The sequence below is a fragment of the Haemaphysalis longicornis genome, unplaced genomic scaffold, assembly GCF_048455015.1.
Source record: "Haemaphysalis longicornis isolate Haplotype H1 unplaced genomic scaffold, Haemaphysalis longicornis Haplotype H1 scaffold_13, whole genome shotgun sequence".
Classification (NCBI taxonomy): domain Eukaryota; kingdom Metazoa; phylum Arthropoda; class Arachnida; order Ixodida; family Ixodidae; genus Haemaphysalis; species Haemaphysalis longicornis.
Window position 1 is genome coordinate 69264513 of NW_027526233.1, and position 144179 is coordinate 69408691.

Genomic DNA, 144179 nt, shown 5'->3' on the forward strand with positions numbered 1-144179 from the left:
CGTGAACAAGCCTGGAATGCGCAAGGTAAAGGCAAGTTAGTTCTCCCCAAGTTCTACACGCATCAGTACACGGGCATAGAATCAAATTATTACCTGGAGGATAACGGTGACTCTAACCGTAAGCTATAGTGGGTACGCCCGCAATACGCAAGTTTCCAGTTTTTGGCATTGCAAGCCACCCCGACGAAGCTCATACAAACGTGTGGGGGTGATGAAACCACCGCGGTCGCTCAGAAGGTTGCTGTTGATTAATGCTTCCTTCGCTGGTAAATGAATAATTTTCCCAGGACGAACGACGGCGCTTTCACGCACAGGACGGCCGCGTTAAAGTGTTTATACAGATTCGAGCTTTCCCCCTGACATTTGCACGTGCGCAGACGATCTGCACGTCAATAGAAAGCTCCTGGAGCAAAGCAAAAGTTCACAGAGTTTCGGCAGGTTTAAACGAAAGAAAAGTCTTGGATATAAACAGAGCCATTCAGGCAGGCGGATATGGTAGCACTGTGGTTTATTTGTGTGCGTGGACGTTTCAATAACTAAAAAATTGTTCCAGACTTAAACCCGTGTTCTTGTTCTGGTCCCTATTTTAAAAAGTGTTCGCCAAATCGGTATTTTTTGCTGTGAAAGCTACTTTTCATGCAAGCTTTCGCAAGCTGTAATGGGAGCGAAGCGAAACAGGCGTGTTCGGAGATCAAACGTAGCAACATCTGACGCAGCGCGCCGTGCCTACACAACAATTTTTTGGCACGCCGGGTTTATTACCGCCGGTTGTGATGGGCAGGTCACTATCTCCAGGCCTTGTCGTGGTCCTGCTTAGCCTTCAAAGATAATCGGCAAGCATCACATTTACCAGGTACATATGGTTGGACTTTTCCACAGGCGTCTTATTATCTTTAATGCTGTTTGCCGTAAAGCTTGGCCGTAAAACAATTGCATATCTGGAAAGAAGGTGTAAGCTGTAAAACCATATGTTCCAGCTCTGGTAACATCAAGAGCATTCGTTTCGTTTTCTTTCGCCCAGGTTTTCTACGGTTGCGTCATCGCTATATATTTGTGTTCTTTTTTCAAACAAAATTAGTCGAGACACCGCACCTGTTCGTCGTCCCTCGGAGTGTTTTTCCTCCCATTTTTGGCGTTCATTACACGTGCATCAAGGGTGAGAACGTGCATTTGTGTGTTACAGCCTAGTGCGGATATAATCGCCCGCCATTCAAGCACTCACTTATTGGTGTTTTACAGCGTAGCGCTGATATGATTCCCCATTGCAGAACCCACAAGAGAGCCTAGGTTTACGCTACTATCTTCAAGCTTTCGTTTGGGACAGAGTCTTCAGCCTCAGGCAGTTAGTGCAACTTCAGCAAAGTGCGCTATGGGATTTTTTGCTGAATGCAGACGCCACCTATGAAGCCAGCCTTTTTATACAACGTGGTAGTTAGTTGTACTTACGTGGTATAGCAACATAACCTGTAAAACATTCTCGCTTCCGGACTAAAATAAAGGTGTGTACCAAACACGACAGGCTAAAGAACTGCAAGGCATGACCAATATGGTAATTTGAAACAACCTAAATTTACGGTGTCTTAGCAGACACAGTAAAGTCAGAACAACAGACTCGTCATCTTTTGTGGTTCTTGTTTTGGTACCCAAAAAATAAATTGTTTTGGTACCCAAAAAATAAATTGTGAAAATCAATTCAAAATGTGTCTATGGTGCAATAGGGTTGAAATCCATCAATTATACCCCCTTAGGTAACTCCTTAGATAACTCCTTGGGAGGTCCCGCCCACGGTTTGTTACCTTGTGACCTCCCCCGGTATACTTACATTATGTAATCGCACAATATTGCATTTTTTTTAAATAAAATATGAAACTTTCAATCTAATGGCCACAAAGCCATCGATATTGTCCGCAGAAGTTCCATCCGGCGCTCAACACTGAGGACGCCCTTTTCTTGTGCATTGTAGGTAACACGACAATAACAGTCATCATCATCGTCTTCGTCGTCGCCATTACCCTATTTAAGTATAAAGCAGGACGAAGGCGTCCCTCATTGATCTCCACCTCTCATGTCCTACGTCTCCCAAGTTCTTTCCTTGCTCCCGATTATTCTAATTTCGTCCTTTGATCTACTCGAACATCTTCCCCTTTTCGACGTGTCTTTCGGTGGCTTTTTTTGTCCCTGTAAGGATTTAATTTTGTCTAACCACGTGGCCAGCCCAAGTTCAATTATTTCCGATTTTGAAGTGTGATATCTTTCACTTCATTTTGATACCTGATCCAGGAGGTCCGTTTCCTGTCCCTGAGCGTTACAGCTGTCATCCTGCTTTCCATGGCTTGGCGGCCAGACGTAAGTTTTTTTCCAGTTTTCTTGGTACGGTGCCACATTTTCGCTCCATACATCATCACCACCAGCATGACTTGGTTGCATGCTGCTATTTTCAGTGACACAGTTAGCCTACTTTACATATTTTTGGGGGTGCCTGCAAGTTCAGCCCAGCCCGTAACAATTTTAAACAGATTTCTTCCTCGTGAATAGGATCAGCGCACACAACACGTCCAAGCTACTAATACTGTACAACTTGTTGAACAGCGGCCTATTGGGCTCACGTATTTCCTTGCGTTACGTGATCTAAATGGGGCGCTTCGATCATGTTTATTTGTCATTATTTAGGTTTAGCCATATTATTATCTGCCTTACGGCCGAGATTTCTGGTTGTACTTTCACAAGCATTTTTTGCGGGTGCTCTGCCGACTAAGTTAGAAAATACAAGACAAAGCTGTCTCCGTACTTGAAACCGCCTAACAACTCTACCTTTATCAGTACTCCTTCTTTGTCCAAGTCAAGCTTCCTAAATACCCACACCAGACAAGCGGGGAACAGTTTTAGCGAGACCGTATCTCGCTATTGTTTTTTTCTGATCGGGAACATTGGGGGATTCTTCTGTATTCCTTATAAATTCCTTATAACTGTCGCCTAGTAATTTTATGTTGGTTACCGCTTTTCCCTCGTATTTCAATGCTTTCAGCACTGCTGTGGAGATTAGTCAACAAAGCCTCTTTTCGTAGTGTACATATAACCCTCATAAACCTTTTTACCAACATTGAATTCAATGTTTGTGGACAAAAGTCGACAAAAGCTACCACCATTGAGCATTGAGTAGACTGTATACTTACTGTCTGTAGACCTCCTAGCAACAGCCTTCCAACTTTTTGTCAACCATTGCCCAACGTGTTTGAACTGAAATGTTTCCGAGAACTTCAACGTGTTTGAACTGAAATGTTTCCGTGAACTTTGTACAGAAAGTTTTATGTAGACTTTATACTCAAACGCTGTTGTCAACCGAAGTGTTTTTGATAGGACATTCAAAATGTGATGCAGTAGGAAAAGCCGACCATTTGTAGACCGTGCTGTCAATACAGCCTAATTGAAGGTCTTAATTATTTCTCTTTTAAAGGTTGTGTAGTGGCAGCAAAAAAAAGAGAAAGCAACAGGTTACGTTGATCGGACTCTTCAAGGGTAAGGTTCACGTTTTTACGAGGCATACATTTACACGCTCACTTTCTGAAATCTCACATAACAAAAAAATCCCACTTTAGAGACGTACTACAGCCGAAAACCCACCAACGTAAAGAAGCACGACATTGTCACCCACCGCACATTCTTGAAGTAGTGCACTTCATGTATATATAGCCGACATCGCGGGATGCCGATGCTGCGGTGACGCGTGCTTCTTATTGCAATATTACAAAACTGCGCGCTATTATTTCTAAAATACAATACGGCACGTAAACGATTGCACGTATGTTCTTATTTACTTTATAGTTGGGAGCTGTAACCAAACAAAACGAACAACTGCAATGGGTTAGCGCCGCGTGTTGGCTGCCTCCGGCGATTGAAGCGTTTCTCCTGGGAGGGAGGGGCGCCGGTGGTGGTTAGTCGAGAGCGGCCAAAGCATCTGCGCCGGCCAGATTAGGTTAGCATAGCGGACGATTTTCAATTATCGCAGTTGTTAGAGACGCGTCCAGAAGTCTGTCGCGAAATATTTACGCAAATAATTAGTTCCTTTCAACCATGTAGCATTATCTTGCGTAAATCAAAACACATTGACGAGCGGTTGTGCGTGCTTGATGCCTCTGGCTGGCGCTTCTTCAGAACCGCTGATTAGCCATGTTTATCAGCGTGAAGAGTGAAAGCGAGCAGGTCGTGAAGGACCAACCCGTGCGGCTTAGGCACGTACTGGTTGTTCCAAAGGAGAAACTGCGCGCGCGCTCTTTACTGCAGGCGCAATAAACGTTTCTCAAATCCAATGCGCGGCTCGAGGTTCGAACAGTGAAAGTTGCTCCCTTTAGCTATCTTTTTTTTATGGAGGGCACAAGTTCAAAGATACATGCAGAGAGAGAGGGAGAGAGAAAGATACGTGTGTGTGTGTGTCTGTGTCTAAGTGCGTGCGCATGCGTGCGCACGCGCGTGTGTGTCTTTGTTGGTTTAAAACCTGATTCAAACAAAGTAACGTAGTTTGGTTAAAGTCAAGTAAATAGTTTGTCCCCTAATATTGCAAAACTGTTCAGGTGTATAGAAAAAAAAACAATATAAATTAATCTAAATCGGACTCCACGATGAAGGAATCAGATGTTTGCGTTCAATTGAACTTGCGACAAAGCGTCTCAAAACACTTTCAGTGGTCATCAAACAGAAGCCCGTCAATAGACAAATGTCAACAAAAATTAGGCAGATTTTTTGAATACCACCGTCAAGAGACGAATGTCAAGGATATATTAAGTAGACTTTATATATACAACAGTCAATAGACGAGTGCCAGCATAAATTCGATAGACGTTTTACAGACAACTGTAAATAAAATGTGAGAGCATGTAGGATACCAATAAAGTTGGTACGATGTCAACAGAACGTCTACAGAATGTAATAAAGCATTTTTGTGAAAGAATACCGGTAAACTGCTATGGAAAACCCTTCTGATATATTTCGGATAACCCACCAAAGCCTGTCGCCTGCCGAATGCCTTCCCTCATTGACGTTCCACTACCCGGGGTTTCAACAATCACGCCACCGCGAACCATGCTGGCCATGCTAATACCTTTCTGCGAGCTCGGCGCCCCTCAAGCACCAACACTCTAGGAAATCGGGGGAGTAGTTGAAGATTCCAACAGTTATTGTACTCCTGCAAGCGTTGGCGCGCTCCCCTCGAAAGCTGCGGGGAGTTGGATGCAATGTTTGCTCACCGGAGGAGGAAGAGCAAAACTGATAGCGTACTCTTCTCGTGCGCTGCGGAATGCAGCCCCAGTTCCGCTCCCGCACCAGTGAAGAGTAAAGCTGCACATCGTCTCCTCTTTCCAGTAGGAAGAGTACAATTGCAATTTCATTCTTGTCCAGTGCGGGAGTAAGAATGGAGATGCACTCCTACCATTTACGCACACCAACTCATCAGCGATGTTTTATTTGCATAAGTATATATTATATCAAGCAGTTGTGTGAAAAGCGCCCGAGTACTTCCGCCGTGCATTCTAAACGTGCAAGAATATGAATTGGTGTAACGATTGCACGCAGCGTTCAGTGACATGAATGGAGCAAGCTTAACAAATCTCCAAAAACGCATGTTTCGATTTGGTTTTGTTTCTTTGTTTTGTTTTTTCCTCTGTCATGGCTTAGTTACCGACATTTAAAAAGTTGCCAGACAATGCATCATAAAAGGTGCGCACCACGGAGGAAAGAATACTGCGTGCCGATTTCAGCGATTACGCCGAGGGCATCTCGGCGGCATCTCCGTAGCTCAGCCCGACGAAGATACGGCGTACTACCACGGCGGATTTTCTGCCACGCGATCTCGCGTAGACTGTGACAACCGACACAGGCGGTGCACCCGCAAGGACCGGGCGAGCGACGACTGATCGCGCCAGACCGTGATGTCCCGCCAGCACGGAACACAAGGCTGCGTTTTGTAAACAATGTGTTACGCACGAAGTGAACTTTCAAACAGGCGCTTCATCCAACACGAAAAGTTTGACCTGCCTTTATCGTCATACTTGCTTGAATACAGTACGACGCGTGCTCGCATCGAATAGCATAAACTAGGTTTTGATAATTAAAGGTGTAATTATTGAGGAAACTGAGGTTACAGTGGATCAGGAAAGAAGAGCACGGGGAGAAAACGTCTGACGCGGCGCGCAGGCGTGGGGCGACTCTCCTCGGCGAACATCACTCACACGCCCAACGCAATACTCCAAAGCTCTCCCTCATTGGTATAAACATCCGGCCGTGTTCGCTGCGACGGTGGCGCGCTCAGGTGTTTCATGCTCCGGACTTGGCCCCTCGGCAGGCCACCGGTGTCTGTTTTCGTTTCCGCCTCTCGGCGCCAGCATTCTCGGCGCCAGAATTATCCGAAGCTTCGGAGGCGGCTTGCACAACATGGGAAGTTTGACCTGCCCTTATCGTCATACCGGTCTTACTTGCTTGAACGCAGTGCGACGCATGCTCGCTAACTGCTTGCGTGCCTGTGCGTCAGCGTTAGATCACGAACACGTAATCAAGCCGTATATTAGTTAGTTCGTGCCTGCGTGCGTGGAACTAGTTTTTATTTCGGACGGACACACAGCTGCGGCGGCGCAGAGGCCGATACCGGAACTATGTGCAGTGTGTAGAAATGCTCGCGCAATTGGCAGGGGTAGACTGATTGCAGTCGCTGCCTTTGCAGGCTTCGCGCCTTAAGCTTGGAATCTTGGAATGACGACCTTGGATTTATCTAGCGGACGAATAAACGCTGGCGGAAAGAGGAGGTAAGCGATTAGTTACCATATAGTCATACTTACTTACTCATACTTACATATAAGATACTCATATAATACCAAGTTATGCCTCTTTTAAATCTTACTAGCGCATCCTCATTTGAGAACCACCCGCCTAAAAAACCCAGTGGGAGTGTTTCCTACGGTTTCCTGTTGTCCCACCAACATATGTGTTGCAGAGTTTCCGTGTCAATGGCTTTGTATCTTTGTGTTGATTGCAGCTTGTAACCCGTTAAAAGTAATCCACGCTGAATCGTTTTAGTCACAGATTTTTGTTTCGTAAAATTAATTGGTAGATGTTTTTAATGTGTCCAAAATAAGAGCTGGCTTTCCAGTTCATGTGAAACTCACTGATGTACTAAGGCCATTTTGTTTTATGTTAATACTTTTAACTATCCTCCCAGTGCTGTATTTCTACTGAAGCTTTTCGTGCTAATGCCAGTACCTTTTTATTTGTGGATGTGAATGTCATTTTTATTGTCTTAATTTAATGTTCGTATTTCAGTGTTTTCAATTGCCTTGCTGCATTTTTATTTGTGAATTTTTCCTGTATGTATCCTAAATAGGCGCTACGTTTGTGTGCATGTGGAGTAGGAACCATTTTTATGCTGTGATAGTTTAATTCCAATATAATTGCCTTTAGTGTGAACTTGCACAATGAACCGATTGTTGTGGTATTTTTTGAAAAATAAAGCCTGACCTTGTTTTTTTCTTTTTTTCATGTTTCAAAATAGCTTGTCCTGTTTTGTTTGCTTGTAACTGCCTATAGTACCATAATAGGGATGGGGGGGGGGTAGTAGCAGGCGGAGCGAAAAAACGCTGTCTCGCGAGGAATATCAGAACGCTCTTGAGGCGTAACGAGATGCTTTCCAAGAGAGAGTAGTAGTACCCGCCTGCAGTATCCGGGAACGACGTAACCAATAGCGCTTATTCACGCCTATAGGGAGTGACGGAACGCTGCCTTGGAGATGGTATATCAATTCCCACACAGGGTTCAAGTACTCCGCTTCGAAAGCAGCAAGTAAATCCCACGAGGAGTGTTTCGCCTCTCGTTTGCCCGCCACGTGCTACTCCTCGGAAGAGTGTGTGTGACTTTGGCGGTTGGGTGAACGTCATCATTCTTTCTGGCAATGAACACACACTTATGGTCATCCCACTTGACAGCGAGGACGTCGCCATCACACATAAAATCAAAAGTCCCACTGCTTTGATGGGCTAGTACCTCCCTGACGGTTCCTGTTGCTCGGAATCCACGTTTTTTCAGCTCTTGCAGGAAAGCCTGTGACGTGGAAAAAAATGACCGGCGCTGTCCCTGTCTTGCGCCTCAAGCCATTTCATCGGTGCCGCTCGTCTCTTAAGCACCCGGAAGGGCCGCTTCCGCCGGGGGGAAATAGTGTGAGCACAGGCGTCATCGTTGCTATATAACTGTTACTGAAGTGGTCAATCACACCTAGCAACTCATCATCAGTATGTCACATCCGAGCACCACACCATAATCTTCATGCATATTCGTCGCGCCTTCACCAGCTTAGGTTTTTGCAATGGCCTCCAGGCGAGGCTGCGTCGTCATTCAACGCGTCCTCGAAACCCCCCTGTCCAAGTCTTGCAATATACCAGAAACGCTGTTTACGATGGTACGTCTTTAAGCGTTGTTTGCTTTATTTGAAGGATGCCTCTTCGTGTACTGAAGCTGGGCATGGAGATTTGGTGTTGGGAGCGAGTACCTAATCATGCTTTCGAGACAAACAAGTGAATAGCATCACAAGAATTGGACCATGCCGTATACTGCAGTCCTAGAAAAGATAGTTCATAAGTGACTGCATACAGCTGAAATAGACATATATTTGCTCAAGAAAATATTTCAAAACAAATGCAGCTAGTAGTAAAGATTCTTGGTTACTGCACATGCAGGCATTCTACCTGAGTATGGACGTCTGTATGTTTCCCGATTGTTAGCAAGTTTCGTGGCCGAAAAAAAGACTTACTCGCAAAGCAACGTGATAGCTATATTCTATGACCAAGGGTTTGCTTAAACATAAACTCTTCATTTTATAATTTTTAAACAAGTCACAAGAGTGGGGGTAGAGAGAGTGGGAAAATAAAAAAGGAAATTTTAAAGTACACTCTAAACATGGTGCGGTAAAGACTACGGGCGAAGTGAGAACCGCAAACAGATTAGTGGGAAGCTGGCCTTGTTTTTCAGCCCTGACGAGCGTTTCTAAAATACCCGGAAGTCTTTGATGATGATCATGTTTGAATGTGAATCGCACAAGGCAAACTAGGGCAAAGAACATCAAGAAAGTGTTTTGAGGAATAGGTGACTGTTGAAATTGGTTAGAGTGAAGGCGAACAACATTTATTTAAGGCGAAGAGGAAGACTGGTGTACTGGGCCAGAATGAACGGCAAAATTGGTAAAAGATAAATAAGGTGGCAGATGAATAAGGTGGCTGTTGGTTGTATGCGGTGAGCTGTTGGAAGTGAACCTGTGATAGAAACTTACAGTCGAGCTGATTTAGAAAACATGGCATCGTTTCCCAAAAAGTATGACTGATGTAAAGAAATATGTGGTCTGAAGAGTTCTGTTTAGTCTTTACGCCGTGCAATGTCTAGTGTCTTGCATTGAATGAAAAGGTGTATCACGGATACCGCATCCCCACGTCTGCTACAGAGGGGTGTTGAGATCCAGTGAGCAGGTGCTAAGGGGCTACATATATGTCGCCTATCCATAGCCTTTCGAAAGTAACTTTAATGTGGCTCTTGTGTGAGTCAGTAGTGTATTGTGCCAAGTTGTCTCATGTATGCATTGAGGTCTGTGTATGGTAATTTTATGTTTATAGTGTTTGAGACTGCAGCGCTGGCTGCCATTTGTTATGCCGGTTCATTTCCGCCGATGCAAAAGTGGACTGACACCCAACGCGCAGTCACCTAAACGTTTGAAGAATTACCTACCATATTTAATTTGAAGACAACCATAAAAACGTTGTTTTTTGATGACTTTTTTAATGGCAATGTACGGAGGACACTGAGCGAATCTGTATAGATGATGAACCTAGGAATATGGTGTTCAATATGTGACTTACAAAGAGAAAAATGCCTTATGCTTTTGCAAAGAAAAATACTGGTTCATACCTGCCTGCTTTAAAATCGGGTCTATGTGCATCACAGGACACCATAGTGAAAGTTTTACACATCAGCGAAACAGTCTGCTACCCTGTATTTACCCTCAATATGCACGTTGTGCTGCAAAATCCTAGTTCTTATAGTCCCTTTTTATAGTATTCTGAGATAGAGAAATAACTGTGAGGTGAGGTTCCGGTTGTGGCGACAACAACGACGGCAACCTCGCGGGAAGATAACCACGCAGTATTCGTGCGGGGATTGCCTTTAGTGTGGTTACGCAATGAAGTAAGAAGTGGCAGGCCACACAAGCGGTGGGCATTGGCCAATGGCAAGCGGGCACAAGTGAATAGGTGGGGATATCAGGCTGGAAGAGTGGAGAACGCCGGGAGGAGTGGACAGAGAAGGATCGAGGAGAGCGACGTGTGGGCATTGGCTAATGGCAAGCGGCCACAAGTGAATAGCTGGGGATATCAGGCTGGAAGAGTGGAGAACGTCGGGAGGAGTGGACAGAGAAGGATCGAGGAGAGCGACGTCTAGGTTGAAGACTCGAAGCTGGTCAGTTTTCGTTTTCTTACCTCAAGATGGGTCTACCAGACGTCTTGGCATCTTGGAGCGGAGGCCCGACTCCTGATTCCTAGTTTAGCGCAACGCTGGCGTGCTCCGCCCTTGGACGACCCTCCGCCTGCTGCCACTCTGCGACCGGCAGTGTACAGTTGCATCCTGGCTGCTGCTACAGAGTGCCATGTCGTGAGTAGCTGGCTTGCAGGGCGTTGTATACAAGGACAATGGTGCATCTTCGTCTTCGACGTTCCGGCGCGCGCGGCTATTTCAGAGTAGCCTAGCAACGCCTCGCTTCGGATCCGCACTGCAACCCATGACACCCTGCGGACAGGTCTTCATCCCCCTGAATATTTGGTGTTGAATTTCCTTTAGTGGTTTCTTTAGAATGTGGTATTTTTAAAGTTATATACAGTTTCTTACACTTTGAGTAGTTATTACCTGCCGTGTGTCAGGTAATTTAGGAATACATGTTTTTCGGCCATTGTCAAACGCCCTGTTTTAATTATTGGCATTGTGGCACATCCCAGTCGCCATTTAATACCTGAGAAGTACCTGCGAGGGAGTTTCCCCTCACCAGTCTCTGGATACAGGGCGAAGATGCCATTGTGCACAATATCAGTGTGTGATAATTTAAATCTGTGTAAAAAGTAGACTACACGAATATTCCACTCATCCCTCACTCTCTGCGAGAAGGGAAGCAAAAATGTATGGTTGGTTTAAAAAAGTTCAGTTGTAGATGTATCACCAAAAATTGTTTAAAGTGATGGTTATTGATTCATGAGATTTTAGGGGCACATATAATGTCAACATAGCGTCGCTGGTATGCTAAGACCAATTGTCGCACTGTGCATAAAGACTCTGTACAGGACAAATACGTAATGCGTCACAAGATAGGCAAAGTCCCAGCTGAAGCACTGAATCGAGCATTATATGTGATGTTTTCGTGACTGACCCATACACCACACTTCCGTAGTTACACTGTGACCCTACCAATGCGGCATAAAGGCGAAGCAGAGGTTGTTTGTCTGCACCATATCATTGGTGAGAGAGGACTTTCCGAGCATTCATTGTTTTCAGGCATTTTTGTTTGAGTCGTTTGATGTGTGGAATAAATGTGTGTTTTTCATCAAACAGCACACCCAAACACTTGTGTTCCTTTTTTACTGGAATCGTGTCTCTACTGAGTTTTATGTCAGCATCCGGAAGGATTTCGCGCCCTTTTGAAAATGCAACACAGGCATTTTTCATAGAATTAAGTTTCAAGCAGATTCCCTCTGCCCAGCGAAAACGTTCGTTTACCCAAGCTGGACCTGACATTCGCACAAGGATATTATACATGATTAAAAAGTATCTGAACGTGATATACATACACCAAGCAAGAAGTAGGTGGCTACAGTGTCTTTCTGAGCGAGTTCATCTTAACGGTAAACAATGGTTAGCTGAAACCACCAACTTGAGGCACAGCATTTCCCTGCACATGAACGTTTGATAGAGCTGACCCAATTCTGCTAGTAAATGTTCGCGTAGACTTGTAACTAGAAAGAGTTTTCAGCATGTTACCAGAAATACCTAAACGTTTTATGTCTCTAACAATGCCGCAATGCTATCCCGGATCATCTCAGTTTTCAATATCAACGCGACTGTTATGCACTGTTCCATATGTATGTATGTATGTTTAATGTCGGCCTCAAAAGAAACTAGTTGATCATTTGTCGATCACCCCGCCTGAAAGCCTTGCTAGCAACAATCTAGAAGACCATTGTTCTGTGGAAAGCACACAATTTTCCTATTGATAATCTGCTCAAGCAGCTTGTCAGTGCGATGGGACGGTAATTATAAGGGAAAGACGTATCGTTCTCCTACTTCAGAAAAAGCCACTATAATGGCCTCCCTCCAATACCCAAGAGGCGCCCCCGAAAACCATTATTTATTGTAGAGGTGTAGAAGTGTTTTGGGTGTGTCCGCGTGTAAGTGTTCTATGATTGCGTATGTAATGTTTTATCCAGCTGGAGCTAAAGGTAAACAAGTACAGAAAGCCAGCTTCACTTCGTGAAGTGAAAATGGGAAATATAAGAGGTGTTTAACATATATCCCACAAGGTCTTCATTTCAGTAGAAGTTTCGTATTTCATGAAAGTGTTTGTGTAGTGTGGAGAAATGTGGACGTGTTGGAGGTGTTGTGCGAGTGTGTTAGCCTGGTAGTCCAGCTTGTCTCTTGTTATAGTAACCAGGGGCAGGCTGTGTGTATGTTCTCTATAGTGTTTTCGTATGTGTCCATACATTGCACGTGTCGGTGTATGAGTTTACGTATGTGGGGAATGTGCGCGAACTCTCCATAGCAAAAACTCAAATAAAAATTTGTATTGGTGTAATAAAAATATTGTATTGCTCCGATAGGCCAGGCTATTGGTTATATTTGAGCATCTATAGCACCAATACCAAATCTCTTGATCTGGTAGTGACGTGTATCAGCCCAATAAATAAACTGGTATTGGTGGTGTTGGTCTAATACACCAATAGATTTAGTTGTATCAGCCTAATAGACCAATGGGGGATATCTATTGGTAATACACTGTCCGGCTATACTGCTTCACAGGCAATAATAAAAAGTACAGTAGTTAGCTTTTTTAGCACAACTGGATGTTTTGTTGTCAGTTGGAGCTGTGAATAAAAGCTTCATTTACAGTAGTACTTTCAATATCTCCACATTTCTTAGGCTCATTCAAAAGTCAATCGTTTTCTCAAAATTGTATGGGTGTGTCAAGTAATCTTTCCCCACTCGCGGTGTCTAAGGCAGTGTGCTGGCAACAACAAGAACCAGGATGCGATCCCAGCCGCAGGGGCTGCTTTGCTGATTGAGGGAGCGGCGACGAATAAGCTTGTGTGTAAGTTGCATAGTGCCTCCTCTCCTTGTTCTTTGCAGTGTCATGACTTTAGCCCTCTGTTCGGCAAGAGCGCCTCCCTCTTTCCGGAGGTTTTCTCTGTATGCGTCACGTGCATTCTCCTCGAAGTCCGCCCGCCTGAAAGAGCAGCGCGCAGATCGCGTGACGCTACCACCGAAAATCAGGCCATCCCGCCCCCTGCTGAGAGGAGATCAGCTGCTTTTATAGAGGACGCACAATTCGTGGCATTGGCATCAGGCAACGGAGAAAACACTGATGATACCACTTCCAAGGAGACGATACTACTATTGTGGGCTACGGAAAAGTCATCACGGAAATGACTGACGTGGATGAGGAAGATTTACATCTGGTGAGAAAACCACAAAAATGTACCATCACCCTGTACTATCCCCCTCTTCTCAGTGTTTGAGTCTCTGTTGAGGAAGGCCCCACTTCGCAGCAGGTTCACTGCTCAGGGTGCCTTGCTTCTCGACGTGTCCACGGAGAAGGAGGTCAACACTCTTCGGAGATGCGAACGGGTCAGGAGAATTGCTGTGTCCACCTGCCTGCCTCAATCCTACGTCTAGAACACGAGTATGAATAATGGTGTTGCGATGTGGCGCCACGAAAGAACACCTTCTAGAATATTTCGGGACTCACGGTGTGCTGCACATACGAAGGCTCATGCGGCATGTTGGCCCTTCGGTGGACAACTGCAAAACCACTCCATCTGATGCAGCAGTGCTCGCGTTCGTGCCAAACACGGAACGTCCCACCGTAATAGACCTCGAGTTTACAAGGCACGCAACAGCCGATTACATGGAGAACCCTTCCAGCTGCTTCAAGGGTCAACGTTTTGTGCGCATCGCCAAGTTCTGAAAAGGAGACAAGCGCTGTAAGCGATGTGGAGGGCAGGATAATATTCATCAATGCAAGGCGAACTTTACCTGGGCTCAGCAAGGCTTGTCTCCATCTACGGCGGCGATCGCCTTGAGGTTTCAGCGGGTGCCACTTTCCCGTTAGCGCGCTACAAAGGAGAAAGGTGCTCATCGAAAGACCCATATCTCCTCCACCGCCACAGCAGACGCAGCAAGGCAGGGAAAGTTTTCCGGCCCTAATTGCACGTGAGTCCGTAAAGTTGACGGAAAGCACAGGAAATGCAACCAGTGTCGAGGAACCAGAACAAGGGCATCTCTCCATTAGACCAGCTCATCGTGATGCGCAGTTCCAGTGTCTGGCCCTGCAATGCAGACGTGGTCAATATGCCGAAGCCGTAAGGCAGCGTCGTTTCCATTAAAGGAAAGTGATGGTAGGTGACTACTCAAAAATTGTACGAGCTCTCTTCACAGCCCTCCGGTTCAACCTTGCTTGTATGGCCCCAGATTCTGCAAAACCATCCTTCAGACCCTGCTCAGCCTGGAGCATGTCATTTAAGGGTTTTATGCGACGGTGCGCCGACAGTGTAAGGCCTTTCCGCAGTCACCACTTGATCAACATCAAGGCACCAATTCAAGCTCTAGGTCTTTTCGGGGCGAAGTAAAACGCGCCACAATAATACAATGGAAAGCTATAGGCTTGAAACCCTGTCTTTCGGACATTCGTCAGTTTTTATTTATAAATAACGCCTCTATTACCATCGTTTGTGAGCCAAACGAAAATAAGAAGACGAAACTTTCTTTATATGAAACTTTTACCTCACTACCTTCTCACGTGTCCAGCAAAATACTGGCGTTCGTCCGAAGAAAGCTTACATTTGTTCTACACTCTGTTCATTCATATGACAGTTACGAGTATATATGCCTGGTTTTGAAAAAAAAGGGGTTATCATTCATACTAGTTGCGGTTTATACGTTTCCGTTTGGGTGCTTCCATTCCAAGTAACTAAAAAAAATCGAGACACCCCTAGACCATAGATCCTAATCTGTGGCTTCTACGCATGCTATATGCTCTGGGATAGCCACAAGAAGGGTCTAATAGGCTGAAGAGTTGTCTCACTGGCATCCCGATATGAGTTTCATTTTGTGAAGGATGGCAGCCCAACTTTTTTTGGGGAGCGACCTATATCAGTTGTCTGGATTTGGCATTTGTCTCGAAAAGTCTGACCTGTAATGTACGGTGGTTTACAGATATTTAAACACACTGGAGCGTTCATTTTCCGACATACTTGAACATTGAGGTGCTTGAACATTGAGGAGCGGGCACGACACCGCTACGAAGTCAGTCATGTCACTGCATCTCTTGGCGCAGGTCGTCCTGCTCGGGTGCTTTACGCCTTCCCCGATGCCCCGCGAATTGAACCCCGGTCCCCAAAATGTTACGCTTGAATCTCTCGCGGATGCCATCTCCGTCACAGAGCGGTCCCAGGCCTCTGTTCTTTCCGAGCTCGCATGCATTCGTTCCGCGCAAGCCAACTTGCAACAAGCTGTATCCCGCCTTTCTCTCCGCGTGGACGCCCTCGAAAAAATACTTGTACTGACCAGTTGGGGGGTTCGCCTAGTTCTGCCACCGCCAACGACACTATTTCCGACCTAACATCTAAAATTAAGGTACTAACTGAAAAATGCGACGACTCTGAGAACCGCCTCCGTCGTTCTAACCTTATATTTTTTGGATTACCGGACGCCGACGGTGAAACTTGGGACGAATCCGAGGGCAATATTGTCTCATTTTGCTACAAAAATCTTTCTCTGAACATTAATAGCACTGATATTAAACGCGCGCACAGGCTAGGCCGTTTTCGCTCCGGAAAAAATCGACCCATTATCATTAAACTTACGCACTTCAAAGACAAGTCCAAAATTCTTTCAGCTGGACCAAAACTTAAGGGCACTTCATTCTCTATTCGCGAGAATTTCTCTTAACGCACACGACTAGCCCGGAAGAAGCTTCGAGCACACGGCAATCAGTCAAATGCTTCCTTCAAAATACGATTCGATCAGCTCACAATAGGCGACAAACATTTCATGTACAATGCCGAATCCGATAGCATCGTTGAACTGAAATCATAGCGGTCCAAGAGTGCCTCCACGCCTTTACCTCGGCGATCCCCAGAGTCATCATGTCCGACTATTCCTACCCACAACCCCACATTTCATACTATGTCTGCCATCCTCACAAACGTACGCAGCTTTTTGCCGAAAAAGGAGGCTGTGGAGGCCCTTCTTGATGATAACTGCACAGACCTCGCTGTTTTCACCGAATCCTGGTTGACCCCCGATGTCGACAATCACGAGCTTCTTCACAGCACTTCGTTGTTGACCATGTACCGACGCGACAGGGTTGGTCGGAGAGGTGGAGGCGTTCTAGTGTTTGTGAAATCCAGCATAGAATCCAACCTCGTAACTACGAGCTGCGAACACGAAATTCTCTGCATCCGTATATCTCTCCCTACATGCACGAACATCCTGATCGCCTGCTACCGGGCCCCCGACTGCGACCGTTCCTTCATTGAAGATATTTCCTCCGTCGTCCTCGATTTGGCTACCCGCTTCCCACGGGCAAACTTAATACTTTGCGGAGATCTTAATTTCCCTAATATTGACTAGACTAATTTCACGGCCCACACACAGCAGTCTAGGGACTTCTTAGAATTTGCGCTTCTTTATAATTTTACACAATCAGTCAATGAACCAACTAGAGGTTTGAACACGCTCGACCTTATCCTCACTTCAAACCCGGAACTTATCCAATCTGTGTCGTGTGCTAACGGCCTAAGCGATCATAGCATTGTACTGTTCAACATTTCGAGTCGCATACCAAGACGCCAACCTCTTAATAAGTACATCCGTGACTACAATAAAGCTGACTTCTCTCTTATTAACGAAGAACTTGAACAATTCTACCTCGCATTCAACCAGAGTGCGTTTACCAAATCGGTGAATGAAAACTGGCTGTTGTTTAAAAATAAAATCTTAACCCTAGTTGACCGCCATGTCCCCCTCGTCTGCATTCGCGGTGATGCGGATAGGCCCTGGTACTCCAATACCATAAGGAAATTATCACGTAAGAAAAAACGCCTCTTCCGGGCGGCAAAGAAATCTCCCTCTCCCTCTAAATGGGAAAAATATCTTCACAGCTTACACGAGTACACTGCAATGCTTAGGCGCTCTAAAAAGAAATACTTCCACAATGACCTCTGGGATACCCTACGCACAAAACCGAAGAAGTTTTGGAGATTACTTGGCATGAAAAACGCCCACTCCAACAGCATCCCTCTGGTTGACTCGGACGGCTCGCCAACCCCGAAGGATCAGTGTCCTAATGTCCTTAACTCCTATTTCACATCTGTATTCACTTGTGAACCTAGCCACGATACCCCCACTTTACGACGCTCGGACTATAGCGAGATGCCTCCCATTGAAATAACTACAGAGGGTATCATAAAACTCATCAACAACCTGCAGTCCTCTAGTGCTCCCGGTCCGGACAATATTCCAGCAAAGATATTAAAGGCTACCAACACAGCATCGAGCCGCTTTCTCCAAATTATTTTCACCCAGTCCATTTCTGAAGGCACCATTCCGGACGATTGGAAACTGAGCAAAGTTACACCAGTCTTCTAATCCGGCCCTAAATCCGACCCATCCAACTATCGCCCCATCGCGCTAACCTGCATCGCATGCAAGCTACTAGAGCACATAATTTATTCCCATACCGCTGCTCACCTGGACAATAACAATTTCTTCTTTCACAACCAGCACGGGTTCCGCCGGGGTTTTTCATGTGAAACCCAGCTTTTCCAGCTCACTACAGACCTCAACCTCAACCTAGATTCTTCTTTTCAAACAGATGTCATCTTTATTGACTTTTCCAAAGCTTTCGACCGTGTCCCTCACCAAAGACTCATTAGTAAACCCTCTTGCCTTTGCCTGCACCCGCTGATATTATCGTGGATTAGATGCTTTTTAACAGATCGCTCCCAGTTCACCACCGTCGCCGGACGTCAGTCGCGCACAACCACGGTAACGTCTGGGGTACCGCAAGGCTCAGTCCTCGGCCCCCTTTTATTTTTAATCTACATTAATGATTTACCGTCAGGCATCTCCTCCTCCATCCGGCTTTTCGCAGACGACTGTGTTCTGTACAGGAAAATTTCTAGTAAAAATGATCAGCTCCTTCTCCAAAACGACCTAATCCACTTAGAAAACTGGTGCTCGCTATGGATTTTGCAACTAAACGTTTCGAAGTGTAAATTCATGCACGTCACCCGCAAACACTCTCCAGATCGCTTTACATACTCGGTTACCTCAACTGACTTATCACGGGTGGAGACCTACCGGTACCTCGGTGTCCTTTTAAACAGCAAACTAACCTGGTCTCACCACATCCAAAAACTTGCAGCCGATGCCTCTAAGATCCTCGGGTACATCTGGAGATCGCTATCATGCTCACCTGCTCGAGTCCGCCAATTGGCATACACTACCTTTGTACGCGCAAAGCTTGATTATGCTTCAGCAATTTGGAACCCCCATCAAACTTATTTGACAAATTCTCTTGAGTCTATTTAAACTCGTGCAGCCCGTTTTATTTCTTCTACGTACGGCTTTCCTTCGAGCATCTCAGCTATAAAGTCGTCCCTCGGTCTCCCCACACTTGTTTCTAGGCGGAAAATAGCAAGGCTCTGTCTTTTTCATAAACTATATTATACATTTCCTGACATGCACACTTCATTATTGCTACCCCCACTGCGCACCTCACGCCGCCTACATAACTCAATGAGCAAGCAGCGCCTGTATGGCTCCACAAATTCGTTCAACAAATCTTTCCTTCCTATCGCCATAGAGGAGTGGAATAACCTGCCTGAATCTATAGCAACTGAACGCGACCCTAACAAATTCAAGATGTCATTAACAGTACACGTATACAATTAGACCCCATTTCCGAACAGCATGTAGTACGACCACACCCAGATGTTAGTGTAAAGTTTCCATGTATGGTTTTCTCCTTGCTATTTCTTTTTCTTTTTTTTATCGCTGTTACCTCATGCGCTTATCTGATTCTTATTGACACATCCTCCTCCTATTGGCGCCCCATGAGTCGTGTCCTCCTTATTTCCTCTTGTGACTACATGTGCTCACACTACTGAAGGGATCACTACAAGCCTGTTGTCCGCCACCTTTGCTTGTGTGCCCTCCTTACTGCTGGCTCACCTTTTCATGAATGATGTTTAATTTGTTGTATTTTCTCCCTCGTTTATTTTTCTTAAGCCATTGTTACCCCATTGTTACCTCGTTTTATTTTTCATATAAGCCATTGTTACCCCATGCAGTCAAGCGGCTGCTGGGATGAGTCCCTTCTTGTTTCTCCCCCCAAACGGCTTTTACATGTTGCCCGATCTTTCTCTTTGGTGTTCCATTTGTTTTTCCTCCTGTCTTGCTTTTTCTTTTGTTTATCCGAACATGTACACGCTTTCATGTTTTTCGCTTCACCCCATTTGTGCAATACCCCTGTTATTGCTATTGTCATGTTTATGTAGTCTTATTGTTCTTGCTGATGTCGTGTTTACGGGGCTTTAATATTGCCCCTGTGTTTTCCCCTTGTTTTATCATGACCATCGGAAGCTCTCGTTTCTGCCCCCCCCTTATGTAATGCCCAAGACAGGAACTTTAAGGGTAATTAAATGATGATGATGATGATGATAGTTTGCTTCTGGGACAAATTATCCGGTGGATAGATTGGAAAGATTTCATCTCGCATGGAAGCCATCTGCAGCAAAGGGCTCTTCTAGAGCTTCGAAACTAGTAGCGCGGAGGACAGAACGAGTTGTGTTCTGATACATTGCGAATTTATGGACTTCGACGGTGCTTTAGAACATCTAAGAGCGATTCACCGTCGTGTGGAACGGAGATACTAGACTACAAAGTATATTCATGACCTTCGGGAGGCCAGATGTATACAAAAAGAAATTCTATGCCGTATTGCAAAAGTGCAAGCACAACAATGGAAGTCATTCTGCGTGAGACGTGTTCCTCTAAATCCTTTGTCTTAAATTGGGAACACTGTTAGAGGTCCACAAAGCACGATGCAGCAGCGTCGCCCGTTTAGTGCTTTGGCGCTCTGTCAGAAACTCCTGAAAGGTAATATTGCGGAAGAATTTTGCCTCAGAATCACCCAGAGCCGAGCTTCGACTAGCCAAGAAGAGATACGCTTTCTTCCAACATCGCGGTACTCCTCCATGATCCTCCTGTTATCAATGAAAGAGCTCGAAGACGTATTACCGCTGTGTCGACGTACAGCATCACCATGGCAAGACGATGTCACATACTTGGTCAACGAGCCGGTCACACCCTTCTTTTTTGTATAAACTTGTCGTGGCAAGATGGCACGGTCCCTGAAGAGCAGAAATCTAACCCTTTTGTTTCAGTCCTCAAACCACGCAAGTCTCCGCTGGACCTGGCGTCGTAAGCCCTATACCCTTAGCAAGTTGCAAAGGTAAGTTAATGGAAAGAATGGTTTTACTCCGTCTGGAGCGGTATCTTAAGTACCACAAGAGGTACCCAAACGCTGTCACTGGATTCGGGCGGGGCCGTTCTTATATCTAAAATGTTATTGACCTTGTGCAATCAGTGCAGTACGAAACATTTCTCAAACATCTATCTGCAGCGCAATTCGTCGATAATAAAGGGGCTTATGACTACGTACTCCATGATGCTGTTTTGAATATCCTGGAAGAGCGAAAGTGGGTGGTCGAACGTATGGATGGATTCGAAGTTTTCTACGTGGACGCTCATTTTTCGTTGATACCAACGACAGCACATCCTCGCAGCACTAAATTTCCAGGGCGTCCCACAAGGCAGTGTTACTAGCCAGACATTGTTCAATGTCACGTTGACCGTACTTAACAACGACATTCCTAAGACTGTACATCACTCTATACATGCTGACGGTATTTGCATATGGCCATCAGGAGCTTCACGTCCTCAGGTTCGGGCATTCATTCAAAATTCCACGACCCACACAAGCCAATTCTTGTGTGAACAACGACTTGAAACAGAAACAGATAGGTGTGCAGTGGGGGCATTTACACGTAAAACAATGTCGCAGTATGGAATCTATTGAAATTCACACCTCTTTCTTACGTAAAGAGTCACCGCTTTCTTGGAATCATTGTCGATAAGGACTTATCATTGACCGAACCAATCTCATCTCCGAAAAAAGGCGTACTGGAAATGTCCAATTTTTCAAATTTCTGGCGGGAAAGACGTGGTGAGTTTGAATTCGCCAAATGTTCATTTTTACAATGCACTATTTCCCGCGGTTCTACGTTACTGCCTGCACCTTCTGTCAAATACGAGCAAAACTAACTTACGTGCAATTCCGCCTATACAAGCCCGAGGTCTGCGGGCGGGTCTTGGTCTACCCCATTGCTCCTCAACAGTGGCAACCATATGCACCACAAGAGATCAACCGATAACGACATACATGGCAGTGGAGGCACTGAGGGTTCAGATGAGATATCTCGCACAGCTGCCTAATCACCACCTGGCATACTTGCTATCCACTAAACTACAAGCATCCTTTTCAAAGATAGTCGCCGCTCACTGAGAGAGCTTCCACTCAGGACACTGTTTTGTGGTGCGACCATTATCACCCCTGTGGTGCCTCTCGAACCAGAAGTGCATCGCACCATCCCGGAAGTAACCAAAAATGCGGATGTTCTACCACAAGGGCTCCAACAGCTCCCTATGCACTTTTTGCACTAAGCCCACTAATGGCTCGGTAACAAACTCCAGTTCTGTAGCAGCTTTAATTGTTCCAGCAAGATCGGTAGACATTCAATCGAAGCTGTCCAATTTAATAACCTCAACTCCATCTGAACTCACGGCTATTCGCGAGGCTCTTCTGTACCTAAAACACGAATAACAAAAAAATGCTTTTTGGCTATGCTTTCTGACTCCAGGCCAGCTTTCCTGTGCCTGCAGTCTGCTCTTCGCCGCGGCCCGTACGAACAGCTTGTGGCCAAGATTCGCCAAACGTATAACTAACAGTATGGGAGAAGTGGGAAAAGGCAAGCTGCAGCTCCGGCTGCCTCCCAGCTCAGGCGCTATGAACGCAGCCCCACTCAGGCTCGTGCTGTGCTTGACGGAGCCCTCCTTGAAGATATGCAGGTCGCTATCAGCTCGTCCTGCGACAGCGTGGCCGCCTCATGGCGGTTGGCCTGGGGTGGTGGCCTTGGCATTTATTTGAAGATATTGCAGTTGGTGATCCAGCGGGCCCATGGTACCAGTACACCCGCAGGTACCAGTACATAGGTCTAAACACCACTAGGTACAAATACCAATATAGGTCTAGACCAATACACCAAAAGTAACCAATGCACCAATAGGACTAGCCAATATACCAATACACGTATAGACTGATACATCAATAGCTATTGGTGTGAAACACCCAATAGGCTATCGGTTTTGGCAATTGATAATTTTTGCTCTGACTCCTTTTTTGCCTCAAGATGCACGCATCTCCTGAGTGCTTTTGCCCTTCCCAAAGATACCTGGCTTTTAAACATGGGGTACCAGCGAACGACCCCCCACGCCTTCATCTGGGCCTCTCGTGCTCGCCTGCTGTCCTCGTTCCACCAGGGAATAATTGGTTTGCGCGTGGCACCGGAGCTCTGGAAAATACACTTTCTGGCAGCATCCAGGATGTGCGCCGTGAGGAGTTGGGTGCCTTTGTCGACATCTAAGTGTGCTATGGCTGTGCGCCGTAGTTTGGATGCACCTATGAATGTACTCCAGTTTGCTTTTCATTCATGAAACGTATTATCCCTTTCTTGCCCAACATTAGGATTTTAGAAAAAATGGCCACAAGTAAATAAATTTTGTGTATTTACCCCTTCCCATTGATGCTTCGACAAGTTAAAATGGAAAGCCCAGAGTATTTCACACAGAAAACAAACCCACGCATATGTGTGGGCTGGGCTTCTATTTGTATGATCTTCGGGTAGTAAGACTACCTTAAAAACGACATCAGGCACAGAAAAACTACACTTTTACGTATTATTTATAAGTTTTATATTGTTTTCAGGAGTGTTTATATTGTAAATAGGATTTTGTGAAAATAAATAATAATGAAGTTTTAATTAACATAATTATTATTTATAGTAATACTATTATCACAACTAATTACGCAACGAGTTGAAGGTTAAGGTGCAAGAAAACATTACGAGTGAACCAGAACAAACCCGCGAATAAATGAGACACCAATAAAGCAAGAACAAATTATTTATCGCTAGCGCTGCAGTGCACGAGCCCGCCACCGTTTTCCGCCCAGCACAATTTTCGTGACGACGAAAGCCCAGCCCACACATACGTGTGCTTGCATTTTTCAAGCGTGATGACAGTACGCACACGAAGGGAACGGGTGTGTTTTTTGCCTATCGTGTTTTCCCAAGTCCTGAAAATCGCGTCTTACGCTTGTTATTCAGAAAATACGAGAATAGCAAGAAGAAATACAAGCTTTCATCGTGAAGGCAGCTAGCGTGATTGCGACGGCTTGGGCGCCGTTTTCAATATGCGATTTCTCGCCCCCTGGTGGCGAAATGAGTGAACTAGCGAAACCAATAAAGTGTCTGAAGCGTTCGCAGTGACTACCCAGGGCTCTGAAACCCAAACTGAAACAGGTGCCACTTAGTAAACGAATTTGTTGACGCACACGTTTGTGTGGGCTGGGCAGTAAAGATAGATTCCTTGGGGTTTTACCTAAATATGCCAGTAAGATAGTGAACTCGTATCAATCATGAAAGGTAGTGCCAACATCCAACTAAACAGATGGCAATAGTACTGCAGAGCCTGTGACCAAGTCAAGTTGTGAGCACGTTTTGTGAACTAGAATATGGTATGTAGGCTTGTTTGTGTTGCACGGGCATATCCTGACGATGTCGAAAATTTTTCGATAACGCAACCTCGAGAATCTGTGCAAGAGAATTTCCCCAAAATAGTAATGAGCATTCAGGTCACCTATGAGGATGAAGGACACGGGTAGCTGATCTAGAAGGCCCTCGAAATCAGAGCTGAAATTATAGACGTCAGACTAGATGTAGAGAGATCCTACCATTACCAACCTACAAATATTGTCGTGCGGAAAGGTACACCCTCAAGGCCAGTGTATAAAGATAGCAGGTGGCATATTAAAAATTTCTGGGCGACAATGACAGCACCGATCGCAGAGTGTGTGCAGCCAATCCTGTCCTTTCTGAATACCATGTACCAATTTAAGAAATTTGTTTGTTTGGAATTGAAGTGTGTTCTTGAAGACACCTGACATTTCGCAGATTACCATGCAGCGTCTCCTACGCATAACCAAGTCTTTTAAGGAGGCTTTTGTAGTCAAATTGAATAATGTGTTCTGTTCCCATTATTTATGTTTAGGAAGGACTGGAATATGTGTGCGTGTTCATGTAGTGCCTTTCGGGGCTTGTACTCTCGGAAGGGGCATTTTGCGCGTTTCTGTTGATCTGGTCGTCGGAGGCCCCTCGCGCTCAGTTGCAGGCGGGAACGCCAGACCCCTATCTCCTCGTAAGATGTCAGGGGGGTAGCCGACGGGCCGGGTCCCTATATTTTCCACCCCTTAGGTTGCCACTAGTTCGAGCCGACGCCACCGACGGTCTCAGGAGCGCCGCAGGTGGCACGACCAGTGCGGCGGGGGTAGGAGCCTATGGGGGGCCGGCAGTGTCCATCCCCTCGGTACCCTCCAACGTACTGGAGGACGGGAAGGCAGGGGCTGAAGCAGCATTGATCCCGACGGAACAGTTGGCACCACAACGACTGCTGCCTCAGCGAGCGGTGTGGAGCCGGGTGGCACTGCCTGAGGCAATCCAGCGGGGTGGGGGCGGGATTAGGTCCGACTCGCAGAACGGGGTCTTTGTAAAAACGAGATACCGCTTCGCACCCCAGGGAGCGGCGTCGGCGTTCCTGCCCATGGGTAACAGGTGAACCTTAATCGCGCCTCTGGGAAGGTGATGTTTTCCGCGACCTTCAGAGTGAATATTTGCTTTTATTCATTGAATTTGTCACATGTTTATGAGTATGCAGCGTGCAGCGCTTGCCGTTTTGAACGGGTGAAATTTTCGGTGTACTAGATTTGGGATGGGTGTTTGTGCCGGGCGCATTTTGCATAGGCAAGCCCGCTGCAGCAGAAGTTGGTTCCATGACCCAACCGTTGGAACTAGAAACAGCTCCGCGGGTTCAGGATGTAAGGTCGTACTAGGGGGAGTGTTCACCTGCCGAAGGTTATGATTACGTGATTCGTGGGGATTTGCTTGTCAGCTCTGAGTATGGTCATGCGCCTGCTCCAGTTACGCCCTGACTACGAATGTGTTCCAGAATGGCGGCATCACTTTTATTCAGTAGGTATTAATCGGAGCTGTTTGTGAGCTGTTTAGGCTGCAGTGGAACGTGGCTCGGATAGCCGATCGGCGATGCCTGTTTGTGCGAGAAGTATATCAGCCTGCTCCTGTCTACTGACCTCAACAACAATTTTACAAGTTCTTTTTTTGTTGGCTTCATGTGAACCGCTGATGACGTTTTCCGGAAATTTGGAAACGAGAAATACTGATTTTCAATGAAGAGGGTTTGTCTGATCGACAGATTTTATCGTAGTTGTGCAGTTGTTTGCTTGTAGTTATTCGGTGTTGAAAACTAAAGTTAAGAAGGTGTGGAAAAGAAACTTCAGTGCGGCCCATTTTCAAGGGCTGACCTTGTTTGCTAAGGGGTTTAGAAAATGCTAATGCTGCAGTATAAAGTAGGGGAAGGGGTATTTTCTGCTCAAACCTTACCGTGATAGTTTAGCAAGTCCCGGAGCTCCCTGCATGGTTAACAGACAGGGATCCCATCCTTCGCAGCTTGACCACGGCACTGACAGCTACCCTGTGTGGTTTCTATCATTCACCTTAAAAGACATCGTTATGGTAGGTTACAACTCATGTTTTGGCACCCGGGATCCGTGACGTAGCCAGCACCGCTACCAGCATTACTCAAAGTGCCCCAGCAGGGCTCCTAAATCCCTGTCAGTTTTTATTCTCTTCAACACACACAAGTTGATTACACAGTTATACAAACAGGGACTGAATGGCCTGCTGTGCTGCATAAGGCGTTATACCTTTTAGCTCGTGAAAAAGCACACGCCGCTTGTTGGTAAAACCAGCTTGTAAATTGTCGTCGAACAGTATCAAGGACAGTTTAGGCTGAACTATTCAAATAACAGACCCTTAAGAAATACTTGTTTTGTAACTAAACTACCACCTGCAATGGCATCTAGCAGAGACAATGAACGGCGACTGCGCATCCGGTATTTGGGCATAGGCGCTTATGCTATTGTTATCATTTATTTCATCACACCATGGGACGACACGGCCGCGGGAACGTACACCAGCAGCAGCAAAAACGTCTCAAACTACGTGTGGGTGCCACCCTTCAAATTCAGGGCTCCAGGGAATCGTTCAAACGATGCTTGCCATAAACGCGAAAGCAGCAGGTAGGAAAGCTGGGCTAGTTGGTAAACCAAAACGCTGCAAGACAAGCGCGAGCCAGGATATGCACAAAAAAAGAAACAATACTGGAAGGACGCTGTCTGGTCTGTTCGCCGCGCTGTTTTTTTAGCAAAGCCTCAGCCCTTGTGTGTTTTCTGAACTATCAAAATGACCCGAACCTTGGAATGCCCTACCGTGCAATATCTGCTATGATATGGTCGTGTGTCAATTGGCATACGGAAGAAACCTGTATACAAAAGAAATGTTTCGCTTTATACTAAACCCTTAACTACACAGCAATAACTGGAGATATATCAGTATAACAGAGCGAGGATGAGGTGCGCTGGCACTTCTGTCGATATCTGTGGTACCTGGCAATTGCAGGTTCAAAATCTTCCGCATTGACGGCTATCATTACGCAGCCGTGGCCGCATTCTCGCAGTGGTGCAAAGATTTCAAGCCGAAACGAACATGCCAAGGTATAGCCACTACGATTACTTCTATTTGATAACGCCACGACAGGGATCGTGTGGGAAGATAACAGAGGACAAATGTATGCGCCCCATATTTTTTTTCTCCGAGCAGAGGTTGCATGCGCAGACAAAGCCGGCAAGCGGACGGTCTTTTTCCAGGTCCTCAGTTTATTGTCGGAGCTATGAAAGCCCGTGACCTTATAACCGAAAAAAAAAACATTTTCTTTTTTTCTTTGAGAAGAAGCGGAGGCGCGGAATCATGACGGTATCAAGAGACGATGGGGGGGGGGGGGCGCCACGTGGGAATCACTTGTATTGCATGCCGTGTTTGTGTGTTCGCTTTGTGTTAGGTGATCAGTTGGTGCTTTCAGTAAAAGGCAGCACTGGTGCGTGAAGTGGGTGGTGCGTTAGGGCCCGGTCACTTGTTTTCGAAGATGCGTTTGTGTGCGTGTCCCTGTTGTATCGCCTGAGCAGTCGATGCTTTTCGTGGGTGGAGTGCATGTGGGTGACGCGCTAAGGCTCTGAGTTTAACGTTCTTTTTCTGTGAAAGTTGTGCGGTGATGGGCCGCAGCCATGACGCGTGTTTCTACGTCTGCCCCGCTTCAGCTGACCAAACTGGTGCATATGGGTGTGAACTGGGTGATGCACTACGACGCCACTTATTCTTTTTTTTTATTCCCTTGCAATGTTATGAGGAGCTTGCTCCCGCCGGGCGCAGTCATGATTACTACCCATTTTCCCGTTACTTACTACGTACATTCGCTGTGGTTTATGTACGACAATATCGTCAGTAGACTGTTTAAGAAAAAGACAAAATCGTTATATTACAGTTTTCTTTGCAAGGTAAATTCCGTAATACTCTCTGTTAGATACCGCCGAGAATGCGACTATATCTAAAGATTATGGTGAAATAAAACACTCAGTGATGACTTAGGTCTACAACCTTCGATTAATTTGCTTTAATTTATGACATAATAATGCATACCTTATATAAAATTGGTAGCTGCCACCAGCTACTTTATGGTTGAATTCCCAGCTGAGTTCGCCTTCTCTGTACTCGTACAGTTTTAGCTAGGTACGGCAGCGAATTTAGCCATCAATGAGCTCGTACCACCTCGTATATACTCTTGGCACAGATGACAATTCTAATACTTCATATTGATTTCACCTATGCGCTGACCGTCTAAATGAAATAGCTATAATTTTATAGCAGAAAATTTCACGCTGAGATAGTAGTGTTCGTACGTTGCTGATAATTTTCTTTATTTCTGAAGCAACCAATAACCTAAATGCTTATATAACACAAGTGCAATGTGCCGAATTTTCAGTTGCAACCTCCGCAATCTCCAGAATCAAAACAATCAGCGGTTTTATTTTATTTTAAATTAGGCTTGTGGTTATTAACATAGAGACTGCAAAGCACAAGAAATACATTAGGTCAAACCATCAATGTATTCTCTGCATTCATTTGGATATGCACAGCAATAAATACCAAACGTTTCCGCACTTTACTTGAAATAAATTATGTTCATTTTAGAAGAGTCACTTCCAGCAATTTCTAATACGTGTACCGTACATGAAATCATCACGATTACAGGGGGTTACATACCTTTAAAACTCGTACCAAATTTAGGACAAGTGTTCCCTAATTGTCTTGAACAGCCTTGTGTGTTAGTATAATGGAACAAATGTGGACGGGGTGGGGAATTACTTTAATGATTCAATTGACATGTTATGGGGAGTATAATGAGCCTAGGAATTCGTAACGTAATGGAGTGGCCAAATATTGTGTATTAATTAAAGTGCCTATAGGCTATTGGTCTTAAAACAAACTGCAGGCAGACTTGAAGCATTTCAGTGAAAAATGGGGGTGTGGGGGAGCGCACAGAAGGTGTGGGTGTATATAGGCATTCTTTGAACAAAACAAGTAAGTTGGCAAATGAACACACCGTTTTATGCAAAGTAAAACGGAAAGAAAATCTCAATATTCTTGGATGAACTCTTCTGCCATTTGTGATGCAGCTGTGATGCCACCGCTGACATATTTCAAGTGGATTGTCGCCGTTTCTGCAATCTCAAAGGGCACGTGACTTGACAAATAGGGGTTATCCTTTGGGCATGTCCCATGAGAGTTTCCCAGCATGCCTTCCAGCATGCTAGTGCTGGTTTGTAAAGAAAGGGGAAATAATTCGTCGGGTTTTATCTTCAACAACACTAAGAAGCGCCTGTATTGTCCCTCTTCCTATGCCTCATCTTCTTAGCACTGTTCAAAATGCATGACCGCTTTTCTTTGCACCACGGCTTCTGTCTTGAGAGGTTTTTGTTGGGAAACTTCGGAGCAGCAGTCCAGTGGACAAAGCAATCAGTTCGCTAAAAATGACACAAGGCTCCTCAAGCCTAGTCAAGCATTGTCCAGAGCTAACTGGCTTCCGCAGTTGTACAAAAAACAAATTTTTCTGTGGGGCTACAGTTCAAGCTGATGAGCTTTAAGGTATGTGTAAAATAGTTGTGCCTTAGTGAGGTTCTGGTTGTGCTACAGTGTGGCCCATGGTGATGATGTTTTCGGTTTAATGGCGCAGGGCCAACAAGGACAAAGAGCACCTAGGTCGAGGTATTTAGTAAGTTAGGTAAAGAAATACTAAACTCAGTAAATACTAAAATGTGAGTAACACCTAAAGTGAAATGAAACAAAACACTATTCAGATGACTGGTGTATTAGGCCAGGATGATCATGCATGGTAAGAGAAGAGGTGCAAAAATTTACCTGTGCTAAAAAAAATTCACAGCATATCCACGGGGTGAATGATGATGAGTGGGCGAAGCTCCTGAGGGGAAATCATCGGTAAAACCGTGACTCTTCAGTGAAAGTTCGCCCACTACATCTGTGTCCGAACGTAACGTCTAGAAAGTCTCGCTTAAACCGCGCGTCGGCACCTTGGGGCTGAGCTCGCCTGATGCGTTTTGCAGACGCCTCACGAGCTCTCACTGCATCGGGGTCTGCTGCCGATACGCGCGCTTTCTCGCCGCTTCCCGTTCTCTGACGTTTTGGAGATCCTCTTCGCGCCGCAGCCGTGCCGCTTCGCGTACGGCAGGGTCCTCGCGCCGTTGCCGTGACGCTTGGGCCTCTCGTTCTCGAACGCTGGGATCTTGGCGGCGTCGTCGTGCAGCCAGACGGCACGCTTCGGCCTCCCGCTCTCGTACGGAAGGATCTTGGCGGCGGTGTCGCGCAGCTTCACGGAGCGCTTCTGCCTCGCGGGTTCGCACATCTGCAGCCTTATCCATCGGGCGACTCCGAGCGCGCGCCAACAGCGAACGGATTTTATTACAATGCTCCCCGCCATCTAGTAAACAATTCAAGAACTAACCTAGAGGTAGCCACCCCATCTAGTAAACAATCCAAGCGCATCTTTTCATCATATACAAGTACCGCCATCTAGTAAACAATCCAAGAACTAAACTAGAGGTAGCCACGCCATCTAGTAAACAATCCAAGAACTAAACTAGAGGTGGCTACATACATACGTCGAGGATGGACAGACCCACGCCCTAAGGAGCTTCGCCCCTAAAAGTTAAAAACACGTTCTACACAAAATATCGGTTAATCGGCTAAAATTGTACGGTGGATACTATGGAATGTGTTGTCTGTAGCGTTCCGGGAAACGTTTGTGCCGTGTTGGGTCAACTGCCTGGCAAGTGATTAGTATGCGGATTACAGGTAGGCTGCGCTTCAACGCCACCACAAAACATCTCATATGCGGGAGCACTCCAAGAACGGGCATCGCCCAAGCCTGCTCAACTGTCACCTGCTAATAAGGACACAACTTTGCAATCACAGCGACGTCATCGAAGAACCTCGACGGGACGGCACATCAATCCACCAAGCGAGCTGTTGTGAGTCTTATAATTCTCATGCTTTTTGCGGCTCTCAAGGCTCTGCTGCATGGTAACCCGTCTGCTCAATATCTCCCTGAAGTCGAGGCTGTCTTGGCTTTGGAGCCCCTTGTGACTTCCTCCTTCAATGTGCTGCAGCGGGGTTTAGAGTACAGCAATGACGACGAAGTTGGCAATCCCCTCTCCAAAGGTGTCTCTCAACACAACCCTCAAGGACTGCACAATATTTCAATGGAATTCCCGCGGCGTGCGCTCAAAACTTGCAGATTGCCGTCAACTTGTACAGACTTCCCATTTCCCATTCCTCGTAATCTCGGAATCCCGCGTTGACGATCACTTTCTGCTAAGAAATGATTATTTCCTTAACCTGCACCACCTAACGGGACTAAGTCGGTTGTTTATTGGTTTTCCTAAAGATGTACAAGCAGCAGGCGTATCCGTCCAACCTGACCATACTGATGAATGTGTGTGTGCCACCGCTATGCTCGGGACTCAGCGATTTACATTTATTGCTGCCTACTTGGCACCGGGGGCTTTATTTGATGCCCGTAGGCTTGAAAATATAATTGCAGGCACACGCCCACCTCACATCATATGCGGTGGTTTTAACGCACACATGAAATAAGGGGGAGTGCACACACCAATTCTCGTGAAGCAAGGCTTGCTGATCTACTTCTCAGTTACGGTATCGAACATCTCAATGACGGCAGTATCACCTACATAAAAATACAACAATCATCAGCTATACTGACCTTTTCTTCGTGCCAAACAGCTTCATCCAAAAATATACTTGGCGTACAGAGTTGAAAACGAGAGGCAGTGATCACATTCCGATCTTAATATCTTATCAAAACGCCGCTGTGCGTCGACGTGAAAGCTATGTCAAGCGCACAGATTGGGAAGCCTTCAAAAACCGCACTGACGTGGGAATAACCGCAGCAACTAACGACAGTGACATAATACGAAGCATGGTTAATTGTCACAAAGAGTCATCAATCGTCTTGAGGAAGCGTCTAGATATTAAGACCCATCCAGATAATAGAAGTCTGTGTGCCATTCGTAGATGCGCTGAGAGTAAGGCGCGACGTACAGAGGACTTACGGCAGGCTCGTAAAGGGCAAATACATGTGAAGCGTTATATAGGAAAGTTAAACCGGCGATGGTGTCGTGACTTTTGCGCTACATTAGATGTCTAGAAACCACTATCGAGGATATGGTGCGTTATAAAAAGTATGCGCAACGACAACCAGCAACTGTATCCTTTTAAGGCACTTTTGTTACACGAACGCATATCAGAAAAAGAAGCTGCTGAGGAGTATTGTCTCCTCTTTTCTACAGTATCTATGTCTCAAATATCCCCTCAATGGGTCCCCAACGTAACGCCACCAAACGCTGTAGCCCCATTAGACCTTGAGTTTTCTATTCAAGAGCTCGACACAGCCATCTCAAATGTCAAGAAACGTTCTTCTCCAGGTCATGATAACATACCTTACGAAGCGCATTCCCATCTTTGTCACCATTCCTGTCTACGCCTTCTGGAATACTACAACTCAACCTGGATCTGTGGTAGTGTTCCCACAGAATATAAATTTGCTAAAATTATTGCAATCGTAAATCCAGGGAAGCAACTGGCCAGATTCGACTCATTCCGGCCTATCGCCCTACTAAGCTGCATTGGCAAAGTCATGGAAAAAATGATATTTAGGATACTTACCTGTTACTTTGTAAACAGAAATCTTCACCCACCTTAAATGAATGGCTTCAGGGAAAACAGATCCGCCATTGACAACATACGTGCTCTAGGCGCTTCACTGGAGGAAAAACAACAAAGTGGACGCACACCGACGGTATTATTCTTTGAGCTAAAGTGAGCATTTGACTCAGTCTTGCGCACTGCAATTCTAGAGTCCCTAGCCGTCTTCGGCCTTTGTGGAAGACTGTACGTCTGGATTACGAGCTACCTCAAATGACCTGACATTTTCATGTGCACACCACAAGGCCCCACTTCCGTTTAGAGTATAAAGAAGTGCCTAAAGGAGCCGCGTAAGTCCTCTGTTATTCAACCTTACGACTATCCACCTAAAACGTGTGCTCCCTCCCGGCGTCAACGTCACACTTTATGCGGATGACGTCTGCATTTTGTGTGCATGAAACTCACGTCGTACAACGCAACAGTGACTACAGAAAGCTTTGAGCCATGTGTCTGCGTATCTCGCGTCCAATGGTCTCCGCCTTTCTTCCGAGAAAAGCGTTGGCATGGCGTTGACCCGCAAGCGGATGATCCAATACCATCTAATCCTTGGCGGTTGTTGTATGCAATACGTACGATCCCAAAAATTCGTTCGGATTATCGTGGATCGTAACGAATCTTGGGCGCCGGAAGTCAGGCCATTACGTATTCGTATCTCTGCGGTGGCACAAATTATTGGGTATCTTGCCGGAAGCCGATGGGGCAGTGACTGTAGATCTATGGTGCTGCTTTTCAAAGCATACGTGGGCGGCTTGCTGCGCTACAGCCTGCCTGTTCTGCAACGGATGTCGCCAATATGTAAAAAGAAGCTCAATGTGGCTTGGAATAACGGTCTGCGTACCTGTCTCGGCCTTCGTTAGGGCTCATCGTGTGGTTGCACTTCCTTTTAGATTGGTTCCTTGGTTGCTTACCTTGGTTGCTTACCTTTAAGTATTCTTAGAATGCAGGAAACATTTCGAATATACAGAAGGCATACGCTACACTTAAAATGCAAATTCTCGGCAGCTATCTGAATGCAACAAAATTTCGAGCTTCGCAGAAACAATAAATACTATACACATCTCTCTACCTAGCCAACGACGACAACTCGTTGAATTTGATTTTTCCCGCCTTGGACTCTATCACCCCTATGCATATAAATATTCATACCTGGACTCACCTCAAAAAAAGTTATGCCTCCGATATGCCTCCTTCAATTTACACTTGCCTATATAAGTAGCCAATGCTCTCAGACGACCCACAATTTTACTGATGGCTCATCTACGCCTGACTGCAGTTCTTCCGGGCTCTTTATTTCATCAACCAGACAAGTACTTTCATACCATCTTGAGCGCCCAACGTCATCTGCATCTGCTTAGCTTCAGGCTATTCTCCGCCAGCAGACTGTTTTTCAATCTTCACAGATTAAAAAACAGCGCTACAAGCTCCTCGAGGTGCCAGCTGCTTTACCATTGACGGATATATATCCCGTGATGTCTCCTACCTAAATCATCTAGTCTGCGTCGGCGGCAACCACATGATAATGCAGTGGATTCCTGCCCACTGCGGCATCATATTCAATGAAAAAGCAGATGAGGCTGCCAAGAGAAGATTACGACTGGGGAACGTGAGGAACATCTTCTCACGAAGCATCATGCCTCGAGATTAGCAAAGTAGCTTGTTTTCAGGGAACGAATCAGCTTCTGCTCTCGTCCGGAAAACCACCACCCATACCTGCATCATGTGGATCCAACATTGGCACTGAAGTTACCGGAGCAACTTCCACGTCTGCTAGACACTTTGCTCCATCGATTGCGTCTTAACGTCACGCTCACAAATACCTACCAGAATCGCCTTCGCCGCACTTCGAACGCGTATTGTGACAACTGCGGTTCACCAGAAACTGTCCAGCATATTTTACTGGAGTGGCCTGCCTACGTTCAAAAAAGAAACAACCTCGCATAGACGATGGAGTGCCTCAACACCAGCTCCGTCACTTTAAAAGCCCTTCTGTGACATTGCCACCTCCGTCGTCTCAGCGTAAAGAGCTGACCGCATTATTTGAATACCTCAATGAAATCGGCGTTGCTGAGCTAATATAGGACCTGAACTTCGTGCACTGTGCAACCGTTTAGAGATTTTTACGTGTCGAACTCATGGTCCCCAACACACACGCTGCCTCCTTTTTTTTATTTTGTATCCTTCTTTCTTCTCTCTCTTCCTTCTCACTTCCTATTGAAACTTTATTCCCTCTTGCTTGCCCCGCACAGTAGCATGTAGGCGTTAACATGCCGGCAAACCTCTCTGCTTTCCTGTCATAAAGAGCTCTCTCTCTCTCAGGTAGGCCCTTCCCACACCTGCTACAGACAGCACTTGAAGATCCAGTGAGCAGGTGTGAGAGCGTTACAGTTGTGTGGCCAATGCGTAGCCCAGCCAGGGCAACATCTGTGCGACTGTTGTGTCAGTCAGTTGTGCAGCATCCTATTTGTGGTTTTACGGATAAGAATTTCCATGTGATGGAAAGCAGTTTTCTTATGTTTGTCTTGAGTTCGATGTAAGGTACTGTTGTTATATTGACTGTATTCATGATAGGAGCAGCAGCAGCCATTTGATTGGTGGCCCCAGTGCCAGCAATTGCAGTGTCCTGGAAGTACGCATGTAGACATGTCAAGATTTCAAGTCTTTTTGCAAGGGTCTGACCCCCCTGAATAATTTCATGCTGTATCCCGCACAAGTTTGCAACCCACGAGAAGAGAGAACAACTTTTATCAGAGAATCGGTCAAAGGATAGCGTGGAACACGTCCTTTATAGCTTATTTGAGGTTCAATGCTCAAAGCTCCTCGATAAGTATGAAAAATGCTGAGGCATCCGTTAAGTATTTTTGAGGTTCTCTAAAAACGTCTCAACAGCATAATGCTACGCATTAAGCAGCGGGCACTTACACACCAATCACACAGCAGGAAATAAAACGGCCGTTGCCTGTTTTTTTGTTGTTTTTGGCTTGTATCAGATGAATGTCTTTTTTTTGTACCAAGCGCACTGCACCGTCTCAAACGTTTTAGTATGTTTGGGGATGTATGGAAGCCTCACAAAGTTCAGGTAGATATCATCTTCAGGCTGTAGCGCATACATTTCCTTCTTCACAAATTCACTTTCGTTATGGCTGTGTGCAAGAAGGTGCTTATCCGCAGCGTGCGTTGTTCATTCATATGCAGTTGCAAGGAGAAGGTTTGTGCTACGCCACCACGAAACGGATCAATCAACATTGTCCAGAGTGCTCGAAGGACGTTTTTGTGCTCCGACTGTCTATTATAAACATCGTTATCCTAACAAGCTGACTATTGGTAAAAAACCTGGTGTAACACCAACACGCGCCTATACCCACAGTAGGGTATCCGGACCTCAACCTACATTTTTGTGGCCAAAACTGCATGTCCTCATACTTTGATGCCATGAAAACGTAAAGTGATATGATACAATACTTTCGAGCCTTCGGCAAGGTTCGAAAAAGTGCTTTACATACCACTACCGGGAATCGTAGTGCCTTCTGCCAAAGCCGACAGCCCGGAAGGCGTAGAATTGGGTTTGGTCTTACATTTTCGGTTTTGTTTTCTACGTTTTCCAAATGCTTTTGCCCTTTCGAACAACACAAGGTTGTGCGACATCGGGTGCCAAGGAAGGATACCCCACGCCTTGATTGGGGCCTCTCGCGCCCGCCTGTATGCCTTATTCCACCATGGCCTCCTCTGGTTGCGCACGACATCAGAGGCGTGGGGAATGGACTTTTGCATGGCATCGAGGATGTGCTCCGTGATTGGTTCGGCAACTTCTTCAATGTGTAGGTGTCTTATCGGTTCGTTGTGTAGTTTAGTTGTCCCTGCAAATGTATTGGAGTTTGCTCTTGCGTCATTTAACCTAATATAGGAAGTGTACTGCTTGAGCCTTCACCTATATGCTAAAGTCGGTAGGTCACTACCATACGGGTCCGTGCCCACGCCCCAGTCAAGACAAAGAAGGAGAAGTGCAGAACTAATAGCAAAGTCAGAAGATCAGTATGTGGTTTTTACTAAATTGTGGTATGTAGGGCTTCTTTTGTTGAAAAAGCATGCTCCAGAGGATGTTACAAACTTCTATACCAGGCGACCTCGGGCATCCGTGCAAGAGGAGTTCTTAAGAGAATTTTGCGCATTCAGGTCACATTTGAGGATGTAAGGTTTGGGCAGCTAAAAAACCAGCGTTTCTAAAGCAAGTCCCAAAATTGGAACGTGTGGAGGGATGTGTATGGAGCGTGCCGTTATCAACCTAATAAATATTATCCTGAAGAAGAAAGCAACGCTTTCCCCTGCTGTATACTATGGCATAAGGTGTTTTTAAACCCGATCCTATATATGATCGGCCACCAAAAAGGCACCGCACCAAAGTTTCTTTTCCACTGCTTCCTAACGTGTGTTTTCCGCAAGTGACCAAATATTTTCGCTTCATAGGGGTAGAATCATTTGACCAGTCAAACCCTCTTGCTTTACAGTGCGTATTTATTGTGTCCACATTTCTTGCAATCGTAATAGGCGAAACATATAAAGCTAAAAGAACAAAGAACCGATGACAGCCTCGTTGAGGGGAATAGCCAGTAACAGGCTGATAAACTTCGTGCACAAACCGGAAACTGTGATCTCGCCATCCGAGTCACGCCCCACCGCAGCCTTAACCGCTCTCGGGGTGTAATCTCCTAATATAACCTACTGAACAAAACTGGAGATTTCCTGCTGGAGGGCCTACGCGGTCAGGGAGTAACCGGGGTCAGCCGCATAAAGATATGTAGAGATGAGAAGCAACTGTCCACGAAGCACCTCATCCTATCTTTGGACAGGTGCACCTACGGCGAATTCGTCAACGCATGTTTCGTGCGATGCTCAGTCCGGCCTTACATCCCGAACCCCCGGCGATGTTTCAAGTGCCAACGGCTCGCGCGCAGCGCTAACTGCTGCCATGGCTGACTTACCTGCGCAAAAACGCCCAGCACTACCACCAAACCGCAAACTGCAACATCGAGACTTTCACCCGTGCAAACTGCCCGTGTTTCCACCATGTTCACTCACAAAAATGTGAGAAATCCAAAGAGGAAAAGCAAATATTCAAAGTGACGGGTGCGGAAAACATCAGCTGCACAGTGACGTGAAGAGGTTGACCTTTTCCCTTGAAGAAGGACGCCGACGCAGCTCGCCAGGGGGTGGAGCTGCGTGTGGTGTCCACAGTGACACAGTTCAGCAAGTCTGCCCTAGTTACCTACTCCTCTGGGGTGTCTCCGGCAGGCTGACACGTCTGCGCACCGTATTGTGATTCACCAGCGGTTGCGGAGACAACTGTTCCCGTCGGGAGCATTGTTGTGTGCACCGTTCCCCCTCCACCCGCCCCAAGTGCACACGAGGGCAAGGAGGACATGGAGACGGAGGAAGCCGGGGCAGCACCCACCCCACCCCCGCACTGCCTGTGCCACTGTTGGCCACCCTCACGCCCTCAGCGGTAGAGGTTCGTACAAAGGGCAGCGGAAGGGGGGCCGATTTCATGTGGTCCCTCCAGCAGGAACTTGCCAGACATCTGTCGATGAGATGGAGGTCGGACCTTTCCTGGCTGCGTTAAAGCGAGCGTAACGGGCTGTGGCGTTTAGAGCAATAGAGAAGGTTTAAAAAAACCCTCGAAGAGTCCAAGCCCCAAAATACTATATATAAAGAATCACTATCCAGAAGCTGCGAACACCTAGCAATAGGAAATGAAAATATTGTAGAATGGAGCAGTAGATGACTTATATTCTTGACGATGTGTACGAGTTTCGGCAACGGTATAATTAGTGTCGCATCATGGCGGCGATGGGATCAGCAATAGTGGGTTTAACACAACCAAACCAACCGCCTCCACTCATTGACTAGCCAGTCTCACTGCTAATTATTCATAGGGACGTGGCTTGTAAGTGAGGTTAAGCGCTGTGTCCTGTTAGGTGAAATCAATAAAGACTGATCAATTGCAGTTGCTAAACGACACCAGGGAAGATGGCTGTACGGATGGAGATGTTTGTCTTGATTGTTACCCAACCTGCCAAACCACTTCCGCTCACGGACTAGCCTTGAGTGTTAGTAATTAACAGTGACTCTGGCTGGTCACTGAGCGAAAGCGGTTTGGCTGGTTGGGTAAAAACAACCACTCCGATCGCCGCCATATTCCAGCACTGTTGGACCATTACCAGAGATACTACACTCCAGTAAGCGAAGTGTAAAGTGTGTTCAGAAAAGAAACTTGAATTTAAAACGCCCAAATTTACTGAATAATTATATGGTATGCAGAAAGAACAGTGGTTCTCGACACATTCACCTGGAGGTGCGCCCATAATCGTCCGAAAACCTTTGCCATGGCACCCTATCACTCTGAACACTCTCCTCGAGGCTGTAGCAATTAGAAAAATATAGTTTTGTAAGTTGGTATTGGTCTGCTTCATTTTCATCCCTCAAGACTTTGTACTTTCGAGCCACGATTTCGAGGCACTTACCAACATCCTTTGTGATGGTCTACGGTTATGTCGATGTCCGGTTGTATCCGGTTGTGTCCGGTTTTATCCGGTGATAGAAGCAGCATTGTTGCCCATGCGCTAGGTGTGTTCACTGTGCGTGCAGGCGGTCTGAAGTTCCCGTACGACTTGCAAGGGATGGATGTCTCTTTGCCCAAAACATACATCCTCTTAGGCAACCTTAATCACTACAATTCTTTTTGGTGTTTCTCTCGCTCGGACGCCCGAAGTTTCCTGATAGAGAAGTTTGTAACATCCTCTGGAGCGTGCCTTTTCAACAAAAACAGGGTACATACCATAATTTAGGACACAACGCGTATTCATATTTTGACTTGGTTATTGAATCGGCAGTCCTCTTTCCTTGCCTTGAGTGGGGCGTGGGTACGTACCCACGTGGGTACGGACACAGTGGGTAGTGACCACTTCCTTACTTCATTATTATATACAGGTAAAAGACCGAGCAGTTCTTCTTCTAATATTAGGTTGATTGAAGCAAGAGCTTCCCGCAATATATTTACAGAGACATCTAAATTACACTAAACTATCATAAGACACCTACACATTCAGGAAGCCACCCGACTACTCGCGGCGCACATCCTAGACGCTGGCGAAAAGTCCATTCCCCACGCCTGTGGTGCCCCGCGCAACCACAGTAGGCCGTGGTGGAATGAGGACTGTAGGCGGGCGCGAGAAGCCCTGAGCGAATAGTGGGGATGCTTCATCGGTACCCCACGTCGGATAACCTCGTGTTGTTCGGAATGGCAAAGGCATTTGGTCAACGTGTGTGGCGTGAAGGAAAACGAGATAGTTGGCGCTCATTCATAACATCAACATACACATGCACTGATACAGGCAAGGTGTAAACACGAATACGTAAACCTAAAGTACGACAAACCCACAGCGTGCCTCTGGTGAACGCTACGGGGAGATACATGAAGACAAGGCAGACAGGCTTGCACAACACTTCTTACACGTTTCCAGTTCAGCCCGCTACACATACACTTTCATAAACACAAACAATCGCTTAAATTGAAGCCTTCACTGCATGGCTGCCGGTCAACAACTTCCTATAACTCGACGTTTCCGCTTCATGAGCTGAGATCTGTTATAAGCATGTGTAATCCTTCAGGTACTGCCCAGACAACATGACATATGCCATGATACAACACCTACACGCAGACACACTTCTAAAACTCCATCACCTTTATATTGAGATATGGCTTTCGGGGCACACTACGTGCTAGATTTAGGAGGGAGGCCGCAGCAGTGGCTTTCCTATACTTGGGCGGAAAGAGGAAGGTATTGCACATAAACATGTTAAAGCGGTACGAAGAACGGCCGCCCTCACCACCTCCGCAAGTATTAGTTGCCACTACAATTGATCGCACCAAAGATACGACGAACGAGCTTGACGACGAACCGATGGTCGACATCCTACCCACCCTTCCTGTTCGTCATACACAGCCTTCCAGAGACGTCACGTATTCACGTGACCTCAATACAGACCTTAGGGCTCAAGCGCAAGACCTAATACCCGAGCATAGCCTGATCGTCTCGGACGTACCAGGAAAACAGACCTTGTACAGACGCCGTCGAACCTAACATCTGACAAGCCGGTACACGTTCCACAGTATCCGCTCCTGCTCGGACATAGTGAGATGATCGAAAGCGAAGTTCACGAAATGTTGAAGATGGGCATTATTAAGAAATCCCACTGTCTCAACAACGCGCCAATGGTGGGTTCATATGAAGAAACCTGACTGCACTCTCCGGATTTGCATTGATTTTAGAGAACTCGAGGAAGGTCTCGTCTCTTATTGCGAGCCCATTCCACGCATAGACGTCGTTCTTGCCCCCCAAGGTAAGACAAAATTTTTCTACAATTTCAATTTTACAAAAGACTATTGGCACGTTCCAATGACTGCTGAGAGCCGCGAGAAGACCGCCTTTTCGAGCTTGTCGGGGCTGTACCATTTCCGATATATGTCTTTTGGTATAAGGACAGCGCCAGACGTCTTTGCGCTTCTAATGAGAGTTGTGCTAGGTGGTCTAAGGAACATCCACCACTACTTCGATGACGTCATCTTTGCCACGGACGCCTGGCAAGAGCACTCAGACACCCTCCGTCAAGTGTCTGAGATAATCAAAACGGCCAACCTCAATATCAAGCCTACCAAGTGCGAAATTCGAGAGCGCACCATTCCATTTTCAGGACACCACATTGGAGAGTCTAATTTGAAAACCCTCCTCAAGGCCTTGGATAAAATCCTGGGCTCAGAGCGGCCAAGTACAAAGAAACTGGTACAGTCATTCCAGGCATTAACAGGGTACTACAGAGCGTTCGTCCGCAACAGTGCCGCTCTCACAAACCACTCACGGACCTTACGAAGAAGCAAAGCAACCACGAGCTGTAGCGATAAACAAGAACAAGCTTTCGGAACTTTCGAAAATCAACTTGCATCCGCACAGATTTGGCAAACTTCGGATCTTACCAAGCCCCGTAGACTTCCCTCGGACGCTTCCAGCACGAGCCTAGGCACAGTTTTCTTACAAAGCGGCAACGAGGATGTCTTACACCCTATCGCTTACGCGAGCTGGAACCTGTTGCCGAGAGAGACACGCTACTCAACCATAGAGCGCGAGTTCTTGGCTCTAATTTGGCGATGAATAAAGTTCATATTTACCTATATTGAAGGCTTTTTTCATACAGCGTGATCACCAGCCCTTGAAATACTTGGAGTCAGCTAAGGACATCAACAGCTGTGTATTGCTTTGGCGCCTGCTGCTCCAGATATGCTATTTTACTGTGTTATACATCAAGAGTACCGCCAATATAGAGGCTGACTACATCAGTAGAGTGTTCTCCACGCCTGTTGCCCTCTGCTTTGTACATAGTGTGTGGTCTTCAGCTGATTTTAACGCGTAATTGTGCTCCTATATTTGTTTTTCTATAACCTTCAATAAGGGTAACAGAGCGGATCCCTTGAGAGAGCAAGCGCTGCAGGGGGCGGTAGAAAGTTAGTTGGGCAGATGAGATCAACAAGTGTGCGAGGATAAATTTGTCGCATTTATCACAGGAACGGGTTAACTGGAAGGTATTGGGAGAGGCATTTGCCCTGCAGTGGGCTTAGATACGCTGGTGAGGATGATGATAATGACCCTTCGCGCGCGTGCTGTGCGGTGCAGTGTGCCGGTAGGACTGCCTGTGCTTTTGTGGACTGTGTGCAAGAACGTTTTCATTGTTACAACAAACTTTTCACAACTCAACCCAGCCTTTTTAACTAATAAAATAGTTGTAGTTCCCCAACAACTTTCTTAAACGTGGGCTGTTTGTGATGAAGCGCCGGTAGACTACGAGGAAGAGGACAGCGAACATGCAGCTGCAGACAGAGCGTGCAGGAAATTGAATCCGACCGGGGAACAAAGGGCGCCTCTGACGCGCTGGCCTTGAGTTCGCTGCCACGTCATCGCGTCCGGGTGATATAGAGACTAACAACATGAGTTGAGTCTCAACTTTCTTAAACCTGGGGTCATTGTGATGAAGTGCGGGAGGACGACAACGAAGAGGACACCGAACGCGCAGCTACAGACAGAGCATGCAGGAAATCGAATCCGGCCGGGGATCAATGGACGCCTGTGACGCGCTGGGCTTGAGTGCATGGCCCCTTCATCGTGTCCGGGTGCAAACCTGGTTGGCAACAGCTGCGATGTCCATGAGCCGTCCGCCGCTCATCACGACAACCCATCGGCTAGACGTGCCACGAGATGGTCACAATCTGGCCGAGAGAGCCCGGTATCGTGTTCACTTTGTGGTGGAAGCCTCGGCTCGCAGCCGCTGCTACGCCCTCGAGCCCTAACCCATGTACCAGGTCAACCGTGCCTGCCCGATGCCCTGTGCCTGGATGCGACGTGGCCTTGAGTCGGTCATTCAGAAAGTCTCGCCGTGACGTCCCCGGAGACCCCGCACGTCTAGTGACTTCGACACCCGGAGTGTCAGCGGACAGACCTCTGTAGGACATTTGCTTTTTTATACCGACCATTTTTATGTTAGCCTGCTGCCTCTCGTATTGGTTCTAGCTTTATTTTCGTGTATTGTTTGCTTGCCCTATCTGCCTTTCCTTCTAGACAATCGTTCATAAACCTACTCTTACAGGCGCACGCACTGGAAATTGACTCGAGATTCTACGCCAATCCTGGGCCCATTCATTACATCTATAGCCGCAAAACCAAGGCAAGGTTTTCGCCATTCGAATGAAGGCAGAACCTACATGAATTTTCACTTTAAATGAATAAAAATATATGCATAAATCAATAAACATTCTTAAAGTACTCTGTTACGGGTGGACAAAACGGGCTCCTTGATTTCCTTTCGAAGTTCGCTGACATTCACTTGCATGCGTGAATCGACCTCAGAAACGGTTCTGAAAAAGTCGCATTAGTACCCGCTTAGAATGGTGTTTTGAATTTTTCGGCGTCCAAAACTCCAAAGGAGAATATCATTAAGAATTTGTAGCACACCAGCACCCACATATAACCTTGACTTATTCTGTGAAGTTGATGTTAAGGGCAGATCATCCTTTCATTCTAAGAAAGACACATAACCAATGGAGCCACTTTTATATGGCCCATATTTTTCTATGCATGTCAGCTCAAGGACGATACCTAACGATGAGGCTTTTGGGTACAGATAGAAGCCTTTTTAACTTCTATTACCTTACTTATTAGCCAGAGGTATGGGCGCTATTTTGCCTGCAAAACTTCTTTCAGAGAAAAATGCGAACCAAATGCACCGAGAGGACATAATTCACGGCAGATTTACGCTTTCATCCCTAATGCTGTATTTATTCGATTATAAGCATTCATTTTTCATTATCACAATGTATTAATTCAGGATGTGCCTCGATTCGAAAAACCTATATCCCCCCACCACATTTTCCCGTGAGCATATGACCATATTTGGGCAGATGTTGCAATAATCCTTCGCTTGGCAAAAATTCAAAACAAAAATACGTATATACTGTGAACCTACCTCCTACGTCTGATACTCAGTCATCTTACTACCTATCTAGTCCGTTGTGCCACTATGGCCACCACTCTCAGTATCCCCCAGCAGACCCATGCCCCAGCAGGTAGTCTTCCATTCCATTGACATCATTTTAATCGAAAACTTGATAAATCTTGGCCACAACGTGAACATTCGGACCGCTTCCACGCGTCGGAAATACAGCGTTTGATGGTTGTTCGCAAAAAGGGGTGGTTAGATTCGCATGCAAACTTTTCCAGAACTGCGAACTTTTTTCTGATTAGAGGGTAGGATAATTAAAATGGGGGGTGCTTACAAACGCCAAATCACGGTACATGTACACGAAATGTTTTGTATTGCCACTTTAGAAGAGGAATGGGATTAAGCAAACTGGTTTATCAAAGTTATTTATAGGGATATTTTTGGTTCAATGGATGTATTTGTGGGACCCAAAAAGAAGACAAAAGTAATTTTGCCCACTACCAAACGTGTCACACAGAAACAGCGCACTCAACCGTGTTCGCCGACCTTTGTTCCTCTACTGACGGTGGCGGTTGACTTGAATATTATGCGAGGTATATACGGCTGAGGTTTAAATTGCTCGTGCGGGCCGGCAATACCGGCAAGCCGCACGCTCAACAGAGGGGCGCCTGGTGAGCATGCGGCAATATTTACATAAAACTTTGGCCATGTTTCACGATGGTCTCCACTTGTCCTAAGCTCGAACGGCGAAGAACGCAGAAGAAATTACTGATTCCTCAGAGAAGAAAAAGAATACAATTTAAGTAGAATACAACACTTTAACCATACCAATACACTATGGTGCATTACATTTACAGATTCTTTGAGTGTGCTAGCAAAAATACAATAACAAAAGCCCAAGCAGAACATCATTTTGAAATGCATTGATAAATTTGTAATGTTGACATACGCCCTAAAACTATAATGGTGTCCTCGGCCTCTCGACCATTGCCGTTATCGTGACAGAAATCGCTAACCAGAGCACTGCACGGGCCTCACTTGAATCATCCCATACAGTGATGCAAGGTGCTGACTGAGTGAATAGGCAAAATGTTTGCGTCGGATAATCCAAGAGTTGCCAAGTAATCAGGTATGAAAGAGGTCTGAAAATTTTTTTTCACACAATAAATTCAACACGTTTTTCAGAAGATATTTTTTATTTTTATTTTTAAAAGTTTTTATCTTGAAAATATTTGTAAACACGTAGGCTCACATTACTTGTTTATAGATACAGATAGAGATAAAGATAAAACTTTATTTGTAGCGACCCACACCGGAAGTACCGAAAATAAGGATTTGGTGGGCATGTAGCGCGCCTATATTGGTACTCCGCATTATTCAGCCCGCCCCCCCCCCCTCACCGTGGACAATGTTCCGGGTGAGGCCGAGCCAAAGAGTCGGGCAAACATCCGGTGGAGCAGCGGCTCAGTTTTCCTATGAGTATGGAATGGGGGTGATAAAAAGTGCAGATGAAAAATTGGGTGATCGCGTGGTGCGAAGACAAGCACTGTAATTATACTTTCCGTGAGGGTAGGCTGTTGCATATTATCGCAGACGTTCCGTCCAGTGGTGGAGAGGCAGAAAAAAGGGATATCAAATTGGCAGGGCGCAAAAGTGAAAAAGTAATTAAGAACGCGTCTGGCAGTAACTGGACAGCACTAGTGCAGGGACGGGGCCGCCCGGGGAATTGCGGGGAAGTTAAGATAGGTCCGCTCTTGGCCACCACGAAGCGCTTGGCCACCACCAAGAAACGAAAACGACTCCGAGGTACCCGCGGACGAGCATCATTCCGGGGACTAGTCGTATTGGCTCCAACGAGAAGTATCAAAACAAACAGTTGAACGAACTAACAAAGTATTTCTTTCGTGTTATTCGAAACACCTTCGACGACAGACCTACAAACTTTGCTACCGAAATCTGGGAACAGACTATGACATCTACCGTACCCCATCTACCCCTCTTTTAAGCACAAACATGGAGATTCAGCGAAAGAATGTCGGGCATTCCGATTACAGATAACCGGAATCTTCAGAGAAATTGACGATTGCCTTGTGACCAGCGCTGAGCCAACCACTGGGCCATTGAAGGCCATGTTGGGGTACCTTAAAACGGCCAGTATCAAGCTCTAAGAAGTGGACGGGGACGCGCAGCAGTTGAGCAACGAGCCTCAACCGCAGAAAACTTCAGCCCCGTAAAATGAAGCTGCAAAGTTAGAACTCATTCGGTTTTGTGGCAAAAAAAAACTGGCAACCATTTTGGAAAGATTTCGAACAATTGTTGCCCAAGAAAGTGAACTCGACTCCAAGCTACCGATTTTCCTACCTGAGGTCCCTACTCACCTGAGATGCACCGGCAGCTATTTCAGGATCACCACCGACTACCCAATGCTAAATCTACGCCGTCGATCTTCTGCAGCAGTGTTTTGGAATCCCGGCACCGTAGATACAAGAGCACATGCAAGGCCTCAGCGATGTGCAGCCGTTGAAGTAATCAAAGAATGGAACCACCCTGTGGCGCATTTATGGTCGCCTACAGGTGCACATGCCGGGACTCAAGTGGTTGGGTATGGCGGACGAGTCGTACAGCGCAATGCTTTACCCCGTGCGGCTCCGTGTGCTTCTAGCGGACATGATTTTTTATTATCACCACCGTCAGTTCGCCAAAAGTGGCGGGAGTAGCAGTGCAGCATCATCTAACGGCGACTCCGGATCAACCGCATTTTCAGCGTCATCTGAAAGGGCTCCTCTCCGATCACTGCTCCACATCTATCGTCAAGAGATTGAGAGCCGCGAGGGAGCCGTGGAAGGCCGACCCGACGAGAGCCACAATACGCCCCCGCTTTCTATTCGCAGTCATCACGCTGCATCAACCATGGGCCCCCTCGAAAACCAAATATTGCAGATTTGCACGGGATGTCGTCCAATACACAGTGCATGACGCTAGACAGGAGGGGAGACAGACACGGGTTCACGGCAGTGTACTTGAGTTGTAAGTGCAGTACAGCCCGTGTCTGTCTGCTCCCCCATTGTAGCGCCTTAACACTGGTCCCCACTTCGAAAACTATAAAACAACTGGTCCAGCTTTCTACTTAATTCAACACAGTGCTTACATTGCCAATGGAACAAACCCAATACTCCCGACTGCAATGCCCAAATAGAGCAGATGAAAAAGAAAGGCAGGTGTTTTCTCTGCACCATGCGTGGATGCACCAATCTCCTTGAATGCATCCGAGAACGCAACCTATCGCCCCTCCGTACTCATTCCGACTGTGACAGCATGGAGCATTTCACAGAGCACAGCGTCTAACAAGAATTCTTTTCGACAGTGGCAGCCAACGTTCGTTTATTACAGACAAGCTGTCTCAGATACTCGGCTGTCGGCTGCTCAGCAGGGAGAAACTCTCGATTGGAGTTTTAGGAGGGCAGTGCGGCGAACGAACTTTCCGGGTAGTGGAGGTTTGCCGCATCAGCAGGCGTAATGAAAACACGCAACGGGAGATTGAGGCTATAGAAACACCCTAAATCTGTGAAAAAATTCGGAGTGCAAGAGGAACTTTGATGCCCATAGGTTGATGACAGAAAATGGCCAACAAACGCAAACACCTGAACAATTGTTAGGACTAATTATTACTGGGTATGCATTACTGGCTGTGCTAGAAATCTGCAGAACCAGATTATTGCAGTAGAGACAAGATTCGGTTGGGCTGTGCAGGGCCGGACGTCATCGACATGTCAGATGGTAAACTGTGCCCACGCAGCCGTCCTACGCACGAAAGTAGACGCCATAAAAAAACCGCCAATCCTGATGCAGTTTTGGGAACTGCACTTTGTCGGTGTGTCGGAAACAACACAAAACCGTCTAACTGCCAGGTTGATGATAAATTCACGAAACACCTTGCGACAGTTAAATGCTGCTACCAGGCGAAGCGACCTTTGAAGGATGACGTAGAGCTTGCGGACAAATCGCGGCAGCAGAGAAACAATTTTATTCCCGGACCGAGAAGCTCATCAGGACCTTGGAAATTGTGGAAAGGTACGACACCGAGTTTTGGCGACTCATTGACGATGGTGTAGCAGGGAAGCACCCACTGTTCCACAGAACGGCAGCCAGCATATCTATTACTTGCCGCATGAACCAGTTTTCAGACAACAGCACGACAACCAAGCGTACAGTCGTGTTCAACGGATCATTGTACAGTACGCATGCGAACTCGCTGAACAACAACTTGGACAGTGAGCGAAATCTAAATCCCGACCTCGTGCATCTGCTTCTATATTTCAGAAGTCACCTAGTCGCACTCGTCGCAGCTGTGGAAAAGGCATTTCTGCAGATAAGTGTCGCCCCTGAAGACCACGATGCGTTTAGATTTTTTTATTTTACTCGTAAGCCAGCAAATGACAACTCTTGCTGGAAATTGCTGCATTCAGGATGACTCTAGTGCTGTTCGGAAAAACTTCATGCCCCTTCCTTTTTGGGGCAACACTGCAGTGCCACGTTGAGAAAATGGAGCAGCGATACCCAGAAACAGCGGATATGCTGCAAAACTGCACCTATGAAAATGACGTGCTGTGCTACACTTCCAGAAAACAGGAATCGGTAAAGGTGTACGAGGAGGTTGTCCGCTGTTTGGTGCAGCCTAATTACGCCTGCAAGAGTGGACTGCAAAATCAGGGATCTTTCTCGCATGACAGTCTCAACGAAGTACCTCGTGGTCAACCCGCCTACCTCCTAAGGTTCTCGGCCTTACATGGTTACCACACCAAAAGCTGCTTAGCTTACCTCCTTCGAATTCTAAATAGAGCAAAGAAACATGAAACGCTTCATCGAACGGACATGATCGGCTGTGCGCCCCGCTCCGTTTCCATTTCACTTTCACAGCAATGACATAAACACTTTCCCAGGAACTTTGGAAAGCGCACATCGGGCGGGAAGAGCCCTTACCAGACTACCTACTGAATGAATGGAACAAGTGGTTCCAAGAGCTTCCTTTCCTCAGTGAGATGAGCATTCTCCGAACGTATGATGGGAATATTGGAGGGCGTGTGCACTAAACAGTGCACGTGTTTTGTGATGGCAGCTAGAAGACGTAGCGGGCTGTTGTATACAGTGTACAGAGATGTAACGCAATAAAGTTTGACTTTGGGCTAGTTGGGTATGCATGACACCTTGAAAAAAAGCGCAAAAAACCCGGACGTAGAGAGGTTACACAGACACGAGCGCTGTAAGGCGTCAACAGCGCTCCTGTCTGTGTAACCTCTCTACGTCCGGGGTTTTTTTTGCGCTGTTTTTCAAAGTGTACAGAGAGCAGCACAGGATAACGAACCTGCACCCTGATCATGGTCAAATGCGGCGAAGCACCAATGAAACCGTACACATTGCCAAGGTCAGAGCTGATGGGAGCTTTGATGGCATGTCGGCTTTGCCAATTTGCTAGGTCGAGTCTTAAGGTTCTTATCGATAACTTTCACTAGTAGTCGTACTCGATGATCACTCTTGACTGAATCCGAGGTGATGCAGCACTGTGAAGTAAATTAATTATAAACTGGATAGCAGAGTTTCAACAGAACATGGTCGTTGATAGTGGCGGCACTGCCGAGGCAAAAGTAATCCGGCCAATCTCATGACCAGGGGCATGACCACGGCTAGTCTAAAATCGAGCGACATGTGGTGACCCAGTCCTTCATAAATAAGACAGCAAGAGGGAGTATGGCCGTCTGAGGAGCGTCCGTCTAGTTTAACCCCTGAAAAGTTGGAAACGAAAAAAGAAAAAAGAAGTGACTGTAGTGAAGATGACTTGCGAGGAACAACCCCATCTACTGAAGCTGACGCATTTCAGCTCGGCGACCAGTGCGAACCAAGAAATCTTAACAGACGGCATTGTGATGAGAAATACCCCACACGACACAGCATATGGAGATTTCAAACAACTCTTTGTTGAAGGACATTACCTTGATCACAGAGGAGAAGGGCCGGCCCAGAATACGCCGCCGCCACTGCTCTGAAAATCAGACGCGTCATGAGCGCACCTAATCGAGTTAGCATGGAGCACCGGCACACAATCCTGCTGGTAAACCTCGCACACCTGTAATTCCTCGATGCGGCTGGTATAGCCACAGTCGTGCAGCTGCACTATCGATACTGGATTGCTCGTCGACGCCAACTCGGGAAAAGTGTGGTGGGGTCTTGTGCAGTGTGCCAGCGGTACAGTACTTCCCACATCGAGGCAGACACCGGAATCCTTCACTCCGGGCTGACCGCCCAAGCAGAGCCCTTTGAGGTTGTCGGCATTGACTAGTTCTCTGTTGGGAATCGCTTCGAGAAAGAGAATTGTGACACTGCAGGATACTCCTTCCCGAGAACTGCAGTACTGGGTAGCTTTCGTACACCTATTCGGCGGCTCTCATTAGGGTTATTATAACTACCACCCGTCTTTAGGAAAACACAAGAAACCTTAACAAATATTCCGTAACTCGTGCATTGAGGGACGGACGCTACCGAGGGGCAGACACAGAGGCCAACAATTTTGTGTTTTGGTTGAGAAAAATAGTCTATCGTCTTTATAAAACGGAAGGCGTTTGTTTCGCACATAACAATTAGCCATGTTATTCTCTACTTAGTACGTGAGATACGTTTCAGAAATTTTAGAACATCTGGGCCCTACTTTATAAAGTGCGCGAGAATAGCAAGTGGCCATATTTATTTTATATATATTTATTCATTTTTTGCGTACTGCTCATCATTGAAGGTAAATGCAGGAAGGCTATTTCAATAGTATTGAAAGCAAGGAATACATTGCGAACATGAATAAAGTGAAATGAATTTAACAACAAACATAATTTCGAATGAGGTGTTGTCTTTTTAATAATTTAATAACTAAAGCAGCAATTTAGAGCGCTACGTGTCTTTCAGACGTAGTTTCATTACCCATACTGTCTCAACATATATTGCTGATCCGTGTACGTCTATACACATGTCTTTGAAAATTTACTATAAACACTTTTAGTAATGCTATAAGAATGCGGGCGTGTTGTTAGAGTTAAAAATATTCCCCCCTACCCATTGCTCGGTGCAAAGCAGGTGATACTCACTCAAAAAATACGCGGGAGAGGTTAATGCACTTGACGGAATTCAAAGTGATATATTTGGCTGTTTTGACAACATGGCACCTATTACTGCTATCTCTGCCTTTGACCCCAGCTAACTGAACGTTGTACTCAACAATAAAGCGCACAATGCTCAAGTTTTGAGCACCATTCTTTGATAACTTCAGGCCTTAACAAAGGGCGACAACTTTACCAGAAAGACGTCATCGTGATTTGAAGGTCGCACTATTCCCAGTTCTAGATATTTGGATTCAAGTTCAACAGCTTGACGAGCTTGTGGGAGATAATTTCGTAGTGAGAGGGGCACAATTTTGTACTATATATTTTTTCCAGGCGTTTTCCTTTGTCGGTTGGTTTAACACGCCTCTCGGCCATGTTGGCTAACATACAAGATTAGAGCATACCGCGCCTAGTTTCGTTTGATTAAACCCTAACACAAGCCCCAGCGGAAACGGAAGAATCACGCAAGAGTTCGAATGCTCATGCACGTAATATACAGTCCGGTTTTGGCATTGTAAGAATATACATTATTGCCCGTTAAATACACGGAACATGCCGGTTCAAAGTTGAAACTTAATTGCCTGCAAAATATTCGGAAAATACCAGACAAAAGAACTGACGCTCGCGGGGAGGTTGCTCCGTTCGCTCGCTCAAGCCGAATTAACCCATACTCAGATATTGGTCCTCGCGTTCACGTGGAGAAGTAATCCCAACGACCGGCGCAGATAGAATCTCAGAGCAGATTCCCGGCACAACGACTACTCGTGCAGCTTCCCCGCAGGGCTAAGTAGTGGGGCTCTCAAGCCGTGGTGGGTACAGGGGAGAGCGGACGAAGAAAATGATGGTCCTTCTTTTCTAGCGCTGTCGCATTCACACTCACGGCGGGCCAGGTCCGGCGCGCGCTTGATCAGCATGGTTCATGACTCACGTGACGCACCGACTGACAACATAGTTGTCTCCAGCTCACCTGCGGTGCGCGGACAAAGCATGCGACAACAAGATCCCCAAAGTCATTATTTCCTAGCTGCACAAACATTGAAGCAGTTATCTCTCATTGGAGAAGATGCTCAGTTTCATATGTGACAACCTTAGAGCTACTGAATATTCATTGAGACATCGAAGTACTTTAGAGCCATACATTTTCATTTTGCTTCACAAACGTTTTTGACCGCGGATTTGCGTCCATCGGTATGACCACCGACTTCACTATTTTTATCACGTTTTTGCCGATGTATCTTAGAAATAACCTCACCATGAAGCTGATTTGATTAGTACTGTGGGACATTTATCCAGTGCTACCTCTATCAAACCACGGAGAGTAATGATGGTTTAAGAACCCACCTATTAGCTGAGTTTGTAAATGATACCTGGTAAGCTTTTTTGTGCTACCATCATTTTGGGGGGCGGGTTTCGGAAAAAGTGTCTCCTAGGCAAAACAACCTCAGGATTGTTATTGTTCGAGCGAATATATTCACTGGAATGAACTAAAACAAACAGAAATATCAAAGCCGCAGTTTAGTGGGAACTGCAATGTGGAGCTCGGGCGAAAAAAAGCAGCAGCGTTTTCTCGCACGAATTCTTCTCGGCGGATCTCCTCTCAAGGAACATACAAATATATTAAGAACATTCTCTAATAAATGAAAGCGGTCTAGGTTACCGAATGCAGGGTTACCATAGTTTCTTATTTTTCTGATCAATGACCGGAGCATTTCTGTTGACGGTTCCATTCTGCGTCATGGGCCCCAATAGAGATATGCGACAAATTGAGCGAACTCCCGCTGAGACAAAAAACATCGAATAATACCCTCGGGTGTGACGGGTGCTGGTAGCCAAACAAAAACAAACAAGGCATTGTTCGCGTTAGTACTTCCAACTAAGAGTGCATCTACCCGGTGTTAAAGCGAAACGGTGTTGCAAAGAATGGAAAGTCGTTTATCTCGCGTAGCTGGGATTGAAGTGAAGCGCGAAGACCTCTTCGGCGCGCGTGAACTTTTGTAATGCGTGTTGTAATGACAGGAGACACTCCCGCAGACCAGTTGACCAGCACGTCATCGAATCTTGTATTGTACGAAATATGGTTGGACAACCCGCTTGCGTAGACACTGCGAGTGATTGAATTTTGTCTCACCGAGTGAAAGGTTGCGGCGTCCCGCGTTTACCCTAGCCGATTAGTTGTACGGACGTGAGCGTGCTGCAGGCTACCTTCGAATGATGCAGGATCATTGGACGTGGCCGTTGTGTTCGTCCGGTTTTACATGCGGCTGCATGGCGTCCAGTATATTAGATTATTTGCTGACAGGCTGTATTGCGGGCAAATAGAACATGGTCGGAAATTCGTCGTGTTGGCGGTTCAACACCATGGCACAATGGATATTTTTTGCCGTCTTGGAGAGGCGTTCGAATAATTCTTACGTATGGAAATGGCGCACGTTGGTCCTTTCCTGCTCCGTGTTGCCAAATTGTAACACACCTTGCATTAGCTCTTAATCAAGGAAATTACCTTGGTCGGTGATGAGCACTACAGGGGTACCCCTTTATCGGCTAACTTGCCGGATGAAAACCGTTGCTAGTTACGGGGTAGGTGGTTCCGGTAGAGCGTGTCAAATACCGTATTTGGTCGATCTTAACGCTACCATGATTGTAATGCGAGGCGTGAATTTTCATGTAATCCAGAAAAAAAAAAAGAATCGCGGAAGTAACGCAAGGGGTGGCTTTGCCTGGTCGGGCAAAAAAAGAAAGAAAAAATAATAAAGTACTCACACGAGGGCTGCTGCGGTCACCAGTACGCTGGTCACTACGGCCCCCTAAGGGGCTTTCACAGACTCAATAAAATGTTTGTCCTCCCTCACACGAGGCCGAAAAAGCATAGAAAAGCACGTTTATCTAAATAGTGCTACAAGACGCCAACTTGCTTCACTTTGAATTTATCCCCGCGATGCTCACTTGCGAAGCGATCTCGCTTGATTTGAGCTGTATAAGTTTAGCACTGACTGCCATAAGGAGGTTCCCCTGTTGTGGGACGAAATTCGCAACATGTTTCTCTCATTTCACGTGGCAACTGTGGTGACGCCCACTCAAACCCACAGAAGTCCTTGATGAAGCTGAAATCTGAGGGTTGTCAATAAAGTCCCGTGAAGTCTTCGGGTAGCAGCATTGCTGGTTTTGTCACCCATACAAACGACGCGTCTGTTGAAACGGCCAACGTGCTGAGCGCGATACATTGGCAACGCAAGCGGAGCTAAAGAAAAGTCGTAACCAGTGTTTCCAATCAATTTCGACTCAAGCGCCCCCGACTGCGCCTAAAAAAGCCTTACGTAGCCGTACACAATATTGTTGGTGGCCCTACACTGCGTCCTGCGAGCAAAAATGTAGTAAGCTCGCACTAAAGCGCAGGTAGCGAAGCCGTACCCAACCCTGATTGCGGCCCACTATTACAATGACATACACGCTTGTAGCGTTTGTACTTTTCTCCTATGTATAGCATACCTACCAATTATCAATTACACACGCAGTGGTGATTGATGTATTGTTTTTTGCTGTCTTGGAAGTATTGTTTTTTGCTGTGCTATAAGCAGTCCCCACATTGTATAGAACAGGCTACTAACCAGTATTATCTGGTGAATAAAATAGGTTGATATGAATTTACTTCTTCCTCGCGGCCGCAACTACCTTTACGACAACACTGTTGGTATAAGTGTGTGTTGACATTTTTTGGAAGTGATAATCGTTGGACGTCAGCTTGGAGGGTCGACTCTATGACATGTATGTTTTCTTTCCAGCAACTGTCGCCACGATTCCGGCGAATGCTGGAGTAGTTGTCTATCCGAGCAAGTGATGCGAACATCGAACGCTGGAGATCTTTCATTTTCGTGAATCTTGGCCAATGTCCTTAAGTGGATATACTTGGGTTGAAAATCCAGAGATGCTGGGCGGTATCCGCAAGGCACGCACACACGAGCGCTTGCCACTTTCGCGGTTTGAAAACAGCCGCGCTGTCGACACAGTCTTGGCCAGTCTACAGTGTGTAGACACTGTAGCCAGTCTCCATAAGTGGCTATGCTTGGCTTGACAAACGTGCCCTGGGGACGCTGGGTGCTTGGCATGCACACATGAAGTACAGGCATTTTCGCGGTTTTTGAAAGGCCTGGCAGTCGAGAGTCTAGGCTAGTCTCCATAAGTGGGTATACATAACTTGACAAACGTGCGCTTGAGTTGGTGGGTGGTGTCCGGAGGCACGCACACACGAGCGCTAGGCCTTTTCTCGGTTTTGATAACTGCTGAATGGTCGTTCCTATATACACGATCATGTACTCGCGCTCGGCAATTTCTCGGTATTTCAAACTGCGAACACGAAAGATTGCAATCTGGTAAACATCTCGCCCTTTAAAAGCAATATTTGTCGACATGTATGGCAAATTACTTGTTTTTTGCCGTTATATTAGGTTTTTACAATTGTGTTTTGTTATTCAATGCGCTTACTGCGAAGCTTTATGTGTTTCTGTTTCGCAATATAGAGTGCGCGGACGAATCATTAGAGAGCGGTAATTTTTTGTCTCCACACCAAATTTTTCTGCTGCCTTCGGGGGTACCTGCAGTTCTGGTTTGGTCGAAGGTTTGGCTGTTTGAGCCGGCTTTTCAGACAGTATCTTTCCCTTGTAAGTCCGCGAGCCTCACCGGGAGCCATTTATGCGTACACGGCATAAAAGAGGGGGGGAGGGAATGTTGAACGCACAGCCAGGTTTGATGCGTTTTTGCAGCCGCCCCATTCCATAGGGGCGATTTCCCGAGCAAGCCGGGTGAACTTCCCAAGCGTTGTAGTCCCACACAAGGCCCGAGCGCCAGGCCGGGGAGTCGCTTGTACCTATTTTACCGGCAGGTGCCCGGCGCCACCAAGGAACACGAATTCACATGGTGCTTTCCACAGCCAGGGTGGACGCTCAACTTGCAACCGCCTGTGGCAGGACGTGCCGCCAGACGCTTTCACCCTCGGCCATGGCGCAACGCGGCTTGGTGGCCGGGGGCCCCGCCAGATGGACAAGGGTAAGGGGCCCCTCGATAGGGTAAAGGCAGCTGTCCAGACGTTGATCCGCACTCGACCAGAGACGCCTTTACCCATTAAAGAAACCGGTGGGTGGCGGGTGGCACCAGGATTCGAGCCCAGTACCTTCCGCATACGAGGCGAGTGCTGTACTTCTGAGCCATCACTGCGGTCAAAAGTTACGACCCCTTCCACTGGGGCATTTCCCGACAAAGTCGGGTAACTTCCCAAGCACTGGATAACCTGTTCAGGGGGTGCTTGTACCAATTTTATACTGGTTGGTGCCGAGCGGTACAGAAGTACCTACCACTTTCTTGTAACCAAATGATACGCTACGGCGTGGTATTACGGTTTCCAGGAACCCCCGAGGTAGGCGCCTGTTCCCACTTTCAAACTGGTGGGTGGCTAGTGGCTGAAGTCGCGGAGCAGCAGCCTCCCACGTATGCCGCAGTGGTAGAGCGTGTCCAAAGCCCTTTATCTCCTGCCAGGTTAGTACAGGGGGCGCTTGTACCCTTTTGACTGATGGGTGCCCAGCGGTTCCTTACCCCGCGCGAAGGGGTTCGAGGGACCTCCCACATCGCCTCCCACGGCTGCTTGCGGTCAAGCTCCAAACGTTTATTCCACCGTCGAGACAAGCAGCGGTACGGGGACGCTTGAACCCTTTTAAAGAAAACGGTGGGTATCCGGCGGCCCAGGATTCGAACCTGGTACCTCCCGCTTACGAGACGAGTGTTTTACATCTCGACCATCGATGTCGGTTTAAACGTTTCTGCGTTTTTGCAGCCGCCCCTTTGCATAGGAGCGATTTCCCGTGCAAGCCGGGTGAACTTCCCAAGCGCTGTAGTCCCACACAAGGGCCGAGCGCCAGTCCGGGAAGTCGCTTGTACCTATTTTACCGGTAGGTACCCGGCGCCACCAAGGAACACGAATTCACATGGTGCCTTCCACAGCCACGATGGACGCTCAACTCGCAACCGCCTGTTGCAGGACAAGCCGCCAGACTCTTTCACCCCCGGCAATGGCGCAACGCGGCATGATGGCCACCGGCCCTGCCAGATGGACAAGTGTCAGGGGCCCCTCGATAGGGTAAAGGCCGCTTTCCAGACTTGGATTCCCCTTTCAAGGGTCCGCACTCGACCAGGAACGCCTGTACCGAATAAAGAAACCGGTGGGTGTCCGGCGGCACCAGGATTCGAACCCAGTACCTTCCGCACACGAGGCGAGTGCTGTTCCTCTGAGCCACCGCTGCGGTTAAAAGTTACTGCGTTTTTGCAGCCGCCCCATTCCATAGGGGCGATTTCCCGTGCAAGCCGGGTGAACTTCCCAAGCGTTGTAGTCCCACACAAGGGCCGAGCACCATGCCGGGGAGATTGCTTGTAACTATTTTACCAGTACAAGCGACAAAACGCAGTAACGTTTTTTTTCATCGACTCAACCCGATTCTGATTGAATATTTACCAAAACAGCCGTAACTCTTGAAATATTCCAAAACAAATTAAACGGCAATTATTCTTGACGACCACTGCAACAATCTTCGGAGTTTCATTCTTGGTAATTAAATATTCCAGAGAGAAATAAATACTGGGGAATACCCATTTGTGCCCTATAAATGGGATTCAGCTGAAAAAATGAGAGGTTCCTGTTTTCGCCTTGTGTAATAAAACCAACGTTCTTCCAACTTTCAGTTCCGCTAATTCTCACAAAAATATGCTCTGTGAACGATTGCAAATAAACGTGTTCGGTTTTGTCCTCTTCTTGAACTGCGCCATTCAACTGCTGCGGTCACCAGTACGCCGGTCACCACGGCCCCCTAAGGGTCCTTCACAGGCTCAATAAAATGTTTGTCCTCCCTCAAACGAGGCCGAAAAAGCATAGAAAAGCACGTTTATCTAAATAGTGCTACAGGACGCTAACTTGCTTCACTTTGAATTTATCCCCGCGATGCTCACTTGCGAAGCGATCTCGCTTGATTTGAGCTGTATAAATTAACACTGACTGCCATAAGGAGGTTCCCCTGTTCTGGGACGAAATCCGCCACATGCTTCTCTCATTCCACGTGGCAACTGTGGTGACGCCCACTCAAACCCACAGAAGTCCTTGATGAAGCTGAAATCTGAGGGTTGTCAATAAAGTCCCGTTAAGTCTTCGGGTAGCAGCATTGCTGGCTTTGTCACCCATACAAACGACGCGTCTGTTGAAACGGCCAACGTGCTGAGCGGGATACATTGGCATCGCAAGCGGAGCTAAAGAAAAGTCGAAACCAGTGTTGCCAATCAATTTGGACTCAAGCGCCCCCGACTACGCCTAAAAAAGCCTTACGTAGCCGTACACAGTATTGTTGGTGGCCCTACACTGCGTCCTGCGAGCAAAAATGTAGTAAGCTTTCACTAAAGCGCAGGTAGCGAAGCCGTACCCAAACCTGACCACCATCATGGCTGCTTAACTCATGATTGCGGCCCACTATTACAATGACATACACGCTTGTAGCGTTTGTACTTTTCTCCTATGTATAGCATACCTGTCAATTGTCAATTACACACGCAGTGGTGATTGATGAATTGTTTTTTGCTGTCTTGGAAGTATTGTTCTTTGCTGGGCTATAAGCAGTCCCCACATTGTATAGCCCAGGCTACTAACCAGTATTATCTGGTGAATAAAATAGATTGATATGAATTTGCTTCTTCCTCACGGCAGCAACTACCTTTACTACATCACTGTTGGTATAAGTGTGAGTGCTGACATTTTTTGGAAGTGATAATCGTTGGACGTCAGCTTGGAGGGTCAACGCTATGACATGTATGTTTTCTTTCCCGCAACTCTTGCCACGATTCCGGCGAATGCTGGAGTATTTCTCTATCCGAGCAAGTGTTCCGAACATCGAACGCTGGAGATCTTTAACTTTCGTGAATCTTGGCCAATGTCCTTAAGTGGGTATACTTGGCTTGAAAATCCAGAGATGCTGGGCGGTAGCCGCAAGGCACGCACACACGAGCGCTTGCCACTTTCGCGGTTTGTAAACAGCCGCGCTGTCGACACAGTCTTGGCCAGTCTGTAGCCAGTCTCCATAAGTGGCTATGCTTGGCTTGACAAACGTGCACTGGGGACGCTGGGTGATGGGCATGCACACATGAAGTACAGGCATTTTCGCGGTTTTTGAATGGCCTGGCAGTCGACAGTCTAGGCTAGTCTCCATAAGTGGGTATGCATGGCTTGACAAACGTGCGCTGGGGTTGGTGGGTGGTGTCCGGAGGCACGCACACACGAGCGCTATGCCTTTTCTCGGTTTTGATAACTGCCGGGTGGTCGCCCCTATACACACGATCATGTACGCGCGCTCGGCAATTTCTTGGTATTTCAAACTGCGAACACGAAAGATTGCAATGTGCTAAACATATCGCCATTTAAAATGAATATTTGTCGACATATAAGGCAATTTACTTGTTTTTTTGCTGTTATATTAGGTATTTACAATTGCGTTTTGTTATTCAATGCGCTTACTGCGAAGCTTTATGTGTTTCTGTTTCGCAATATAGAGTGCGCGGACGAATCATTAGAGCGCGGCAATTTTTTGTCTCCACACCAAATTTTCCTGATGCCTTCGGGGGTACCTGCAGTTCTGGTTTGGTCGAAGGTTTGGCTGTCTGAACCGGCGTTTCAGACGGTATCTTTCCCTTGTAAGTACGTGAGCCTCTCCGGGAACCCATTTAAGCGTTCACGGCATCAAAGAGGGGGGGGGGGATGTTAAACCCACAGCCAGGTTTGATGCGTTCACCGACTCAACACGATTCTGATTGAATATTTACCAAAACAGCCGTAACTCTTGAAATATTCCAAAACAAATTAGACGGCAATTATTCTTGACGACAACTGCGACAATCTTCGGAGTTTCATTCTTGGTAATTAAATATTCCAGATAGAATTAAACACTGGGGAATTCCCATTTGCGCGTTATAAATGGGATTCAGCTGAAAAAATTAGAGGTTCTTGTTTTGCGTCCGGTGCAATAAAACTAAAGTTCTTCCAAGTTTCAGTTTCGCTAATTCTCACAAAAATATGCTCTGCCAACCATTACAAATAAATGAGTTCGGTTTTGTCCTCTTCTTGAACTGCGCCAATCTTCTCTGGCCATAATTCTTCTCAAAGCGGAAGGGCACTAAAATTTGTATTCATTTTCCGTCCACTTCTAAATCACTGGATATTGCCGCGAACCCTACATTGGGTTTGTTTATTTGTGTTTTGCTTTTACCGCCCGGCTGCGCCGGTCTGCGTTATCTCTGCGCCAAGGGAAGCGCGTGTTCCATTCTTTCTTTCTGTGCCGCATGTGTTATCTGTTGTGATAGGGAGAGCATTCCGATCTTACGTGAACAGCCCAGAATAATCTTCTTGGATCTACTATGTTCTCGATGCGAATCGACGTTTCGAGAACCACGCGCGCCGAAAGATAAAAAGCCTGCAGTGCGGACGCCGGGGCATTCGATTCTGCGACACTCGCCGACGCACGTACGTCACTTTGTTGACCACTGCTTCGCCGCCTCTGTATTCTTTTCAGTTGTTAGGGGAGCACAAGTTCGCTCCAATAAACTTGTTTCTTTTCCAAACAACTGCTTCGTCCTTGGCTACGTGACATCTGGTGGAGGTGCGGGGTACGCACCCTTCATGCCCACTACAACCTCTGGAAGCCGCCAAGCCAGTCCAACAAGAGCCAGCCTCCGCGTGCAAGATTTACCACCCGAGTTCGGTCTACTACCGGAGAAGACGAAGAAGAAAAACGTCGCAACCAGCACCATGCTCAACCAAGCCAACCCTCCTGTCGTTCTGCAGCAGCCACGGGAACCGCCATCATTCCGAGGAGCCCCCGCAGAAGACCCAGAAGAATGGTTGGAGAAACTGGAGCGCGTCCGGAAATTCAACAGGTGGGACGACGCAGAAACGTTCCGGCACGTTTTCTTTTACTTGGAAGATTCGGCTCGCACTTGGTTCGAGAACCACGAGAGCTCCTTGACAAACTGGGCTCAGTTCAAAAGCGAGTTCACTAAGACCTTCACTACCGTCGTGCGGAAAGAAAGAGCCGCCCTTTTGTTGGAAACGCGCACGCAACACCCCAACGAAGGCGTCGTGATCTTCGTTGAGGAGATGAAGCAGCTATTTCGCCGCGCGGACCCCGAAATGACGGAAGAAAAGAAGTTGCGCTTCTTAATGCGCGGAGTGAAGGAGGAACTGTTTGCTGGACTTGTCCGAAATCCGCCCAAAACCGTCGCCGAATTCGTGACCGAAGCCAGCACCATTGAGAAAGCCCTTGAAATGCGTGCTAAGCAGTATGACCGCAACTTTGTTGGCGCGGCCAATGCGAACGACTTTGGCAGCACGCGGACCCCGGCCGACAGCCTACGCGAGACTATCCGCGAAATAGTGAGAGAGGAGCTGCGGAAACTTCTCCCAACGCCGCCGCAGCCCCAAGTCGCTTCCCTCACCGACGTGATTAGAGAAGAAGTGCAACAAGCGTTGGGAACTTCTACGCCATCCGAGGTACCCCGAGAGCCACAAGCTATGACATACTCCGCGGCTGTTCGTCGACCCCGCCCTGCTCCAACACGCCGTCAAGAGGCCCCGCCGTACCGCCGCCCACTGTCACCCGCCCGACCCCCGGTAGCCCGAAACCAGACGCCGAGGAAGACGGACGTATGGCGAACTCCCGATAACCGTCCTCTGTGCTACCACTGCGGAGAGGCCGACCACATTTACCGTCGCTGCCCATACAAAAGACTCGGACTGCGTGGTTTCTCCGTCGACGCACCTCGCCCTCTCCCTGGCCAACGACCACGTGAGATCGACGAGTATCTATCTGAAACCAGCCGTGGCCCAGCGCGTTTCAACCGTTCGCCGTCGCCCTACCCCTACCAATCGCCGAACCGCCGTAGCAACGCTGACTTCGCCCGTGGAAGGTCCCCCAGCCCACGCGGGGGAAACTAAAGGCGGCAACTTCTGGAGGTGAAGTTGCTCTACGGCGAAAAACTAGAAACCCTCCAACGACGCAAGGACGCGCTGAAGACAGTGATTCACGACATGCCCTCATCCCGACGACCCGACCTAACCCTGACGAGACTCCCGAACACGACGACAGCTACACGGCGCGACGCGTACCCGACCTGACCGAGACGTCCGTTGAGAAGACGACGACAATGACGATGCACAGTGCCCGACCATCAACACGTACAAGCAGAGATACGACGCCCCGACGAACCCGGAACTCGAGAACGACTGCATCTGACGTCAAGGTGTCCATCGACGGCTTTGACGTAGTCGCCCTCGTAGACACGGGAGCTGACTATTCGGTAATGAGCGGACCATTTGCGTCTAAAGTGAAGAAAGTTATGACCAGATGGGACGGTCCGCACATACGCACAGCAGGAGGCCACCTCGTGACGCCAAGTGGAACGTGCACATCGCGCGTCACCATAGACGGCACAACGTACCCTGCGGCGTTCGTCGTTCTGCCTAACTGCTCCCGCGACGTGATTCTCGGAATGGACTTTTTGACGGACAACGGCGCAATAATTGATCTGCAGACCAAGTCGATAACATTTTCCTCCAATCACTCCACGACGCCGCAGCCGAACCCCGATCACCGTGCTGCTGTCAGGATCGCCGACGATCACATCACCCTGCCACCCCGCGCAAGCTTGATGATCGCCGTCTACTGTGAGGATGCTGCTTCTGACATCGACGCTATCGTAGAAAGTGATCGAAGGTTGCTTCTCGACCGCGGTGTCTCCGTCGCAAGAGGCATTGCGCACTTTAAGCAACGCCAATCTCACGTTTTGGTCACTAATTTCACCGAAGAGTACCAGCATTTAAACAAGGGAGCTGCAATTGCGTTCCTCGAAGAAACACAAGAAGCAAGTGATGTGATCGCAGTCGCCGACTTTGAACGCACACCCGTAGAAACATTCAAGCTCCCGCAGCCCTTCGACGTGAATCCGGCGCTACCGCAAGAACAACGGAACAAATTATTGGCTTTGCTACGTCGCTATAGCGAATGTTTTTCGTCGAGCACAAAACTACGTCAGACCCCTCTAGCGAAGCACCGAATAATAACCGAAGATGGAGCCCGACCTACCCGACAGTCACCGTACCGTGTCTCTTCACACGAACGGGAAGCCATCCGGACTCAAGTCGACGACATGCTCAGCGACGACATTATACAGCCATCGAAAAGCCCCTGGGCTGCGCCCGTCGTACTCGTAAAGAAAAAAGACGGCACATTAAGGTTTTGTGTTGACTACCGGCGACTGAACAAAATCACGAAAAAGGACGTGTACCCCCTCCCCCGAATTGACGACGCCCTCGACCACCTCTGCCACGCGAAGTACTTTTCATCGATGGACCTGAAGACCGGCTACTGGCAAATTGAAGTGGACGAGAGAGACCGAGAGAAGACTGCATTTATAACCCCAGACGGCCTATACGAGTTCAAGGTGATGCCGTTTGGGCTGTGCACAGCACCAGCGACGTTTCAAAGAGTCATGGACACTGTGCTAGCTGGCCTTAAGTGGCACACCTGCCTCGTATACCTCGACGACGTAGTGGTATTCGCCCGGACTTTCGACGAACACCTTGCAAGGTTGGAGTCTGTACTCGAGGCCATTCGTACGTCGGGGTTGACGCTGAAGCCTGAAAAGTGCCGTTTTGCATACGAGGAACTCAAGTTCTTGGGCCACGTCGTCAACGCCGCGGGAGTCCTACCTGACCCGGCAAAAACGTCAGCTATCGCGAACTTCCCTAGGCCGAAAGACAAGAAGGGCGTGCGAAGATTTCTCGGGCTGTGCGCATACTACCGGCGCTTCGTCGCAAACTTCGCACGCATTGCAGAGCCACTCACGCGCTTGACGAAAGACAGCACCCCTTTCAGCTGGGAAAACGACCAAGAAAAAGCATTCTGCGAGCTGCAAAAACGCCTGCAAAGCCCGCCCGTGCTCGCTCATTTCGACGAAAATGCCGAAACGGAAATGCACACGGACGCCAGTGATATAGGCTTGGGTGCCGTCCTTGTCCAAAAGCAAAGCGGCTGCGAAAGGGTAATCGCCTATGCCAGCCGTGGTCTGTCGAAGGAGGAGAAAAACTATTCTGCCTCTGAGAAAGAGTGCCTGGCTATTATATGGGCGATTTCAAAATTTCGCCCATACGTGTATGGAAGGCCATTCAAGGTTGTAACAGACCACCATGCGCTGTGTTGGCTCGCCAATTTGAAGGACCCCTCTGGCCGTCTTGGGCGGTGGAGCTTGCGCCTGCAGGAGTTCGACGTTACAGTTGTTTATAAATCCGGCAGGAAACACTCCGACGCCGACTGCCTGTCCCGCGCCCCCGTCGACCCACCACCACAAGACTCTGATGAAGACAGCGCGTTCTTCGGGATCGTGACGGAGAGCGACCTAGCCGCCCAGCAGCGTGCCGACCCCAACTTACGCGTCATAATCGAGTACCTCGAGGGATGCAACGTTGCCGTTCCTAGGGCCTTCAAGCGCAGCTTACCAGCATTCAGCCTGAGAAACTCCGTCCTCGTGAAGAAGAATTTCAGCCCCGGAACAAGAGCGAATTACCTTCTCGTCATCCCCGCGGACCTTCGTGACGAAATTTTGGAAGCGTGCCACGACGACCCGTCTTCCGGACATCTCGGCACAGCCCGCACTATTGGAAAAATCAAGGCGAGGTACTACTGGCCCGGCCTTACCTCTGACGTCACCCACTACGTCCGGAGCTGCCGTGACTGCCAGCGACGAAAAACGCCGCCGACAAGACCCGCCGGACTTCTGCAACCGATCGCCGTCCCATCGAGACCATTTCAACAGATTGGAATGGACCTTTTAGGCCCGTTCCCTACGTCACGATCACACAACAAGTGGATTGTCGTAGCGACAGACTACATGACGCGCTACGCAGAGACCGCCGCTCTTCCGAGGGGGACTGCACAAGAAGTGGCGAAGTTCTTTATAAGCCAAGTTGTGCTGCGACATGGAGCCCCGGAAGTCCTAATCACAGACCGCGGAACGGCATTTACTGCGGAGCTGATGCAAGGAGTATTACGCTACAGCAACACGGATCACCGAAGAACGACGGCGTACCACCCCCAAACGAACGGACTAACAGAACGTCTGAACAAGACAATCGCAGATATGCTGTCAATGTACGTTGACGTTGAACATAAGACTTGGGACGAAGTGCTCCCGTATGTCACGTTTGCGTACAACACGGCTATCCAGGAGACGACGCAGCTGACGCCGTTCGAGCTTGTCTACGGTAGAAGGCCGACTACGATGCTCGACGCCATGCTTCCGCACGTAGAAGACGACGATCTCAACGCCGACGTCCACGAATATCTTCAACGTGCGGAGGAGGCCCGCCAGCTCGCTCGAGTTCGTATAACGGACCAGCAGCTGGTGGATGCGGGCCGCTACAACCTCCGACGCCGAGACGCCGAGTACCAACCAGGGGATCGTGTGTGGGTTTGGACTCCCATCCGACGACGCGGACTCAGTGAGAAGCTCCTGCGACGCTATTTCGGACCCTACCAGATTCTACGACGTGTTGGCCAACTTACCTACGAAGTGATCCCTGATGGTGACTCCGGCACATCACGACAACGCAGGCGGCCTGAAGTCGTCCACGTGGTTCGCCTAAAACCTTTCTACGGACGATGACAAACTTTTATTTTCATTGGTTCGGACTGTCGCTTATGTTAGCATCGGGTCGATGCACTCTTAGAGGGGGGGTAATGCCGCGAACCCTACATTGGGTTTGTTTATTTGTGTTTTGCTTTTACCGCCCGGCTGCGCCGGTCTGCGTTATCTCTGCGCCAAGGGAAGCGCGTGTTCCATTCTTTCTTTCTGTGCCGCATGTGTTATCTGTTGTGATAGGGAGAGCATTCCGATCTTACGTGAACAGCCCAGAATAATCTTCTTGGATCTACTATGTTCTCGATGCGAATCGACGTTTCGAGAACCACGCGCGCCGAAAGATAAAAAGCCTGCAGTGCGGACGCCGGGGCATTCGATTCTGCGACACTCGCCGACGCACGTACGTCACTTTGTTGACCACTGCTTCGCCGCCTCTGTATTCTTTTCAGTTGTTAGGGGAGCACAAGTTCGCTCCAATAAACTTGTTTCTTTTCCAAACAACTGCTTCGTCCTTGGCTACGTGACAATATGTCTACCTCATGTTAACTACGTTCAGATACTCATTCAAAGACGTCATCGGTGCACCAATACAACTGACACGTCGGACGATAACTGGCGTATTCAGCATTATATGGCCGCACCTACAAGTTGCAGTTATAGTTCCAGAATCTTTCGCGGGTCGTGCTGGACAATTCCCGTGACGCCATGGCCCACCGCCAACGACGACGCAGAAACGGCGGGTAAGGATACCACGCATCAAATGGCCGTCACTGCTGCATACACACTTAGTGGACGTAACAATACCCTACACCGACCTCAAGCCACAATACCTTGGGAAAACATGGCAAGCCAACTCGGACACACAGATAGACAACAAGTTACACACAATAAAACTCCAGATAGGACGATACCCTACTGACTCACCGAACAGATTCATCAAAGGTTCTCTAGCTACATTAAGCATAGGCCACGCCCATGAGACATACTCCCATCTACTCACTAGATCAACAAGACCCTTGTGGAGCAGATGTGGGGTGGGCCTTTCAGTAAATCACATTGTAATTACATGCGAAGCATTTCAGACAACAAGACGCAAACTCTTCCGACTGCACCAAGCATTGTTTTTATGGATGATTCCATGATTTCTCTACAATGTTCACATCTGAAGCCAGTTTAGACAAACTTTTCTAGGACACCGCTAGCATTGATAAAATAAGTGAAACGTTTACTTCTGCATCATTAAAGGGAGACGAACGGTAAAACTGACGTTGGCCTACGTAGATAGATTGGCATCTGGTGAAACGAATATACCTATCTCTGGGTGCTTACCATGAAAATATTCGCGAAAATAATCGACTGAAGCTATCAGCCGCCCAGCAGAGATGACGTCAAGGGCGACTAATCGGACGTGCTAACTGTCACGTGACAATCAACAGAAGAACCGGGCGCACAAGCTATTTTAAGAAACATATAAAATCTTTCTTGGCAAGTTCACTTTCATTAGGCGTACACAATTATAAATGTACAGATACATTCGCAAGCTTCCAAGCTGCGGCCCCGGTTGTGGTTGCGGTGCCTATTGCAGTTTCCGCGAAGTCATATGTCTCTTCGCATTGTTCATATCATGGCGGAAAGTAGCGCATCGCCTTTCGATGGTTCCGTTTTTCTGTTGACAGTAATTTGCATCTCATAAACAAGTCTGCCCGGACAAAGTTTTGCATCCGGGCAGGCGGCAGAAGCTGTGTGTGTGTGTTGGGGTCGCGTTCGTAGCCCCATGAAACACACGTCGTCTTGATGGCACCTTTAAACAGCTTGAAATATCTCAAAAAAGGTAGGTCTACCTGAAAAAATCTTGCAAATGTTCACTACGAGCAGTGTCAACAAGTTTATTTGTAAGCACTTTCGGGAAGTATTGTTGAGAAAAAAATACACAAAGTCTTGATAATGGCTTAAATTGATTCATTGGAACTAATATTTTTTGTAAGCAAAACACATAGTATAACAGGTGAGAAAAATACCGAATACATACAATAATACAGAAGCATTGACAAATGTGTAAGTCAAAAATTTGAAGGGTCTACAGCCGCACCGCAGCAAACTTTGAAAAGCGCACGTTGTGCCATCCCTGAAAAAGTGTTGAGACATTGGCAATTGTAGGCAGATAAGGAATACATCCTTCTAAAAAGAAATAGTACTTTTTCGTAGGCATTTCTTGAAGTTTTACTATCGAGAATATTTCACTTTATTTACCTGTTTGTGATGGTAGTTTTTAAAGCACCGAATGTTCTTCATTCGCTCCAAGTCAATGGCAACCAGTCGCAATCGCAAGAACTGTTGGTTGTCAGTATGGATTTTTACGAAAAAAAATGACTTTAGAACAAGAAATATTTAATAATGTGATTAGTTCATATTCAATAAAGCTTGCACAAGCCCTTGTATGCCTGAAAGCTACCATAGCTGCCATGGGTCCGGAAACTACTCGGTGCGAACAACAAATGAATCTGTTAAGTAGTATTTCCTAAAACTCGTCCTTAGGGAGCTAGCTGTACAAACTACTGTGAATTGGCGAATTCTCGGCGAAGCACACGCCGGTGCCCAGCGCTAAGATTTGTAGAGAGATACACGCTAGGTGTTGCAAACTTTTGACATTAGCTTTTCGTAACGGAAAAGTGTGACAGGGGACAGCAAGCAGTAAAACGAATGCACATGCTATCACCCTAGCTCACGCTGATTCATACCGACGCATAATACCATACATTATTATCGTATATGTCGAATCTTAATCAGAAAGGAGTGTAACACAAATACGCAATGAAGGCAATTATAGGAGGGAAGGAGTAACAACTCAATTTTTTTCCGCTGGCGCCTGTCATGCTGTAACTTTAGCTCACATTCTTCTATCACTGTGGGAGAAATAGAAATAAAATAAAGCATGCTAGAACAAGTTGACCTGAGTAGTAGTGTCTTCCAGGCCGCACTCAATGTGGCTGTTGGTGACGGTGCTGCAAAGGTAACCGTAATAAAGAGAAAAAAAAAAGACTTTGTAATGATTCCGCGTAAAAGCAATGTTTACCACAGATTGCACAAAATACCGAGCATAAAATGAGCATGAGTAGAGGGACTGTAAATGGGAAAGCATTAGTAAGACCTTCTTCACGTGCAAAAATCGTACATAGGCCGTGGCGGTTTAGAGAACGTGTGCCGGGTCACTCAACAAAACAAACCGCAACATTAGAATAACGCAACGCACATAACCCGAAAGAAAACAATAGAAATAATGGAGTCATTGACGTTGTTGCAAACACAAGGTGGTGAGGTTACTATACTATCTCATTTCAAACACCACAAAAAAAGAAGCTCCTTCAATTTTCCAAGGTGGGCCAAAACTGAGAAAAACTGGACGGCGGTATGATAGGGGCTAATGAAATAAATTTTTCATTGACACGAACCAATATTATGTGACGTTATATTCTTTTTTATGTGATCATTTGTCTTGAGATATTCATTTTACGTTTTTTAGTTCATTGCTGTCTGAGAAAAAAATAAAGCCAATAAATGTATCGTTCCTCTTACCACTTTTTCCGTTGTCTTTTTTTGTGTCACATAAAACTGCATGACAAGTGGAATGCCAACTAGCCGTAAAGGTGGGCACATGGAGAAAGTTTGGAAGGATGTTACTAGTTTCAAGTATTACAACTTTTATTCTGCTAGTGAATACTTGAACTAAGCATAGTATCAGATCTCCTAAGAATACTGTGTGCACGTTCAAGGCAACACACTAGACGTTGATTATTTCCATGCATTTAACTGTAGCAGGTAAAACATTTTATAACAATAGACGTATGAAAATTATTTGGTGGTAAGTGAGCTTTTCGATTTTTCTTAGGCATTGGGATATTTTCATGTCACAGTAGTAGCAACCTTTTTCATGCTAGTTTAATTAAACACAAGAAAGTTTTGTTTAACATGATTTAAAATCCACACAGTGTTTAAGTGCCGTATACTTTATTACCTCATGAATCTGGTATCCTGTGTACCCTTTCTTGGCACCTTTTCAAGCCCTGAATGCGAGCAAAGCTGCCTAGGAGGGGCCGCTCATCGACGTGTTGGTGTGTAAGTAGGCCGAGCCGTGTTGAACAGGGTGGAGTAGGACGTTTCTCATTTGCAGCAGGTAACACCTTTGTGAGTATAGCTGCTGTTGCAATTGGCGTTTTCATTGCAGGCCCATGATTTGTTGTTCACACTGCAATTATAACTTAGGCTCGGTGCATAAGGTTCTGTCAGAGCGTGGTACGCGATTTGTGTGCACCAAATGAGCGAGAGAAGGTGTGAAAAGTGGGGTTGCTGCTCTTTGTGATTCTACTTTGCATAGCTGCCCTTGTGTCTAGTTTCATTGTCTTCAAGTTGTCGCTACCGATAGTTATGGCTACGTCCATTGGTTGGTCCTTTGTTGTTATGTGTATTCGAGAGTCTGTTTTATAGTAGCAATAAAGGATGTTCAAATAGGAGAATCACAGGCTTTTATTTCAGCTTTGTACCTAGGAAATGAAGTGCTTTGATGAAACTGTGCTGGTTTTTGTTTGGCCAGCTGCAGGGCGATTCGACAGTTTTGAAAACCTTACATCTTTTTTGTTCGAGGGCTCCTTTAGCGTTTACAATTACCACGTAGGAGTTCTGAAATTTCCAGCTAGATACAGAAATAGCCTATTACTGCTAACCAGGGTGAAGAACGTCTAAAAAAGGTGCAGTGATGGCTGAAAATTGTTTATTGACCGGTAATGGTGAAATCCACAAGGTGGAGTAAATTTGTGCCTGGGAAAATTTTACATTTGTGTGTAGCCATGTGGCTGCAGTTCAGGTGGATGTCAATGTTTTCCTCGCAGTTGCTTAAAGCTGCGCCAAAAATTCTAATCCATGCCGTAAGCGAAAGCACCAATCAAATCTCCATAACCATGGTAAGCCTAAACCTGGCTAGTCGAAATAATGCAACCAACACAACAGGCGCACCACTCCCTGGTATCATAAAAAGCCAGGCCTGCCCACGTAGCACACCCTGACTGGCGCGCCCTTGATAAAGTGTTATGCAGATGTACTGGTATCAACAGTATGGCTGCCAGGTTATAACCACGTCACGCGAGTGCAGTTATCGAAGGTTCTCCATTCTACGCTGCGTTGCATGGGCAATTACTAATTTTGTCGAAAATGTGTTTCCAAAAAACGGTTACTGCTCAAACTTCTTGGGTAATATCTTCATGCACATTAAGAAGTGTACAGGTATATCGGCTTGGAAAGTTTGTGCCAGTGCTCGTTTCAGGTTGCTCATATTGGCACGTGGCCAAGATCGATGCAGGTTTCTTGAGATAAACAATAAATCAATTCGAAATTGATGTCTTCCGCTGCAACCTCCTTGCAAAATTTCGATGACGTTTCGTGTTAGGTTAAAACAAGATTGCTTGGCTTTTCTGTGCTACTGCTAGCCTTGCCGACCCGCCAGCAGGGTCAGTTGACCTAGCGTATAGTCTTGTGGCCGCCGGCGGTCAACCATTTGTTCGCTCAGTTGAAAGTAAAGCCAACAATTTTGTCCCTGGAAGGATCTGCCTTATGTTAGTTTGTAATCTGTATCAAGCTCCAACTCGGTTCGGACACGCGCGCATTCGGCGCTTCGCTGACTGGTACCCTAGTAATAAATTCTAAGGCCAATAGATGGCGGGTGAGAGTCAGTGAAGTAATGTAGGCACCAAGAAATTACAATAAACCGAAAGTTTTATTGCACGGCATAAAACGAAGGTGCCGGAAGCACTTTTTGGCGAGCGGGAAATAGCACAGTGGTTAGGAGAAGAACCACATATCCGCGAACGCTTTTCCGCTTTACATATGCTGTCGCAAGAGAGGAGATATATTGTGGATATTTCGGACGCGCTTACTGCAACAGAGCGATTCAATAACTAGTCATCCAACCTGGTTGGAATGCTAAAAATAAGTAAAACTGTGAGCTGGCCATACATTATATAATCCAAACTTCTGCACTTGCCAGCGCTGGCTCAAGGCCGAGTGGTCCAGAGCAAAAGGTATATTGTTTTGCAATTTGGTAGTTAAAAGCACCAATAGCCCTTTTTCTTTTCTTTTTGAAAATTCATTTCTTTTTGCAATGATTTCTATACTAGAGGGAGAATAGGTGATTTTGCTCTGCATGACGCGATACTGTTCAGCCTCAATAAACTAGTCCGGGTATCCGTATTATCAAATAAATGAAATTTTTAAAAGACTGGGCTTCTGGGCAGGTCGGCAGCAATCGGACCGCAATGGCTCACAAATATCGTTTTCCCCTTCTGCAGATCCTGCAATCGCTTTTGTGCTACAGGATGTGCCGTTCAACTCTTCCTCGAGGGTGACATCGTTGCCCTCAACGTGGCGCTACAGTTTTCGTCGCCACCAGATCTGCCACTGCGTGACGCTTGTGAGCGAATGCATTTGGTGATGGACAGACCTTCCTTCAAAATGTAAACCCCATCTACATCGACGACATCTACGGAGCTAGCTATAAATCGACGGTGTTTGAAAGACGTCACCAGTGCGCAGGGCGGCAGCAGTCGGGCCACAAAAGCTCACAAACATTGTTTTCCTCTTCTGCAGGCGGGCAGCTCAATTTCACTGTACGCTAAGAGAAGCGTACAGTGAAATTGAGCTGTCGACTTTCCGATTGTTTCGACATTGATCTTTTGTGGCTCATGTGGGACGTTGTTGTGGGTAATCCCGGTCCCCCAAACTAGTTCGGTTACAAAAATATTGCTAGTGATGTAAATAAAACAACAGTCGGATTTCTGAAGGCGCTCAAGCTTATTCACAACAGTAAGAGATCCTCAGCATCCTGAAGGAGCTGCCGTTCTAATCAGCAACAATATCCGCAAGCCATTGAGAATTATAAAAACTATTGCAGAAATTCGCAGCAGCCAGCTCAAATTAGAATTGGCACTGGAAACTTTTCACAGCAGAATTACCGCAGTAGAACAAAAAATTGCCAAATTAAGAGATAGTTATTAAAAAGGGAGGCCTGTTACTGTCGAGTTCGATCACATACAAAACCAAAATAGTCTTTTGCGATCTCGTCTTGACGAACTCGTGACAGAGCTAGGCCCGATAACTTAAATTTTTTGGCATCACTAATGTTAGAGAATCCTGGATAAGAAACTGAAAAAAAACAATTTTGAGCCTTTTAAAACGCCATTTTAATAGCGAGATGACAGGCCAAGAAAATGCTGGTGCTCATCGCCCAGGCCAGTTGTCACTGTCGCGGTGCCGGACAATACCTGTTAAGTTTTATTAGTTCAAAACGCCCACACAAGAAGTAAGTTAGGCGAGCATAATGCCAGTGTCGGAAGACCTATCCCTTGGTAGCCGTCAAGTTCATTAAACGCTGGTTGAATTTGCCAAATACCAGCTTAACAGTACTTCATTTAACCACGCCCTCTAACGACGACCCTAGCAGTGATAACGCAGACACTTTTTTGCTTACTCCAGCAGCTGATAAACTTGTCTCAGTAGCCAGCACTTCGACCCACCCTGCCGCGTCTTCCGACTAAACCTATTGAGGGGCAGTGGCCAGCACTCCTCTTTAACACGTGAATCGTTTTTTTTCACAAACTTCACAAGCGTAATCAAAAAGCCCACCAAAATTTCCGCGGAACTTCACTCCTGCGCCGCTGACATTCTCATCCTTACCAAAACGTGGCTCCATAGAAACGTCCGTTATAGTGAAATGTTTTACTGTCCGTAAGCGCATATTTTTTTCTCGTTGCGATTGGGAGGCGAGGCAAGGTGGTGGCGTTTTAGTTGCCGTCAAACCGCAACTTTGATCATTCGCTCTTCACATATCTTAATTTTTGGAAATGATATAGGTATCGGTAAAACTGTCTCATTGTAGAATAATATCAGGAACGTGCTATCATCGACCTCACGCCCCAGCCACATTTGTCACTGAACTTCATCGCGTCATCACAAATGTAACCACCCGCTATTCTTCATTTCCTGTTTTCCCATTGGGAGACTTTAATTATCCAGGAAATATTTGGTTTGCAGCAATGCCTTTCCTAAGCTAGGCTTGATCCATTAACCAACAATTCCCGGACCTATGTGTAGACGTTAGTCTAACTCAGACGTTTCTAAAGCCCCCTAATAACAGCTGCAAGTCCTATATTACTAGATTTATTGCACAGAGCTTGCCTTGACCTTAGGTCAGAGATTACATAATGCCAAAATTAGGTGACCATGCCCTAGTACATTTTTCGATAAATTTACTGGTGCAGAAGGCTACTAGGTAAATGAAAGTACTACGTAGTACAGCAATGCCCATTTCAAGATAATAAACCAGGAACTAGACGCATTTTTAAGCAAATGTTTAAACGCCTTTCATGAGAGTACTGTCCAGTCTAATTGGACCCTTTTCAAAAATCAAGTAAAGCACCTCAGCCACAAGTTCTTACGCGTTCTAGAATTTTTATAACCCAAGGACCCTTGGCATAACCACCATATCAGACGTTTAGCGAACAAAAAATTGGCCGCGTATGTGCTCCTTTCGTTGCAAATGCCTTCAAAAGACGAAACTCTTCAGCGGCTTTTGCGAAGTAAATGCCTCCCTTCGCTTTCCCACTCACCCCTCATGTTGTTCCTCTTGCGTCGCGCTCCTCCCAAGGTAATGACGCTAAAGTTTTGCTTAAATCATTTTAAATATCCCGCGTTCCACTGCTCCAAACAGGGTGTATCGATGCGAACGCTGCCGTACGGCGAAGTCGTGCGTTAAGCGAGGTGCCCTACTTCAACATTTATAGAACGGCGTTTCCATACTCCACGTGCGTTGCAAGCAGAACGTGGAACCTATATAGTGGAACCTTGCGTAACTGTTGCCGGTTGATTTCTTAAAATGGCGCCAGAAGCTATAGTGGCGCGGGCGACAGCAGGCGACGGCGGAGTGAATTCTTTTTCTGCAGTTGATAAAGTATTCAATTTCGCAAAAGTCAAGCATGTTTATTTTATTATAAAGGAACACTGCAAATATCACTTCTGTATTGATTTCTTGTCTCATATTTGCGTAATGTCTTGTTCTGCTTCAACAATGTTGACAAGTATGAACATTACACCGGACATAAACGAGTAGATTCAGCTGTGACTAATAAGACTATTGCGCAGGCATTTTTTCTTTGGCCGGGTGTCTGAATCGAGTCACAGACAGACAGACGGACAGACAGACAGACAGACATACAGACAGACCAAAATTTCTGGGTTTAAGTAGCTTAAAAAAGACTACCGTCTTTAAAAACGAAACGCTTTTACCCCTTACCCGAGAAGGTTGACAGTCAATGCCGCTGCTCAGAATAAGTTTGAGCAGCTAAAAAAGACGCGTCTGCAATTACAAACCGCGAAAACGAACTTCCATACTAACACTTTAGGGGACATGCTGCGTATTAACCCTACCAAATTTTGGAGTGTAATACACCCACAAGAAAAGATAACAGACCTTATTGATTCAAACAGTGACCCGATACCGGAAATTGATTGTGCTAGTGTAATAAACAACGCCTTCTACAGTTGGTTTTCATGCACATTAACCTGTGATACCCCAAAATGTCACTCTAATGATTATTTTATATCCCGATGTACCCAGTGCTCATACATCTCAATAGAATTTGTATAGTCATTGACAGCATGAAAACATCGTTCTCTTTTGGTGGGGATATCGACCCAACTACGCACGGCGCACATCCTCGGCCCCGCGGAAACATCGACCCCATACACCTGTGGGGCCCCATGTAATCCAAGGAGGCCGTGGTAGAATGAGGAATGTAGGCGAGCACGAGAGGCCCAGAACCATGCCGGGGGTATCATTTACCGGCATCTTACGTCAGATAATTTTGTATCCATCAAACGGAGAAAAGCACTTAAGTTCGTTCGCCTTGAGGAAAAAGGGAGAGTTGCCACGCCTTCCTCACATTCATAAATTCATACACAGGCAAACGCAAAGTATTCACACCCATACGTAAACTCCAGGCACAACCGACACACAGCCTGCTTCTGGTAAGCACAACAGGAACTCAATTGAAAATTACACCAACACACTTGCACAACACTTTCAACACGGGTTCAGTTCAGCACACTACACCAACACTTTCACGAAAGAGAAAACATCCAGTGAAAAGACGTCCTTGCGGGAAAATAATAATTCAAACACCTACTAAAACTCTCTCTTTTATTTGATGAGCTGAAGCTGGCTCTCAGTACTTGTAAGCCTTCAGCTCCTGGCGGAGACAACATTACATACACAATCATACAACACACAGGCAGACACAGCCAAAACACTTTTGCACCTCTACAACAAAATATGGCTTTCAGGGCAACATCCAGGGTATTGGAGACAGGCCATCGTAGTGGCTTTTCTGAACGAGGGAAATGGCTTGTCTTCCCCTCCTAGTTATCGTCCCGTCGCTCTGACAAGCTGCTTTTGCGAGCTGCTCTAGAAGATGATCAGTAGGAGAATCATGTACTTTCTAGAGTGAAATTCTCTTCTCGAGAGCTTCCAGTCAGGCTTCTGGGCGGGTCGATCCACAAATGATCAAATAGTTTCTTCGGAGGCCGAAATTAAGAACGTTTACCTACATAAGCAGCGCTGCATAACGGCATTTTTTGATATTGAAAAGGCATATAATATGGCACTATCCAGAATTCACGTGCACGAGAATGGCGTGCCTCACGGTGGCGTTTTTGTTCTGGACATTGCTTAGCGTTAAGATGAACTCGATACGAAAGATGCTGCCACCCTCTGTTTCGCTCCTGGTTTATGTCGATGAAGTTCAAATATGTTTAAATCATGTAACATGTCCATATGTGAATGTCAGGTCCAGCGTGAGGTAAACAATTTTCTTGCTGGGATGACGGAAATGGCTTTCTAAATCGGCTTTCTTTCTTGGCAGACGAAACTGGTTTCAAACTTATTCCTGCGAAAAGTACCTCTGTTGTATTCTGAAAAAGGCGCAAAATCCGGCCCTATCCTGACATAAAACTCGAAAGTGACGCAATTCCTTCAAAAAAGCAACACACGTTTTTGGACGTGGTTTTTTACATAAAACTCACATTCACCCATCCCTTCAAATGACTTAGACAAAAATGCCTAAAACAAGGAACATTCTAAAAGTTTTATCCCACCAATCATACGGTGAAAATAAACAACTCCTACTTCTCCATTATGCTACGTTGATAGGGTCTCGGTTGTACTTACCGACGTGTTGTGTATGTATCAGCCACGAAACCGGCGCTGAAAATCCTTGGCCCAGTGCTGCACTTGGGGCATCGCCTCTCTTGCGGTATATTCTCTATTAGTGCTATTGAGAGTCTTTATCCAGAGTGCAAAAGATGGTGCTTAGAGCACCAGCGAACACACCTTGACCTTGTATATGCCTCTAAAAATTCTTCAGTGCATAACTATTATGAGAAACCCCCGAACGGGTATGTGGCAAGTTACCCAAAGGTGTATGCGCCGAATCGCATTAACGAGTATGTGCCAGTCAAGAAGGTACGAACGGTGCCAATAGTGAAATGCATAGGGAGAGGAGAAAAGGAACTGGAAGTAGGCAAACGCTGGAGAAGTTGGAATACGCTGGAGACCTGGCCATGCTCAGGCCTACCAAACAAGTTCGAGGCGGAGATACTGGAAGGAGACCCCGTGGCAAAGCACCATCGGAAACTCCAGAAACGAGAACCAGTTGGGCTGCCAGGCTAACACGCTAGGGCTACGCACCGACAACAGTTCCACATCGCACCTAGGGCTACGCTCCATTGGCTGTTGGCGGCGACGGCTGGGCCCACTTCCTGCAAGCCTAGACAAGACGCGATGGTCGCATTGACGCCACACCAAATAGAAAGACATCGACTTTAACGCGAGGCGACATCCTACTTCAAGAATTGTACGAAAACTCAAACCGCGTGAACGCTTTTTTGACTATTTACTGTTACTTCTCTTGTGCTAAGAAATACTATCACGATCAAATAAATGTTTTCTAAGGGTCCAATCTACTTGATGAATTTCTGTTTCAGTTTTGGCAATATTGCAGGGATCCATCATTTTACATTGTCACTTTCTATTCACGCACGTGGACTATGAACCCAGAAAAACTGTTAGCCCTTACCGAGCCGCTAGAATTGATAAAGGAGGATACGTTGGCTATGTCTGAAAGAGCAGCCCGGGAGAAGCAGAAGAGAGATGAACGAGAACGGCACAAAAAAAAGAAGGGGTGATAAATACAAGAACTTCTTGCTGAAAACGCATTGCAGGGAGTGACAACAGATAGGGACAACATGGAAGGTTCTCTATCTCCCCGAGCCCTAAAGATGAGTCCAAAGAAATTGATGGCATAGGTCTACGAGAACCGGGAAGATATTTAGGCGTACTCTGGACAATTTGAAAGCACAGGCGCATGCCATGACTGGCAAATATCAGAAAGGGGTATGGCCTTCAGCTTGCTCTTAGAAAGAGAGGCATTGATTATCTTCGGGATAATCCCACATTCATACTGCGGACCATGACAAAGTAAGGATCGCTCTCTTCCAAAGACTTCGCCTAAGTAAGCAAGAGCTTAGACATAAGTTCCGACAGTGCAAGCCAGAAGATGGAGAGACAGGCCGACAGTTGGCTGCCCGGCTCAGCAACTACTTTGATAGAATCCATTGAGCTCTCCGGCACAGAAAAGCCCTACGAGGCAAATTCGAATTAGGATCATCGTACAAGAATTTTCGATTGCTGCAATACCAATTTAATGGCGTTTTTAATACAGAGAAGACTTCAGGCTTTCGGCGAACTGGCAGAGTCGACAGACACATACATGGAATGCATGGCTTCGATAATGTGGGGGAAACGAAATACGAGAGAGGCAAGAAGTCCAAACTGAATTAAAACACTTCAGAAACAAGGAATTGTCCAACAGGTTCACACCCGTCGAGAAAATGTTTCCGGTGTGATCGCTTCGGACATCTGGCCAACGATTGCCACAATAATAATGCAGGCAGCAAAGCAGACCTTGTGTGAAACGTATGCTACAAGAGTAAACACAGGACTGAAAACTGGTGTACGAAGTCGAAAGACAAGGCGGAGAGCATTTTGTATACACAGATTCGTACAGCAGGTCAGCAGAAAAACTATGAGGGAAGCGAAGAAGATAAAACTTAACTAGGAGTCGTTTGTTCCGCGATTGAGCAACTTTAGGAGAAAAATTCCATGTCCCGGATTCCGTCCTTCAGACAACTAGAACTAACTCCTAGCGAACTCGAAGAATGGCAAATGCAGGCTGTTTAGTGTTACTTCTGTTGTGCTAAGAAGTACCGGCGCCATCAATTAAGGGTTTCTCTTTGTGTCCAGTCACTTGTTGAATCGACGCGACAGTTTTGACTGTCGACCATTTTTCCGTTTGTCTTTCTTAGAGCGCGGATGAGCGCAGATGAGATACAGAAAAGAGCAACCATCCATTTACACCGGTGGCTATGATACATCCACAAGTCAACTCTTCCTAAACCACTCAACAATTTCTGTTCCTTTCTCGCAGAGAGTCTGGGATGAAGTGACTATGAACGAGGTCCCATTCAAATCATCCCATTGCACCTTCGCCCTGTATCATGTTACTTGTCTTTTTCACCCTACAATTAAAAACAGGACACCAAATACTGGGATTGTGCTGCATTTCACGTATCTGGGACATAAATATGGGGCTGCAAAGTTTTTAAGTTATGGATCAAAAACTTCAATTGCTGTGTCTTGCGTTGCGCAACAACCCAACTTTGAAGCAGGTAGATCCATTGTTGTAAGGACAAGTATTTTTGTAGTAGAAGTATGTGCCATTTTTTTTTCTTGTAAGCTACTTAGTTGAATGCCACATTCATAGGTGCATCATTGATACAGATTCTGTGAGCGTCGTCTGGTCAGTATCATCCGAAAAATCATCTAGAAACCACACAGTAAATCTGGTTTTCAATTTATTTACATTAGCCAATTTTTCCAACCTTGAGGTTACTGTGTGTTGGGTGCCAGGCTGCTCTGGCATCGGCGGAAATCAGCTGGCAGATGAAACGACCGCCAGCGTTGCATCCCAAAACACGGTAAACATAACAAGAGTAGCTTACACCGACCTCAAGCCACAGGTCAGGCAACAACTCTGTAAAACATAGCAAGCGGAATGGAGCGAACAGACCCACAACAAACTACATGTAATTAAACAACACTTGCGACAATACACTACCGACTGACCCCATACACGCATTGAAGTTACCGTACCTACGTTACGGTTAGGGCGCACACATGTAACATACTCGCACCTGCTCACTGGATCTCCAGGACCTTTGTGAAAATATGTGTCGGGAGGGCCTAATCATGATACACATCTTCATTCAATGCAAGGCACTTGACATTACACGATGAAAACGCTTCATAGAACCCTACGGACAACATGTTCCATTACATTTATTATACTTTTAAGGAGACGATGCCATGTGCTCAGTGAAACGCAGCTTTGTTTCCTTCAGGGGTTCACTTCTTACAGCTCATCTCAAGTCACGCACAGTTCTACCCCGTCTCCTATACACCAGCCACTTTATTTATCTTTCTACCCCGTTTGGTCTTCCTCTCTACCCTGTACACCACCCATCTTTATCGTCTTCATTTGATTTTATTCGCGTTCACTCCAACCAGTTTTATTAGTCACCTATTCATCAAAACACTTTCTTGGCGCTATTTACCCTATTTGGCCTTGCACCATTAACAATCAAATATCATCATCATCATCCTCACATACGCACTTACACACGGAGATGGTCGTAACAGCGTTCTTTCGTCCGCTAATTTGATGCATTGATCGTGCTGCAAGTTTTTTTTTTGTTACAAGATCAACATTCGTCAGCACGAAGCACGTCGCCTTGAAAAGTCTTAGAGGATATCAGGTGCTTTTAGTATGGCCTCATTGAGAAACAGACAAAAAACGCCAAGGGCGAGAGAGGCTGGCATTCCAACGAGATAATTGTATCTGAACGCTTTACCAAGCCATGCAAGAAACGGTCATCAGCTCGAGTTCGCTGACATACTCGAGCAGGTCAGCCTAAAAAGCGGAAATAATGCGAAACGGTGAGAACGTGCCGTTGAAATTTCTTAAACGTCGCTAATATAGCTCGCGAGCATAAAGCAGCCGTTCCAGCCGAAAGTATGCGAACAGATTGCAAACACGCCAAAAAAGAACGCCCACGGTAAACGGTTGGACGCCCACAACTGACTGCAAGAACATGGTGCCTGAAGACGCTGGAGTTGATTGGCTGAGAAGACGCCGATTTAGTGGGCAATAACAATTACCAGTTCATGAATTCTTCCGCCGAAAGCGAAAATCGACTGCGAATACTTAATTGCGGCAGAGCGTATGCTGGCGTGAACGGTGGGTAGCAGTCTGCACAGGGCTCAGAGAATATACATTGTGAAATGCTCTCACATCTTTCAGGTCTCTTTGTAGAAACACTTCTCAAGTTTTTTATTAAGATCTGTGAACTGGCAAGAATTCCGGAAGACTGGAAAAAGCATTCATTGTAGCATACCTTAAACCCGAAAAACCACCAACCTCCCCTAATAGTAGTACACCCATAGTTCATACCAGCTGCGTACCCGTAACGTTCCAACTTGTCGTAAATATCAAAATAAGGTTTCCTCTGCATTTAAACAAACTTTTCGATGTTCACCAGTGCAGTTTCAAGAAAGCGTGCTCAAGAACTGACCATCTTGACCGTCTCAAAAATACTGTACGAGAAGTATTTATAAACAGGTGACACTGCTTTGTAGTCTTTTTCGATGGTGAGAAGGCCTACGACAAAAGATGAAGGTTTGGTATAATGCGTGATTTAGTAGAAAAACACAACCGTGGAAGTTCTCTAAATAGCTGAACGACTTCACGGCAAATCGTCATTTGAAGTGTGGCTGGGCTCAACCCATTTTACCAATTTTGTGACGGAGAACCATAGGTCGGCAAAACAGAAAGAACTCACTCAAACTCAATCACATTTTTTTTTATTTACGCTGTACTCAATCAAACTCAGACTCAAAAAGTTCGTCTGTTCACAAAATCACTCGTACTCACTCATCAATTACTCATTTGTAATCGTACTCACTTGTACTCAAACTCATTTGTCCTCACGAGTATTCCTACTCAATCTGTACTCATGAGTACTGAATCTGTACTCATGAGTACTCAATGAGTACTACTGCTCATGAGTACTACTCATTCTGCACTCGCGAGTACTACTCATTCTGCATTCACGAGTACTACTCATTCTGCACTCATGAGTACTACTCTATCTGCACTCATGAGTACTCAATCAGTACTCATGAGTACTCAATTTGTATTACTCACGAATAATCAACTTATCTGCACTGTTAGCTAGGTCGTAGCTGGAATGAAAGACTAAGTAGAAAAAATAAATTGTTTAATTGATTAGAAAAACACAGGTTACATATAAATCAGGACAGAGCAAGAAAACGTCTGTCGTTGGGCGACTTACTGTGCGAAGGCAAGTACACTGTACATGTGAGAAAGCGAAACGAAACGTAAGCACTCGCGTTGCGCCTGGCGTCTCGTCTTGTTCTCAGGCCGGGTCGGGCTCAGGGGAGCTCGGGGCTTGTCGGTGCGGCCGTGGCCGTAAACTGTTTTTCTGCGTGTCTTCGGGTGGCAGCTTTTGTCGCCCGTTTTTGTTTCCGGGCGCGCTGATACGTATCCTAATCGTGCTCTGAATCCGAAATGCGCCTGCCCCCTGGCACAATGAAGCGTTCGCGTAGATTGACGTCCGTTCGTATCCAGATCACTTTCCGCTTGTTCACAGATGCTCGATGCTGGCGTTTGTTTTTTGTTGTTCCAGATACTAGAAACTTCGTTAAGAGGGTGTTCGTCTCGTTGAGTTTCGGTGAATTTCAAATCTGCTTGATTTTATTGTGTGTGTGCCGTGGGATTCACTTCGTCAGACCTGAACTTGACAGTGTTTACGGCGTTGCGTTGGTTGCGCCGCTTCCGTCGGCGATTGTGTTCGTGTAGCTCGTCGCGTGCTTGATGCATGTGGGGGCGTAGACGTCTGGTTTGTCCGGTGGCGAGCTGCGCTGTGTAGGGATGGCATAGTTCGGCGCGTTGAGGACGTTGCTTGAATTGACGCGTGCGTTGCGTATGGTGTGGGAGCCGTTTGGCTTTTCGTTTAGTGTGCGGTAGCGGGGCTTTTTCGTAGGGTGGCATGGCTGATCGGTCAAAGTCGTTGCGGCTCCGTGCTCGCAGTCGCCGTGGTTGTTTCGGAAGTGAAACCGTTGTGGTGGGGAAGCGGGCGTAGTTCGTGCCGTCCGTTCGGTCCCACATTCCTCGGCGTCGCAAGCGTGACTTCATCGTCAGGGCATTCGATGCTTCGTCTGGATCGGGTTCATTCGTTGCCGTTCTTGCCGTGTCCGTGTCGTCGCTCAAGACCTCGTCTTTTGCCCGTTGTTTCGAGAATGCTATTATTGCTATCTCTCCCATACAAGCAGGATCCGTTTATCGCGAGTCCGCTTGCTCGCGGTTGCGTCCTCTTGGACGAAATGGTGTTTGTCATGTGAGTCTCGATCGGAGCGCGGGTGCCGGTGATCTTGTTAATTCTGGCTCGGACATGCCGCATGCGCTGGCCGTGTCGTTGCTCGTTGACGGACCTACTTGTCATGCCGTTTGCCCGCTGGAGTCGGGCGGGAGCAGCGGGTGTCGGAGAGCTCGTACTTTCCGGTAGGGTTGAACCACGTGCGCTGGGTCTTTTGTTGCTTGTAGCCAGGTGATTTCTGCGCTTGTAACATTCGCTGGCCAAGTCCGGATAGCACCTGCATTGGGAGCGGAGGATGTCGCGAACAGCAGTTTCCTCCGTGTGTGCAGCGGCTTGGTGGCGTTCCGTGCGTTGTGCATTTCGTTCTCCGTGGTCAGCTCCACTGGTTCAAGTTGGATGTCGTTCGTCACTTCTGGTGCGTTTCGTGCGCTGTGCGTCTTGTTTTATCTAGGAAACTCCCCTATAATTGGGGTGCGGTCGTTCGCCACGTGTGGTGCATTTCGGGCGCCGTGCGTCTTGCTCGCTTGTCGTGGCCATATCCACCAATCCGGATGCGATGTCGTTGGTGGCGTGGACCCGCGCCGGGACAGCACGTGCGGAAAAAGGACGTACCGGCTCCGTTGCGTTCCGTGCTCTCAGCGTTCCGTTCGTGTACGTCTGTGGCGGAAGAGCGGGTGCCAGGAACGTGGTGCCTTCTGGCTCGTGCGCGCTGCGTAAGTTGCGCTTATCGTTGCTGGAATGACCTGCGCGTGGGCGATGTAGCTCGTGGGCGATGTAGCAGAGCAACGTGTGTTCGTGATCTCACCAGAAATGCACTGACCTTCGATGCGTCTCCGTAATCGTGGCGATTACCTGGGAAAGGTCCGGTGAGCACGCAATCACAATTTTGCATGCGTCGTCTCGTTCATGTGCGTGCCGTCGTGCATTCTGCCTGTGCTCGGATCTCGTGCAGTCCAGGCACCGTGGAAAACGTGCGGCCGACTCTCGCCAGTTGTCTCAGAAAACTTTCTCGTTCATCACGCAGCCTTCTGGGCTCAAACAGCGCCGCTTGCATGGGCCTCTGCCGTTTGTTGTCGGAGGCAGCCTGAAGTAGCGTTGGCACATTCGTTCGTTTGGAGAGATGGCGACGTTCTTCGTTGTCCTCTAGAAGACGCAAGATGATGTCGTCCTTACGGCCAGAGCAGGGTAGCCCTCGTAATCGTAGTGCGCTCACGAACTGCTGTTTCTTCGTAGAGCATAGGACGTAGCGTTCCGTTGAAGTCAGCATGGTGTCGACCACCGCTGGCGTGGAGTGCGTCGGTGCCCCATGTCTGCGTGCTGCACTCTCGTAGTCATGGTGCGGTCCGTCCAGGTTGTTCGTCCGTTCGTCCTCCCGTGGCCTTAAATCATGACCCTGTTGACTGCAACATCTTAGCTAGGTCGTGGCTCGAATGAAAGGCTAAACAGAAAAAAATAAAATGTTTAACTAATTAGAAATACTGAGATTACATATACATCAGGACAGAGGAGCCCGAGAAGAAAACGTCTTACACGGTGCATTGTCGTAGGGCTTCCCACTGCGCGAAGGCACGTACACGGGAGAGAGCGAAACGGGACGTACGCACTCGCGTTTTGAATCGCGCGCTGAATCGCGGGGCAGTTGGCCAGTTGTAGAGAGGGCGCATTATGTACATGAAGCTACTTAACGGTGACCCCAGTAGCCCCCATGTGTACAGCGGGGTGTGATATTAGGTTGCAATAATGAATTATCTTTATGACGGACACAGACAGACAGACTGACAGGCAACATTGTCGCGCTCAAGGGGCCGAAGAAAGACTATCGTCTTTAAAGGAGCCATGAAGACAAAATACAAGTTAGGTTTATTAGAAAGACGGCTTAGTCCCGATAACAATGATACCAATATCATCGCAATCTTCGAACAAATAACGGAGATATTAAAGAAAACGTGTGAAGCAGTCGCGACCCCCTAGCCAATTTCCCGCAACTTTTCTATGACGTCACGGAACCTTGTTTGTGCAATTGGCGGCCGCCTAACTGACCTGTTCTTCTTCTTAGGTGGTTCGGGTGAAAAGGAACTGTCGCGACGACACATGACTGGACGTCTGTAATGGGGCCTCTAGTTCCATTTGAGCGCATCACTTGAATGCTAACGTGCAGTTAACGCACTGAAAATTGTTTTACTGTTGGCCCGTATGACGTCATTCTTGCTCATAACACGTCACTGTGGCGCAAAATTTGAAAGTTTTTAAATACTTCTTGCGTTTTTTGCGTTAAAAAAACATCTTTTGTGGCTGTAATGGAGCTGAGTGAGATACTGAATCCTAGTTCTTTCAAATTAAACGAAGTTGTATTTTCTCTTCATGGCTCCTTTAAAACCATCTGGAAAGAGACGCTGCCGCCACTGTTCCGAATTCTGCGAACATTGCGCAACCATACCCCTCGCAACCGCCGCCAGCCCGCAAAGTAAGAGATAAACAGAAAGACGAAAACCGGCTAGCGCGCGAAAAGCCAAAGAGGGAGGTCCCGCCGCGAAAAAGGGACAGGACAGGCGGTACGCGTCGTTGTGTCTATTTCCGTTAACAGCTAGGCCAAAACCCACACGGGTCTGATCTTACTAATTTTTCTATGCGTGTGTGTGCGGTTAACCAGAGCACCCGACACAAATTTGCTGCACCTGGCGACGCGCCGACGGTGGGCCCGATTCGCGCCTCGGTCAGCCAGCCCGCGGCATACGTGCCGCAACTGGCGGCACACGGCGCCGCCGAGTCTACTCTCCTTTTCCCATCGAGACGGCCGCACCAAATCATGCTTGGGACGACCGGCCCGCAAAAGACACGCAGCGACGAGTAGACTCTGGAGACGGCGCCGCTGAGTCGCCTCCCCTTTCCCATTCATGGCTCGGCTGACGCAATCACATCGCCTGCATTCGCCGGATTCAAACTGCGGCCAGTGATAGTCCTGATTGGAAAGATTCGAACTGCACGCGGCTGCGGCGGAACCCCGGGGGTATAAAACCAGCCTTGAAGCAGCGGCTGTGCGGCGGCATTTCATCGGAGGCCCTGAGTGGAGAAGTGCCTCTGCACGAGCCATATAACGCTCTTGCTACCTTTGTATATATTGTATATGAATGCAGCCTAAAATCACCGTCGGCTCGACAACTTCATCGCTCTCCTCTGCGCCGCGTCGATGGCGGACTGAGCAGGGCAACGTCGCAACATCTGTGCATCTGTATTGTTAACCTGTGGCTTTTGTATCTATGTTGTACAACGCGCCCCTTATGTAACACCCCCTTGTGGGGTCTTTAAGGAAATAAAGTGAAGTGAATCGAACAGTGGTGACTGAGCTAGAATGGCCCAGTCCCAACAGTGTGTGTGTGTGTGTGTTCGGGGGGGGGGAGGGGGGGAGAGGGTATCGGTCGCAGTCGAGGGCCGCAGGGCACCCAGTTGCTGCCGGTGCTTGGCAGCCGTTAAAGCAGTGTCGAACTGCTCTGCCGTGCTTCGTGTACTCGAGAACAAAGTTTGTAGACGCGTTTTTCGGAGGCGTGATAGCTTGCACTGACGTCACTGTATTGCCGAGTTGGTGGGTTGGTTGCACAGTGGAAATCTGCAGCTCTTATCTCGAGCAACGCGGATGAAGATGGCAGCGATCGATCAAAAAGTGCGGTGACGTCGTTATGTGCAATCTACATGTTTTACGAGACGTTCCAAGATGAGAGCTTAAGCGACAATCCCGGCGTCTGGCGTTGGCGTTCATCAATTCAAAACAATTCCTTCACGAGGCCTCTCACAGTTCGAGCTTAAACTCGGCGGTATAGTTGCTAGCGAGGGGTGGTCGCCCCGCCTGTAAACAGTAGTGAAGGTAGGGGAATAACAACCACCGAAATTCACCATCATCGTCAGCGCCCTCATTACACGGTGGCATAAACGAGAAGCGGCGAATCGGGTTGCCACTCGAAAGTAAAGCCATTCGAAAGCAAAACACTCCTCCAACGGCAAGATGACAGAGCTCTTCGACAAAATATGTGAGGCTAAACAAGGCGCCGCACGCGTTGAACTGGATATTATGATGTCCGATTCAGGACTCACAAACGTGCTTAGGTGTACTCGGATATTTTATTTCCATTGCTGGGGCAAATTCCACCGCCGCGCGTGCACGTCGTAGTGCACGGTGGGGCTATATGCTCACTTGTAAATGGCACTACACGAGACCATATTACTAGCGAACCTGAGCAAAATGTTTCAAAACAGGAACCTAATAAAACCATATGGGCGCACGTACATCAGCCAAACTGTCGCTCGAATACGCACAGCGAACGTTACAAATTACGCAGTCGGTTTGACGCGAGTTACGTAAATTAACTGCGACTGTTGAAATGAGCGGTTCGGCTCACGAAAAGACTACTCAGCGTGACATGCGTCTACGGAAACTTCTGAAGACCGAAAAAGAGGGACTTCAGTGCGCCTAGTTCGTGCGTTGTTAGCAGCCTCCACCGCCTCTCCCCTAAAAAAATTGCAAGGGAGCAAGCGCAATGAAGCCGCCACGCGTTCACAGGCCGCGTCAACAAAAATAACTGCGGCAGTCAACAAGTCCCATCAGAGAAGAGCAACTGAGGCCGCGTTTCCCGCCGGGCCCTCACCCCCTCCTTTTTCCCTCTTCACCGTGACTGACCCCTTTGCGAGCGACCGCCGAAAAACGCACCAAACAGGGACCGGAAAGGAGGGAGGTGCAGTTTTCGTTGTCTAATTTTACCATCCTTGACAGTTAAGCTGCACAGCGGCACCGCTAAATGTTTGCGACTCGTACACGCGCGTCCAGACTCGAGCTCGTGATAAAACTTGTTTGCACTACTGTACTCCGGAGTGCATATACTCATGAATACACAGTACTCATGAGTACACAGTATTCATGAGTATTGTACTCATGAGTGCTGTGTACTCATGAGTACTGTATACTCATGAGTACTGTGTATTCATGAGTAATGTGTACTCATGAGTACTGTGTACTCATGAGTACTCATACTCATTAGTACTCAAACTCATGAGTACTCATACTCATAAATACTGTACTCATGAGTACTCATACTCATGAGTAGTGCACTCATGAGTACTGTACTCACGAGTAGTGGACTTACCCCTGTACTCACTCGTCATCGTACTCACTGTTTTTTTCTGGGTGTGTGATCACTCATCATCGTACTCACTCATGAGTTTGAGTACAAATGAGTACAAATGAGTGAACTCACGAGTGAGTACGCCGACCTATGCGGAGAACAGGGCCCTTCAGGGATGTATTCTACACACAAATCTGTTTCTGTTAAAAAGTAACTCCGCATCCAAAATATTTCCGAAGTCTTATATGTATTTTGTCTACGTTAATGACCTCAAGTTGGTATGACATACTACAATGTAGCGACATGCGAGAATCAAGTACAGTTCACAACATGGGCCGATAAAAATGGTTTCCAGTTATCGTGACACAAAAGAGTGGGCATGCTTTACTCAATGAAAAAAGGCTTGCAGTCGGACCCCATCCCGCCTTGAATGAAATCAACTTACCCGTGAAAAATGCACAGAAATTTCTCAGCGTAACCTTTGACAAAAGACTCTCTTTCCTGCCTTGCATCAATATGCTCGAAAAGAAGGTATCCAAGTCGGAATCAACACCAAGTAGGAATTACGTTTCGGCAGTCACGTGTGTTGAAAACATTCCCCACGTTCACAAAAAGGACTCCTGCGCTTCATTTGGGCCCACTCCACGGTGGTGAAACGTGGGATCGCAGCCGCAGCCATTGAAAACGCAGTGACTAGTTTCTACCTTCCCATGATGAAGAAGAGCTTGGACAGCCACGTTGGCAGACTCACTTCGGGAGGCCATTTCACCTCATTGCTGCGCAGCTCAGCGGAAGCTGTTTCGAAACATGGGAATTCGACCAGAGCTACAAAAAGGTACCCAGAGAATGCCAGGGGCCGCCTAAACTTCATCCCCTACGTACACTGTGTTTCCCACCCCCTTATGAAGATAGAAGGCAAGGCAGGAGTGCGGACAGTTTTATCAGCGCCTAATAAACTAGCCATCTTTTGCGTCATGGTCAATGAAGAAAAGGGTCCCAGGGCTACGTGTGGACGCAGCATGAAAAACAGTGTGGTAAATGCGCGGACTGTATGGTATACGAGATCCCACTTTCATGCGGGCGGGTCTATAGGGACCACAGTTGCAGGTGCGTTCACAACCATCTTCTTGAGTACGCATATAACATGCGCACAGAAACAGGAAGCAGTCTGGCTGCAAGAATTGCTAAAATTGCTACCCCAAGCTCAATGAAATCCTGAATCTGAAGACGGTATCGTGATGCCCGATGCTGTGAAATCTTTGAGGCCTCAGTCGTAAGCCTCAAAGGCAGAAGGACATTGCGTATCTGGCCTGATGAAAATAATGGCTTGTGTTTTAGTGCTTTTTTTATCCTACGCCGCTTTTTACGCCCTTTGGTTGTCTCGGTTTCCTTTCTTGCACTGGCGTATGATTAGGCTGCTTTCTTCTTCTAATAATTGCCAACTCTACTAAAATTTCTTCTACTTTTGGGCAAATGAAGTTCTTTCTCTATCTGTCAACAGTTGCTCGTCAGCGCTTGTGTCTGTTTGCCATCTCGCTGTTCCAGTTTTTCGCGCTGCTTTCTAAAGTGTAACGTGTACCCTACAAGTGCAAAGTCATGCTTTCGATGGTATAAGTTGGCGTTAGGAATGTATCGTCAATACAAAAAAAGCAACCATATATTCACTATGAAATATCACAAAAAGAGACGTCCCTATGAACTAAGAAGCAAACTGGTACAAAAACTCGCGTTAGGACAACTTAGGGATACCAGCTGTTAGTTTCACAAATACGAGACCTCTAAATCAGTACCCTGCAATGTCTGATTTAATTCGAAGCGCTCTCTCAATACAAATGTTTGAGATTAACACAAAAACTCTTTTTCTTCCTCCCAAGTAGCACGTGTTGTGTGCGTTAGCACTACACAAGTGCTTTATTGTTTTCTTTCACAAAGTAAAAATTGTTTCATTTTTATCTAAAAGAAAATATTGTATATTGCGTATTTCCCTTTATTTATTTACGTTGTATTCAATCATTCATCTTCGACAATGTTTTCTTTGTGTCCATTTGCATGAAGCAAACCACTGTTGTGTAAGGAGATTGAACTGTGTTGGCCAAAAGCGCTGGTTACATCAGAATAGTTCGGCTGTTGTATTTATTATTTGCTTGATATCTGCTATGGTTAAATGTTTGGTTTCGCTATGCCTTGTGAGGATGGCTTGGTCATTCGAGCATTTTTTTGCCTTTTGCCTTCTCACCCGAGATAATACCTGTGTAAGTAATTTCTCGAATAATTACGAACAAAGAAACAGCAGCCTAAAACTTCCAAATATATGTGCAAACAAAAGAAAAAAACAACAAACTTCAAAAGGTAAACGCGCTATAGCAGTATGGGGATCAAGCCGTCATGAAGAACGTCTCACCGAAGTTAGTTAATGTCGCCTACATACAAGACGTACACACCTGACAGATTAGTTTCGCCTTATGAAAGAAGATAAACCGAGATGAAAACAGTGTGGCCAATAGCTAAGAATCAACCGCATCGAGAAAAAAACATTTTAGGTTGTTTTACAACAAACATTTTCTATTTACCCTAATTTATTTTTTGGACTGGGCGCTTAAAATTTTCTCCATTTTTATTTTTGTTAAAAGAAACAATGCTCCTAAACACACTGTAAAGTTTTAAAACAACATGTGTTCATCCACGAAACAAAACACAAAAGCTTCTGTTTGGTGCATTAAAGCCTTAGTTGCTTATGTGCAGTAAAACACAACACAACTCTTTAAAATAGTATTTTCACACCGGAATCCCCAATATTTTTTGTCCAGGTAACACAACAACGAACTGGCGACTATACCTAACGTATAGTCGGTTCATTGAGGGTATTCATATACCACCAGTCGTTATAGCTGACTTGGCAGAACAGAAGGCCTTCGAGATTATATTGCTGAGTTGTACTGAGGGCCTAAACTCTTTCTTGTTGATATATTGTGTGCGCGTGAAAGAAAGTTAAGCGGCGTCACCTACAAGCTGCCACATGTGCGCGACTTCGAAGCGAAGTACACTTCACGGCAAACAACTGGAAACCAGTTTCGAAACAATGAGGGAACACCTGAACTCCAAGTATAAAATGAGTCTGCAGTGTCTTTAAATAAAGAGATATAAATGTACCGTGGAAGATAACGGCAGTCCGTCTCACTTGGTGCTTTGTATGAATACTAGACGTAAATGTTTATTAGAAAGACCGATACGTTCGGGAATATTCAAACGAGCATTCACCAACGGCCTCGAATTTAACAGCATGCTCTCATTTGTGATTTTGGTCACCATTCAATCAATGCAACGCAACATTTGCGTGGATGCGTTTTCATTCCGCACCCTTGCCCCGAGTAGTTTTAAGTACGACATTCAAATAGTAAGTATCCTTCTAAATTCCGATAAGGAATTTCTCTCTTCCTTTACCGTGCGATAAGTAAGCCACATTGCATAACTGTGAGCATTCGTTTTAGCATTCGTGCTGCGAAGGTTACATACAGACGCACAAAGAGAACTTTATTTGCTTCGAAGTAGAGAGATTGAGTTTTCTATGCCGCGTTAGCCTGCCGGGAGATTTTAATTTATGTCGGCGTATTTATAAAAGAGTTCAGCGCACATGACACTCGCACATTTTTCGCACATGACAGTCATTTCTAGTGTTAAACCACGCACATGACACTCATAGGCGTGTTAAACCACGCCTCTCGGCCATGTTGCCTAACATACAAGATTAGAGCATACCGCGCCTAGTTTCGTTTGATTAAACCCTAACACCAGCCCCAGCGGAAACGGAAGAATCACGCAAGAGTTCGAATGCTCATGAACGTAATATAGAGTCCGGCTTTGGCATTATAAGAATATGCTTTATTACCCGTTAAATACACGGAACATGCCGGTTCAAAGTTGAAACTCTATTGCCTGCAAAATATACGGAAAATACCAGACAACAGAACTGACGCTCGCGGGGAGGTTGCTCCGTTCGCTCGCTCAAGCCGAATTAACCCATACTCAGATATTGGTCCTCGCGGTAGCGCGGAGAAGTAATCCCAACGACCGGCGCAGATAGAATCTCAGAGCAGATTCCCGGCACAACGACCGCTCATGCAGCTTCCCCGCAGGGTACGTAGTAGGGCTCTCAAGCCGTGGTGGGTAGAGGGGAGAGCGGTCGAAGAAAATGATGGTCCTTCTTTTCTAGCGCTGTCGCATTCACACTCACGGCGGGCCAGGTCCGGCGCGCGCTTGATCAGCATGGTTCAAGACTCACGTGACGCACCGACTGACAACATAGTTGTCTCCAGCTCACCTGCGGTGCGCGGACAAAGCATGCGACAACAAGATCCCCAAAGTCATTATTTCCTAGCTGCACAAACATTGAAGCAGTTATCTCTCATTGCAGAAGATGATCAGTTTCATATGTGACAACCTTAGAGCTACTGAATATTCCTTCAGACACCAGAGTAGTTTAGAGCCATACGTTTTCATTTTGCTTCGCAAACGTTTTTGACCGCGGATTTGCGTCCATCAGTATGACCACCGACTTCACTATTTTTAGCATGTTTTTGCCGACGTATCTTACAAATAACCTCACAACGAAGCTGATTTGATTAGTACTGTGAACATTTATCCAGTGCTTCCTCTATCAAACCACGGAGAGTATTCATTGTTTAAGAACCCACTTATTAGCTGAGTTTGTAAATAATACCTGGTAAGCTTTTTTGGGCTACCATCATTTTGGGGGGCGGGTTTCGGCAAGAGTGTCTCCTAGGTAAAACAACCTCAGGATTGTTATTTTTCGAGCCTAAATATTCACTGGAATGAACTAAAACATACATAAATATCAAAGCCGCAGTTTATAGTGGGAACGGCAATGAGGAGCTCGGGCGAAAAAAAGCAGCAGTGTTTTCTCGCACAAATTCTTCTCGGCGGATCTCCTCTCAAGGAACATACAAATATATTAAGAACATTCTCTAATAAATGAAAGCGGTCTAGGTTACCAAAGACAGGGTTACCATAGTTTCGTATATTTCTGATGAATTACCGGAGCATTTGTGTTGACGGTTACATTATGCGTCATGGGCCCAAATAGCAATATGCGACAAATCGAGCGAACTCCCACTTAGACAAAAAATATCGAATAATACCCTCGGGTGTGACGGGTGCGGGTAGCCAAACAAAAACAAACAAGGCATTGTTCGCGTTAGTACTTCCAACTAAGAGTGCATCTACCCGGTGTTAAAGCGAAACGGTGTTGCAAAGAATGGAAAGTCGTTTATCTCGCGTAGCTGGGATTGAAGCGAAGCGCGAAGACCTCCTCGGCGCGCGTGAACTTTTGTAATGCGTGTTGTAATGACAGGAGACACTCCCGCACACCAGTTGACCAGCACGTCATCGAATCTTGTATTGTACGAAATATGGTTGGACAACCCGCTTGCGTAGACACTGCGAGTGATTGAATTTTGTGTCACCGAGTGAAAGGTTGCGGCGTCCCGCGTTTACCCTAGCCGATTAGTTGTACGGACGTGAGCGTGCTGCAGGCTACCTTCGAATGATGCAGGATCATTGGACGTGGCCGTTGTGTTCGTCGGGTTGTACATGCAGCTGCATGGCGTCCAGTATATTAGATTATTTGCTGACAGGCTGTATTGCGGGCAAATGGAACATGGTCGGAAGTTCGTCGTGTTGGCGGTTCAACACCATGGCACAATGGATATTTTTTGCCGTCTTGGAGAGGCGTTCGATTAATTCTTACGTATGGCAATGGCGCACGTTGGTGCTTTGCTGCTCCGTGTTGCCAAATTGTAACACACCTTGCATTAGCTCTTAATCAAGGAAATTACCTTGGTCGGTGATGAGCACTACAGGGGTACCCCTTTATCGGCCAATTTGTCGGATGAAAACCGTTGCTAGTTACGGGGTAGGTGGTTACGGTAGAGCGTGTCAAATACCGTATTTGGTCGATTGTAACGCGACCATGATTGTAATGCGAGGCGTGAATTTTTATTGCATGCAGAAAAAAAAATAGAATCGCGGAACTAACGCGAGGGGTGGCTTTGCCGAGTCGGGCAAAAAAAGAAAGAAAAAATAATAAAGTACACACACGAGGGCTGCTGCGGTCACCAGTACGCCGGTCACCACGGCCCCCTAAGGGGCCTTCACAGGCTCAATAAAATGTTTGTCCTCCCTCACACGAGGCCGAAAAATCATTAAAAAGCACGTTTATCTAAATGGTGCTACAGGACGCCAACTTGCTTCACTTTGAATTTATCCCCGCGATGCTGACTTGCGAAGCGATCTCGCTTGAATTGAGCTGTATCAGTTTAACACTGACTGCCATAAGGAGGTTCCCCTGTTCTGGGACGAAATCAGCAACATGCTTCTCTCATTCCACGTGGCAACTGTGGTGAGGCCCACTGAAACCCACAGAAGTCCTTGATGAAGCTGAAATGTGAGGGTTGTCAATAAAGTCACGTCAAGTCTTCGGGTAGCAGCATTGCTTGTTTCGTCACCCATACAAATCACGCGTCTGTGGAAATGGCCAACGTGCTGAGCGCGATACATTAGCATCGCAAGCGGAGCTAAAGAGAAGTCGAAACCAGTGTTGCCAATCAATTTTGACTCAAGCGCCCCCGACTGCGCCTAAAAAAGCCTTACGTAGCCGTACACAGTATTGTTGGTGGCCCTACGCTGCGTCCTGCGAGAAAAAAATGTAGTAAGCTCGCACTAAAGCGTAGGACTTGAAGGTAGCGAAGCCGTACCCAACCATGACCGCCATCATGACTGCTTAACTCATGATTGCGGCCCACTATTACAATGACATACATGCTTGTAGCGTTTGTACATTTCTTCTATGTATAGCATACCTGCGAATTGTCAATTGCACACGCAGTGGCCATTGATGTATTGTTTTTTGCTGTCTTGGAAGTATTGTTCTTCGCTGTGCTAAAAGCAGTCCCCACATTGGAAGGTAGTCCAGGCTACTAACCAGTATTATCTGGTGAATAAAATAGATTGATATGAATTTGCTTCTTCCTCACGGCAGCAACTACCTTTACTACATCACTGTTGGTATAAGTGTGAGTGCTGACATTTTTTGGAAGTGATAATCGTTGGACGTCAGCTCGGAGGGTCAACGCTATGACATGTATGTTTTCTTTCCCGCAACTCTTGCCACGATTCCGGCGAATGCTGGAGTATTTCTCTATCCGAGCAAGTGTTCCGAACATCGAACGCTGGAGATCTTTCACTTTCGTGAATCTTGTCCAATGTCCTTAAGTGGGTATACTTGGCTTGAAAATCCAGAGATGCTGGGCGGTAGCCGCAAGGCACGCACACACGAGCGCTTGCCACTTTCGCGGTTTGTAAACAGCCACGCTGTCGACACAGTCTTGGCCAGTCTGTAGCCAGTCTCCATAAGTGGCTATGCTTGGCTTGACAAACGTGCACTGGGGACGCTGGGTGATGGGCATGCACACATGAAGTACAGGCATTTTCGCGGTTTTTGAATGGCCTGGCAGTCGACAGTCTAGGCTAGTCTCCATAAGTGGGTATGCATGGCTTGACAAACGTGCGCTGGGGTTGGTGGGTGGTGTCCGGAGGCACGCACACACGAGCGCTATGCCTTTTCTCGGTTTTGATAACTGCCGGGTGGTCGCCCCTATACACACGATCATGTACGCGCGCTCGGCAATTTCTTGGTATTTCAAACTGCGAACACGAAAGATTGCAATGTGCTAAACATCTCGCCATTTAAAATGAATATTTGTCGACATATAAGGCAATTTACTTGTTTTTTTTGCTGTTATATTAGGTATTTACAATTGCGTTTTGTTATTCAATGCGCTTACTGCGAAGCTTTATGTGTTTCTGTTTCGCAATATAGAGTGCGCGGACGAATCATTAGAGTGCGGTAATTTTTTGTCTCCACACCAAATTTTCCTGATGCCTTCGGGGGTACGTGCAGTTCTGGTTTGGTCGAAGGTTTGGCTGTCTGAACCGGCGTTTCAGACAGTATCGTTCCCTTGTAAGTACGTGAGCCTCTCCGGGAACCCATTTATACGTACACGGCATCAAAGAGGGGGGGGGGGGGGGATGTTGAACGCACAGCCAGGTTTGATGCGTTCACCGACTCAACACGATTCTGATTGAATATTTACCAAAACAGCCGTAACTCTTGAAATATTCCAAAACAAATTAGACGGCAATTATTCTTGACGACAACTGCGACAATCTTCGGAGTTTCATTCTTGGTAATTAAATATTCCAGATAGAATTAAACACTGGGGAATTCCCATTTGCGCGTTATAAATGGGATTCAGCTGAAAAAATTAGAGGTTTTTGTTTTCGTCCGGTGCAATAAAACTAAAGTTCTTCCAAGTTTCAGTTCCGCTAATTCTCACAAAAATATGCTCTGTCAACCATTACAAATAAGCGAGTTCGGTTTTGTCCTCTTCTTGAACTGCGCCAATCTTCTCTGGCCATAATTCTTCTCAAAGCGGAAGGGCACTAAAATTTGTATTCATTTGCCGTCCACTTCCAAATCACTGGATATGTCTACCTCATGTTAACTACGTTCAGATACTCATTCAAAGACGTCATCGGTGCACCAATACAACTGACACGTCGGACGATAACTGGCGTATTCAGCATTATATGGCCGCACCTACAAGTTGCAGTTATAGTTCCAGAATCTTTCGCGGGTCGTGCTGGACAATTCCCGTGACGCCATGGCCCACCGCCAACGACGACGCAGAAACGGCGGGTAAGGATACCACGCATCAAATGGCCGTCACTGCTGCATACACACTTAGTGGACGTAACAATACCCTACACCGACCTCAAGCCACAACACCTTGGGAAAACATGGCAAGCCAACTCGGACACACAGATAGACAACAAGTTACACACAATAAAACTCCAGATAGGACGATACCCTACTGACTCACCGAACAGATTCATCAAAGGTTCTCTAGCTACATTAAGCATAGGCCACGCCCATGAGACATACTCCCATCTACTCACTAGATCAACAAGACCCTTGTGGAGCAGATGTGGGGTGGGCCTTTCAGTAAATCACATTGTAATTACATGCGAAGCATTTCAGACAACAAGACGCAAACTCTTCCGACTGCACCAAGCATTGTTTTTATGGATGATTCCATGATTTCTCTACAATGTTCACATCTGAAGCCAGTTTAGACAAACTTTTCTAGGACACTACTAGCATTGATAAAATAAGTGAAACGTTTACTCCTCCATCATTAAAGGGAGACGAACGGTAAAACTGACGTTGGCCTACGTAGATAGATAGGCATCCGGTGAAACGAATATACCTATCTCTGGGTGCTTACCATGAAAATATTTGCGCAAATAATCGACTGAAGCTATCAGCCGCCCAGCAGAGATGACGTCAAGGGCGACTAATCGGACGTGCTAACTGTCACGTGACAATCAACAGAAGAACCAGGCGCACAAGCTATTTTAAGAAACATATAAAATCTTTCTTGGCAAGTTCACTTTCATTAGGCGTACACAATTATAAATGTACAGATACATTCGCAAGCTTCCAAGCTGCGGCCCCGGTTGTGGTTGCGGTGCCTATTGCAGTTTCCGCGAAGTCATATGTCTCTTCGCATTGTTCACATCATGGCGGAAAGTAGCGCATCGCCTTTCGATGGTTCCGTTTTTCTGTTGACAGTAATTTGCATCTCATAAAACAAGTCTGCCCGGACAAAGTTTTGCATCCGGGCAGGCGGCAGAAGCTGTGTGTGTGTGTTGGGGTCGCGTTCGTAGCCCCATCAAACACACGTCGTCTTGAAGGCACCTTTAAACAGCTTGAAATATCTCAAAAAAGGTAGGTCTACCTGAAAAAATCTTGCAAATGTTCACTACGAGCAGTGTCAACAAGTTTATTTGTAAGCACTTTCGGGAAGTATTGTTGAGAAAAAAATACACAAAGTCTTGATAATGGCTTAAATTGATTCAATGGAACTAATATTTTTTGTAAGCAAAACACATAGTATAACAGGTGAGAAAAATACCGAATACATACAATAATGCAGAAGCATTGACATATGTGTAAGTCCAAAATTTGAAGTGTCTACAGCCGCACCGCAGCAAACTTTGAAAAGCGCTTTGTGCCATCCCTGAAAAAGTGTTGAGACATTGGCAATTGTAGGCAGATAAGGAATACATCCTTCTAAAAAGAAATAGTACTTTTTCGTAGGCATTTCTTGAAGTTTTACTATCGAGAATATTTCACTTTATTTACCTGTTTGTGATGGTAGTTTTTAAAGCACCGAATGTTCTTCATTCGCTCCAAGTCATATGGCAACCAGTCGCAATCGCAAGAACTGTTGGTTGTCAGTATGGATTTTTAGGGAAAAAATGTCTTTAGAACAAGAAATATTTAATAATGTGATTAGTTCATATTCAATAAAGCTTGCACAAGCCCTTGTATGCCTGAAAGCTACCATAGCTGCCATGGGTCCGGAAACTACTCGGTGCGAACAACAAATGAATCTGTTAAGTAGTATTTCCTAACACTCGTCCTTAGGGAGCTAGCTGTACAAACTACTGTGAATTGGCGAATTCTCGGCGAAGCACACGCCGGTGCCCAGCGCTAAGATTTGTAGAGAGATACACGCTAGGTGTTGCAAACTTTTGACATTAGCTTTTCGTAATGGAAAAGTGTGACAGGGGACAGCAAGCAGTAAAACGAATGCACATGCTATCACCCTAGCTTACGCTGATTCATACCGACGCATAATACCATACAATATTATCGTATATGTCGAATCTTAATCAGAAAGGAGTGTAACACAAATACGCAATGAAGGCAATTATAGGAGGGAAGGAGTAACAACTCAATTTTTTTCCGCTGGCGCCTGTCATGCTGTAACTTTAGCTCACATTCTTCTATCACTGTGGGAGAAATAGAAATAATATAAAGCATGCTAGAACAAGTTGACCTGAGTAGTAGTGTCTTCCAGGCCGCACTCAATGTGGCTGTTGGTGACGGTGCTGCAAAGGTAACCGTATTAAAGAGAAAAAAAAGACTTTGTAGTGATTCCGCGTAAAAGCAATATTTACCACAGATTGCACAAAATACCGAGCATAAAATGAGCATGAGTAGAGGGACTGTAAATGGGAAAGCATTAGTAAGACCTTCTTCACGTGCAAAAATCGTACATAGGCCGTGGCGGTTAAGAGAACGTGTGCCGGGTCACTCAACAAAACAAACCGCAACAATAGAATAACGCAACGCACATAACTCGAAAGAAAACAATAGAAATAATGGAGTCATTGACGTTGTTGCAAACACAAGGTGGTGAGGTTACTATACTATCTCATTTCAAACACCACAAAAAAAGAAGCTCCTTCAATTTTCCAAGGTGGGCCAAAACTGAGAAAAACTGGACGGCGGTATGATAGGGGCTAATGAAATAATTTTTTCATTGACACGAACCAATATTATGTGACGTTATATTCTTTTTTATGTGATCATTTGTCTTGAGATATTCATTTTACGTTTTTTAGTTCATTGCTGTCTGAGAAAAAAATAAAGCCAATAAATGTATCGTTCCTCTTACCACTTTTTCCGTTGTCTTTTTTTGTGTCACATAAAACTGCATGACAAGTGGAATGCCAACTAGCCGTAAAGGTGGGCACATAGAGAAAGTTTGGAAGGATGTTACTAGTTTCAAGTATTACAACTTTTATTCTGCTAGTGAATACTTGAACTAAGCATAGTATCAGATCTCCTAAGAATACTGTGTGCACGTTCAAGGCAACACCCTAGACGTTGATTATTTCCATGCATTTAACTGTAGCAGGTAAAACATTTTATAACAATAGACGTATGAAAATTATTTGGTCGTAAGTGAGCTTTTCGATTTTTCTTAGGCATTGGGATATTTTCATGTCACAGTAGTAGCAACCTTTTTCATGCTAGTTTAATTAAACACAAGAAAGTTTTGTTTAACATGATTTAAAATCCACACAGTGTTTAAGTGCCGTACACTTTATTACCTCATGAATCTGGTATCCTGTGTACCCTTTCTTGGCACCTTTTCAAGCCCTGAATGCGAGCAAAGCTGCCTAGGAGGGGCCACTCATCGACGTGTTGGTGTGTAAGTAGGCCGAGCCGTGTTGAACAGGGTCGAGTAGGACGTTTCTCATTTGCAGCAGGTAACACCTTTGTGAGTATAGCTGCTGTTGCAATTGGCGTTTTCATTGCAGGCCCATGATTTGTTGTTCACACTGCAATTATAACTTAGGCTCGGTGCATAAGGTTCTGTCAGAGCGTGGTACGCGATTTGTGTGCACTAAATGAGCGAGAGAAGGTGTGAAAAGTGGGGTTGCTGCCCTTTGTGATTCTACTTTGCATAGCTGCCCTTGTGTCTAGTTTCATTGTCTTCAAGTTGTCGCTACCGATAGTTATGGCTACGTCCATTGGTTGGTCCTTTGTTGTTATGTGTATTCGAGAGTCTGTTTTATAGTAGCAATAAAGGATGTTCAAATAGGAGAATCACAGGCTTTTATTTCAGCTTTGTACCTAGGAAATGAAGTGCTTTGATGAAACTGTGCTGGTTTTTGTTTGGCCAGCTACAGGGCGATTCGACAGTTTTGAAAACCTTACATCTTTTTTGTTCGAGGGCTCCTACAGCGTTTACAATTACCACATAGGAGTTCTGAAATTTCCAGCTAGATACAGAAATAGCCTATTACTGCTAACCAGGGTGAAGAACGTCTAAAAAAGGTGCAGTGATGGCTGAAAATTGTTTATTGACCGGTAATGGTGAAATCCACAAGGTGGAGTAAATTTGTGCCTGGGAAAATTTTACATTTGTGTGTAGCCATGTGGCTGCATTTCAGGTGGATGTCAATGTTTTCCTTGCAGTTGCTTAAAGCTGCGCCAAAAATTCTTATCCATGCCGTAAGCGAAAGCACCAATCAAATCTCCATAACCATGGTAAGCCTAAGCCTGGCTAGTCGGAATAATGCAACCAACACAACAGGCGCACCACTCCCTGGTATCATAAAAAGCCAGGCCTGCCCACGTAGCACACCCTGACTGGCGCGCCCTTGATAAAGTGTTATGCAGATGTACTGGTATCAACAGTATGGCTGCCAGGTTATAACCACGTCACGCGAGTGCAGTTATCGAAGGTTCTCCATTCTACGCTGCGTTGCATGGGCAATTACTAATTTTGTCGAAAATGTGTTTCCAAAAAACGGTTACTGCTCACACTTCTTGGGTAATATCTTCATGCACATTAAGAAGTGTACAGGTATATCGGCTTGGAAAGTTTATGCCAGTGCTCGTTTCAGGTTGCTTATATTGGCACGTGGCCAAGATCGATGCAGGTTTCTTGAGATAAACAATAAATCAATTCGAAATTGATGTCTTCCGCTGCAACCTCCTTGCAAAATTTCGATGACGTTTCGTGTTAGGTTAAAACAAGATTGCTTGGCTTTTCTGTGCTACTGCTAGCCTTGCCGACCCGCCAGCAGGGTCAGTTGACCTAGCGTATAGTCTTGTGGCCGCCGGCGGTCTCCCATTTGTTCGCTCAGTTGAAAGTAAAGCCAACAATTTTGTCCCTGGAAGGATCTGCCTTATGTTAGTTTGTAAACTGTATCAAGCTCCAACTCGGTTCGGACACGCGCGCATTCGGCGCTTCGCTGACTGGTACCCTAGTAGGAAATTCTAAGGCCAATAGATGGCGGGTGAGAGTCAGTGAAGTAATGTAGGCACCAAGAAATTACAATAAACCGAAAGTTTTATTGCACGGCATAAAACGAAGGTGCCGGAAGCACTTTTTGGCCAGCGGGAAATAGCACAGTGGTTAGGAGAAGAACAACATATCCGCGAACGCTTTTCCGCTTTACATATGCTGTCGCAGGAGAGGAGATATATTGTGGATATTTCGGACGCGCTTACTGCAACAGAGCGATTCAATAACTAGTCATCCAACCTGGTTGGAATGCTAAAAATAAGTAAAACTGTGAGCTGGCCATACATTATATAATCCAAACTTCTGCACTTGCCAGCGCTGGCTCAAGGCCGAGTGGTCCAGAGCAAAAGGTATATTGTTTTGCAATTTGGTAGTTAAAAGCACCAATAGCCCTTTTTCTTTTCTTTTTGAAAATTCATTTCTTTTTGCAATGATTTCTATACTAGAGGGAGAATAGGTGATTTTGCTCTGCATGACGCGATACTGTTCAGCCTCAATAAACTAGTCCGGGTATCCGTATTATCAAATAAATGAAATTTTTAAAAGACTGGGCTTCTGGGCAGGTCGGCAGCAATCGGACCGCAATGGCTCACAAATATCGTTTTCCCCTTCTGCAGATCCTGCAATCGCTTTTGTGCTACAGGATGTGCCGTTCAACTCTTCCTCGAGGGTGACATCGTTGCCCTCAACGTGGCGCTACAGTTTTCGTCGCCACCAGATCTGCCACTGCGTGACGCTTGTGAGCGAATGCATTTGGTGATGGACAGACCTTCCTTCAAAATGTAAACCCCATCTACATCGACGACATCTACGGAGCTAGCTATAAATCGACGGTGTTTGAAAGACGTCACCAGTGCGCAGGGCGGCAGCAGTCGGGCCACAAAAGCTCACAAACATTGTTTTCCTCTTCTGCAGGCGGGCAGCTCAATTTCACTGTACGCTAAGAGAAGCGTACAGTGAAATTGAGCTGTCGACTTTCCGATTGTTTCGACATTGATCTTTTGTGGCTCATGTGGGACGTTGTTGTGGGTAATCCCGGTCCCCCAAACTAGTTCGGTTACAAAAATATTGCTAGTGATGCAAATAAAACAACAGTCGGATTTCTGAAGGCGCTCAAGCTTATTCACAACAGTAAGAGATCCTCAGCATCCTGAAGGAGCTGCCGTTCTAATCAGCAACAATATCCGCAAGCCATTGAGAATTATAAAAACTATTGCAGAAATTCGCAGCAGCCAGCTCAAATTAGAATTGGCACTGGAAACTTTTCACAGCAGAATTACCGCAGTAGAACAAAAAATTGCCAAATTAAGAGATAGTTATTAAAAAGGGAGGCCTGTTACTGTCGAGTTCGATCACATACAAAACCAAAATAGTCTTTTGCGATCTTGTCTTGACGAACTCGTGACAGAGCTAGGCCCGATAACTTAAATTTTTTGGCATCACTAATGTTAGAGAATCCTGGATAAGAAACTGAAAAAAAAACAATTTTGAGCCTTTTAAAACGCCATTTTAATAGCGAGATGACAGGCCAAGAAAATGCTGGTGCTCATCGCCCAGGCCAGTTGTCACTGTCGCGGTGCCGGACAATACCTGTTAAGTTTTATTAGTTCAAAACGCCCGAGCAAGAAGTAAGTTAGGCGAGCATAATGCCAGTGTCGGAAGACCTATCCCTTGGTAGCCGTCAAGTTCATTAAACGCTGGTTGAATTTGCCAAATACCAGCTTAACAGTACTTCATTTAACCACGCCCTCTAACGACGACCCTAGCAGTGATAACGCAGACACTTTTTTGCTTACTCCAGCAGCTGATAAACTTGTCTCAGTAGCCAGCACTTCGACCCACCCTGCCGCGTCTTCCGACTAAACCTATTGAGGGGCAGTGGCCAGCACTCCTCTTTAACACGTGAATCGTTTTTTTTCACAAACTTCACAAGCGTAATCAAAAAGCCCACCAAAATTTCCGCGGAACTTCACTCCTGCGCCGCTGACATTCTCATCCTTACCAAAACGTGGCTCCATAGAAACGTCCGTTATAGTGAAATGTTTTACTGTCCGTAAGCGCATATTTTTTTCTCGTTGCGATTGGGAGGCGAGGCAAGGTGGTGGCGTTTTAGTTGCCATCAAACCGCAACTTTGATCATTCGCTCTTCACATATCTTAATTTTTGGAAATGATATAGGTATCGGTAAAACTGTCTCATTGTAGAATAATATCAGGAACGTGCTATCATCGACCTCACGCCCCAGCCACATTTGTCACTGAACTTCATCGCGCCATCACAAATGTAATCACCCGCTATTCTTCATTTCCTGTTTTCCCGTTGGGAGACTTTAATTATCCAGGAAATATTTGGTTTGCAGCAATGCCTTTCCTAAGCTAGGCTTGATCCAGTAACCAACAATTCCCGGACCTATGTGTAGATGTTAGTCTAACTCAGACGTTTCTAAAGCCCCCTAATAACAGCTGCAAGTCCTATATTACTAGATTTATTGCACAGAGCTTGCCTTGACCTTAGGTCAGAGATTACATAATGCCAAAATTAGGTGACCATGCCCTAGTACATTTTTCGATAAATTTACTGGTGCAGAAGGCTACTAGGTAAATGAAAGTACTACGTAGTACAGCAATGCCCATTTCAAGATAATAAACCAGGAACTAGACGCATTTTTAAGCAAATGTTTAAACGCCTTTCATGAGAGTACTGTCCAGTCTAATTGGACCCTTTTCAAAAATCAAGTAAAGGACCTCAGCCACAAGTTCTTACGCGTTCTAGAATTTTATAACCCAAGGACCCTTGGCATAACCACCATATCAGACGTTTAGCGAACAAAACATTGGCCGCGTATGTGCTCCTTTCGTTGCAAATGCCTTCAAAAGACGAAACTCTTCAGCGGCTTTTGCGAAGTAAATGCCTCCCTTCGCTTTCCCACTCACCCCTCATGTTGTTCCTCTTGCGTCGCGCTCCTCCCAAGGTAAGGACGCTAAAGTTTTGCTTAAATCATTTTAAATATCCCGTGTTCCACTGCTCCAAACAGGGTGTATCGATGCGAACGCTGCCGTACGGCGAAGTCGTGCTTTAAGCGAGGTGCCCTACTTCAACATTTATAGAACGGCGTTTCCATACTCCACGTGCGTTGCAAGCAGAACGTGGAACCAATATAGTGGAACCTTGCGTAACTGTTGCCGGTTGATTTCTTAAAATGGCGCCAGAAGCTATAGTGGCGCGGGCGACAGCAGGCGACGTCGGAGTGAATTCTTTTTCTGCAGTTGATAAAGTATTCAATTTCGCAAAAGTCAAGCATGTTTATTTTATTATAAAGGAACACTGCAAATATCACTTCTGTATTGATTTCTTGTCTCATATTTGCGTAATGTCTTGTTCTGCTTCAACAATGTTGACAAGTATGAACATTACACCGGACATAGACGAGTAGATTCAGCTGGGACTAATAAGACTATTGCGCAGGCATTTTTTCTTTGGCCGGGTGTCTGAATCGAGTCACAGACAGACAGACGGACAGACAGACAGACAGACAGACATACAGACAGACCAAAATTTCTGGGTTTAAGTAGGTTAAAAAAAGACTACCGTCTTTAAAAACGAAACGCTTTTACCCCTTACCCGAGAAGGATGACAGTCAATGCCGCTGCTCAGAATACCTTTGAGCAGATAAAAAAGACGCGTCTGCAATTACAAACCGCGAAAACGAACTTCCATACTAACACTTTAGGGGACATGCTGCGTATTAACCCTACCAAATTTTGGAGTGTAATACACCCACACGAAAAGATAACAACAGACCTTATTGATTCAAACAGTGACCCGATACCGGAAATTGATTGTGCTAGTGTATTAAACAACGCCTTCTACAGTTGGTTTTCATGCACATTAACCTGTGATACCCCAAAATGTCACTCTAATGATTATTTTATATCCCGATGTACCCAGTGCTCATACATCTCATTAGAATTTGTATAGTCATTGACAGCATGAAAACATCGTTCTCTTTTGGTGGGGATATCGACCCAACTACGCACGGCGCACATCCTGGGCCCCGCCGAAACATCGACCCCATACACCTCTGGGGCCCCATGTAATCCAAGGAGGCCGTGGTAGAATGAGGAATGTAGGCGAGCACGAGAGGCCCAGAACCATGCAGGGGGTATCATTTGCCGGCATCTAACGTCAGATAATATTGTATCCATCAAACGGAGAAAAGCACTTAAGTTCGTTCGCCTTGAGGAAAAAGGGAGAGTTGCCACGCCTTCCTGACATTCATAAATTCATACACAGGCAAACGCAAAGTATTCACACCCATACGTAAACTCCAGGCACAACCGACACACAGCCTGCTTCTGGTAAGCACAACAGGAACTCAATTGAAAATTACACCAACACACTTGCACAACACTTTCAACACGGGTTCAGTTCAGCACACTACACCAACACTTTCACGAAAGAGAAAACATCCAGTGAAAAGACGTCCTTGTGGGAAAATAATAATTCAAACACCTACTAAAACTCTCTCTTTTATTTGATGAGCTGAAGCTGGCTCTCAGTACTTGTAAGCCTTCAGCTCCTGGCGGAGACAACATTACATACACAATCATACAACACACAGGCAGACACAGCCAAAACACTTTTGCACCTCTACAACAAAATATGGCTTTCAGGGCAACATCCAGGGTATTGGAGACAGGCCATCGTAGTGGCTTTTCTGAACGAGGGAAATGGCTTGTCTTCCCCTGCTAGTTATCGTCCCGTCGCTCTGACAAGCTGCTTTTGCGAGCTGCTCTAGAAGATGATCAGTAGGAGAATCATGTACTTTCTAGAGTGAAATTCTCTTCTCGAGAGCTTCCAGTCAGGCTTCTGGGCGGGTCGATCCACAAATGATCAAATAGTTTCTTCGGAGGCCGAAATTAAGAACGTTTACCTACATAAGCAGCGCTGCATAACGGCATTTTTTGATATTGAAAAGGCATATAATATGGCACTATCCAGAATTCACGTGCACGAGAATGGCGTGCCTCACGGTGGCGTTTTTGTTCTGGACATTGCTTAGCGTTAAGATGAACTCGATACGAAAGATGCTGCCACCCTCTGTTTCGCTCCTGGTTTATGTCGATGAAGTTCAAATATGTTTAAATCATGTAACATGTCCATATGTGAATGTCAGGTCCAGCGTGAGGTAAACAATTTTCTTGCTGTGATGACGGAAATGGCTTTCTAAATCAGCTTTCTTTCTTGGCAGACGAAACTGGTTTCAAACTTATTCCTGCGAAAAATACCTCTGTTGTATTGTGAAAAAGGCGCAAAATCCGGCCCTATCCTGACATAAAACTCGAAAGTGACGCAATTCCTTCAAAAAAGCAACACACGTTTTTGGACGTGGTTTTTTACATAAAACTCACATTCACCCATCCCTTCAAATGACTTAGACAAAAATGCCTAAAACAAGGAACATTCTAAAAGTTTTATCCCACCAATCATACGGTGAAAATAAACAACTCCTACTTCTCCATTATGCTACGTTGATAGGGTCTCGGTTGTACTTACCGACGTGTTGTGTATGTATCAGCCACGAAACCGGCGCTGAAAATCCTTGGCCCAGTGCTGCACTTGGGGCATCGCCTCTCTTGCGGTATATTCTCTATTAGTGCTATTGAGAGTCTTTATCCAGAGTGCAAAAGATGGTGCTTAGAGCACCAGCGAACACACCTTGACCTTGTATATGCCTCTAAAAATTCTTCAGTGCATAACTATTATCAGAAACCCCCGAACGGGTATGTGGCAAGTTACCCAAAGGTGTATGCGCCGAATCGCATTAACGAGTATGTGCCAGTCAAGAAGGTACGAACGGTGCCAATAGTGAAATGCATAGGGAGAGGAGAAAAGGAACTGGAAGTAGGCAAACGCCGGAGAAGTTGGAATACGCTGGAGACCTGGCCATGCTCAGGCCTACCAAACAAGTATGAGGCGGAGATCCTGGAAGGAGACCCCGTGGCAAAGCACAATCGGGAACTCCAGAAACGAGAACCAGTTGGGCTGCCAGGCTAACACGTTACGGCTACGCACCGACACCAGTTCCCCATCGCACCTAGGGCTACGCTCCATTGGCTGTTGGCGGCGACGGCTGGGCCCACTTCCTGCAAGCCTAGACAAGACGCGATGGTCGCATTGACGCCACACCAAATAGAAAGACATCGGCTTTAACGCGAGGCGACATCCTACTTCAAGAATTGTACGAAAACTCAAACCGCGTGAACGCTTTTTTGACTATTTACTGTTACTTCTCTTGTGCTAAGAAATACTATCACGATCAAATAAATGTTTTCTAAGGGTCCAATCTACTTGATGAATTTCTGTTTCAGTTTTGGCAATATTGCAGGGATCCATCATTTTACATTGTCACTTTCTATTCACGCACGTGGACTATGAACCCAGAAAAACTGTTAGCCCTTACCGAGCCGCTAGAATTGATAAAGGAGGATACGTTGGCTATGTCTGAAAGAGCAGCCCGGGAGAAGCAGAAGAGAGATGAACGAGAACGGCACAAAAAAAGAAGGGGTGATAAATACAAGAACTTCTTGCTGAAAACGCATTGCAGGGAGTGACAACAGATAGGGACAACATGGAAGGTTCTCTATCTCCCCGAGCCCTAAAGATGAGTCCAAAGAAATTGATGGCATAGGTCTACGAGAACCGGGAAGATATTTAGGCGTACTCTGGACAATTTGAAAGCACAGGCGCATGCCATGACTGGCAAATATCAGAAAGGGGTATGGCCTTCAGCTTGCTCTTAGAAAGAGAGGCATTGATTATCTTCGGGATAATCCCACATTCATACTACGGACCATGACAAAGTAAGGATCGCTCTCTTCCAAAGACTTCGCCTAAGTAAGCAAGAGCTTAGACAAAAGTTCCGACAGTGCAAGCCAGAAGATGGAGAGACAGGCCGACAGTTGGCTGCCCGGCTCAGCAACTACTTTGATAGAATCCATTGAGCTCTCTGGCACAGAAAAGCCCTACGAGGCAAATTCGAATTAGAATCATCGTACAAGAATTTTCGATTGCTGCAATACCAATTTAATGGCGTTTTTAATACAGAGAAGACTTCAGGCTTTCGGCGAACTGGCAGAGTCGACAGACACATACATGGAATGCATGGCTTCGATAATGTGGGGGAAACGAAATACGAGAGAGGCAAGAAGTCCAAACTGAATTAAAACACTTCAGAAACAAGGAATTGTCCAACAGGTTCACACCCGTCGAGAAAATGTTTCCGGTGTGATCGCTTCGGACATCTGGCCAACGATTGCCACAATAATAATGCAGGCAGCAAAGCAGACCTTGTGTGAAACGTATGCTACAAGAGGAAACACAGGACTGAAAACTGGTGTACGAAGTCGAAAGACAAGGCGGAGAGCATTTTGTATACACAGATTCGTACAGCAGGTCAGCAGAAAAACTATGAGGGAAGCGAAGAAGATAAAACTTAACTAGGAGTCGTTTGTTCCGCGATTGAGCAACTTTAGGAGAAAAATTCCATGTCCCGGATTCCGTCCTTCAGACAACTAGAACTAACTCCTAGCGAACTCGAAGAATGGCAAATGCAGGCTGTTTAGTGTTACTTCTGTTGTGCTAAGAAGTACCGGCGCCATCAATTAAGGGTTTCTCTTTGTGTCCAGTCACTTGTTGAATCGACGCGACAGTTTTGACTGTCGACCATTTTTCCGATTGTCTGTCTTAGAGCGCGGATGAGCGCAGATGAGATACAGAAAAGAGCAACCATCCATTTACACCGGTGGCTATGATACATCCACAAGTCAACTCTTCCTAAACCACTCAACAATTTCTGTTCCTTTCTCGCAGAGAGTCTGGGATGAAGTGACTATGAACGAGGTCCCATTCAAATCATCCCATTGCACCTTCGCCCTGTATCATGTTACTTGTCTTTTTCACCCTACAATTAAAAACAGGACACCAAATACTGGGATTGTGCTGCATTTCACGTATCTGGGACATAAATATGGGGCTGCAAAGTTTTTAAGTTATGGATCAAAAACTTCAATTGCTGTGTCTTGCGTTGCGCAACAACCACACTTTGAAGCAGGTAGATCCATTGTTGTAAGGACAAGTATTTTTGTAGTAGAAGTATATGCCATTTTTTTTTCTTGTAAGCTACTTAGTTGAATGCCACATTCATAGGTGCATCATTGATACAGATTCTGTGAGCGTCGTCTGGTCAGTATCATCCGAAAAATCATCTAGAAACCACACAGTAAATCTGGTTTACAATTTATTTACATTAGCCAATTTTTCCAACCTTGAGGTTACTGTGTGTTGGGTGCCAGGCTGCTCTGGCATCGGCGGAAATCAGCTGGCAGATGAAACGACCGCCAGCGTTGCATCCCAAAACACGGTAAACATAACAAGAGTAGCTTACACCGACCTCAAGCCACAGGTCAGGCAACAACTCTGTAAAACATAGCAAGCGGAATGGAGCGAACAGACCCACAACAAACTACATGTAATTAAACAACACTTGCGACAATACACTACCGACTGACCCCATACACGCATTGAAGTTACCGTACCTACGTTACGGTTAGGGCGCACACATGTAACATACTCGCACCTCCACACTGGATCTCCAGGACCTGTGTGAAAATATGTGTCGGGAGGGCCTAATCATGATACACATCTTCATTCAATGCAAGGCACTTGACATTACACGATGAAAACGCTTCATAGAACCCTACGGACAACATGTTCCATTACATTTATTATACTTTTAAGGAGACGATGCCATGTGCTCAGTGAAACGTAGCTTTGTTTCCGTCAGGGGTTCACTTCTTACAGCTCATCTCAAGTCACGCACAGTTCTACCTCTGCTCCTATACACCAGCCACTTTTTTTATCTTTCTACCCCGTTTGGTCTTCCTCTCTACCCTGTACACCACCCATCTTTATCGTCTTCATTTGATTTTATTCGCGTTCACTCCAACCAGTTTTATTAGTCACCTATTCATCAAAACACTTTCTTGGCGCTATTTACCCTATTTGGCCTTGCACCATTAACAATCAAATATCATCATCATCATGCTCACATACGCACTTACACAGAGAAACGGTCGTAACAGCGTTCTTTCGTCCGCTAATTTGATGCATTGATCGTGCTGCAAGTTTTTTTTTGTTACAAGCTCAACATTCGTCAGCACGAAGCACGTCGCCTTGAAAAGTCTTAGAGGATATCAGGTGCTTTTAGTATGGCCTCATTGAGAAACAGACAAAAAACGCCAAGGGCGAGAGATGCTGGCATTCCAACGAGATAATTGTATCTGAACGCTTTACCAAGCCATGCAAGAAACGGTCATCAGCTCGAGTTCGCTGACATACTCGAGCAGGGCAGCCTAAAAAGCGGAAATAATGCGAAACGGTGAGAACGTGCCGTTGAAATTTCTTAAACGTCGCTAATATAGCTCGCGAGCATAAAGCAGCCGTTCCAGCCGAAAGTATGCGAACAGATTGCAAACACGCCAAAAAAGAACGCCCACGGTAAACGGTTGGACGCCCACAACTGACTGCAAGAACATGGTGCCTGAAGACGCTGGAGTTGATTGGCTGAGAAGACGCCGATTTAGTGGGCAATAACAATTACCAGTTCATGAATTCTTCCGCCGAAAGCGAAAATCGACTGCGAATACTTAATTGCGGCAGAGCGTATGCTGGCGTGAACGGTGGGTAGCAGTCTGCACACGGCTCAGAGAATATACATTGTGAAATGCTCTCACATCTTTCAGGTATCTTTGTAGAAACACTTCTCAAGTTTTTTATTAAGATCTGTGAACTGGCAAGAATTCCGGAAGACTGGAAAAAGCATTCATTGTAGCATACCTTAAACCCGAAAAACCACCAACCTCCCCTAATAGTAGTAGACCCATAGTTCATACCAGCTGCGTACCCGTAACGTTCCAACTTGTCGTAAATATCAAACTAAGGTTTCCTCTGCATTTAAACAAACTTTTCGATGTTCACCAGTGCAGTTTCAAGAAAGCGTGCTAAAGAACTGACCATCTTGACCGTCTCAAAAATATTGTACGAGAAGTATTTATAAACAGGTGACACTGCTTTGTAGTCTTTTTCGATGGTGAGAAGGCCTACGACAAAAGATGAAAGTTTGGTATAATGCGTGATTTAGTAGAAAAACACAACCGTGGAAGTTCTCTAAATAGCTGAACGACTTCACGGCAAATCGTCATTTGAAGTGTGGCTGGGCTCAACCCATTTTACCAATTTTGTGACGGAGAACAGGGCCCTTCAGGGGTGTATTCTACACACAAATCTGTTTCTGTTAAAAAGTAACTCCGCATCCAAAATATTTCCGAAGTCTTATATGTATTTTGTCTACGTTAATGACCTCAAGTTGGTATGACATACTACAATGTAGCGACATGCGAGAATCAAGTACAGTTCACAACATGGGCCGATAAAAATGGTTTCCAGTTATCGTGACACAAAAGAGTGGGCATGCTTTACTCAATGAAAAAAGGCTTGCAGTCGGACCCCATCCCGCCTTGAATGAAATCAACTTACCCATGAAAAATGCACAGAAATTTCTCAGCGTAACCTTTGACAAAAGACTCTCTTTCCTGCCTTGCATCAATATGCTCGAAAAGAAGGTATCCAAGTCGGAATCAACACCAAGTAGGAATTACGTTTCGGCAGTCACGTGTGTTGAAAACATTCCCCACGTTCACAAAAAGGACTCCTGCCCTTCATTTGGGCCCACTCCACGGTGGTGAAACGTGGGATCGCAGCCGCAGCCATTGAAAACGCAGTGACTAGTTTCTACCTTCCCATGATGAAGAAGAGCTTGGACAGCCACGTTGGCAGACTCACTTCGGGAGGCCATTTCACCTCATTGCTGCGCAGCTCAGCGGAAGCTGTTTCGAAACATGGGAATTCGACCAGAGCTACAAAAAGGTACCAAGAGAATGCCAGGGGCCGCCTAAACTTCATCCCCTACGTACACGGTGTTTCCCACCCCCTTATGAAGATAGAAGGCAAGGCAGGAGTGCGGACAGTTTTATCAGCGCCTAATAAACTAGCCATCTTTTGCGTCATGGTCAATGAAGAAAAGGGTCCCAGGGCTACGTGAGGACGCAGCATGAAAAACAGTGTGGTAAATGCGCGGACTGTATGGTATACGAGATCCCACTTTCATGCGGGCGGGTCTATAGGGACCACAGTTGCAGGTGCGTTCACAACCATCTTCTTGAGTACGCATATAACATGCGCACAGAAACAGGAAGCAGTCTGGCTGCAAGAATTGCTAAAATTGCTACCCCAAGCTCAATGAAATCCTGAATCTGAAGACGGTATCGTGATGCCCGATGCTGTGAAATCTTTGAGGCCTCAGTCGTAAGCCTCAAAGGCAGAAGGACATTGCGTATCTGGCCTGATGAAAATAATGGCTTGTGTTTTAGTGCTTTTTTTATCCTACGCCGCTTTTTACGCCCTTTGGTTGTCTCGGTTTCCTTTCTTGCACTGGCGTATGATTAGGCTGCTTTCTTCTTCTAATAATTGCCAACTCTACTAAATTTTCTTCTACTTTTGGACAAATGAAGTTCTTTCTCTATCTGTCAACAGTTGCTCGTCAGCGCTTGTGTCTGTTTGCCATCTCGCTGTTCCAGTTTTTCGCGCGCTTTCTAAAGTGTAACGTGTACCCTACAAGTGCAAAGTCATGCTTTCGATGGTATAAGTTGGCGTTAGGAATGTATCGTCAATACAAAAAAAGCAACCATATATTCACTATGAAATATCACAAAAAGAGACGTCCCTATGAACTAAGAAGCAAACTGGCACAAAAACTCGCGTGAGGACAACTTAGGGATACCAGCTGTTAGTTTCACAAATACGAGACCTCTAAATCAGTACCCTGCAATATCTGATTTAATTCGAAGCGCTCTCTCAATACAAATGTTTGAGATTAACACAAAAACTCTTTTTCTTCCTCCCAAGTAGCACGTGTTGTGTGCGTTAGCACTACACAAGTGCTTTATTGTTTTCTTTCACAAAGTAAAAATTGTTTCATTTTTATCTAAAAGAAAATATTGTATATTGCGTATTTCCCTTTATTTATTTACGTTGTATTCAATCATTCATCTTCGACAATGTTTTCTTTGTGTCCATTTGCATGAAGCAAACCACTGTTGTGTAAGGAGATTGAACTGTGTTGGCCAAAAGCGCTGGTTACATCAGAATAGTTCGGCTGTTGTATTTATTATTTGCTTGATATCTGCTATGGTTAAATGTTTGGTTTCGCAATGCCTTGTGAGGATGGCTTGGTCATTCGAGCATTTTTTTGCCTTTTGCCTTCTCACCCGAGATAATACCTGTGTAAGTAATTTCTCGAATTATTACGAACAAAGAAACAGCAGCCTAAAACTTCCAAATATATGTGCAAACAAAAGAAAAAAACAACAAACTTCAATAGGTAAACGCGCTATAGCAGTATGGGGATCAAGCCGTCATGAAGAACGTCTCACCGAAGTTAGTTAATGTCGCCTACATACAAGACGTACACACCTGACAGATTAGTTTCGCGTTATGAAAGAAGATAAACCGAGATGAAAACAGTGTGGCCAATAGCTAAGAATCAACCGCATCGAGAAAAAAACATTTTAGGTTGTTTTACAACAAACATTTTCTATTTACCCTAATTTATTTTTTGGACTGGGCGCTTAAAATTTTCTCCATTTTTATTTTTGTTACAAGAAACAATGCTCCTAAACACACTGTAAAGTTTTAAAACAACATGTGTTCATCCACGAAACAAAACACAAAAGCTTCTGTTTGGTGCATTAAAGCCTTAGTTGCTTATGTGCAGTAAAACACAACACAACTCTTTAAAATAGTATTTTCACACCGGAATCGCCAATATTTTTTGTCCAGGTAACACAACAACGAACTGGCGACTATACCTAACGTATAGTCGGTTCATTGAGGGTATTCATATACCACCAGTCGTTATAGCTGACTTGGCAGAACAGAAGGCCTTCGAGATTATATTGCTGAGTTGTACTGAGGGCCTAAACTCTTTCTTGTTGATATATTGTGTGCGCGTGAAACAAAGTTAAGCGGCGTCACCTACAAGCTGCCACATGTGCGCGACTTCGAAGCGAAGTACACTTCACGGCAAACAACTGGAAACCAGTTTCGAAACAATGAGGGAACACCTGAACTCCAAGTATAAAATGAGTCTGCAGTGTCTTTAAATAAAGAGATATAAATGTACCGTGGAAGATAACGGCAGTCCGTCTCACTTGGTGCTTTGTATGAATACTAGACGTAAATGTTTATTAGAAAGAACGATACGTTCGGGAATATTCAAACGAGCATTCACCAACGGCCTCGAATTTAACAGCATGCTCTCATTTGTGATTTTGGTCACCATTCAATCAATGCAACGCAACATTTGCGTGGATGCTTTTTCATTCCGCACCCTTGCCCCGAGTAGTTTTAAGTACGACATTCAAATAGTAAGTATCCTTCTAAATTCCGATAAGGAATTTCTCTCTTCCTTTACCGTGCGATAAGTAAGCCACATTGCATAACTGTGAGCATTCGTTTTAGCATTCGTGCTGCGAAGGTTACATACAGACGCACAAAGAGAACTTTATTTGCTTCGAAGTAGAGAGATTGAGTTTTCTATGCCGCGTTAGCCTGCCGGGAGATTTTAATTTATGTCGGCGTATTTATAAAAGAGTTCAGCGCACATGACACTCGCACATTTTTCGCACATGACAGTCATTTCTAGTGTTAAACCACGCACATGACACTCATAGGCGTGTTAAACCACGCCTCTCGGCCATGTTGCCTAACATACAAGATTAGAGCATACCGCGCCTAGTTTCGTTTGATTAAACCCTAACACCAGCCCCAGCGGAAACGGAAGAATCACGCAAGAGTTCGAATGCTCATGAACGTAATATAGAGTCCGGCTTTGGCATTATAAGAATATGCTTTATTACCCGTTAAATACACGGAACATGCCGGTTCAAAGTTGAAACTCTATTGCCTGCAAAATATACGGAAAATACCAGACAACAGAACTGACGCTCGCGGGGAGGTTGCTCCGTTCGCTCGCTCAAGCCGAATTAACCCATACTCAGATATTGGTCCTCGCGTTCACGCGGAGAAGTAATCCCAACGACCGGCGCAGATAGAATCTCAGAGCAGATTCCCGGCACAACGACTACTCGTGCAGCTTCCCCGCAGGGCTAAGTAGTGGGGCTCTCAAGCCGTGGTGGGTACAGGGGAGAGCGGACGAAGAAAATGATGGTCCTTCTTTTCTAGCGCTGTCGCATTCACACTCACGGCGGGCCAGGTCCGGCGCGCGCTTGATCAGCATGTTTCATGACTCACGTGACGCACCGACTGACAACATAGTTGTCTCCAGCTCACCTGCGGTGCGCGGACAAAGCATGGGGCAACGAGAACCCTATAGTCATTAGTTCCTAGCTGCACAAACATTCAAGCAGTTATCTCTCATTGGGAAGATGATCAGTTTCATATGTGACAACCTTAGAGCTACTGAATATTCCTTCAGACACCAGAGTAGTTTAGAGCCATACGTTTTCATTTTGCTTCACAAACGTTTTTGACCACGGATTTGCGTCCATCAGTATGACCACCGACTTCACTATTTTTAGCATGTTTTTGCCGACGTATCTTACAAATAACCTCACAACGAAGCTGATTTGATTAGTACTGTGAACATTTATCCAGTGCTTCCTCTATCAAACCACGGAGAGTATTGATGGTTTAAGAACCCACTTATTAGCTGAGTTTGTAAATAATACCTGGTAAGCTTTTTTGGGCTACCATCATTTTGGGGGGCGGGTTTCGGCAAGAATGTCTCCTAGGTAAAACAACCTCAGGATTGTTATTTTTCGAGCCTAAATATTCACTGGAATGAACTAAAACATACATAAATATCAAAGCCGCAGTTTATAGTGGGAACGGCAATGTGGAGCTCGGGCGAAAAAAAGCAGCAGTGTTTTCTCGCACAAATTCTTCTCGGCGGATCTCCTCTCAAGGAACATACAAATATATTAAGAACATTCTCTATTAAATGAAAGCGGTCTAGGTTACCAAAGACAGGGTTACCATAGTTTCGTATATTTCTGATGAATTACCGGAGCGTTTGTGTTGACGGTTACATTATGCGTCATGGGCCCAAATAGCGATATGCGACAAATCGAGCGAACTCCCACTTAGACAAAAAATATCGAATAATACCCTCGGGTGTGACGGGTGCGGGTAGCCAAACAAAAACAAACAAGGCATTGTTCGCGTTAGTACTTCCAACTAAGAGTGCATCTACCCGGTGTTAAAGCGAAACGGTGTTGCAAAGAATGGAAAGTCGTTTATCTCGCGTAGCTGGGATTGAAGCGAAGCGCGAAGACCTCCTCGGCGCGCGTGAACTTTTGTAATGCGTGTTGTAATGACAGGAGACACTCCCGCACACCAGTTGACCAGCACGTCATCGAATCTTGTATTGTACGAAATATGGTTGGACAACCCGCTTGCGTAGACACTGCGAGTGATTGAATTTTGTGTCACCGAGTGAAAGGTTGCGGCGTCCCGCGTTTACCCTAGCCGATTAGTTGTACGGACGTGAGCGTGCTGCAGGCTACCTTCGAATGATGCAGGATCATTGGACGTGGCCGTTGTGTTCGTCCGGTTTTACATGCGGCTGCATGGCGTCCAGTATATTAGATTATTTGCTGACAGGCTGTATTGCGGGCAAATAGAACATGGTCGGAAGTTCGTCGTGTTGGCGGTTCAACACCATGGCACAATGGATATTTTTTGCCGCCTTGGAGAGGCGTTCGATTAATTCTTACGTATGGGAATGGCGCACGTTGGTCCTTTGCTGCTCCGTGTTGCCAAATTGTAACACACCTTGCATTAGCTCTTAATCAAGGAAATTACCTTGGTCGGTGATGAGCACTACAGGGGTACCCCTTTATCGGCCAATTTGTCGGATGAAAACCGTTGCTAGTTACGGGGTAGGTGGTTACGGTAGAGCGTGTCAAATACCGTATTTGGTCGATTGTAACGCGACCATGATTGTAATGCGAGGCGTGAATTTTTATTGCATGCAGAAAAAAAAATAGAATCGCGGAACTAACGCGAGGGGTGGCTTTGCCGAGTCGGGCAAAAAAAGAAAGAAAAAATAATAAAGTACACACACGAGGGCTGCTGCGGTCACCAGTACGCCGGTCACCAAGGCCCCCTAAGGGGCCTTCACAGGCTCAATAAAATGTTTGTCCTCCCTCACACGAGGCCGAAAAATCATTAAAAAGCACGTTTATCTAAATGGTGCTACAGGACGCCAACTTGCTTCACTTTGAATTTATCCCCGCGATGCTGACTTGCGAAGCGATCTCGCTTGAATTGAGCTGTATCAGTTTAACACTGACTGCCATAAGGAGGTTCCCCTGTTCTGGGACGAAATCAGCAACATGCTTCTCTCATTCCACGTGGCAACTGTGGTGAGGCCCACTGAAACCCACAGAAGTCCATGATGAAGCTGAAATGTGAGGGTTGTCAATAAAGTCACGTCAAGTCTTCGGGTAGCAGCATTGCTTGTTTCGTCACCCATACAAATCACGCGTCTGTGGAAATGGCCAACGTGCTGAGCGCGATACATTAGCATCGCAAGCGGAGCTAAAGAGAAGTCGAAACCAGTGTTGCCAATCAATTTTGACTCAAGCTCCCCCGACTGCGCCTAAAAAAGCCTTACGTAGCCGTACACAGTATTGTTGGTGGCCCTACGCTGCGTCCTGCGAGAAAAAAATGTAGTAAGCTCGCACTAAAGCGTAGGACTTGAAGGTAGCGAAGCCGTACCCAACCATGACCGCCATCATGACTGCTTAACTCATGATTGCGGCCCACTATTACAATGACATACATGCTTGTAGCGTTTGTACATTCCTTCTATGTATAGCATACCTGCGAATTGTCAATTGCACACGCAGGGGCCATTGATGTATTGTTTTTTGCTGTCTTGGAAGTATTGTTCTTCGCTGTGCTAAAAGCAGTCCCCACATTGGAAGGTAGTCCAGGCTACAAACCAGTATTATCTGGTGAATAAAATAGATTGATATGAATTTGCTTCTTCCTCACGGCAGCAACTACCTTTACTACATCACTGTTGGTATAAGTGTGAGTGCTGACATTTTTTGGAAGTGATAATCGTTGGACGTCAGCTTGGAGGGTCAACGCTATGACATGTATGTTTTCTTTCCCGCAACTCTTGCCACGATTCCGGCGAATGCTGGAGTATTTCTCTATCCGAGCAAGTGTTCCGAACATCGAACGCTGGAGATCTTTCACTTTCGTGAATCTTGTCCAATGTCCTTAAGTGGGTATACTTGGCTTGAAAATCCAGAGATGCTGGGCGGTAGCCGCAAGGCACGCACACACGAGCGCTTGCCACTTTCGCGGTTTGTAAACAGCCACGCTGTCGACACAGTCTTGGCCAGTCTGTAGCCAGTCTCCATAAGTGGCTATGCTTGGCTTGACAAACGTGCACTGGGGACGCTGGGTGATGGGCATGCACACATGAAGTACAGGCATTTTCGCGGTTTTTCAATGGCCTGGCAGTCGACAGTCTAGGCTAGTCTCCATAAGTGGGTATGCATGGCTTGACAAACGTGCGCTGGGGTTGGTGGGTGGTGTCCGGAGGCACGCACACACGAGCGCTATGCCTTTTCTCGGTTTTGATAACTGCCGGGTGGTCGCCCCTATACACACGATCATGTACGCGCGCTCGGCAATTTCTTGGTATTTCAAACTGCGAACACGAAAGATTGCAATGTGCTAAACATCTCGCCATTTAAAATGAATATTTGTCGACATATAAGGCAATTTACTTGTTTTTTTGCTGTTATATTAGGTATTTACAATTGCGTTTTGTTATTCAATGCGCTTACTGCGAAGCTTTATGTGTTTCTGTTTCGCAATATAGAGTGCGCGGACGAATCATTAGAGTGCGGTAATTTTTTGTCTCCACACCAAATTTTCCTGATGCCTTCGGGGGTACGTGCAGTTCTGGTTTGGTCGAAGGTTTGGCTGTCTGAACCGGCGTTTCAGACAGTATCGTTCCCTTGTAAGTACGTGAGCCTCTCCGGGAACCCATTTATACGTACACGGCATCAAAGAGGGGGGGGGGGGGATGTTGAACGCACAGCCAGGTTTGATGCGTTCACCGACTCAACACGATTCTGATTGAATATTTACCAAAACAGCCGTAACTCTTGAAATATTCCAAAACAAATTAGACGGCAATTATTCTTGACGACAACTGCGACAATCTTCGGAGTTTCATTCTTGGTAATTAAATATTCCAGATAGAATTAAACACTGGGGAATTCCCATTTGCGCGTTATAAATGGGATTCAGCTGAAAAAATTAGAGGTTTTTGTTTTCGTCCGGTGCAATAAAACTAAAGTTCTTCCAAGTTTCAGTTCCGCTAATTCTCACAAAAATATGCTCTGTCAACCATTACAAATAAGCGAGTTCGGTTTTGTCCTCTTCTTGAACTGCGCCAATCTTCTCTGGCCATAATTCTTCTCAAAGCGGAAGGGCACTAAAATTTGTATTCATTTGCCGTCCACTTCCAAATCACTGGATATGTCTACCTCATGTTAACTACGTTCAGATACTCATTCAAAGACGTCATCGGTGCACCAATACAACTGACACGTCGGACGATAACTGGCGTATTCAGCATTATATGGCCGCACCTACAAGTTGCAGTTATAGTTCCAGAATCTTTCGCGGGTCGTGCTGGACAATTCCCGTGACGCCATGGCCCACCGCCAACGACGACGCAGAAACGGCGGGTAAGGATACCACGCATCAAATGGCCGTCACTGCTGCATACACACTTAGTGGACGTAACAATACCCTACACCGACCTCAAGCCACAACACCTTGGGAAAACATGGCAAGCCAACTCGGACACACAGATAGACAACAAGTTACACACAATAAAACTCCAGATAGGACGATACCCTACTGACTCACCGAACAGATTCATCAAAGGTTCTCTAGCTACATTAAGCATAGGCCACGCCCATGAGACATACTCCCATCTACTCACTAGATCAACAAGACCCTTGTGGAGCAGATGTGGGGTGGGCCTTTCAGTAAATCACATTGTAATTACATGCGAAGCATTTCAGACAACAAGACGCAAACTCTTCCGACTGCACCAAGCATTGTTTTTGTGGATGATTCCATGATTTCTCTACAATGTTCACATCTGAAGCCAGTTTAGACAAACTTTTCTAGGACACTACTAGCATTGATAAAATAAGTGAAACGTTTACTCCTGCATCATTAAAGGGAGACGAACGGTAAAACTGACGTTGGCCTACGTAGATAGATAGGCATCCGGTGAAACGAATATACCTATCTCTGGGTGCTTACCATGAAAATATTTGCGCAAATAATCGACTGAAGCTATCAGCCGCCAAGCAGAGATGACGTCAAGGGCGACTAATCGGACGTGCTAACTGTCACGTGACAATCAACAGAAGAACCAGGCGCACAAGCTATTTTAAGAAACATATAAAATCTTTCTTGGCAAGTTCACTTTCATTAGGCGTACACAATTATAAATGTACAGATACATTCGCAAGCTTCCAAGCTGCGGCCCCGGTTGTGGTGGCGGTGCCTATTGCAGTTTCCGCGAAGTCATATGTCTCTTCGCATTGTTCACATCATGGCGGAAAGTAGCGCATCGCCTTTCGATGGTTCCGTTTTTCTGTTGACAGTAATTTGCATCTCATAAAACAAGTCTGCCCGGACAAAGTTTTGCATCCGGGCAGGCGGCAGAAGCTGTGTGTGTGTGTTGGGGTCGCGTTCGTAGCCCCATGAAACACACGTCGTCTTGAAGGCACCTTTAAACAGCTTGAAATATCTCAAAAAAGGTAGGTCTACCTGAAAAAATCTTGCAAATGTTCACTACGAGCAGTGTCAACAAGTTTATTTGTAAGCACTTTCGGGAAGTATTGTTGAGAAAAAAATACACAAAGTCTTGATAATGGCTTCAATTGATTCAATGGAACTAATATTTTTTGTAAGCAAAACACATAGTATAACAGGTGAGAAAAATACCGAATACATACAATAATGCAGAAGCATTGACAAATGTGTAAGTCCAAAATTTGAAGTGTCTACAGCCGCACCGCAGCAAACTTTGAAAAGCGCACGTTGTGCCATCCCTGAAAAAGTGTTGAGACATTGGCAATTGTAGGCAGATAAGGAATACATCCTTCTAAAAAGAAATAGTACTTTTTCGTAGGCATTTCTTGAAGTTTTACTATCGAGAATATTTCACTTTAGTTACCTGTTTGTGATGGTAGTTTTTAAAGCACCGAATGTTCTTCATTCGCTCCAAGTCATATGGCAACCAGTCGCAATCGCAAGAACTGTGGGTTGTCAGTATGGATTTTTAGGGAAAAAAATGTCTTTAGAACAAGAAATATTTAATAATGTGATTAGTTCATATTCAATAAAGCTTGCACAAGCCCTTGTATGCCTGAAAGCTAACATAGCTGCCATGGGTCCGGAAACTACTCGGTGCGAACAACAAATGAATCTGTTAAGTAGTATTTCCTAACACTCGTCCTTAGGGAGCTAGCTGTACAAACTACTGTGAATTGGCGAATTCTCGGCGAAGCACACGCCGGTGCCCAGCGCTAAGATTTGCAGAGAGATACACGCTAGGTGTTGCAAACTTTTGACATTAGCTTTTCGTAATGGAAAAGTGTGACAGGGGACAGCAAGCAGTAAAACGAATGCACATGCTATCACCCTAGCTCACGCTGATTCATACCGACGCATAATACCATACATTATTATCGTATATGTCGAATCTTAATAAGAAAGGAGTGTAACACAAATACGCAATGAAGGCAATTATAGGAGGGAAGGAGTAACAACTCAATTTTTTTCCGCTGGCGCCTGTCATGCTGTAACTTTAGCTCACATTCTTCTATCACTGTGGGAGAAATAGAAATAAAATAAAGCATGCTAGAACAAGTTGACCTGAGTAGTAGTGTCTTCCAGGCCGCACTCAATGTGGCTGTTGGTGACGGTGCTGCAAAGGTAACCGTATTAAAGAGAAAAAAAAGACTTTGTAGTGATTCCGCGTAAAAGCAATATTTACCACAGATTGCACAAAATACCGAGCATAAAATGAGCATGAGTAGAGGGACTGTAAATGGGAAAGCATTAGTAAGACCTTCTTCACGTGCAAAAATCGTACATAGGCCGTGGCGGTTTAGAGAACGTGTGCCGGGTCACTCAACAAAACAAACCGCAACAATAGAATAACGCAACGCACATAACTCGAAAGAAAACAATAGAAATAATGGAGTCATTGACGTTGTTGCAAACACAAGGTGGTGAGGTTACTATACTATCTCATTTCAAACACCACAAAAAAAGAAGCTCCTTCAATTTTCCAAGGTGGGCCAAAACTGAGAAAAACTGGACGGCGGTATGATAGGGGCTAATGAAATAATTTTTTCATTGACACGAACCAATATTATGTGACGTTATATTCTTTTTTATGTGATCATTTGTCTTGAGATATTCATTTTACGTTTTTTAGTTCATTGCTGTCTGAGAAAAAAATAAAGCCAATAAATGTATCGTTCCTCTTACCACTTTTTCCGTTGTCTTTTTTTGTGTCACATAAAACTGCATGACAAGTGGAATGCCAACTAGCCGTAAAGGTGGGCACATAGAGAAAGTTTGGAAGGATGTTACTAGTTTCAAGTATTACAACTTTTATTCTGCTAGTGAATACTTGAAATAAGCATAGTATCAGATCTCCTAAGAATACTGTGTTCACGTTCAAGGCAACACCCTAGACGTTGATTATTTCCATGCATTTAACTGTAGCAGGTAAAACATTTTATAACAATAGACGTATGAAAATTATTTGGTCGTAAGTGAGCTTTTCGATTTTTCTTAGGCATTGGGATATTTTCATGTCACAGTAGTAGCAACCTTTTTCATGCTAGTTTAATTAAACACAAGAAAGTTTTGTTTAACATGATTTAAAATCCACACAGTGTTTAAGTGCCGTACACTTTATTACCTCATGAATCTGGTATCCTGTGTACCCTTTCTTGGCACCTTTTCAAGCCCTGAATGCGAGCAAAGCTGCCTAGGAGGGGCCGCTCATCGACGTGTTGGTGTGTAAGTAGGCCGAGCCGTGTTGAACAGGGTCGAGTAGGACGTTTCTCATTTGCAGCAGGTAACACCTTTGTGAGTATAGCTGCTGTTGCAATTGGCGTTTTCATTGCAGGCCCATGATTTGTTGTTCACACTGCAATTATAACTTAGCCTCGGTGCATAAGGTTCTGTCAGAGCGTGGTACGCGATTTGTGTGCACTAAATGAGCGAGAGAAGGTGTGAAAAGTGGGGTTGCTGCCCTTTGTGATTCTACTTTGCATAGCTGCCCTTGTGTCGAGTTTCATTGTCTTCAAGTTGTCGCTACCGATAGTTATGGCTACGTCCATTGGTTGGTCCTTTGTTGTTATGTGTATTCGAGAGTCTGTTTTATAGTAGCAATAAAGGATGTTCAAATAGGAGAATCACAGGCTTTTATTTCAGCTTTGTACCTAGGAAATGAAGTGCTTTGATGAAACTGTGCTGGTTTTTGTTTGGCCAGCTACAGGGCGATTCGACAGTTTTGAAAACCTTACATCTTTTTTGTTCGAGGGCTCCTACAGCGTTTACAATTACCACATAGGAGTTCTGAAATTTCCAGCTAGATACAGAAATAGCCTATTACTGCTAACCAGGGTGAAGAACGTCTAAAAAAGGTGCAGTGATGGCTGAAAATTGTTTATTGACCGGTAATGGTGAAATCCACAAGGTGGAGTAAATTTGTGCCTGGGAAAATTTTACATTTGTGTGTAGCCATGTGGCTGCATTTCAGGTGGATGTCAATGTTTTCCTTGCAGTTGCTTAAAGCTGCGCCAAAAATTCTTATCCATGCCGTAAGCGAAAGCACCAATCAAATCTCCATAACCATGGTAAGCCTAAGCCTGGCTAGTCGGAATAATGCAACCAACACAACAGGCGCACCACTCCCTGGTATCATAAAAAGCCAGGCCTGCCCACGTAGCACACCCTGACTGGCGCGCCCTTGATAAAGTGTTATGCAGATGTACTGGTATCAACAGTATGGCTGCCAGGTTATAACCACGTCACGCGAGTGCAGTTATCGAAGGTTCTCCATTCTACGCTGCGTTGCATGGGCAATTACTAATTTTGTCGAAAATGTGTTTCCAAAAAACGGTTACTGCTCACACTTCTTGGGTAATATCTTCATGCACATTAAGAAGTGTACAGGTATATCGGCTTGGAAAGTTTATGCCAGTGCTCGTTTCAGGTTGCTTATATTGGCACGTGGCCAAGATCGATGCAGGTTTCTTGAGATAAACAATAAATCAATTCGAAATTGATGTCTTCCGCTGCAACCTCCTTGCAAAATTTCGATGACGTTTCGTGTTAGGTTAAAACAAGATTGCTTGGCTTTTCTGTGCTACTGCTAGCCTTGCCGACCCGCCAGCAGGGTCAGTTGACCTAGCGTATAGTCTTGTGGCCGCCGGCGGTCTCCCATTTGTTCGCTCAGTTGAAAGTAAAGCCAACAATTTTGTCCCTGGAAGGATCTGCCTTATGTTAGTTTGTAAACTGTATCAAGCTCCAACTCGGTTCGGACACGCGCGCATTCGGCGCTTCGCTGACTGGTACCCTAGTAGGAAATTCTAAGGCCAATAGATGGCGGGTGAGAGTCAGTGAAGTAATGTAGGCACCAAGAAATTACAATAAACCGAAAGTTTTATTGCACGGCATAAAACGAAGGTGCCGGAAGCACTTTTTGGCCATCGGGAAATAGCACAGTGGTTAGGAGAAGAACCACATATCCGCGAACGCTTTTCCGCTTTACATATGCTGTCGCAAGAGAGGAGATATATTGTGGATATTTCGGACGCGCTTACTGCAACAGACCGATTCAATAACTAGTCATCCAACCTGGTTGGAATGCTAAAAATAAGTAAAACTGTGAGCTGGCCATACATTATATAATCCAAACTTCTGCACTTGCCAGCGCTGGCTCAAGGCCGAGTGGTCCAGAGCAAAAGGTATATTGTTTTGCAATTTGGTAGTTAAAAGCACCAATAGCCCTTTTTCTTTTCTTTTTGAAAATTCATTTCTTTTTGCAATGATTTCTATACTAGAGGGAGAATAGGTGATTTTGCTCTGCATGACGCGATACTGTTCAGCCTCAATAAACTAGTCCGGGTATCCGTATTATCAAATAAATGAAATTTTTAAAAGACTGGGCTTCTGGGCAGGTCGGCAGCAATCGGACCGCAATGGCTCACAAATATCGTTTTCCCCTTCTGCAGATCCTGCAATCGCTTTTGTGCTACACGATGTGCCGTTCAACTCTTCCTCGAGGGTGACATCGTTGCCCTCAACGTGACGCTACAGTTTTCGTCGCCCCCAGATCTGCCACTGCGTGACGCTTGTGAGCGAATGCATTTGGTGATGGACAGACCTTCCTTCAAAATGTAAACCCCATCTACATCAACGACATCTACGGAGCTAGCTATAAATCGACGGTGTTTGAAAGACGTCACCAGTGCGCAGGGCGGCAGCAGTCGGGCCACAAAAGCTCACAAACATTGTTTTCCTCTTCTGCAGGCGGGCAGCTCAATTTCACTGTACGCTAAGAGAAGCGATAACCCAAATTTATTGCTTGTGCCCTGCCCACAAGTGTTCTTTGGTCTACTTTCCGATTGTTTCGACATTGATCTTTTGTGGCTCATGTGGGACGTTGTTGTGGGTAATCCCGGTCCCCAAACTAGTTCGGTTACAAAAATATTGCTAGTGATGCAAATAAACCAACAGTCGGATTTCTGAAGGCGCTCAAGCTTATTCACAACAGTAAGAGATCCTCAGCATCCTGAAGGAGCTGCCGTCCTAATCAGCAACAATATCCGCAAGCCATTGAGAATTATAAAAACTATTGCAGAAATTCGCAGCAGCCAGCTCAAATTAGAATTGGCACTGGAAACTTTTCACAGCAGAATTACCGCAGTAGAACAAATAATTGCCAAATTAAGAGATAGTTATTAAAAAGGGAGGCCTGTTACTGTCGAGTTCGATCACATACAAAACCAAAATAGTCTTTTGCGATCTCGTCTTCACGAACTCGTGACAGAGCTAGGCCCGATAACTTAAATTTTTTGGCATCACTAATGTTAGAGAATTGGATAAGAAACTGAAAAAAAAAGAATTTTGAGCCTTTTAAAACGCCATTTTAATAGCGAGATGACAGGCCAAGAAAATGCTGGTGCTCATCGCCCAGGCCAGTTGTCACTGTCGCGGTGCCGGACAATACCTGTTAAGTTTTATTAGTTCAAAACGCCCACACAAGAAGTAAGTTAGGCGAGCATAATGCCAGTGTCGGAAGACCTATCCCTTGGTAGCCGTCAAGTTCATTAAACGCTGGTTGAATTTGCCAAATACCAGCTTAACAGTCCTTCATTTAACCACGCCCTCTAACGACGACCCTAGCAGTGATAACGCAGACACTTTTTTGCTTACTCCAGCAGCTGATAAACTTGTCTCAGTAGCCAGCACTTCGACCCACCCTGTCGCGTCTTCCGACTAAACCTATTGAGGGGCAGTGGCCAGCACTCCTCTTTAACACGTGAATCGTTTTTTTTCACAAACTTCACAAGCGTAATCAAAAAGCCCACCAAAATTTCCGCGGAACTTCACTCCTGCGCCGCTGACATTCTCATACTTACCAAAACGTGGCTCCATAGAAACATCCGTTATAGTGAAATGTTTTACTGTCCGTAAGCGCATATTTTTTTCTCGTTGCGATTGGGAGGCGAGGCAAGGTGGTGGCGTTTTAGTTGCCGTCAAACCGCAACTTTGATCATTCGCTCTTCACATATCTTAATTTTTGGAAATGATATAGGTATAGGTAAAACTGTCTCATTGTAGAATAATATCAGGAACGTGCTATCATCGACCTCACGCCCCAGCCACATTTGTCACTGAACTTCATCGCGCCATCACAAATGTAATCACCCGCTATTCTTCATTTCCTGTTTTCCCGTTGGGAGACTTTAATTATCCAGGAAATATTTGGTTTGCAGCAATGCCTTTCCTAAGCTAGGCTTGATCCATTAACCAACAATTCCCGGACCTATGTGTAGACGTTAGTCTAACTCAGACGTTTCTAAAGCCCCCTAATAACAGCTGCAAGTCCTATATTACTAGATTTATTGCACAGAGCTTGCCTTGACCTTAGGTCAGAGATTACATAATGCCAAAATTAGGTGACCATGCCCTAGTACATTTTTCGATAAATTTACTGCTGCAGAAGGCTACTAGGTAAATGAAAGTACTACGTAGTACAGCAATGCCCATTTCAAGATAATAAACCAGGAACTAGACGCATTTTTAAGCAAATGTTTAAACGCCTTTCATGAGAGTACTGTCCAGTCTAATTGGACCCTTTTCAAAAATCAAGTAAAGCACCTCAGCCACAAGTTCTTACGCGTTCTAGAATTTTTTATAACCCAAGGACCCTTGGCATAACCACCATATCAGACGTTTAGCGAACAAAAAAAAAATTGGCCGCGTATGTGCTCCTTTCGTTGCAAATGCCTTCAAAAGACGATACTCTTCAGCGGCTTTTGCGAAGTAAATGCCTCCCTTTGCTTTCCCACTCACACCTCATGTTGTTCCTCTTGCGTCGCGCTCCTCCCAAGGTAAGGACGCTAAAGTTTTGCTTAAATCATTTTAAATATCCCGCGTTCCACTGTTCCAAACAGGGTGTATCGATGAGAACGCTGCCGTATGGCGAAGTCGTGCGTTAAGCGAGGTGCCCTACTTCAACATTTATAGAACGGCGTTTCCATACTCCACGTGCGCTGCAAGCAGAACGTGGAACCTATATAGTGGAACCTTGCGTAACTGTTGCCGGTTGATTTCTTAAAATGGCGCCAGAAGCTATAGTGGCGCGGGCGACAGCAGGCGACGGCGGAGTGAATTCTTTTTCTGCAGTTGATAAAGTATTCAATTTCGCAAAAGTCAAGCATGTTTATTTTATTATAAAGGAACACTGCAAATATCACTTCTGTATTGATTTCTTGTCTCATATTTGCGTAATGTCTTGTTCTGCTTCAACAATGTTGACAAGTATGAACATTGCACCGGACATAGACGAGTAGATTCAGCTGTGACTAATAAGACTATTGCGCAGGCATTTTTTTTTTGGCCGGGTGTCTGAATCGAGTCACAGACAGACAGACAGACAGACATACAGACAGACCAAAATTTCTGGGTTTAAGTAGCTTAAAAAAGACTACCGTCTTTAAAAACGAAACGCTTTTACCCCTTACCCGAGAAGGATGACAGTCAATGCCGCTGCTCAGAATACCTTTGAGCAGCTAAAAAAGACGCGTCTGCAATTACAAACCGCGAAAACGAACTTCCGTACTAACACTTTAGGGGACATGCTGCGTATTAACCCTACCAAATTTTGGAGTGTAATACACCCACACGAAAAGATAACAACAGACCTTATTGATTCAAACAGTGACCCGATACCGGAAATTGATTGTGCTAGTGTATTAAACAACGCCTTCTACAGTTGGTTTTCATGCACATTAACCTGTGATACCCCAAAATGTCACTCTAATGATTATTTTATATCCCGATGTACCCAGTGCTCATACATCTCAATAGAATTTGTATAGTCATTGACAGCATGAAAACATCGTTCTCTTTTGGTGGGGATATCGACCCAACTACGCACGGCGCACATCCTCGGCCCCGCCGAAACATCGACCCCATACACCTCTGGGGCCCCATGTAATCCAAGGAGGCCGTGGTAGAATGAGGAATGTAGGCGAGCACGAGAGGCCCAGAACCACGCAGGGGGTATCATTTGCCGGCATCTAACGTCAGATAATATTGTATCCATCAAACGGAGAAAAGCACTTAAGTTCGTTCGCCTTGAGGAAAAAGGGAGAGTTGCCACGCCTTCCTCACATTCATAAAAAAATACACAGGCAAACGCAAAGTATTCACACCCATACGTAAACTCCAGGCACAACCGACACACAGCCTGCTTCTGGTAAGCCAACAGGAACTCAATTGAAAATTACACCAACACACTTGCACAACACTTTCAACACGGGTTCAGTTCAGCACACTACACCACCACTTTCACGAAAGAGAAAACATCTAGTGAAAAGACGTCCTTGTGGGAAAATGATAATTCAAACACCTACTAAAACTCTCTCTTTTATTTTATGAGCTGAAGCTGGCTCTCAGTATTTGTAAGCCTTTAGCTCCTGGCGGAGACAACATTACATACACAATCATACAACACACACGCAGACACAGTCAAAACACTTTTGCACCTCTACAACAAAATATGGCTTTCAGGGCAACATCCAGGGTATTGGAGAGAGGCCATCGTAGTGGCTTTTCTGAACGAGGGAAATGGCTTGTCTTCCCCTGCTAGTTATCGTCCCGTCGCTCTGACAAGCTGCTTTTGCGAGCTGCTCTAGAAGATGATCAGTAGGAGAATCATGTACTTTCTAGAGTGGAATTCTCTTCTCGAGAGCTTCCAGTCAGGCTTCTGGGCGGGTCGATCCACAAATTATCAAATACTTTCTTCGCAGGCCGAAATTAAGAACGCATACCTACATAAGCAGCGCTGCATAACGGCATTTTTTGATATTGAAAAGGCATATAATACAGCACTATCCAGAATTCACGTGCACGAGAATGGCGTGCCTCACGGTGGTGTTTTTATTCGGGACATTGTTTAGCGTTACGATGAACTCGATACGAAAGATGCTGCCACCCTCTGTTTCTCTCCTGGTTTATGTCAATGAAGTTCAAATATTTTAAATCATGTAACATGTCCATACGTAAATGTCAGGTCCAGCGTGAGGTAAACAATTTTCTTGCTGGGAAGACGGAAATGGCTTGCTAAATCGGCTTTCTCTCTTGGCAGACGAAACTGGTTTCAAACTTAATCCCGCGAAAAGTACCTCTGTTGTATTCTGAAAAAAAAAGCAAAATCCGGCCCTATCCTGACATAAAACTCAATAGTGACGCAATTCCTTCAAAATCCAACACACGTTTTTGGGCATGGTTTTTTACGAAAACTCACATTCACCCGTCCCTTCAAATGACTTAGACAAGAATGCCTAAAACAAGGAACATTCTAAAAGTTCTATCCCACCAATCATACGGTGAAAATAAACAACTCCTACTTCCCCATTATGCTACATTGATAGGGTCTCGGTTGTACTTACCGACGTGTTGTGTATGTATCAGCCACGAAAACGGCGCTGAAAATCCTTGGCGAATTTCTGCACTTGGGACATCGCCTCTCTTGCGGTATATTCTCTATTAGTCCTATCCAGAGTCTTTATATAGAGTGCAAAATATGGTGCTTAGAGCACCAGCGAACTTACCTTGACATTCTATATGCCTCTAAAATCTCTTCACTGCATAACTATCATGAGAAACCCCCGAACGGATATGTGGCAAGACACCCAAAGGTGCATGCGCAGAATCGCATCAACGAGTATGTGCAAGTCAACAAGGTACGAACGGTGTCAATAGTCAAATGCATAGGGAGAGGAGAAAAGGAACTGGAAGTAGGCAAACGCTGAAGATTGGAATACGATGCAGACCTGGCCATGCTTCTGGAAATGACCCCAGCGTCATTGGGGCCTGACTACGCCTCAGGCCTACCAAACAAGTATGAGGCGGAGATCCTGGAAGGAGACCCCGTGGCAAAGCACAATCGGGAACTCCAGAAACGAGAACCAGTTGGGCTGCCAGGCTAACACGTTACGGCTACGCACCGACACCAGTTCCCCATCGCACCTAGGGCTACGCTCCATTGGCTGTTGGCGGCGACGGCTGGGCCCACTTCCTGCAAGCCTAGACAAGACGCGATGTTCGCAATGACCCCACACCAAATAGAAAGACATAGACTTTAACGCGAGGCGACATCATACTTCAAGAATTTTACGCAAACTCAAACCTCGAGAACGCTTTTTGAATATTTACTGTTACTTCTTTTGTGCTAAAAGATACCGTCGCCATCAAATAAAAGTTTTCTAAGGGTCCAGTCTCCTTGATGAATTTCCGTTTCAGTTTGGGCAATGCTGCAAGCATCCATTATTTTACATTGTCACTTTCTATTCACGCAGGTGGACTATGAACCCAGAAAAACTGTTATCCCTTACCGAGCCACTAGGAATTGACGAAGGAAAATGCGTTGGCTATGTCTGAAAGAGCAGCCCGGGAGAAGCAGAGGAGAGATGAACGAGAACGGCACAAAAAAGGGAGGGGTGATCAATACAAGAACTTGTTGCTGAAAACGCTTTGCAGGGAGCGACAACAGATAGGGGCAAGAGGGAAGGTTCCCTATCAGCCCGAGCCATAAAGATGAGTCTAAAAAAATTGTTGTCATAGTTCTACGAGAACCGGGAAGTTATTTACGCGTACTATGGACAATTTGAAAGTACACGCGCATACCACGGCTGGGAAATGTCAGAAAGGAGTATGGCCTTAAGCTTGCTCTTTGAAGGAGAGGCATTGAGTATCTTCGGGATAATGCCAGCGTCAGGCTACTGATCACGACAAAGTAAGCATCGCTCTCTTCCAAAGACTTCGCCTAAGTAAGCAAGAGTTTAGACAAAAGTTCAGACAGTGCAAGCCAGAAGATGGAGAGACAGGCCGACAGTTGGCTGCCCGGCTCAGCAACTACTTTGATAGAATCCATGGAGCTCTCTGGCACAGAAAAGCCTTACGACGCAAATTCGAATTAGGATCATCCTACAGGAATTTCTGGATTGCTGCAATATCGATTTAATTGCGTTTTTAATTCAGAGACGACTTCAGGCTTTCGGCGACCTGGCCGAGTCGACAGACGCATACATGGAACGCAGGGCTTTGATAATGTGGGGGAAATGAAATCCGAGAGTGGCAAGAAGTCCAAACTGAATTAAAACACGCCCGAAAAAAGAAATTGTCCAACAGGTTCACACTCCTCGAGAAAATGTTTCCGGTGTGATCGCTTCGAACATCAGGCAAACGACTGCCACAATAATAATGCAGGCCGTAAAACAGACCTTGTATGAAACGTTTGCTACAAGAGGAAACACAGGGCTGAAAACAGGTGTACGAAGTCGAAAGACAAGGCGGGGAGCATTTTGTATACACGGATTCGTACAGCAGGTCAGCAGAAAAACTATGCCGGAAGCGAAGAAGATAAAGCTTAACTAGGAGTAGTTTGTTCAGCGATTGAGCAACTTCATGAGAAAAATTTGATGCCCAGGATGACATCCTTCCGACAATTAGAACTAACTCCTAGCGAACTAGAAGAATGACGAGGGCAGGCTGTTTACCTTCTCTTGTGCTAAGAAGTACTGTCGCCATCAATTCATGGTTTCTCTTTCTGTCCATTCGCTTGTTGAATCAACGCGATAGTTTTGACTGTCGACCATTTTACCGATTATCTGTCTTGGAGCGCGGATGAGCGCAGATGAGATAAAGACACGAGCAACCATCCATTTACACCGGTTGCTATAATACATCCACAAGTCAACTCTTCTTAAACCACTCAACAGTTTCTGTTCCTTTCTCGCAGAGAGTCTGGGATGAAGTGACTATGAACAAGGTCCCCTTTTAATACACATTCAAATCATCCCATGGCACCTTCGCCGTGTACCATGTTAGTTGTCTTTCTCACCCTACTATTAACAACAGAACACCAAATACTGAGATTGTGCTGCATTTCACGTATCCGTAAGGTAAATATGGGGCTGCATAGTTTTTAGGTGATGGATCAAAAACTTTAATTGCTGTGTCTTGCGCTGTGCAACGACCCAATTTTAAAGCAGGTAGATTCATTATTGAAAGGATAAGTATTTTTGTAGTAGAAGTATATGACATTTTTCTTCTTGTAAGCTACTTAGTTGAATGCCACATTCATAAGTGTATCATTGATACAGATTCGGTGAGCGTCGTCTGGTCAGTATCATCCGAAAAATCATCTAGAAACCACACCGTAAACTGGTTTTCAATGTAATAACTTTAGCCAATTTGTCCAACCTCTAGGTTACTGTGTGTTGGGTGCCAGGCTGCTCTGGCATCGGCGGAAGTAAGCTGGCAGATGAAACGACCGCCGGCGTTGCATCCCAAAACACAGTAAACATAACAAGAGTAGCTTACACCGACCTCAAGCCACAGATCAGGCAACAACTCTGTAAAACATAGCAAGCGGAGTGGAGCGAAAAGACCGACAACAAACTACATGTAATTAAACCACAATTGCGACAATACACTACCGACTGACCCCATAGACGCATTAAAGTTTCCGTACCTACGTTACGGTTAGGCCGCACACATGTAACATACTCGCACCTGCTCACTGGATCTCCAGGACCCGTGTGAAAATATGTTTCGAGAGGGCCTATTCATGATACACATGCTCATTCAATGCAAGGCACTTGACATTACACGATAAAAACGCTTCATAGTAACCGGCGGACAACATGTTTCATTACATTTATTATACTTTTAAGAAAACGATGGCATGTGTTCTGTGAAGCGCAGCTTTGTTTTCGTCAGGGGTTCACTTTTTACAGCTCATCTCAAGTCACGCACAGTTCTACCCCGTCTCCTATACACCAGCCACTTTATTTATCTTTCTACCTCGCTTGGTCTTCAGCCCTACCCTGTACACCACCCATCTTCATCGTCTTTAATTGATTTTATTCGTGTTCACTCTAACCAATTTTATTAGTCACATATTCATCAAAAAACTTTCTTGGCGCTCTTTACCCTATTTGGCCTTGCGCCATTAACAATCAAATATCATCATCATCATGCTCACATATGCACTTACACACAGAAACGGTCGTAACAGCGTTCTTTCGTCCGCAAATTTAATGCATTGATCGTGCTGCAAGTTATTTTTGTTACAAGATCAACATTCGTCAGCACGAAGCACGTCGCCTTGAAAAGTCTTAGAGGATATCAGCTGCTGTTAGTATGGCCTCATTGAGAAACAGACAAACAAGTGCCAAGGGCGAGAGAGGTTGGCATTCCAACGAGAGAGTTGTATCTGAACGCTTTACCAAGCCATACAAGAAACCGTCATCAGCTCGAGTTTGCTGACATACTCGAGTAGGTCAGCCAAAAATCGGTAATAATGCGAAAGGGTGAAAACGTGCCGTTAAAATTTCTTAAACGTCGCTATAATAGCTTGCGAGCATAAAGCAGCCGTTGCAGCTGAAAGTATGTGAACAGATTGCAAACCCACCAAAAAGGAACGCCCACAATAAACGGTTGGACGCCCCCAACTGACTGCAAGGACATGGTGCCAGAAGACGCTGGAGTTGAGTGGCTGAGAAGACGCTCATTGAGTGGGCAATAACAATTACCAGTTGATGAATTCTTGCGCCCAAAGCGAAAATCGGCTGCGGATACCTAATTGCGGCAGAGCGTATGCTGGCGTGAACGGTGGGTAGCAGTCTGCACACGGCTCAGAGGATATACATTATGAAATGCTCTCATATCTTTCAGGTCTCTCTGTAGAAACACTTGTCAAGGTTATTATGAAGATCTGTGAACTGGAAAGAATTCCGGAAGACTGGAAAAAGCATTCATTGTGGCATACCTTAAACCCGAAAATCCACCAACCTCCCCTAATAGTAGTAGACCCATACTTCATACCAGCTGCGTACCCGTAACGTTCCAACTTGTCGTAAATATCACACTAAGGTTTTTCTGCATTTCAACAAACTTTTCTATGTTCACCGGTGCGGTTTCAAGAAAGCGTGCGCAAGAACTCACCATCTTGACCGTGTCGAAAATACTCTACGAGAAGCATATCAAAACAGGCAACACTGCGTTCTAGTCTTTTTCGGTGGTGAGAAGGCCTAAGAGAAAAGATGGAGGTTTGGCATAATGCGTGATTTAGTAGAATTATGCAACCGTGGAAGTTCTCTGAATTGCTGAATGACTTCGCGGAAAATCGTCATTTGAAGTGTGGCTGGGCTCAACCCATTTTAACAATTTTGTGCCGGAGAACGGGGCCCTTCAGGGGTGTATTCTACACACAAATCTGTTTCTGTTAAAAATTAACTCCGCATCCAAAATTATTCTGAAGTCTAATACGTATTTCATCTACGTTAATGACCTCAAGTTGTATTACATACTCCAATGTAGCGACATGCGAGAAACAAGTAGAGTTCACAACATGGTCCGATAAAAATGGTTTCCAGTTATCGTGACACAAAAGAGTGGGCATGCTTTACTCAATGAAAAGAGGCTTGCAGTCGGACCCCATCCTGCCTTGAATGAAATCAACTTACCCGTGAAAAATGCACAGAAATTTCTCAGCGTAACATTTGACGAAATACTCTCTTTCTTGCCTTGCATCAATATGTTTGAAAATAAGGTATCCAGTCGGAATCAACACAAAGTAGGAATTAACTTTCGGCAGTCCGTTTGTTCAAAACATTCCCCGCGTTCACAAAAAGGACTCCTGCCGTTCAGTTGGGCCTACTCCAAGGTGGTGAAACGTGCGATCGCCGCGGCAGCCAGTGAAAACGCAATGACTAGATCCTGCCTTCCCATGATGACGAAGAGCTTGGACAGCCAGGTTGGAAGACTCACTTCGGGAGGCTATTTCACCTCATCGCTACGCAGCTCAGCGGAAGCCGTTTCGAAACATGGGAATTCGACCAGGGCTACAAAAAGGTCCCAAGAAAATGCCAGGAGCCGCGTAAACTTCATCCCCTACGTACACTGTGATTCACACCCCCTGATGAAGATAGAAGACAAGGCAGGAGTGCGGACAGTTTTTTCAGCGCCTAATAAACTAGCCATCTTTTGCATCATGGTCAACGAATGAAAGGATCCCAGGGCTACGTGTGGTCGCCGCATAAAAAAGTGTGGTAAATCCGTGGACTGTATGGTATACGAGATCGCACTTTCTTACAGGCGGGTCTATGTGGGCCAGAGTTTCAGCTGCGTTAACAACCATCTTCTTGCGTACGCTTATAACATGCCCACAGAAACAGGAAGCAATCTGGCTGCAAGAATTGCGAAATTGCTACCCCAAGCTCAACGAAATCCTGTATCTGAAGACGGTATCCTGATGCCCGATCCCGTGAAATCTTTGAGGCCTCAGTCGTAAGCCTCAAAGGCGGAAGGCATTGCGTATCTGGCCCGATGAAAATATCGGCTTGTGTTTTAGTGCCTTTTATAGCCGACGCCTCTTTTTAAGCTCTTTGGTTGTCTCGCTTTCATTTCTTGCACTGGCGTATGATTAAGTTGCTTTGTCTTCTATTATTTGTCAACGCTAATAAAATTTCATCTAGTTTTGGCCAAATAAAGTTCTTTCTCTCTATGTCAAGAGTTGCTCGTCAGCGCTTGTGTCTGTTTGCCATCTCTCTGTTCCAGTTTTTCACGCTGCTTTCTAAGGTGTAATGTGTACCCTACAAGTCCAAAGTCATGCTTTCGATGGTATAAGTTGGCGTTATAAATGTATCGTCAGTACAAAAGAAGCAACCATATATTAACTATGAAATATCACAAAAAGACACGTCCCTATAAACTAAGAAGCAAACTGGTACAAAAACTCGCGTTAGGACAACTTATGGCTACCAGCGGTTGGTTTCACTAATTCCAGACCTATAAATCAGCACCCTACAATGTCTGATCTAATTCGAAGCGCTCTCTCTCTCTACATATGTTTGAAATTAACACAAAAACCCTTTTTCTTCCTCCCAAGTAGCACGTGTTGTGTGCGTTAGCACAACACGAATGTTTTATTGTTTTTTTTTCACAAAGTAAAATATGTTTCATTTGTATCTAAAAAAAAATGTTGTTGATTGCGTATTTCCTTTTATTTAGGTACGTTGTATTCAATCATTCATCGTCTACAATGTTTTCTTTGTGTCCATTTGCCTGAAGCAAACCACTGTTTTGTAAGGAGCTTCAACTGTGTTGGCTAAAAGCGCTTGTTACATCAGAATAGTTCGGCTGTTGTATTTGTTATTTGCTTGATCTCTGCTATGGGTATTTGTTTGGTTTCGCTAGGCCTTGTGAGGGTGGCTTGGCCATTCGAGCATTTCTGTGCCTTTTGCCTTGTCACCCGATATAATACCTGTGTAAGTATTTTCTAGAATAATTACCAACAAAGAAACAGCAGCCTAAAACTTCCAAATATAAGTGCAAATAAAGCAAGAAAAGCAACAACAAACTTCAATAGTAAACGCGCTATAGCAGTAGGGGAATCAAGCCGTCATGAAGAACGCCTCACCGAAGTTATTTTATGTCGCCTAAATACAGGACGCACACCTGACAGATTAGTTTCGCCTTATGAAACAAGATAAACCGAGATTAAAACAGTGTGACCAATAGCTAAGGATCAACCACATCGAGAAAAATACATTTTAGGCTGTTTTACAACATTTTCTATTTAACCTAATTTATTTTTTGGAGGGAGCGCCTAAAGTTTTCTCCATTTTTATTTTTAATAAAAGAAACAATGCTCCTAAACACACTGTTATGTTTTAAAACAACATGTGTTCATCCACGTAACAAAACACAAAAGCATCTGTTTGGTGCATTAAAGCCTTAGTTGCTTATCTCCTGTAAAATACAACACAACTCTTTAAAATAGTATTTTCACACCGGAATCGCCAACATTCTTTGTCGAGGTAACACAACAACGAACTGGCGACTATACCTAACGCATAGTCGGTTCATTGAGGGTATTCATATACCACAAGTCGTCATAGCTGACTTGGCAGAACAGAAGGCTTTCGAGATTATATTGCTGAGTTGTACGGAGGGTCTGAACTGTTTCTTGTTGATATTTTGTGTGCGCGTGAAACAAAGTTAAGCGGCGTCACCTACAAGCTGCCACATGTGCGCGAGTTCGAAGCGAAGTACACTTCGCGGCAAACAAGTGGAAACCAGTTTCGAAACAATGAAGGAACACCTGAACTCTAAGTATAAAATCAGTCCGCTGTGTCTTTAAATAAAGAGATATAACTGTATCGAGGAAGATAGCAGCAGTCCGTCTCACATGGTGTTTTGTATGAATACTAGACGTAAATGTTGATTAGAAAGAACGATACGTTCGGGAACATTCAAACGAGCATTCACCAACGGCCTCGAATTTAACCGCATGCTCTCATTTGCGATTTTGGTCACCCTTCAATCAATGCAATGCTACATTTGCGTGGATGCGTTTTCATTCCGCACCCTTGCCCCGAGTAGTTTTAAGTACGACATTCAACTAGTAAGTATTTTTCTAAATTCCGATAAGGAATTTCTCTCTTCCTTTACCATGCGATAGGTAAGCCACATTGCATAACTGTGAGCATTAGTTTTATCATTCATGTTGCGATGGTTACATACAGACGCACAAAGAGAACTTTATTTGCTTCGCAGTAGAGAGCTTGAGTTTCTATGCGGCGTTAGCCTGCCAGGAGATTTTAATTCATGTCCGCGTATTTATAAAAGAGTTCAACGCCTATATTTTTTCGCACATGACACTCATTTCTAGTGAAGTCTCCGCTCCCTGGCAGAGGTTTTCTTCAGAAAACACACCTGCGGTGTGATCATCATCACCATTTGGTGTCTCTTGAAGACAGAAGTGTATCTAAGCTTCCCGAAAATTACCAAAAAAGCGAATATGCAACTTCAAAGCCGTCAACAGCTCTCTATGGACGTTTTCATTAGGCCTACAGACACCAGATTCATATCTACACACTGATAGCTCGGTAATGAAGGCCCGTTCTGCGGGATCTGAAATCGTGCCAGATAGATCTGTAGAGATTCAGATTAAGCTGTCCAATTTACTTGCGTCACCTGCATTCAAGTTCTCTTCTATTCGCGATGCTCTTCTGTACCTCAGAAATGAATTGCCACAACAATGGGCTGTGTTTTGCAACTCTAGGTCAGGTCTTTAGTGTCTATAATCTGCTGTTTTCTGCGGCCCGTAGGAAATGCATGTTCCCTAGATCCATCAGGAGCATGATCTCCTAATAAGGCATGGGCACAATATATTATTTTTCAATGTCTCCCATGCCCCTGCGCACTTTGTTGGAATAAATGTGCACACAAAGCGGCCTATTCTCCCCATGGAAGTCTCCGATTCACCAGCATGTCGTTATCGCATCATGACACTGCAGTGTCTCTGAGCTCCATCGCCCAGAAAGTCACGCTTGCTCTTTGTATACACCGGAGTTTTAAACTGCCCTTTGCACTTGCTGGACCCCGATCTGCGATGTCACTTACGCATTACCATGCCACGCTACTGCGCCGCATGCAGACAGTAGTTGCTTCTTTCACCAAAGGCAACTCCTTCACGATCGGCCTGGCTTGCAGCCTAGCTTGTGATGTGTGTGCCACGAACTAACCAACTGAACACCTCTTGTGTCACCGTACACTGTTTGCAACGCAGATACTGCACCTGCCAACCGCACTCCTGAAACTCGACAACCAGCTATTACATTGCAGTCTGTTGTATTTTACAGGCAGTGCTTATCACCAACCCAAAAGGTCACAAAATCATTGCTTCATTTTTTAAAAGACAAGGCATGTGGACAATTTTAGAGATACCATGTACCATATTTCATTTGTCATTTTCTTTATTTACGTGTTTTGTTTAGGCTTTATTACCACCAATGAATTTGTTTTTGTAGTTCCCTTTATTTTTTCTTTTCTTGGTCGTTAAGCTCTGCTCCCCGTTTTTTAAAAACATTTCCTTTCCCTTTAAAGTTTTCATTTCCCCCTTCCTATGCGTACGGTAGCCAACCTGACTGTAACCTGTTTAACCTTTCTGCCTCTCATGTATAGTATTATCCTTCCTTGACATCCATATGGCGGGAATTTGGAGGTATGAGGCATGTTGAGAAGATAGTGGTGTGTATAGAAGAAGGTATTTATGCGAAAAGAACGTTTATTCAGAGAAAGGTTGCCCCGAGCGAGAGGAAAAACAATAAAATTTATCTGTGCCTTTAGATATACGAGAAAACTCTAGCCACCGTTAGGGGCGTGGTCTGTGTCGGGATCCTCTCCACGCCAGTGCAAGTGCGCTCGCGCCTCAAGTGGCGTCCACACAAGATGTTCGCTCCGGATCCTGGAACATAGCCAAGTAAACCTTGGAGTGAAGAAGTCGTGGCAGTTACTTGGACGCCCCATCGACCCAGATCAGTGCAAGACAACATAGAAATCGCATGATCAAAATCCTCCACTCAGACTCAAGCTCCGACGACGAACTCATAGCAGAAATTGAAGACATGTACCTCACGATAAGGTCCAAGATCACAGTACCCATGTACGTGGGTCATCCCAACAGCGAAATGGACACAGACATAAATGAGGCTTACGTCTGATCGGCCATTCACAAGCTCAGATTTAACCCGGTCCCAAGACGACACTAGATCTTGAACCGGATGGTACGATGCTTCGACGACTTCTGAGTCTCCGCAATCATGAATTTTACAACACGTGGTGGAGAAAATGGAAACTTACGATATCGTGGAAACATGACAAGCTGAGCCTTATGCTCAAGCCAAGACACCCACTAACGATCGAAAAACTTTGTTCCATTTCCCTCACCTCGTGCTTGAGAAAAATCATAAAACAGGTAATCCCAACTCGGCTCATAGCATATATGTACGGCAAGAAACCGCTCTCCCACAAGATGACCAGATTCAGAAGTGGTCTCTCAACTCAAAGTATATTCATACAGCTATCACAACAAATTATGAAACCACCATCAGACTGAACAGGGTTACAATACTGGCCCTGTCCCAGAAAAACGCCTTCGACAACATGTCGCACAAGGCCATATTATCATTTCTGGATTAGTCAATCTGGGCACGAGAACATTTAATTACGTTAGGGACTTGTTGAAAAAGCCGGAGGGCCTCCAAACATTTAGACAGCCCTGTCTCACACATTCCTGTAAAGTAGCCGTGAACTCTGCAAAAACCCGTACTGTCAAAATTACTCTTTATATTTGGAATCATAGATAAACTGAAGAAGTTAGCACGGATACCCCACTTTTACCACAGCCTTTAGGCATACTACATCACCCTCGGGGTTAACCGAGTGAGTGTCAGACACAGAAAGAAAGAGTGCAAACCGGCCTAGGAGCAAGTGGATGAGGCGAGGAAAGAAAAAGTGGCCTGCTTGGGTTCGAGGACTCATATGTGGGCTGGCAGTATCACCCGCGTGCCAACAAGCAACTCATTCCCTTTGCGCACACTGGAAATTAATAAAAAGAGCTGTAGCCATGACTTGCCTCAGAGCCGCGTTGAACAGATCATTTTACCACGAAGTACAATCCTGCTTTGAATGCCAGGTTGAACGGCTAAAACAAGCAGCATTTCCGTGCTTTGTTTTGTCTGGTGTTTGCGAGTCACTTTTGCAGGAGGTGAAGCACCAAAAAAAAAAAAAATGAAGGCGAGACCCCAAAAAGCGACAAAATGAAGGTGCACGTCATTCCGTACTGGCATCGCGTTTCACACGGCATAAAGAAAGTGGTGCAGAGATACGGTGTTAATGTTGTATTTAGTGCGCCTGGCAAGCTGTGAAAGATTTGCCCTATGATGTCAAAAAAGAAGAAGGCCCCACTCTCCACACAAAATCACGAGACGCAGTACACAGAGTGCCCAAAGAATGTTGTTAACGAAGTCACCAATGAGTTGCTCGAAAGTTTAAACCGGGCAGACCTGTCGCTGTTTCAATCAACGAGCGCGTGAGCACAATGGAGCTGTAAAAAACCAAGATGGAGGGCACATGTCTGACCATTGTAAGCAATGCAAGATGTACCAAGGTTGCAGAACACAAGATTTCTGCGCAGGGCTAGCAATGGGCTTAAAAGGAAAGTTATGGAAGTGTTCTTAATCGGAAAAGCGGGTGAGGAGTGCATCAGCAAGCAATCTGCTGCCCTTTCAGCAACAGAGATCAAATTCCTCCTGAGCGAACACAGCGGTGACGTCATGTTTGGGTAACATAAAAATGCCGGTTGATTCTTTTATATTTAGTTGGAAGTGGCGTTTCGTTTGTGTTAGGTGTTTTTCTCTTTTAACTAATGTCCGCGTTTTTTCTTGCGCCTTTAAAAACCCTATGATCATGTTGAACCAAAAGGCCCTCATTAAGCTATTGCTAGTC